Source organism: Myotis myotis, unplaced genomic scaffold, assembly GCF_014108235.1.
Source record: "Myotis myotis isolate mMyoMyo1 unplaced genomic scaffold, mMyoMyo1.p scaffold_m19_p_3, whole genome shotgun sequence".
In the NCBI taxonomy this organism is placed as follows: Eukaryota; Metazoa; Chordata; class Mammalia; order Chiroptera; family Vespertilionidae; genus Myotis; species Myotis myotis.
In genome coordinates this window covers 89,286,559-89,421,112 of record NW_023416335.1, presented here as the reverse complement: position 1 = coordinate 89,421,112, position 134,554 = coordinate 89,286,559, and the positions used below count along the sequence as shown (strand labels likewise).

The window sequence follows — 134,554 nt, the reverse complement described above, 5'->3', positions numbered from 1 at the left end:
GCACAGTCTTGTTGTAGTTAACCCTTGATTGCTGTTGGTATCACTGTGAGAAATTGACCTCCAGGCCAGTTGGCTGTGATAACCAGCTGTGTCTACACTGGAAGATGTGTTGTGCAGGAGATACCCTTATGGGGCAGAACTTGCTTCAGTGGGGCTTTGGTGCTCACTGAGTCTGTCCCTTGAGTGTGTCTCTTATGGATGTGAGGAGTTGTAATCTGGTATGGTCTCACTCTGACCACTGAGTATACTGGCTCTTGGATCTCCAAGGAGGTGTAAGGTCAGCCACTGTCTGGGGCTGCCCAGCAGGAGCTACAGAGACATCTGCAGATTCCCCCTCTTTGTAGGGGGTATGGAAGTGCCCAGACAAGGCCTAGCTGTGAAGCAAGGATGGCAGGGCCTTGAGCCTTCTTTTGGAAGCTCTGGGGCTCTCTGACTCAGCTGCGGTTTGACAGGTTTTAGGTGAAAGGACAGGCCATTCATATGCAAAAGCAGATGTGCACAGCTTGGGTGGGGTGGGGTCTCTGGGAATCACCAGGGCGGAGCTAACAGCTATGGCTGCCAGTCAGACCTGAACCAGAGAAGTCCCCGGTTCTCCACATCCCACACCTCCATGCAGGAACAATGATTGCTGCGAGCACCTCTGAGAGAAAACTGCCCTCACGTTTCTGTCCCAATGCCAGACAGTCCAGTTTCTCTTCGTATGTGCCTGGGTCCCCCAGAGTCTCGCCCGGAACTGGAGCTCAGATCAAGCGGGAGCTTGTATCCCCATCCTGATGAAAAGAGCAGCTCATCCAGGTGCCAGCCCTTTCTGCACTTCCGCACCTCCTACCAGTCTCAATGCGCCTTCTTCACCTCTCTAGTTGTGGAACTTCCACTCAGCCAGGCTTCCCACGGTTCTGGGTGGTAGTTGTTCTGCCGTTTAGTTGTGGTATTGATGTGGTTGTGAGAGGCAGCAAGTATAGGTGCTTACCTATGCTGCCATCTTGGTTCTTCTCTCACCGCTTTACTTTTATCTTGGGTCTCTCTGGCTCTAATCAGGTTTTTTGTTATTTGTCCCCCTGACTTCATCCGTCCTTGGGTTTGGCTGGCACAAATGACACTAATGGAGTCTCTGCTACCTGCCTTCATGCCAGGGTGATTTAAGATGTTAATTCTCTGGTTAGAGGGGAGGTATAAACCATTTTCTCTCAAGTGTCCTTGGATAGGGAAGATAAGCTCTTGCAATTCACTACCTGGCTGTAAATTGATCAGATTGTTTGGCCTTATTTAATTATCATGTCTCAGTTTCCCCATTTTACTTGACAAGGAATTTTCCTAGCTTCTTACTATCTTGCCTCATTCTTACCAAACTCTCATAGGTTTTCATGAATAAATGTTTTGTCATTTGCTATATCCTTTAGGACCATTTCCAGAGACTTCCATCGTTTTATTTTTTTGAATAATTTTCACTAGTTTCACTGGGAAGCTGGTCTGCAGAACTCCTCTTATTGTCATACCAAAAGTCCCTACCTCTCCAGTACATTTGACTTCTATTATTTAGAATTATATTTGGCTGTGTATAACAGAAAACCCAAAACAATCCGTCTGTTGGTGAAGTCTGGAGGTGTGTGTCCAAGATTGGTGTGGCATCTCCACCTTTATCAAAGACCTCAGACTCTGTCTCTCTCTGCTTTAGCAAGCTGGAACACACCTCCACCTGGATACCTCATGGCCTTAAGATGGCTGCTAGGGCCTGCTGCACAGAGCGGAAATGAGGAAAGGGTAAGGACAAATCCTTTCTCTCTTTTAAGGAGCCTGACATACAACTTTCCCTTATATTTAACTAGTCAGAACTTTGCAGCAGTTTTTAACATTTTAAAATTAGAAGTCTTTATTGTGTAAAACTCCAGCTTTTTATCTTTGTTACAATCAAAGGAGGAGGCATGAAATTCAAAATTCGTTAGTGGCAGATTAGGGAGGCAGGAGAAAGGCAAAGCAGGGAAATCTCTGAGATTGGATAAAGAGTAAAATGAAAAGACATATACTTTTATATTGGTGAGTATAGGATAATTAACAGTTAACATTTACAGCACATAGAGAGATGGTATTTTGGAAACAAGATAACAACAAGGGATTCCTTGGTCTGGTGGGAAATTATGCCCTGAGGGGTCTGGAAAAAAAGGGGATTACTCTGACATTCCAAAGGTATCTCTATATATAAAAGCCTAAAATGCAAATTGTCCTTTCGGGAGTTCGACTGGGAGACCAGGAGTTCGATTGCTCACTATGACGGGCACTGACCACCAGGGGGTGGCACAGAATGAAGGAAGGCGCCGGCTGGCAGTCAGCAACCAGAAGGAATGCTCTGATCACCGGCCAGGCCTAGAGACCCTAACCATGAACGAATTTTGTGCACCAGGCCTCTAGTCCTATATAATAACAGGCTAATATGCAAATTGACCGAATGGCAGAACCACCAGTCGCTATGGCGCTCACTGACCACCAGGGGGCAAATGCTCAATCCAGGAGCTGCCCCCTGGTGGTCAGTGTGCTCCCACTGGGGGAGTGCCCCTCAACCAGAAGCCCTGAGCTGGACTCATGGCTGGCTAGCGCAGTGGTGGTGACGGGAGCCTCTCCCACCTCCTCAGCAGTGCTAAGGATGTCCAGCTGCAGGCTTAGGATATCCCCTGAGGGCTCCCGGGCTGCAAGAGGGAAGCAGGCCAGGCTGAGGGGAACCCCCCCCCCCCCAAGTGCACGAATGTCATGCACTGGGCCTCTAGTGTTATCATAAATGCAAAAAGACAGGCTCACTTAAGGTAAAGATTGACCTTTGTCAAGGAAGATACCTGCCTAGGTCATGACTACTCACCATGACTTGTTTTTCATGAAGAAATTTTAATTTTAGACCATCCTGTGTGGTTACTTTAGGTCTTTGAGTTTGTAAGGCCTGACATGCAGGCCTCTCCTGAATTTGTCAAGTTGAGTATTGTAACTGGACAAACAGTGGGTCCGTACTGTCTGGCACTACTTGAGCCAATTAAGCAGAGACAGGGTTGAATCATTATGAGCATTTATTCCAATACTTCCAGTAATATGGGAGAGCAGCAGGTCATCCACAAAAATCTGCTCTACACCCCATCATAAGCTAGCTGCTTATATTAGGTAAAATGAGAAAAGATTACATGGGGAAGTAGCCAAAGGGTATGCCAAATGGGCAGCTAACAGGTGAGCAGTGGGCTGGGGATCATCAGAGGGCTTAGTGATATGCAAGGGCTGGTGATGCTGGTTTGTGCAACAAAGCTGTTAATCTTTCCATGAGAATAGGCAGCTCCAAATGGGGAGGATGGGCTGCATTTCCAGGAGAGCTCCCAGGTGCCATGTGTAACTAACTGCCAGCCAGGTTAGAATGTGCCTTCTTTAGTCAGAACAAAATAATCATGGTTAACAGGGCATGATTAACATTTCTTATAATTCCAGCTGGTTCTCCAACATTCTGTTTCTACTCCTATCAGTATGTGACCCCTTTTTCATCCACAAAACTCTGGTGACTCTAGGCCCGTGGTCAGCAAACTGCGGCTCGCGAGCCACATGCGGCTCTTTGGCCCCTTGAGTGTGGCTCTTCCTAAGCCTTAGGAGTACCCTAATTAAGTTAATAACAATGTACCTACCTGTATAGTTTAAGTTTAACAAATTTGGCTCTCAAAAGAAATTTCAATCGTTGTACTGGTGATATTTGGCTCTGTTGACTAATGAGTTTGCCAACCACTGCTCTAGGCCATTTGACAACGTGGCTGGAACCCAGAAGTAGCTGTCTCTGTTGGGTGGAGCAGGAGCTCTTCATGTGGCCACAAACCCTACCCCAATCTATGTAAAGGCAAGGCCAGAGGATCCTTTTAAAACATTAAAAAGAGTCCTGGCTAGTAATCTCAGTGGTTAGAGCGTCAGCCTATTCAGGAAGGGTTGAGGATTGGATTCCCTGACAAGGATATGTACCTGGGTTCAGATGCATGTGGGAGGCAACCAATAGATGTGTCCCTCTCACATCAATGTTTATCTCTCTCTCTCTCTCTCTCTCTCTTTCCCTCCTCCCTCCTGTCCTTCCACACTCTCTAAAAATCAATGGAAAAAAATATCCTTGAGTGAGGATTAACAAAAAGAAAAAAGAAAGAAATTAAAAAGAGAGTTTATTCAGATAATGATTTGCAAACCATGGAACAAACTCCTGGTATGAACAGAGAATACCCTTCAAAATGGAGGGATAGGACAAGGTTTTTAAAGGCATAAGTTATGAGGAACTGATGATCAAAGAAGTGGGTTGCTAGGGGAAAAAAAGAACACATACTTGGGTGATTCAGTGATCAAGAAAGTGGGGTTGTGAGATGAGAATAATGGGAAATATATGATTAAGCATTTAGCAAAGTCCTAATTTCAGCCTAGGCCTTTAAAACAAAAAGATTTTTTTGTTTGTTCGTTTATTTTACCACACAATTATAGTACAGGGATTGTTATTTGTCAACCATGCAAGGGGTACCAAAAGGGCAGTCATGCCTTGCAAGCAGTTTCAGAGCTCAGCTACAAAAATCCAAATTTTGGGCCACAAGTTACAATATTAAAGTTGTTATAAGTCCTCATCTATTACGGTCATTTAGTTTGCAGTGTCTACTCTTGATAGTATTTGAGCTTAGACTCCTGGTTTGGAGGGAAAAAGGAATGAGTAACTAAAGGAGGACAGTGCCAGCTTTGCATGGAGCATCTTCCAAATGTTGAATATTTGATATTTGTCTGAAAGTTTAGTTTTATAGCACAGGTCACATTCTGATCTGTCTGTATTTCATAGCAAGCAAATACGTTTTTGTGTATTCTCTATCTTTTATTCATCCAGTAATATTTATTGAGAAGCTTAAGTATAAGCACTTTTTTAGTTCAGGGAATACAGCTGTGAGTGAAGAAAATAGGATTCCTGTACTTGTAAAACTTACATCCTAATCCTATATAATAACACCCTAATATGCAAATCGACCAAACAGCAGAATGACTGGTTGCTATGATGTGCACTGACCACCAGGGGGCAGACGCTCAATGCAGGAGCTACTCCCTGGTCAGTGTGCTCCCACAGGAGGAGTGCTGCTCAGCCAAAAGCCAGGATCATGGCTGGCGAGGGCAGCGGCAGAAGTGGGAGCCTCTCCCACCTCCGCGGCAGTGCTAAGGACCTCTCGGGGATGTCCAACTGTGGGGAGCGGGCCTAAGCTGGCAGTCGGACATCCCCCAAGGGGTCCCAAACTGCGAGAGGGCACAGGCTGGGCTGAGGGCCCCCGAGCCCCCGCAGTGCACAAATGTCATGCACCGGGCCTCTAGTTGGGAGATAATAAGCAAATAAGTAAAATATGTAGTGTCGAATGGTAGTTGAGTGTTCTGGAGAAAATAAACAGAAAAGGAGATAATAGGAAGTGGGGAATTTTTGAAATGTAAACAGGATAATTAGGGAGAAGCCACTGAGTTTTGAGCAAAGACCTAAATGAGGTGAAAAAGCGAGCCATCTAGATATGGGGTGTTGGGGGAGGAATATTTCTAACCCAGAGAGCAACATAAAGGCCCTGAGGCAGGAGCATGCCTTACTTTGTTCTAGGAATAGCAGGATCAGAATGGTTTTAGTAGAAATGAATGAAGATGAGGAGTTTGAGGATAGGTTGACAGGTAATGGTGGGGCAGACTCTATAACAGGGGTGGGCAACCCCTGGCATGCGTGCCAAACATGGCACACCAGTAACTTTTGCTGGCATGCAAAACTCTCTCTTATAATCTTCCATTTACAATTTTTGTGAACATTTGAAATGACTTAAATGTTAAATTACAAGGAACTGGCAAGACATTTGATGTTATGTTTGGTTACATAAAGGCTTTTGAAAAGAAACTGGAAGTCTTTAAGAGGGATGTGGATGGTGAGAGATTTAGATATTTCCAAAACCTCAAGAGGCACATCAAAGTCCTCCCAAAAGATGACAGAACAGACTGTCAAAGCCTTCAAAAGCTGTTTTTAAACATCATCGAGTCAACTATTGAGCAGCTCTTCTCAAGATTTGCGAAATTCAGAGGACTGGAAGAGACAGCAAAATTCATGAGGTTTTCAGACAGCATGAAACTGGAGGAACTAAACTTACAAATGTTTTCATGGATAGGTATGGTTGACTTTGAAATGCAGTTGATTGAATTTCAGAGTAGCTCAGTTTGGAAGCAGAAATTTATTGACCTTAGAGTTGACTTGGAAAACATTGAAAAAAGCAATTAGAGACAGGAGTACCAGAGAAAAGTGTTGAAAATGAACTATTGAGGACTTGGAATGCCATTCCAGAAAATTTTTTCTGTTTACAAAACGTTGCAACAGCATTACTCTCCATGTTTTCATCCACATACGCTTGTGAATCTTTGTTCTCAGTGATGAATTTTGTTAAGTCTCGTGATAGAAGTAGCCTGATGGATGAAAGTAGTAGCTTGTGCATATCTCTGAAAGTCAGAAAATATAAACCTGATGTAAAATCTCTGTTATCAGTGATGCAGCAGCAAAAGTCCCACTGATAATATCAAACGGAGTCATAAAGTTTTCTGTTGGACTATCAGTGTACATGTATACATTAAAAAATAAATGTATTTTTCATCTCATATACTGTGTTTTTGTCTCAGCTTGAATGAATTTTATTATTTCTTCAAGGTTCTTCACATACATACACCTTAAGAGATATCAAGTAGGCGTAACATGTTCTCAAAAAATTAGGGTTGGCACGCAGAAGAATTTTGAGTCAGAGATTTTGCTGGTTTTGTCATGCACTCACAAAAAGGTTGCCCACCTCTGCTCTATAAAGTTCTCTAGGTCATTTAAAGGAATTTGGGATATACTATGTATAAGGAAATTCCCTGGAAAGCTTTTAGAGGAGAGAATACACTTTAGGGGTAAGAGCAGAAGCCAGGGGTCACTTAGAATATTATTTTAATAACTAGAGGCCTGGTGCTTGAAAATTCATGCACTAGAGGGGGTCCCTCAGCCCAGCCTGCCCCCTCTCACAGTCTGGGAGCCCTCGGGGGCGGGAGGTGACCCAGCAATCAGGGGAATGCGATGCCCTCATCACACCTGTGCTGCTGTCACTGCCAGCAGCGCAAGCCTCAGCTGGCCCTGGTTACCTGAGCCTCGAGCAGCCCTGGGTGGCTGGGCAGCCACCATCCAAGGCTTGCTTGTGCCTCATGCCGGCCCTGCGTGTCTGGGGGGCTGAGGGTGGGTCCGGCCGCACTGCACACCTACCACCCCCCCGCCCCTGGCGGGACTGAAAGGAATGGGGGACTCCAGCAGGGCTGAGGGGACTGGGCGCCACCATCTTTGTGATGGTGTTATGGTCAATTTGCATATTCCCTCTTTATTAGATAGCATGCAGGTGAGATGTCCTGGTGGCTTGGACCATTGTTATAGTGGAGGTACTGAAAATTGATTGGATACTGGATATATTTTGAAGATAGGTCTTACAGGATTTGCTAGACATTTACCTGTGGTTTAAAAGATGATTCTTATCAAGGATGAATCCAAAACTTTTTTTCTGGGCAAGTGCAAGGGAAGAATTGCCATTTACTAAGATGAAGAAGCAGAGAAGAGGCAGAATATTGGGATCTCAGTTATAGACAAGTTAATCTTTGAGATGCATGTTAATATCCAACAGAAGATGTTGTTTAAGCATTTGGGTTTAGAACTGTGGAGTCTGGGAGTTGTTGGCTGTAGGTGGTTCATCTACTGGACTGAATGCGATCACCAAAGAATGAGTATAGACAGGGGAGAGTTAGATCCAAAGGCTGAGCCAGAGCCTCTCCAGAGTTTTGGAGACTAATAGGCTCTTGTGACGGACTCAAGAAGGAGCTGTCAGGAAGATAGGAGATAAACCAAGAGGGGTGGGTATGTGGAGACTGACTTTGGGAGCAGGGACAGCTTCCTGGGCAATGAGAAGCACTCATTCAGGTGGTGGTTGAGTTGTTTGCAAGTTCTTTCTGATTGCTTCTGTTATTTCAGGGCAGCAGGGAGCAGGCTCATCAGGGCAGATTGAGGGGTGGGGGAAGTGGGGGTCTGAGGAGTGGGGAGGTGTTGCATTGTCATTCAGGAGAGTGAAGAGGACTAGGCAGAGGTAGTTGGACTGCTGGTGATACCAGGGCCCTCTCCAGATTAGTAGTCATGATCAGCGTGGCCAGCCAGTCTGAGTGTTGTTAATCTAAAAACAACCAAGTCTGTAAAGAATTTTTGTGAGTTTATTTGAGCCAAACTGTCCACAATTGCCAGGAAGAAGAATCAACAGATTGGGATAATGCTCCAGAGAATGGCGGTTTTTCACCTATTTTTATACATTACAATCAAAGGAGCAGACAGTAAGTGGGTTACATGAAATCCATTGGTGATAGATTAGAGAGGTAGGAGAAAGCAAAGTGGGAAACCTCTGGGATTAGATAAAAAGTAAAACGGTAGACACATACTTCTTTTACTGAGGTGGGTACAGGATAGTTAACAGTCAATAATTAACATGATAACAATAACAATGAAAGAATTTGTGGTATCTGTCCTGGTGCCCAGGGCATTTGGTTGTGCCCTGAGAGGTCCGGAAAAAAGGAAAGTTACCAGTTACCCTGACATTTCAAGGATATGTTATCATAGATGCAAAAAAACAATGGGCTCAGTTAAGGTAAAGATTGACCTTGTCAGGGAAGATAGCGGCCTAGGACGTGACTACTCACCATAACTGCTTTTAGTTAAAAGTTTTAATTTCAGACCATTCTTGTGGTTACTTTAGGTCTTAGATTTTGCAAGACTGCCAGGCAGGCCTTCCCTGAGCTTGTCAGGTTAGTATGTGGCCCCTTTTGTCCACAATGTGTTTTGTTTCCTCCTTGTTCCAATGCAGGAAGACAGACTTGGAGTCTATTGGAACATGGAGGTAACCAGTGCTGGTGTTGTGCCAGGTTGGGCGCCAGGTGAAGAGGGCGGCCAAGGAGGCTGAAGGTGCATATCATTAACTGTGAAATCAAAGTATTGACCTTTATACTTTGATGATCCTTTTCTCTTTGTGGCCCTGTCCAGTCTCTTCATAATTTAGAACCATTGTGATTTTTTTACACTAGGCTGTTAAGCCACGTGCACTTTTAGTTAAGCACACTCCCGCTCGTGAGCTGGCCCCGGTGTTCTTTGTTGGTCTCCTGTTAATACAATGGTGTAAAAGTCAGGCAGAGCTAACAGTTTCAATCTTGAAGTCACCAGGTCCTGGGGGTGTGAGGAGCGGCCATGCAGAAGTCCAGGCCCACCAGTTCTTCCCTGGCAAGTCTCCCATATCCCAGTACCTAATGTTTGAATGATTTTTTTAGTATTTTATTACTGCCCTCTACTGTTCTTTTCTCCTAACTTGCTAATAAATTCCTGAAAGCAGAAAGTATCTTCTTTTGTGCATAACACTTAAATATTTGACTGTCAGGCTCTAAATTATGTTCATTTATTAATATTATACCCTGTTGTAAAAGATAGGCTGTTGGTACTGCTCATGTTCTCTGGGAACCTTCTGGGCCACTGCTTCCCAGCATGCAGCTTAGTGTCAGGTTCTGTCATTCTGTCCTGTCATAGGATCTGGGATTCCTCTGCCTGTCTTGGGAGGACTGACCCAGTGTTTTTTCTGAGAAGCCCTGCCCAGTGTTAGCCTCTAGCTGGGTGAGCAGGTAATCTTTGTGAGTGTTGAAATATTTGAATCAGATGTCCCCCCTCCAAATAGGGTCCTTTGTCCTGAAGGTTCATGGTAACCTGAGCTGCCCATCTGCCTTTGGGCCCAGACTTCTTACCTTACAGCAGGATTGTTTAGGACACCAAGGAGATGTTTATTTTTATACAGAAGAGATTCACAGAAACTGAGAAGGTGGGTAGGGGATAAGCATGATGAATTTAGTTTGGAAAATAAAATCTGCACATGTAAGAGACAAACTAATTTAGTCTGGGAGACACTGAAAGCCTATAGTTCTAGGAGGAATATGTGAGAGACTAATGGAGTTTGCCCTGGCATCATCATAAGGGGGACTAAGAGCACCGTGAGACTGTAGAGAGAAAGCATTCTGATCTGTCTGTGGTTTGGCTCAGCAAGTATTTATTTAACATCTGATATTTGTTCACCCCTTGTTAGGTTTGTGGACAGATAAGATGGAAGAACCTCGTCTTCCAGGAGCTTACAGGGTTTCCCGCTGCTGAGTGTATGCTGGGCATCATTGATAAGTAGGGCCTGATCTGAGTGCAGCCTCAATGGAGGGAGACTTGTCATCTAGTATCCATAAAGGCTATTAGTTTGTAGTCTTGACACTAGGGATACTGGAATTCAGAGAGAGCCCTGCTAGGGTGGAGGCGCCTCTAAGGCGAGGCAGGACTTAAAGGATAAGGAAGATTAGATGGGGAGGGGCTGGAAATTTAGCAGTCAGGAGAGAGGAAAGGTGAAGGTTCTAGACAAAGGAGTTTGGACTTGATTCTTTAGCCCGGGAAAGCAGCTGGAGCCCTGGCTGTTTCATATGATTTTATGGGAACAAAGAAGAATCCATCATTTTCACCCATAGACAGGCTTTCCCTCCAGCCCTCATTTCTCCTCATTTCTGCCAAACTGGAAATGGCATTGCCATCCTCAGGTCCTCTCTTTGTGTCACCTGCTGTGATCAGTTGATGTTGAGCCTGGAGGACATCCTTATCCCCACTCTACTGTTAATTCTTTGCTCCTTATAACCCTGCTAGTATAATCCTCTCCCCCTGGGTCTTCATTCCTCTGCCTGCCCAAACTGTTATTTCTAAATCACAAATATAATCACGTAAGTCTTCTGTTAAAAACTGAAGATTCTCCACTGTCCACAGTGCAAAGTCTAAACCTCATGCCCTTTATAACCTGGCCCTGTCTGCTTTTTCTGGCTATGATTTGGGTCTGAGTGACCATTTAAGAGAAGAAAAAGTATTTTACAGTAAAGTAACTTTTCATAGTTCACAGTGCTAACAAGATAGACTATTCAAAAGCACTTGGGATATATGGTGCCAACGTATTTTCCTTATTAACTACTCACAGCTATTGCACAAAAGAAGCATTTTTATTTATAATGATTTCATATCACCAAGGAAAAGTTGAAATAAGGATAGTAACTCATATTTTAAAAGGCAGTAGAAAGAGAAATTATACCTTTGGGGAGATTTCCACTCAAAGTGGCAAAAGTTTTTTAAAAATCTGGTGCTTAAAGGGATAAGACTCAGGTATCTGGAAGACCTACTTATCATGCCCAATAAAGGAAATGTGAGGTGATCAGCAGGCATCAATCCATAAATCTTAACAGATCCTATTAGGAAATAGGGAGGTCATAGGTGAGCAAGCGGGAGTTGAGTGATCGCCAGAAAGAAATCACACCAACTAGGCTCATCTCTGCTGGCTTCTGGGTGGGATGGGGGCTGAGGCCCTTGGCATTAAATGTCCCTTTTAGGCCCCTGGTTTAAATGGCATTTCATAGAAATGGAGGCAGGTTCTTTTTCGGCTGAGCACATGGCAGATAGGAAGCCAACCCACACACATTTTGGAGTTGGCTGCACTGAGTCTGTTCCAGAAGTGGAGCAAACAAATGGCCACATCCCCACAGAGTAAATGGAAAACAGAAGAAAATAGAAGAGTGGCCAAGGGCCTGTGGTGAATGGACCAGTGGTGTGGCCACCTCACCTCAAAAAGAACAGATCTCTTGGTCAAGAGTTCTTCGGGAGGAGGAGTCACTGTAAGCAACCCTTAAGAGGCAGATCCTCAGTGACCTTGAGCAGAAGGGAATGTGTTCTTTTTTAAAAATATATTTTATTGATTTTTACAAAGAGGAAGGGAGAGGGAGAGAGAGTTAGAAACATCGATGAGAGGGAAACATCAATCAGCTGCCTCCTGCACACCCCCTACTGGGGATCGAGCGTGCAACCAAGGTACATGCCCTTGACCAGAATCAAACCCGGGACCCTTCAGTCCTCGGGCCCAGGCTCTATTCACCGAGCCAAACCGGTTAGGGCAAAGGGGATGTGTCCTAAATGTCCTCATTGGGTGCACACCCCTATGACTCCCCACTCCCCAGCAGCACATTGTTGGGGCGAGGGGAAAGTTATGCAGTGGACACAGAGTGACTGTCCTACCAACCGGCTCCATTCAGTCCTCAGTGTGCACACTCCACACTAACTTGTTCCAGGAGGTGTTGCCAGGATTAGTGGCTGGTGGAGCCGTTTCTCCCATGGAGGAATGAGGTCACTCCTTCTCCTTGTCTGTGGAGGGTGGGGGTGGGCATGGGAAGGGAGGCACTGCTGCTCACAGAGCTGGAGGCAGCCGGATTACCACTCTGTCTAATGTCTCCTCTTAATCCTCCTGTGGAACAAATGGTAGCCTGAGAAGCCTGAATTGTGTGTTAGTTCCTGGCTGTTCTGTCACATATAAACCACGGGTAAGCTTTGTTATCCAGTGAGTTTCTGTAGTCAGTTCTTACTGAGGGCAAGCCATTCATTGGTCCAAGGAAAAACAAAGCTACAGAAAGCATGGAACTTTCTTACTCCTTGATAATTCAAGTCATGCTGCCTAGGAAATACTTCTCTCCCTTGATGCTCTGCACACCGCCAGCACTGGAGCCATGGAAGAGGCTGAAGTTATTCCAAGAAAGTGCTGGAAGTTTGGTAATAAAAAGTGGCCTTTCCCCCCTGCCTCTAGGTTGGGTTCCTGGAAGTGCACATGGCCAAAAGGAGACCTTGCTCAGCTTTGGGAGATGATTGTGCTGGGCTCCTGTACCTGCCTCCAGGTGTCCCAGCAGCTCTGGGCAGGAGCATGTGCGGGCCGTGTGCAGAGTCCCAGTGCCAAATGCAGTGTGATGAGTGAGATAAACAAGAGCAAATATTTGTACAGCAGTGTGCAGTCTGCTCGAATTCCTGAGGCTTGCTGCACGCCAGACCGAAGACTCGCTCGGCCTTTCCTGGGCTGGCTCGGGAGCAGAGTGGAAGCTGTAGGACTGAGCACAGAAAGTGCCTTCCCCATTGCTAGTTAGGGGCGTCCTTTTAAAGCATTGCCTTTTAAGGTGACCAGGTAGTCTGGTGAAGGTGAACTGCTTTAGTGGAGGTGAAGTGTGACCCTGGACACAGCAATGGAGAAAGCTGGGGGTGAGGTGCCTAGGAGCCCTGACCAGTCCTTCCTAGCAACTCGGCATGACTCACAGGGGACCCTGCTGTCTGTCCACAAGTGGTGGTCCTTGAGGCGGAGCCCTCGGGACAGGGGTCCCACCAGGCAGATGCCTTTGGAAGAGGAAGGTTCTCCCCCATCAGAGGAAGGAAAATTTTCCCTGGAGGTTTTGAATGGAACACAGGAAATCCGCTCCAGTCAGGTCAGTGCAATTGCAGAAGGGCTAAAAAGCCAAGAAGGGGGTTATCTGGTTTATAGATGGAGGTTTCTTCCATGTCTTACATATGAGGGGTCAGGGGTACAGATCTGGGATGGGGAGGTAGAGTATGAATATAGCATTGAGACCTAGTAGTCAAGGTGAATTTTCCAGAGATTAAGACTACGGTGGATAAATCTTGTTGAGTTTTATTGCTTCTTATTTTCAGGCCATTTTATAAGCCTTTGTAGAGCAAATGTTTTCCAAAATGAAAATCAGACAAAAATGGTTCTTTTTTTTTAAAAAAAATTTAAAATGTATACTTTATTTTGTTAACATCCACATTTCGACTCAATAAGCATTTCAAAAATGTTTCTGGAAAAAGAAGCTGCTCTTAAGCAAATGAAAATTTTGTTTAACTTAAAGGCCTGGTAATATTCAAAAGTAAGGCCGGGTAACATTTTGAAAAATGATATCTTTTAGTAGGACAATTCTGGGTGGGACTGATGTCTGTAGGGGGTCTTTTTCATTGCCCTAGGTACGCTGAGAGAAAAAAGACTAGTTAGATACCAAGGAAAACTTCCATAATTACTTTGCCCTTTTAGCAGTTATTTATTTTTAGTGTTATTTGTTTAGAAAGCCCCCAAAACTAAAATTTTGTGAAAAGAGATTTTTGAATTGTACTATGCAAGAGATTTATGTAGAAGAGATTTATGAATATGCATTTATGCAGTTCCTGGCCAGCTTTTATATTTTTAGCTCAGTGTCTAAGGTAGCAAAATAGTAAATTTTTTTTGAAAATGCTTGAGAAAACTTCTTTAAAATGAACTTTCTTCTGTCTTTTGGACTGGCAGAAGGGGAAAAATGTCTTTTAAAGCATAACTAGAAAAAACATGAAGTCTGGAGAGGCCATTCCTGCCTCCCCCAGTGTATTAGCAGGTTCTGCAGGTTGGGCTAAGCCTGTGAGGTTCCTAGAGAATTACCTCCTACCCGCAACAGGAGCAAGTTAACCCAAGGGACCTCAGTGCCTGACCTGGGTGCTCTGGTCCCGGCTTCCACAGACCTTCTGAGCCTGGTCTCTTTTTAGAGTCTGGTCTTTTCTTAGGCCCAGGACAATAGGCTGGAAAGGAATAGGCCCCTGCCTCTCAGAATCCCTCTTTGGGGGAATGGGAAGGGTAGAGGTTACTAGGGACTGGTTCCAGCTGGAAAGCAGAATTCCTCTTCCTCTCAGAAACAACTGCCCAGGACTCCATACCTATGGCCCCACTGACTACTTTGGCTAATCGTGGCGGCTGTTTTTATTTGACTCTAGGGTCTGTATCTCTGATAGTATATCAGTCCTCAGTAATCAAGCTGTTGAATGAGTGAACAAATAAAGGAGAAGTGGATTTATATTGTTAGGTTTGGACTTGACCATTTTAGAAAGCAATATACAGCATTGTATGTTGGGTGAGGGGAGCATAGATTGGATTTTATTTTTGCCTAGATGTAATCAAGCTAGCCCAGATGGCACAGGTATATCCCTGTTAAAATAAAGGGGGAAAATTAGATGTAGTGGTGTGATCCAGTCACTTAAAGAAGTCTCTACTGTTAACGTAAAAACATTCAAACTGTAAAAAATTTTTTATGAGTTTATTTGAGCCAAACTGTCAACAATTGCCAGGAAGCAAAATCTCAACAGATTGGGATATTGCTCCAGAGAATGGCAGTTTTTCATCTTGTTTTATACATTACAATCAAAGGAAGAGATGTAAGTGGGTTACATGAAATCCATTGGTGATAGATTAGGGAGGTGGGAGAAAGCAAAGGAGGCAGGTAACTTCTGGGATTGGATAAAAAGTAAAATGATAGACACATAGTTCTTTTACCCAGGTGGGTACAATAACAATGAAGGAATTTATGGTCTGTGTCCTGACACCCAGGCGCATTTGGTTTTGCCCTGTGGGGTCCGGAAAAAGAAGTTACAAGTTACCCTGACATTTCACAGGCATATTATCTTAGATACAAAAAGACAATAGGCGTAGTTAAGGTAAAGATTGACCTTTGTCAGGGAAGAAACTGGCCTAGGGCATGGCTACCCACTATAAACTGCTTTTAATTTTAGACCATTCTTTGTGGTTATAGCAGCAGCAGCAGTACTATAATATTATTTGTTTTTCTAGAACACTTATCATTGTATTTCTTTAATCTAGTTTCTTCAAAATTAGTATCAATAACAGATTATAAAAGTGTGGATTTGTTTCCCTTCTAGACAAATAGGGTATAGTGAATGTTAATACATTCTTGCACATTTTCCCTCTTTAATCTATCATGGATGTCTTTCTATGTCAATAGAGTGTTTGGGGTGATCAGGCAGGCAGGCAGAGGCAGTTAGGGGCGATCAGGCAGGCAGGCAAGCAGAGTGGTTAGGGGCAGTCAGGCAGGCAGGTGAGTGGTTAGGGGCGATCAGGCAGGCAGGCAGAGGAGTTAGGGATGATGAGGCAGGAAGGCGAGTGGTTGGGGTGATGAGGCAGGCAGGCGAGTGGTTGGGGCAATGAGGCAGGCAGGCAGGCGAGCAGTTAGGGGTGATCAGACAGGCAGGCAGGCTAAGGGGTTGGGGCAAATCAGGCAGACAGGCAAGTGGTTGGGGTGATGAGGCAGGCAGGCGAGCAGTTAGGGGCGATCAGGCAGGCAGGCGAGTGGTTAGGGGCAATCAGGCAGGCAGGCAGGCAGGTGAGTGGTTAGGAGCCAGCGGTCCCGATTGCAAGAGGAATGTGTAACTGCCAGTTTAGACCCGATTCCGCAGGCCTAAACTGGCAGTCACACATCCCCCAAGGAGTCCTGGATTGTGAGAGGGTGCAGACCGGACTGAGGAACGCCCCTTGCCCCTGTGTACAAATTTCGTGCACCGGGCCTCTAATCCTATCTAATAATAGACAAACATGGTAATTGACCTTACCTTCACTACGCCTCCCGTGGGCTAATCAGCGAGATATGCAAATTAACCACCAACAAAGATGGCAGTTAATTGGCATACGTAGGTGCGAAGCGGCGGAGCGAAGACTGAAGGTGGCTCCGTCCAGAGCAGTGAAGGCTTGAAGGCGGCTCCGGCTGGAGCGAAGGCCTGGGTCCCGGGTGCTGGAGGGAAACCGGTGCTGGCAGCCAGGGGAAGGGAAGGCCTATTGCACGAATCTTTTTGTGCAACAGGCCTCTAGTATAATATAAATAGCTGAATTATCTTAATATCATTGTGTGACATTCCTTGTAACCAGTGATAATGCATGTATCTAATGTAGGTTTTTCAGATCATTATTTTATCATAATTCTGGGGAATAACTTAAGGGAATTATGCTCCTATAGAGCATAATTATGCTTCTGACCTAAACTATTTTTTTCCAAATATAAAAAAATATTCCAAGATACTGACAGTTGCTTAATAGTGACAGACCTTTTATTTAAAATTTCTTTGTTTAGGGGAGCTTGAAATATAGTGTTATCAGAGAAGATTCTGTAGCAAAAAAAAAAAAAGCTGTTGATAAAAATTTGATGAAGTAATTGTTACAATACATATATGTTAAAAGCAGTGGAATTCTCTGAAACGGTTAAAGCAGTAGAATTCTCTGAAACAGTTGATAGTAAAACTGAAATGAGAGTGTGAATGGGTTTCTGAGGTAATATTGTGAAGTGCTTCTTGGGAGAGGTCTTATAGTTTGTAAATTTCTAAATTTGATTTTGTTGTATATAGCAAACAATATGTTCATATGTATGTATTGAAACTTGTTAATTTTATTTTTTGTTAATGCTACTTATTCTCCTGGGCAAATAGTGGATATACTAAATCCAGTTTCTCCATAAGGGTTAATGTTTTTTCTTGCTGTGGTCAAGCGAACAAAATAGGCAATCAAGGGTCATTTGTATGGAATTTTCCAGAAAGTGCAGTCTGCACCAGGGCTGGGGCTGGCCCTTAACGTCAGAGAGCAGGTTGTTGCACACACAGCCCAGGCACATAGTGGACCCTTATCAATGTCTGCATTAATTAATGCCTGAGTTTGGGTTAGTTTGTTTTTTTCAGTAGATGAAATTTAAATAATAATCACTGGAAGCTCTTTCTGGACTGTTGTGAAACTATGTTAAAGGACAGTCTGAAGGGATTAAAGTGGGGGTAGGGGAATAAGTACACTAGTTTTAATTATTAGTTTTCCTCGTCAGTAAAATGGTAGAAAATAAGTTCCCTGCATATCTCCCTGAGCTTCTTTTGAAGATCAAATGAGGCCATGTTTGTCTTCATAGTCAATCATTTTCAAATATTTATGATGTTAGCCTTTTTAAGTCGGGGCATGTCCACTTGCCAGCGGGGAGCAGGCCTAAGCTGCAGTCGGACATCCTTAGCATTGCTGAGGAGGCGGGAGAGGCTCCCACCACCACCGCTGTGCTGGCAGCTGGCAGCCTGGCTTGTGGCTGAATAGAGTTCCCCCTGTGGGAGCACACTGACCACCAGGAGGCAGCTCCTGCATTGAGTGTCTGCCCCCTGGTGGTCAGTGTGTGTTATAGTGACCAGTCATTCCCAGTCATTCTGCTGTTAGGGTCAATTTGCATAGTACCCTTTTATTATATAAGAGGATTGTATTATTCTCCATAAGAACGTCTGTAAACCTACTTTTGCCCCACCCTTATATATACAGATAGTAAAAAATCAGCTTACCCATAAATAACCTCAATTTTATGTATTAATACATAAGTATATGCTCTTGTAAGTCTATATGCCTATAAATTTAACATGGGGACATCGATTCCTCCTCATTGGGGGGTTGTAGAAGCTGACACCCAAATGCCTGGTTTGAATATGATCTTTTCAAGTGGTCTCTTAAGATCCTCCCTCCCCTGTGAATCTCTGACATCCATTGACTCCTATATAATAATGCCCAGTGACTGAATGGTGGAATGACCAGAATGACTGGTCAACCAGTCACTATGATGCTCACTGACCACCAGGGGTCAGACGTTCAACACAGGAGCTGCCCCTGGTGGTCAGTGTGCTCCCACTGAGTGGGATGAGTGGCGTTCCCACAGTGGGCTGATCCCTTCAGGCCACACCCCCCACCAGTGCATGAATCCTGTTCACCAGGCCTCTAGTTATCAGATAAGAACAGAGCCAGGCAGGGACTCAGTCACAGTGTATTCAGGAGGATGTACAAAATTGCCACCTCTGCCTGTGTCCTGTCTCCTTTCCTAAGTGTAGTTGTTTTGAGTGCATTTGGAGTTTATTGAAGAAAGCAGAGAGAGTACTGATGTTCTACTGTAGTTTTCTGAAGTTCCCGAGATAGCTAGAGGTGACAGATACTAAGGGATTAAGGCCAGGCTCAGCCTCAGGCAGCTGGCCTCAATGGTCCTGGCCACACCCTTCCCTACTACATTCACTCTATACTGCTCCAGTGGCTGGCTGTATTTCTTTCATTTTGCTTTTCTGCATTGTAGTCTCTTTCTGTAATTAACATGGCTAAAAAGAAAAAGTAACCTCAAAAGTTGTTTTTAAAAATATAGAGCCTGCTAGACTTTTGAGCTGGATTTAAATCCCAGCTCTGTTATTTAAATGGATTTGTGGCATTGGATAAATCTCAGTCTGTCTCAACAGTAAAATGGTGATAACAATGCCTCCTTTTGAATAACCTTGAGTATTAGGGATATAGAATGTCATCCTTATAAAATAACACTGAGAATCATTAGCTATTTGCTATCATTGGGTCTGTGTACATACCAAAAAATCAGGACTTTTCTGTATTTTGAATTCATGAAAGTTTAGGAATATAAAGTTGTATGAGGTAGAGGTTATATATTGGAAAAGTTGCATGACATTTTTGGCTTATACATGGTTAAGGGCATTATACACCCTTCAAAGTGAAAGAAGTCTCAAGGATAAGTGGGCAAGTGGTACCCTACTTAAGGGTGATGTGGATCCATATGTAATTGAGAGATCTCAAAAGTGACTAATGGTTTTTCCACTATGTACACGATAGTATTGCTCTTTGATGTGTAATCATGGTTCTTTTCTACAACTTTTCAATTTTAGTTTGGCTTTGAAAACTTTAATCAAAACATGCCACCTGATTTCCAATTTCTTCATACCAGATTGGCCTATCTGAAAGTCTTATTTTTCTTTCCTTGCTCCATCTTGTTGAATCAACACTTTATATTCCTTTACCTGTTTTTACCTGGCACTCTCAGCAAATTCCATGTGACCTGGGTGCCTAAAGAGATAGTAAAGAATAGAAATTCATTTGGATTTCCCTCTGTGAAATCCCTCTCTCCTCTTGTATTTGTAACCCTTTCTAATACTAATGCCTATCATACTAGTAGTTTATTAAAAATTCAAAAGCTTGCAAAAATTCTTCCCCAACCTGGTGTTGGGCCTGCAGAAGAAGTCCCAGATGTTTGTCTTCAAAGAGTACATAATTTAGTGAGAATTAAACAACACTAGGGCTTCTACAAGGTTTCCCCTGATACAGCATTTGTCTCCTGGGCCCACACTCTCCAGTGCTGTTGATGCTTGAAGAGCCCTTACACCTAAACTTACTTGTTTGAACTCATTACATGAGTTTTTTTCACCACGAAGGATTGTCTTCAGAGTGGAATTAAAAGCATGCACACCCACCCACCACGTGTGCACACTTATAAACTATCCAACACTGAATAACTGTTAGGAGATTGCTTGTAAACCTTCAGATACTCTGCTGATTCATAAAGTTGGTTATTTGCAAAGTGTTGTCCTCTGTAACTGCTTGTCCTTGGAAACCTGCCTGTCAGGAAGGGGGGACCTCTGAGCATTGTTTGCTACAAACAAATAGCTTCCAACACTTCTGCTAACCCTTTTTGGCAGTAATCCAGGGATTAAGAACCAGCACTGTGATTTGGGGTTTGGTAAGGTGTAGCTAGACCTAAGACAAAACAGGGATTTATTTTCCCAACAGACTGGGTGGTTGAGGTTTATGTCTTATTATAAGGAGGCAATTTCTGCTTACTAACATATTAAAGTGAATGTCCTTAGGTATTTTCTTAGTTTTCCCTTCATCTTTTTTCAGTTAAATAAATATTTAATTAATATCAATTACAATTTCAATCAAGTCACAGTTCTGGATCTCCTTTATACTCATGTTATTTTATTTTAATTTTTCAATTAATTATTAGAATTTGGTAACACAATTTGGTATTATACAATAAGTTGTACAGTGAAAAGTAACTCTTCCCCCTCTTATACCCTAGTCACTTGATCCCTTCAACTGTCCAATTCTCAAATTCTGTACTAGTTTCTTATATATTCTCCCAGAGACAATCTATGCATATATAAACATCTATATGTATAATAATGTTTTTCTCACACAAATAATGCTAGCATACTGTGATAGATTCATTTTGGTGGCCCTTCCAATGAACTACACCTCCCTGTGTTTAAGTCTTTATGTAATTACCTCCATATTGACTGAACTTGGCCAGGTGACTGGATTTGACCAATGGCAAACTAGTAAGAGTGATGCTTGATATGTGCTAGCACATGAGATCTGTTCTCTGGGAATGCTTACTATTGTGACATTCCCTTACAGAACCTACAAACCACCAATTGTGAGGTGTACCCAGCCTAGAGGCTACATGGAAGAGAACTGGGGTTTCTGTGACCAACAGCTTCCAGACAGCAACTGGCATCAACTTGCCAGTCATTGTGATGAATGAACCATCTTGGAAGTGGCACCTCAGCCCGAGCAGTCCATTCCAGAAAATGCTATGTGGCATAGAAAGCGAGCTTTCCATATTGAGCCTTGTCCAAATTGAAAATCTATGTGCATTCATTATAAACCACTAAATTTGGTGTCATGCAGAATAGATAACTGAAGGTACTATGCATTTCTGTGCCTTGCTTTTCACTGAACAATATATTAGATATCAGTCTATTTCAGTATTTACAAAGTTGCTTTAATCTTTTTAAGAGCTGGATAGTATTCCATTGTATAGCTGTGCAATGATCTAATTAATCATCCTCTTATTTATGAATATTTATTTCCAATCCTTTGTTGTATGCTTCCTTTTGCATATAAACATATATATTTACTGGCTAAATTTTTAGATATAGAGTTGCTGGGTCAAAGAATATGTGAATTTGTAATTTTAATACGTATTGCCAAGTTGCCTTCCAGAGAAGTGACATTCCCATTAGTTCTGAGAATCAAAATGAGTGCCAATCTGAATGGTGAAAACTATGCCACAGTGAGGTTGGAATGTTACATTTCTCATTTAATAGTTTTTTATATATTATTAAGCCACTTGTATTTTCTTTTTGATGAACTACCCTATATCTTCTGTTGGGTTGTTAACCTTTTTCTTCTTTGAAGGACCTTTTTATGTGTTAAAGAAATTAGCTCTTAGTTTGCTTAATGTAAAGTCAAGCTTTTCCCCCTCAGTTTCTTTAACCTTTGCCTTGGTTTGAGCAATTTTTTCTCTTATTATAGTTAGATATATCAATCTGTAATTTTATAGCTTCTGGATTTTCTTGTTTTTGTTTTGTCATATTTAGACTTTCCTCACTCTGAGATTATAATAGATATTCCCCCATGTTTTTATCATTCTGCTTTTTATATCTTCCTTTTAAATCTATCTGAAATGTATTTTGATATATACGTTCTAGATTTATATTTTTCCAGATAGATTTCTGAGGTGTGGCTATCCAGTTGTCAGTGAATACTGTTGAGCCATGTCATCCTTATATACTACATTTCCATATTTACACCATATATAATTTCAGTTTATTTACTGAATTCACCAGCTCTACTTGGTTGCTGTCCCTTACTTAATTATTCCCTCTTTTCTATACTATTTTAGAAAATGCTATAGTAAGTATTTTTAAAAACAATTCTTTATAATTATTAATCTCAAACTAGCTTATGATTTCCTTTGTGGATATAAAAATGAACATTTATAGTCGGTTTTAAAAGTTACTTAAACTTTATCTTGTTTAGCTGCTCAAAATCTGAAGTTAGAAAGATTACACATTTTATGGATGGCGATACGGAGATCAATCCATGTAACAGATTCATCTGAAGATAAGTAGGATTGTGTAGGAGCAGAGAGTGACATGCTTTTTTATCATGTACCATGTATAAAGGCCTGTTCCAAAATTTCTGAAATATGTAATAGTACTGGCATAAAAACTGTATCTAATTAAGAGAGTGCTGAGGCTGGGACCTGTGAAAGAAAATCATGTATGTTAATAGAATGGCTGTGGCCTCATCATTATGAGAAGAAATCAGGCAATTATACTTGTACTGTGGTACATTAAGAAAATGGGTCCATTTAATTTGGTGACACACTTGTAATTTTATGTAATGCTACAGTTGTCCTGAACACTAGGGAGGACAGTGACACTCAGCAAAGGCAGAATTGAGAAGTTTCTTGTTAAACTCAACTTCCTGTTCTTCCAGCTTTTCCACTCCTGCCCTTCTTGCCCCAGCTCAGTTCCTCTGACTCATGGAGCACACTTTCAGATCTTTTTCCTCTGGTATATATGGTCTGACCCCATGGGGCCTGGAAGGTCTGCATTTGGAACATGCCGTGAGTTTGACATGCTTGAGTACCCTGTGATTGTTAAGGATAGTTAAGCCCTGCTGAGAGATTAAGACAGACACACCTAGAATGAGATACGGAATTAAGGTGTTACCTAATTTTTGTATTTGCATTGCAGCCAGACCCTTAACTTAGAGCTGAAAGGACCAAGTTGGGTGGTTTCAGGTACTGGGGGAGGGTCTCTTGGGAGATCTGTGGGCTGCTGTGCTTACTGCCTCTGTCACAGGCCTGCATGCTTGTTCTGTGCTTGTAAACTGTGTCATGTAAACTCCTTTCCCATAGACATCTCCACATCTAGGTAAGATAAAACATTTCACTAAGGTAGGCAAGTTGACTTATAGGTTCAGAATCACAGAATGTCAGAAATAAAAGGAACCCGTCTGAACTCTTTCATTTGATAAACACAATTGATCTTTGAACAACACTGATAAGTGGAACTTTGCAGTTCAAATCTGTGTTGTTTAAAGGTCAACTTTTTAGATCTAAGGTTGGGAATTTATGGATGCGGAGGGCCAGGTATTAAGTTTTTGCGGAGTCAAAGTTATATGCAGATTTTTGACGGTAGGAATTGGGTCAACTGTAATGTCTATAGCTTTCTTTCCCTGCATTTTATGCTTGTGTACTCTTGGGATGTTTAGACACCAGTGGCATTGCTTTCCATTTTCTCAGTGACAGACAAGGTGGGATAGTTTAGAAAAAAAAATTTGTTTTAAGAATAAAAAATGTTATTTCTTTTTCTTTTAGATTCTGTCTAAACTTTCTTTGCCTACTCGTGGCTGGGAACCAACAATGAAACAGAGTTTTGCCTTTGACAATGTTGGCTACGAAGGTAGTCTGGACGGTATGTGCCCTTCACAGACAATCAGTGGCACCATCAGCATTTCGGGCAATAGACTTTACACATGACTGGCAAGTCATGTGTAAAGTCTATTGAGGGCAGGATTTCCAGTTTGAAAGGCATTGTGAGTATAAAGGTTTCCCTGGAACAAGGCAACGCAATTGTAAAATATGTGCCATCAGTTTTGAGCCTGCCACAGGTTTGCTGTCAAGTTGAGGACATGGGCTTTGAGGCCAGTATTGCAGAAGGAAAGGCTGACTCCTGGCCTTTAAGGTCCTTGCCAGCCCTGGAGGCTGTAGTCAAGCTTCGAGTAGAGGGCATGACCTGCCAGTCCTGTGTCAGCTCCATAGAAGGCAAGATTGGGAAACTGCAAGGAGTGGTGAGAGTCAGAGTCTCACTCAGCAACCAAGAGGCAGTCATCACTTATCAGCCTTATCTTATTCAACCTCAAGACCTCAGGGACCATGTCAACGACATGGGGTTTGAAGCTGTCATCAAGAACAAAGTGGTTCCTGTAAGCCTGGGACAAATTGATATTGGACGGTTACAGAGTGCTTACTCAAAAACACCTTCTACTTTGAACCAGAATGTCAATAACTCTCAGACCTTGGAGCAGCAAGGGAGCCATGTGGTCACCCTGCAACTGAGCGTAGATGGAATGCACTGTAAGTCTTGTGTCCGGAATATTGAAGAAAATATCAGCAAACTCCCAGGGGTTCAAAATATTCAGGTGTCCTTGGAGAACAGAACTGCCCAAGTACAGTACCATCCTTCTTATGTTTCCCCGGCGGCCCTGCAGAAGGCGATTGAGGCTCTTCCACCAGGGAACTTTAAAGTTTCTCTTCCTGATGGAGCAGAAGGAAGTGGGACAGATAACAGGTCTTCTACACATCACTCCCCTGTCCCTGCTCAGAGAACCCAGGTGCAGGATGCGTGCTGTACCGTGGTGCTTGTTATTGCTGGCATGACCTGTGCATCCTGTGTCCAGTCCATCGAAGGCCTGATCTCCCAAAGGGAAGGTGTGCAGCAAATATCAGTCTCTCTAGCTGATGGGACTGGAACGATTCTCTATGATCCCTCTGTAATTAACCCAGAAGAGCTCCGAGCTGCTGTAGCAGAAATGGGATTTGAGGTTTCCATTGCTTCCGGTACGTAGTTAACCCTGGGGTTGTCTCCTTTCTCTTTGTGTCTTATGGCATCATACCTGCATGTTTGGACAGGTGAGCCACACTCACTGCCTCACATGTGGAACATGGTAACAGAATTCTGAAACTTTCCCTTGTGTGTTAAGTTTTTCAGGCTAGAGGACTTAGAATTTCCAAGTGTTTATTTAGATTTTGCCTCTTGTGTAGCTGGGACTAAAATGCTGAGGTCCTTGGACTCTTGGCTTCTTTTCTGAACAGAACCCTGATTCGTTTTTGTTTGTTTGTTTTGTTTTTTAAATATATTTTTTATTGATTTCAGAGAGGAAGGGAGAGGGAGAGAGAAATAGAAACAACAGTGATGAGAGAGAATCATTGATTAGCTACCTCTTGCATGCCCCCCCCACCGGGGATCGAGCCCACAACCCAGGTGTGTGCCCCCCCAGGTGTGATTGGGAATTGAACCGTGACCTCCTGGTTCAGAAATTGATGCTCAATCACTGAGGCACCTTGTCTTTTAAAAAGAGTACAGTAGGAATATCAGGTCCTTCTCTAACCAAAGAATCATCATCATTCTCCCTGAAGATTTCTCTGCTAAATAGAATAAAATCATAAAAATAATGTAATATTAGGCTCACCACCCAGAGCCCATTCCCTTAAAAGTGGGAAGTAAGGGAAGGACTTAAGGATGATTTCCTTTGCCCCCCACCCTTGATGGCTGTGAGAAGATGGATGGGTGAAATGTTCCACAAGAGCACAAAGGGTCCCCGTACCTTGATGTCAACCTCACTAAACAGAGTTTCCAGGGTTGTGGCCATCCCTGCTCCCCCCTCTTCTCATTGACTGGTCATTTGCCTATTTTTCATTTTCCTTACATAGGAGCCCAGCAAATATAGCATAATTTCTATCGTACGTCAGGACTGTGCGACTGAATGAGTGCCACATGGCTTCTCCTGAGAGCTTATGTTGTAGTGAGAAGGGTTCTGAGAGGAGGGAACCCTTGCAGTGTAACGGGACAAGTCCTGTGCAAGCCCAGGCAAGGGGCACCTGAGCCAAGCTCCCAGCTTAGGCAGGTCTCCTCTGGGAGAGTGAGTAGGAGTGAGCCAGTGAGGGGCAGGGGATTGGGGTGGGGCAGGAGGGGTGGGGAAGTGATCAGGGACGAAGCAGTCTGGATAGTGGTCTGAAGGCCTGAGCAGCAGCACAGTGTGTTGGGGAAGCTGCAGAGGAGAGTGGCCTGAGTGTGAGGACTCACAGAGGGTGGTGGACAGTGGCTGGGCCACCTCAAATAGGCCCTGCATGTCAGGTTGAGTTTAGACTTTATTATAAAGGCAGGGGGAGTCACCAGAAGATTTTGATCAGAGGAAATACAGACCAGATTATGTTTTAGGGGACCAGTCAGTGTTAGGATGCAGTGGGGGTTGAGGCAGTGAGACCCCATAAGAGGCAGGGTGAGAAATGATGTGGGCTAGAGAGCAAGAGATGGATTTGGAAGACACTCAGGTCAGATCTGCCAAGCTTGGTGTCAGATTAAGGGTGTGTGTGATGGGGCCAGGCTAGGGAGGAAAGGGAGAGCCTGGGATGAGCCCCAGCTGAGGTAGATGCTGAAGGGTGGCTGGGCTTATGAGTCCTAAATTTTGGGGAGAGTGGGGCTGGTAAGTCCACATGGTTCACTTCAGTTCATATATGCAGATTTGAGTGATTGGAGCCAGAGATGACAGAGGACCTAGGAAGGAAGACTGAGTGTGAGAAGGGAAGGAGCAGAGGAGGAATGTGATGGCACTGGTGTGGAAGGAATTGGGGGGGTAGGGGGGTGGGAGGTAGTGGCACCTATAAGAGGAAGATCTTGCAGGCAAGTGACATGAGAAGAGGGCAGAGTCCTGGAAATAAAGGAAGAGGGTCCAGAGAGGCTAAGGTTTAACTAAGAGGAGACCATCGGCTGGAGTTGCTCACTGCCTGCATGGTGGTAGGGAGGTGCAGACCTCCAGTAGCTTAGGTCTGGAAGGGACAGAGTGGGGTAGAAGACAGGGAGGGGTGGTTGAGAGAGGCTGAGGATAAGGAGGGAGTGTGGGACATTTTGTGAGGGACAGCTATTGGGTGATAATGTTTTTACTGTTTAGATTTCAAGATACATGCCCTGTATGTCAATGCAAATGCAGGGTGGATGAGAATGTGGACAGTTTCTCAGCTTCTGGATGGAGCTGCATGCTCGTCCCTAAGAAGAACTTGTGGGCAAAGCCCACTGACCATACTCCGGGCCAGCTGCACTTGGTTTCCCACATCCATTTTCTCCATTTTCTGACCATCACTGAGATAAAGAATTTCTCCCTGGAAAGTTTGCTCTGTTGTGATACTTTCCTGCACACACACACCTTTAAAAGGTGTGGATAAGTCAGGTGGAGTGACTTGGCGCCATCTGTACTTTGTCTTGTACCAAGTTTCAGGAAGGAGGTGGGTTTTGTTTATTTATTTAAAATAAAAATAAATAAGGAAAACACAAAAGAACAGTAAATCCTGTACTCAAAAGGTGAGAAATGTAGTATGAAGCCATCATCTGCTATATCTGTGTGAAATTTAAGGTCTTTCAACAGTGGAATCAAATTATTGGCAGTAAAAAGAAATTTGCATTGAACTACATAATCCAGAATATTTGGATTAAATTAAACCTAAAAGAAAAAAAGCCAGTGATTTTTCTTGGCCAGAGTTATAAGAGCTATGTTTATCAGAAGAGGTATTTAGGATATCAGATTTACCAAATAAGAAATATAGAACACCTAGTTAAATTTGAATTTCAGATAAATAACTTTTTTTTTTTTTAGTGTAAGTATGTCCCAAAGGGGACATACTTATACTAAAAGATTATTCATGGTTTTTCTGAAATTCAAATTTAGCTGGACATTCTGTATTTTACCTGTCAATCTTAGTTAAGGATAAACTGTAAGTGTGCTGGGACTACCCCATATAGCCACTTAAATGTTAAAAAGGCATCATTTGTATTTGATTATTCATTCTGGATTGAATAGGAACTCCTTGAGGACAGTCTTCAAACCATGTGATTTGTTTCTTCTTTGACTCAGCAGCACCCAGCACTGAGTAGGTATTTGTGAAGGAAATGAAAGAGAAAGAAAATAATGGGCCATGACCAGCAGGGTCACAGGATAGCTCAATGGAGGGCTTTAATCCAGGGAATTATTTACAGAGATTTTAAGGAAATCTCTTAGGAAGGAAAACCAAACAGAACAGGAAGGAAACCCTAGATTAGCACTAGCAGAAGGCACCACCTCCTGGCAGGTGGGTCTGAGGGAAGAGAGCGTTATAAGACCCCAAGGCTGAGGTTGCCTGGTGGCACCTGGTGCTACTGAAACTAAGAAGGGAAAGGCTATAGTCAGGCCCTGGCCAGTGTTGCTAAGTGGTTAGATTGTCAGCCTGCAAACTGAAGGGTCTCTGGTTTGATAACCGGTCAAGGGCATGTACCTGAGTTGCAGGATCAATCCCCAGCTCCGGTCCAGGCACATGCAGGAGGCAACTAATTGATGTGTCTCTCTCACATCGATGTTTCTCTCTCTCTCCCCATCCCTTCCACTCTCTTTAAAAATCAATGGAAAAAAATATCCTCAAGGTGAGGATTAACAACAAAAAAAGAAAGGCTGGAGCCAGGAGCTGGGGTCGTAATAAACAGATGGAAAACATTTTCATTTTCCTCCCTTTCTGTACTATCATTTCCCACTTTATACCTCCTGTGTGCCAAATTCAATCAGAAACTAGTTGACAAGAAAGCCAGGGTAAGTGGTTTGCAGGGGTCAGAACCCTTGATAATGAAGCGGAAGGCAGGAAGGGAAGGTCTGTGAGAGCACATAGGCAAGTGACAGGCTTTGAATTTCAGCCATTTTATTTTGTTACCAGACTGAAAGGGTCCGTTTGCCTGCACACATCAAAGGCCAATAAGACATGAACAGGAGTTTGCAGCCAAGAAAGTAGGGATTTATTAAGGAGATGGTGCCGTGCCTGGAGTCACAGGTAGCTCGTGCTCAATGACCTGGCTCCCTGATGGCTTCCAGGGGATGGATTATATAGGGGATAGATCATTAGTCATAGTGACTAAAGGAATTAGTGTTGTGGTCTTTACTGATTGGTTAGTGCTAGGGTAATTCATCACTGCATTTGGTCCTAACGTCAGCTATGGAGTTGCTCTGTCCAACTTCGCAAGGATTTGTTCTTTGAGATCTTTCCACTTTCCTGGGTCAGGAACTAAAACACAACTGAGGCCAAGATATTGTCTTTAGTTGGATTGAAGATTCTGTCTCTATAGTCAATAGACCCAGGGCCTTGTTCCTAAGACTCTAGATGCTGACCAGAACCTCATTGTCCTGAGGGCTTAATGATTAAGCAAGGGAGAGGGAGGTGGTTGAGTCAGGGTGCTGGGTGAGGCCAGTTGAGTCAAGGGAAAAGTAGAAATAAAAGTCCAGATTAAAGAAAATAAGGTTTTTGCAGTTACAATTTGACAGCTAAGAATACACTTAGACTTGATTTTTATCTAGAAGGCAGCTCTGCATCTGTTCACTGATTTACATGGTAACTATTTTTTAAATGAATGAATAAATTGATGGACAGGTGGATGGATATATGAATATAGTATGAGGAAAAGTCATCTGTTAGGTATAACATATTCCTCTCACTGTTGTAAATATGTAATGCCACTTTCTGGGCATGGTTCTTTCGTACCAACATGTGCTGAGGATCTTCTGGGTCTCTGGCACTGTGCTGGCTGCCATGAAGTACTCAGAGTCTAGCACCTGCCTGTGTGTGGTTCGTATGGGGTAGCAGATCACAGAGACCCATCATCTAAGGCAGGTTTAGAATAATTGCAACAAGTATGGTGTAGGTAAAGGAGAAAATCCAGCATCTGGTTGTGGGGCTCCCAGAGACTTGATGGTAGAGGTAGTGGTGGAGGGGGGCTTAGATAGGATATCGGAATGGATAGGATCTCATCAGGCACACTGGGCAGAGGAGACACGAGCATAGGCCCACAGGCAGGAGTCCTCCAGGTATGTCTTGAAAGCAGTCTGGCTTAGATGAAGCTTGGGTATAAGGTTGTACAAGTCAGCACCCTGGTCCACACCACCATTATCTGTCTCCCAGATTTTGCAAGAGGCTCTGAACTGGTGCCTCTATTTCCTGATTTTCATCCTTGCAGTGTTTTCCCTGCCCAGCATCCACAGAGATCCTATTATTCTGCTGATGCTCCAAACCCTCCCTTCTCATATTGTAAGAGGAGGAGCCCTTATGGTGATCTAGAAGCCCCCTTCCTCACCCATTACCTTTCTGACCCCTTTGGAGTCCTCATATTTGGCTTATTCTTGCTGTCCTCTCTGTCTGGAATTCTCTTCCCTCAAAGTCCACATGGTTCACTTCAGTTCATATATGGTCTTGTAGACTTTACCCAAGCATATATAACTTATATTTAGAAATATGTAGGTTTGTATTAGACATAGTTTTGTAATATCTTTTTTCTCTGCAATTTATCATAATCATCCTTGTAAGCTCCATTCTTATGTCTGCAACACCACATTTATGGCTGCATAGTGTTCCATCATATGGATGTACTGTAACTAGGTCAGAGTCCTCTTAGACTGTTCCCGCCTATTTTATGTGCAGGTGATTGTAAATAATACTGATGGGCATCTTTGAGGCTAAATCTTTGTATATATACTTTATTAAATATCTGAAAGCATAAATGCTGGGTCACAAGGTATAAACATTATTTAATTCCATCACAAATATTTATTGTGCCTCTACTAAGTACCAAGTAGTTAGAGGGACTGTTCTTAATAATACATATTGCCAAGTAATCATCCAGAAAGCCTATTCAATTGATATGCTCACCCGTGATGTTTACATAGATTAATAAAAGTTCCAGTAGCATAAGCTTGTTTGGGTTTTTGTTAACTTATTTTAACTTTCTTTAGCAAGCTCCAGAAGCCCAGAATTTAGTTGAGTCATACCTCCATGTTGAAGAATAGCAATGTGTAAATTGTAGGTTAGTAAGGGTATGGCGTGCTCTATAATAGCTGAATATTATGGAAATTGTTGACCACAATATTTGGATAGAAAGGGAGGTGAATCCAGAGAACAGCTGATGGACAGGGAAAATAGGGAGAGATTGGACAGGAGGGTCGATGGGTGTGGGAGGTGGAGTATTAAGAGGAGGCCATAGAATAGAATTTGTGAGTTTGAGACTCTAGGGGTAGAGTCATTTTGAACAATGATAAAGTCTAGGAGAGTAAACTGTGCTGGTGGGTGAGGTGATGTCTTTGCAGCAATACGGTAGGGATCCTGGAAGGCCAGAGTACTGAGGGTCTTCCATGAAGGTGCTGAAAGTGTCGACCAACTGGACTCTTAAAGTGAATAGAAATAGTTTGAGCACATTTCAGAAAATGAGCAAAACATTCTAAGATGTGAGATTTATTAAGAAGGGAAACTTAAAATTCATGGTCTATTGTCAATACAGGCTAATGCCAACTTTTGTCTTCTGCAGCAGTGGATTTTCAAATGGGATTTCATCATTAAATGATGTAATTATAATTATCTTTTCTACATCCTCAGCTATTTTGTGTCATCAAAATCATGTGACTTGCTGGATGAAAACGTTCTGTATTGACAAAATCAGTTACATCGGTATATACATTTGTGGAAGAAAGAACAATAATAGCTCCCCGAAATTTTTGTAATTTAGTGGGGGGAAGGATGGTCTTTTCAGTATATGGGACCAGATCAATAGGATATCCTAGTGGAAAGAAATTAACCTTGACTATCACCTCATACATATATAAATGTTAATTTGAAGTATATCATAGGCCTGATTGATTGATAAGTTGGGCTTCATTAAATTAAGGACTTCTTTTATCAAGAGACACCATTAGATGAGAGTGAAAACAAACCATAGACTGAGAGCAGATATATGTAGTTCAATCCACTGACAAAGGATTCCTGTTCAGAATATATAGGACTTCTGCAAACAATAAGAAAAAGACAACTCAGAAAAGGTGTTTTGGATCATTTTGATTCTCATGGGGAGGGAGCAAACCTCCGCTAACTAGAATGTAATAACAGTTAAAGGAACAGAGCCTATAGTTAAACAGACCTGGTTCAAAGCTAGCTTCACTATTACAACCTGAGGGGTTTGGGTCAAATTATTTAATTTCGTGTAACTCATTTCTTCATATAAAATGGGAATAATAGTATTTATCACATAGCTATTTTAAGATTAAAGGAGGTCACACATGTGTTTAGCAGAGTGCCTGGTGAGTTCTTATTGTTATCCTCATCTAATTAAAGCATTCATCTAGCCAGACCATTTCATTCTTCAAGTATCGGCATATTTCATGTGTCTATAATTGTTTGCCTCTCTCTGATTGTGGGAAGAGAGAAACAGTGATGAAAAGGCCAACCAACTGATGTAAACTCTCCAAGCTTTCATCTGAATATTGTCAGGCTTGACCTCCTGCTGTGAAGAAAACCTCTATTATTTGTTCTAATTTGAATGATTTCTGACATTTTATTCCAGCAGACGATCCTGGCAACCATGTTGGAGAGCACAGTGTGGCGAATTCCACAGCACAAACTACAACTGGCATGCCTGTTTCTGTACAGGTAGTGGCTCGCCATGGTGGGGGCCCCCCTAAAATCCACAGCTCTGGCCTCTCAGCAAAGTCTCCACAAGCCTCCACAACAGTGACACCAAAGAAGTGCTTTTTACAGATCACAGGCATGACCTGTGCATCCTGTGTGTCTAACATAGAGAGAAACCTGCAGAAAAAAGCCGGTAAGAGACCTATACCCACCCGTGTTACACTGGGAATGCTGCATCTGGACTGTCCAACACTGCATTCAGCAAAGTGGGGCGCCATGCTGTCCCTTCAGTCTCCACTGTCTGCATTTATCAGTGGCCCTGATAATCTGGTAGCAAGTTCATTATGTGATAGTATAGATGTTTGTCTAATGTTCATGGGCATGTTCTTTAAGAGGTATTTAGTTTGTTTGAGATAAATGTGTCTGAGTAAGTTAACTATGGGAATTCCAGTTTAGTGGTCATGGCACAATCTATTGTTAGCCTCCTCAGTTGGCTTGTCCTTCTAGTATCCTTATCTTTCTCCTCCAATTCCATCAAGTGAATAAAAGCCTGTATTTTGTGAAGTTCCAATTTCAAATATTTCATTTTTTTTGTCCCTGTAAACTATAGAGTGCTGTGGATTTGCCAAAGTACATTTTCCAAACTACATTTTCAATATTCTCTTAAACCTGAAAGTGCAACAAAAATCCTGTCCCAATTTTTTGTTTGGAAAATATTTTAACCATGACCCTCCCATGCCACCAGAGGTAGACAACTTTTCCCTTTCCTCACTCCAGTGGTTTCATGTGTCTCTCTGATGTGTCTCCCTGGCCCTTAGAGTCAACCCTAAATTAGGATGACACTTTGTCTAGCCTCATTTAGCTCCCTGGAGCTTTCGAATGACCTTGTTCACATTGAGGTATTAAAAGGACTTCCTTTAGGGTCATCCACAGAAAGGCTGCTCATAAAATTAACCTGGATCTCAAAGTGCTTATGTTTCTGTTCCTGACTTGAATCCCTTATTTTTATCCTTTATGGCGTTCTTTTTTGTTGTTAATCCTCACCCAAGGATATTTTTTTCCATTGCTTTTCAGAGAGAGTGGAAGGGAGCAAGAGTGGGAGGGAGGAAGGGAGAGAAACATTGACGTGAGAGAGACACATCTATTGGTTGGTGAGAGAGACACATTGATCAGTTGCCTCCCACATACACCCCAACAGGGGGTGGGAGCAAACCTGCAACCCAGGTACCTACCCTTGACCAGGAATCAAACCCATGACCCTTTGGTGCTCGGGCCGATGCTCTAACCACTTGGAACACTGGTCAGGGCCCTTTATGGCATTCTTAGAGCACATCATTGCTTTCATCTATATCAGTGGTTCTCAACCTTCCTAATGCCGCGACCCTTTAATGCAGTTCCTCATGTTGTGGTGACCCCCAATTTCATTGTTACAAATTGAACATAATTAAAGCATAGTGATTAATCACAAAAACAATATGTAATTATATATGTGTTTTCTGATGGTCTTAGGCAACCCCTATGAAAGAGTCGTTCGACCCCTAAAGGGGTCTCGACCCACAGGTTGAGAACCGCTGATCTATATCAATAAACCCCTTTCCCCTTAAACTAGTGGTTCTCAACCTTGGCTGCACATTAGAATCACCTGGGAATCTTTTTTAAATCCTGATTTCTGGGCCTCATCCTCTGGAAATTCTGTTTCTTTGTTACAGGGTGGGGCCACAACATTAGTAACAAAGAAACAGAATTTCCAGAGGATGAGGCCCAGAAATCAGGATTTTAAAAAGATTCCCAGGTGATTCTAATGTGCAGCCAAGGTTGAGAACCACTGCCTTAAACTAACACAATAGTGTTATTAGCAAGATAGTCCATGGGATTTCTTTTTCACTTCTTGAAATTATCAGAAACTGGAAAACCAGTTTTGAAAATTATTTTTCTTTATATGAAAATGACTGAAGAAAAAGTTTATCTTTACTGTAACAGTAGTTGCTGGCTGCAGACTAGATCCCTTGCTTTGAGATGCTTGCACCCATCAGTGTATTTTAGAGCCGGACTCAGAGTGGCCCCCCGGGCCAGCAGCATGAGCATCATCTTGGGAGCTGGCTGACCTGCAGAACCTCAGACACTACCCCAGACCCACTGAACCAGAATCTGTAGTTTAATAAAGTCTTCAAACTGGTTCATATGCCCATAAAGTGTGAGAAGTATTGTTCTAGAACAGTGGTTCACACTCTTAGCTATACATTAGAATCGCTTGGGGAGCTTTGAAAATGACGCCTCACACTCAACTGCAGATTCTGATTTAATTGGTCTGGGTTAAGAGCCAGGCATGATGGTAGTTAAAACCTCCCTAAGTGGTCCTCATGTGCGGGCCAAGTTTGAGAATCACTGTTCCAGAGACTTCGGGGGCAGATGGGCTTTTTGTTATTGTTTTTCTAGGTTATGTTGAACACCCAGAGACCTCTCCTAGAGTGTTACAGCTGTAGCTTGATTGTTTCAGGTATTCTCTCTGTACTGGTTGCCTTGATGGCTGGAAAGGCAGAAGTTAAGTACAATCCAGAAGTCATCCAGCCACTTGAGATAGCTCAGCTCATCCAGGACTTGGGCTTTGGGGCAGCAGTGATGGAAGACTACACGGGCTCCGATGGCGACATTGAGCTGATCGTAAGTACAGTGACTGAGCTGGAGCTGGGGTTAGCGGGTGGCAGGCCTCTGACAACCTGCAGATGTGATCAGTCAGCTTTCCCCCATCTTGCATATATCCTGTTTGCTGTTGTTTTGTTTGTATTATTTTGTATTGTAGCCAACAGGACCTCTTCATTTTGTGAAGGAATGTTCGTTGTGTCAGAAAGTCACAGGAGTGATTCCCATTGGGCACATTCAAGCTATTAGAAGAAGGAGGAGGAGATGGTGGGAGTGTTGGAGGAAGATGAATTTAATTAAAATGGCGACTGTCCCAAGTTGGTGGTTGGAGGGAGTTGAATAGGACCACTCCATACAGCCTGCATAGAGGAAGCTAGAATGTCAGCGGTGTCTTTTTTTTTTTTTTTTAAATATATTTTATTGATTTTTTACAGAGAGGAAGGGAGAGAGATAGAGAGTTAGAAACATCGATGAGAGAGGAACATCGATCAGCTGCCTCCTGCACATCTCCTACTGGGGATGTGCCCGCAACCCAGGTACATGCCCTTGACCGGAATCGAACCTGGGACCTTTCAGTCGCAAGCCGATGCTCTATCCACCGAGCCAAACCTGTTTCGGCCAGAATGTCAGCGGTGTCTTGAGGCTGGAGGAAGTGTATTGGCACTGTAGCCAGTGCCATTACAGATGGAGGGGGCTTGTAAGTGGACACAGGGCATCCAGAAGGTAACTGGTGACAAGATTGTTCTGAAGTGCTCAGTCTGAGTGAAGGCCAAGTATAGTTGCTGTTCCCAGTGTGGTCACGGTGGCAGGTGTAGGGTGGTGGTGGTGGGGAGGCGGGTATTTTCTGTCCATTGTTGCCTGCTGCATGTGTCAACAAATGGTTGAAAACAACAGGTATGTCTACTATTTTGAAAATGCTATGTTTACAAGCACTTGCGTACAAACCTCGTTTTGTGTAAATAAAGCAAACATAGAAAAAATGCACAAGGAATAGAGTAATGCTGTTTTACTTAGGTAAAAGAATCTTTTACTTCCTTCCTGTGTTTAGTCACTGCCTAAAGGTAAGTAAATGTTTAAAGAAAAAGTACTAAGGACACGAATGGCACTTTGACCTGCTGATAAGTGGTGGTCTTTGTTGAGTGAAGTCTTTGCTCTGGATGGGCCTCCATGTGTGTTGAGTGGCAAAGGGTGATACTCACTGGATTACGGCTCAAGTCAGCCCCTGTGATCTGAGCAGGGTGCCTGCTCAGACCACTATGGTGTGGAAAAATCTGAATCAAGAATATGGTTGGGCCGAAACCGGTTTGGCTCAGTGGATAGAGCGTCGGCCTGCGGACTGAAGGGTCCCGGGTTCGATTCCGGTCAAGGGCATGTACCTGGGTTGCGGGCACATCCCCGGTGGGAGATGTGCAGGAGGCAGCTGATCGATGTTTCTAACTCTCTATCTCTCTCCCTTTCTCTCTGTAAAAAATCAATAAAATATATTAAAAAAAAAAAAAAGAATATGGTTGGGAAAGGTGAAACTTTTTTTGAGAAATGTTTTTATCATCACCTGTTCAGACATGTTATGTGTGTATTTAATGGTATTCTGGGAAATTCTGTCCACTGATCCTTGGAGGAGTGAATTATCTGGTTTGCCTTCTACATATTACAGGGATGGCATATCTCACTCCTGTTTCTCAAGCCAAGATACACAGCATGGCGTGGCAGAGTGGCATAGCTTTCACTGGGCTTGAATTCAGGCTCTGTCGCTGCAGGGATGTGTCCTCACCTGGTCTGTGAGATCACCTCACGATGCTTGCTGCAGCGGTGCAGAGCCAGGCTCCGCTCTGCCACTCATTGGTGTGTGACTTTGGACAAGTTCCTAAACCTCCTAGTGCTGGGGTTACTGAGATCTGCCTTGCAGGGTTGATATGAGCAGGATAGTGCCTAGGGCAGTGCCTCTTAAGTTGCAAGTGTTATAATAAGTGTTACCTATTATTACTATAAAAGTAAAATGAGATCTTAGAAGCAACATTGAAATATTTGTAGACTTTATAGAATTCTATTTGCACAGCCACCTGCCAGCCAGTAAGCTTCTTGTCTGTGTGATGGTCCTTCCTTTCCTCCTTTTCCTTCCGTCTCATTACAGATGAGCTTGCTTCTCCTTTTCCCCTAATTCCACATGGGACTCTTCCATCTCTTCTAATACTTGATTCTCGGATTACTGATCCAGATTTCAAAGTGTAGCTCTAGTCTCATTCCAGTACTCATTACCCCTCCATGATTTCCCATCAAGTGCTGGCTTAGCAACCCTTTTTATTTTAATTTTAATTTAATTTTAATTTAATTTTATTTTTTGTTAATCCTCACCTGAGGATATTTTTCCCATTGATTTTTTTAATTAGAATGGAAGGGATGGGAAGAGACAAAGAGAGAGAAACATTGATGTGAGAGACACATCAATTGGTTGCCTCCACACGCGCCCCAACAGGGGCTGGGGATTGAGCCTGTAACCAAGGTACATGCCCTTGACCAGAATCAAACCTGTGACCCTGCAGTCCGCGGGCTGACGCTCTAACCACTGAGCCTCCAGCTAGGGCTTAGCAACCCTTTTTAGTTGGGTGCTCGAGATCTTCATGTGGTCCCAGCCAACATGGCAGGCTTCCTCTTCATTGCATATCCTGTGCCCTGCCAATGTTGACTGTTGGTTGCCAGAACACCACATGCTGCCCTGCCTTTTGTTTTTTCCCACGCTTCTCTCTGTGGTTATTCTTACTTTTACCTGGAAATACCCTATTCATACTGTGGGACTGCCTCAAATCCTATCAACTCGATCACTCACTTTCTATGTCATTTTCTCCTGTTGATAATGAGCTATTGACATTCTTACCCACAGCTGCAGACCAGATGCCAGCAACACTCGGGACCATAGAGAGTATTTCAAGAGCTCAGAGGGTTTTGTAGAGTTGCCCATCCTTATCAGTTTGACGCAGAGAAGGTGCATGCGCTATTATTCTAGTGTTGCTGGTGAGATGACTGAGAAGAGTGTAGTTGGCTGATGAAAGCCCATAGTTGTCAGAGCTGGAAGTCACACCTCCGTCATTTGCCATCTGCTTAGTAGAGTGGCTATGTCTCCTGTACCAGAATTGGGGAAGAACCACTGTTTCTATACTTGATGCCGCGGGTGAAGGATTGGGGTGAAGATGTTGCTCACAGGGTTTGAAGGTGGGAGTGCAGAGTCTTGGGGAGGTGCTGTGGGAGGAGGGGAGGCTCAGAAGCTCGTGGCTGCCTGAGTGCCTCTTTATTCTGGGTCAGCAGGATTTTTGTCATCTTGTGCTGCAGATCACTGGGATGACCTGCGCTTCCTGTGTTCACAACATAGAGTCCAAACTCATGAGGACGAATGGCATCACCCATGCCTCTGTGGCCCTAGCAACCAGCAAAGCCCATGTGAAGTTTGACCCAGAAATTATCGGTCCAAGGGATATTGTCAGAATTATTGAGGTAAGTCAGTCATTTAAAAAGTTATTCCCATCTTTTAAAAAACTAATTTATACCTATTGCGTGAGAGAGAGAGAGAGAGAGAGAGAAAGAGAGAACGAGAGCCAAGACCGGTTTGGCTCAGTGGATAGAGCGTCGGCTTGCGGACTGAAGGGTCCCAGGTTCGATTCCGGTCGGGGGCGTGTACCTGGGTTTCGGGCACATCCCCAGTAGGAGATGTGCGGGAGGCAGCTGATCGATGTTTCTCTCTCATCGATGTTTCTAACTCTCTATCTCTCTCCCTTCCTCTCTGTAAAAAATCAATAAAATATATTTAAAAAAAAAAGAAAGAGAGAACGAGAGAGAGAGAGAGAGAGAGAGAGAGAGAGAGAGAGAGAGAGAGAGAGAGAGAGAGAATACTGCTAAGGGAAAAAGGTCACCTAAAATCTTTCAACTTTTCCAATGGAAATAAGATGAATCATTGAAAAATAAACCAAATATCAGATATTCTAAAAGGAAAATCAGTGAATGGATAAGAATGTTGGAGAAAAAAGATGTTATTGTTTTAACTTCAGATATTCCCTGAGGAACATCAATATTGCCAAGATACCTGGTACATAGGGTTAAATCGCCTAAGTATATTTTTTAGGTATGATTTATATCTGTACCAAGTATCTATAGACTAAAGAAATGTTGATATTTGAAAGAATTATATGCATTTGCCACTATGCTAGGCCTGCTTTATAATGGGAGAGTTTGGTAATTTTTCCTTTGGAAAATAAATTAGAATAGTTTTCACACACTCCCTACCTCTCTGTTCCACTCAGTTTGTCCACAGACATACCATTTCATTTTTAAGGTCTATATTATACTGCACCATAATATGAAGAGCATTAGTGGTGATCTGAATGGGTTAAGTCAGTCAAAACCAAACAAGATTAACTTGTAACAACTAATGGTAAAAATAAATGAAGTTTAGGAAACTACTGCTTAGGAACTTGCTTATGAAATGAAACATCTTGTAGCAGGTTTAACTTTGTCTATACTTTTCTCTTCACTGTGTGTGTGCTGCATGCACGTGTTTTAAGAGAGATGTCTGTTGAATGGCTTGGCAGAGCTTTTTGACATGGAAATAATACTGTCACTCTGCACTGCTGGACAGTGCCTCACACTCAGAGACAGACAACACAGCTACTTTATCAGATGAGGAAAGATCCCAAGAGGGGCTAAGTACTTTGTTCACTGATGCCAAGCTAAAGATTGTAGGACTGTCTTTCAAACCCAGCTCTTACCAGCCTTTCTAGTTCTACCGCACTACAGGTGTGTGATATGGCGTTGATTAGGCTAAGAAGTCAGACTGCTATACTAAGTAGTAGGGAGGGTCAAGGTGGTACTTTGAACATGGCTCAGTATCCTTCTCCTGTATAATGCCCTTGCTGGCCTCCACTCTGTTCTATAAGCTTGGTAACGGCCCCCTCTTTGTCCTTACTTGAGGCCAAGGTCTGGCCTCTATTCTTGTGAGTCTGGGGCATCTTTTCCTAGTATAATTTGGGTGGTATTAGTTGTATAAGGATTTGTCTTCAGACTATCTTAGATGCTCTTTCTCCCACCATTGCTTTAATTTTTGTGTGAAATCCCAGTGCCAGAGTTGTGGAGCCCTTCTTCATTTTGTGTTAGCTGACAGGACATCCCCTGACAGCTTTTTCTGTGTGTATTCCTAAAGGATATTAGAGACATTTAGTGATCAGATCAAATAAGGCGGAGAGGGCAAAGAAGAGAGGCAGCGAAGGAAATGTTTGGGTTAATCCCTGAAGATAGCATCAGAATGAGGTGCGGTCTCTGGTCTCAATGGAAGTGACAGCTTGCAGATACTGAAGTAGCCACTGTCTGCTCAGAGTGAAGAGGCCTGAGTTGGGAGCCTGGAGAAGTGAGCACTGGGTCTGGGTATTCTGATAATGCCGTGCCTTTGGGCAGAGTATTTAACCTCCCTGACCCTCAGTTTCCTCATGCAGAGAATGAAAGCAGCTGACCACTCTATATTTGGGATTCCTTAACTCAAAAATTCTGAGTTTACAACTCAACACTGATCAGCTTGGGGCACACTGATATTATCTCCAGAGCTGCTGCCTTTGTTGACAGAGGAACAGGAATTGCCATCTGAAGCCATCTCCTTGGGATGCAACAGCCTCTAAGCATAGATGGTGTGGGTCCTCTGACAGAATTCATAAAGTGATTTGGGTAAAGTTGTGGGAGGAAAAAACAGTACATTTCTCTGAGGCAATTTTAGATTAGCTTTCTAATATCAAAAGATGTAAAATACTTTCTACCTATGTATGTTTTAACCAAGTGCCTTTCTCTTTGTTTTCCCCACCCTTCTCTTTTAATAATAAGGAAATCGGCTTTCATGCTTCCATGGCCCAGAGAAACCCCAGTGCTCATCACTTGGACCACAAGATGGAAATAAAGCAGTAGGTAGAACAGAAAAGATCAACTGAAGCTCTTGCTTCCCTCTCTCTGGGTGTGACATGCCTTATTCTGTGCTTCTCAGTGTCCCTGCTTCCCTGATTTCCCACAGTGTTATCCACTTGGATTGGTTGCCTTTACCCTTGTTATGTTAACCCTCTAGTGCTGTCCACTAGACCTTTCTGCTGTGATAGAAATGTTCTATATCTTCTCTGCCCAATATGGTAGCCACTAGCTAAGCTACTGAGTACTCAAAATGCAACTAATGTGACTGGGGAACCGAAGTTTAAATTTCATTTAATTTAACTAATTTTAATTTAAATAGCCACCTATGACTGGTGGCTAACAGATGGGAGAGCACTTTTTTTGTTTTCTAAATATTTTTTATTGATTTCAGAGAGGAAGGGAAATGGAGGAGAGAGACAGAAATATCATGATGAGAGAATCATTAATCAGCTGCCTCTTGCATGCCTCCTACTGGGAATGGAGCCCACAACCTAGGCATGTGCCCTGGCCAGGAATCGAAGTGTGATGACCTCCTGGTTTCTAGGTCGACGCTCAGTCACTCAGCCACATCAGCTGGGCAGGGACAGCACTGAAGTTGGAAGGAAGGGAGCATGGATTTTTTATTTTATAGTATTTTGATAACTTATTTGAATGGGTTCTAGAACCAGGATCCAAGGACAAGAATTGTAGCCAGTTGGAAAGAAAATGGCCTGGGAAGCAGGAGACCTGAATTCATTCATTGTTTCAGATGTTCACATATTCATTCAATAAACAAGGCCACTGTCCTAGCAGGACACTGTGCTAGGTATAGGGGATGAATAGAATGTTCCTACCTTTGAGGTGCCCATTTCCTGGCTGGGAAAGAGTGGATGAGTGATGATTCAAGTGAGTTCTGGGAAGTCTGGAAGCCAAGAAGCAGAGGACACATGATCTGGGCCTCAAAGAATGAGTGGCAGTTCCCGGGCTGAGGGAGTGGGTGTGGAAGTGAGGGTGATCTAGGGGCACAGTGGCAGGGGAACTTCATGGATTCTTAGGTGGTTTCCTGTGGTTGGTTGGCCTGCAGCAGAGGGCTGGCAGTGAGGGGCTAATTCTTGGGGTCTTGGGCGGCCTCCTGAGGAGATGAGACTTGAACCTCATAGGCACTGGTTTTCAGTTAAGGTGCATCAGTTCCCACAACCATTTGGTTAGAATTTCATGGATGCTGAAGCTAATGTGAAACCACAGCTGTCACTGATGACCAACCCCCATTTCAAATTTCGGTGTTCAACAAGACAGCTTCACTGTTCTCCCCGACTATTTTAAGTATAGTTTTAAAAGTAAATGTCTAAGTAAGTTAATACTAATAAAAGGTTACTTTTACCTATTTTTTCTTGGGAGTTTGCATAAGATTACATTTTGAATAAAGAGCTGTAGGCAGCCATAGACAAAGATGTTAAGTCTCTTGGGCTGAATTCTCAGCTTCTGGGCCTCGGTTGCCTCACTTGTAGGTTGGAGGTAACATGTAAGCCATCGGCAGGCATGGGCTGGCTCTAAACATCTCAGGAATGTCCTTGCAGCGAAGTTTAGACCTTTAGGTGTTCCCTCAGATGGCCTGTGTCAGGGAGAGAGCTTTTCTTTCATTTTAGCCCTTTCATTTTGCCCCACACATGTGACAAAGTCAAGTCTTAAGCTGAGTTCTCAGGAGAGGCCCAGCCATAATCCAAGTGGCAGGCGGTACCTGACCTGTTGGTATTGCTCGTTGCTTTCCAGGTGGAAGAAATCTTTCCTGTGCAGCCTGGTGTTTGGCATCCCTGTTATGGGTTTAATGATCTATATGTTAATACCCAGCAATGAACCCCATGAGTCTATGGCCCTGGACCACAACATCATTCCAGGATTGTCGATTCTAAATCTCGTCTTCTTTATCTTGTGTACCTTTGTCCAGGTGCGTACCAGAAAAAAGGTCAAACCTCTGCCTTTCATGTTTGTGCGTGACCAGCACTTGATTGCAGCTTTCCTGAACTACCCTGGCCCACTGCTGTTTTTTTTCCATCTTATGTCCAGCAGCGGGTGTCCTCTACCACAGAGGACTTATAAGAATCTTGTTTCTCTGTCAGTTTCACTGTTGATTGCAGATGATTGACATTTGACTGGCATAGCAACCACCTTGGTGCCAGGATTGGTGAACCGGTTATCTTTAGTTTGCTTTTCTTTTAGCTTAATTTACTTTTGTTGTTAGAAGCAGCAGTTAGATCACTGTGTAGCTCGAGCTTCTCTCTAACGTCTTATCTTGAGAGGTAGAAATGTGATTCTGAGGAAATTGTAATGTAAAAGAGATGGGCCTCAGGGAACTTCTAGGGGGCAATGTTAAGGAACTGGCCATATTTCTATATGGCCTCCATATATTTTGGATTAGGAAGTAAAACTCCTGACTTAATATCAAAATGTTTAGGACTATCAAGGGGCAAGTCTTTGTAGGCTGAATTTGTGTATTTTTTCCTGTATTTTCTTTTTAATTCCAAATGTAATGTACGTTTATTGTAAATAATTCAAGCCACATTGAAGTATAAAAAGAAAAGAAGATGATATATTTTCACTCCTGGCACCCTGCCTGCAGCCCAGTGCCATTCCCCAAGGTCACATTATTATTATTACTAGAGGCCCGGTGCATGAAATTCATGCACTGGGGGGGGGGGGGGTTGTCCCTCAGCCCAGCCTGTACCCTCTCTAATCTGGGAATCCTCGGGGCATCGGGCCTAAACTGGCAGTAGGACATCCCTCTCACAATCCGGGACTGCTAGCTCCCAACTGCTCACCTGCATGCCTGCCTGATTGCCCCTAACCACTTCTGCCTGCCAGCCTGATCACCCCCTAACCGCTCCCTTGCCAGGCTGATCGATGCCTAACTGCACCCCTGCCGGCCTGGCCACCCCCACTGCCCTCCTCTGCTGACCTGGTCACCTCCCACTGCCCTCCCCTGCTGGCCCGGTTGCCCCCACTGCCCTCCTCTGCCAGCCCGATCGCCCCCAACTGCCCTCCCCTGCCAGCCCGGTCGCCCCCACTGCCCTCCCCTGCAGTCCTGGTCGCCCCCAACTGCCTTCCCCTGTAGGCCTGGTCCCCCCGCAACTGCCCTCCCCTGACGGTCTGATCACCCCCAACTGCCTTCCCCTGTAGGCCTGGTCCCCCCGCAACTGCCCTCCCCTGACGGTCTGATCACCTCCCACTGCCCTCCCCTGCTGGCCCGGTTGCCCCCACTGCCCTCCGCTGCCAGCCCGATCGCCCCCAACTGCCCTCCCCTGCCAGCCCGGTCGCCCCCACTGCCCTACCCTGCAGGCCTGGTCACCCCCACTGCCCTCCCCTGCCAGCCTGGTCACCCCCAACTGCCTTCCCCTGCAGGCCTGGTCCCCCCCCAACTGCCCTCCCCTGCAGGCCTGATCGTCCCCCACTGCCCTTGCCTGCCAGCCCGGTTACCCCCACTGCCCTCCCCTGATGGCCTGGTCACCCCCACTGCCCTCCCCTGCAGTCCTGGTCGCCCCCAACTGCCTTCCCCTGTAGGCCTGGTCCCCCCGCAACTGCCCTCCCCTGCAGGCCTGATCGCCCCCAACTACCCTCCCCTGCAGGCCTGGTCCTCCACAACTGCCCTCCCCTGCCGGCCATCTTTGATCACATAGGGGCAGCCATCTTGTGTGAGGGTGTGATGGTCAATTTGCATATTGCCTCTATTAAATAGGATTACTAGTTGGTTGTGTATCTTTTATCCATATAGGTAATATTTAAGTATGTATCTATGTGTGTATACATGTTCATATAAGGCAGATCCATCATAATAAATGTAGTGTTTTATAACTGCCTTCTCTACTTAATCGTGTACATCTTTCACTCTAGTGGTTTATACACTGAGTGGCCAGATTATTATGACCACCCCATCAGTACAATGAAGTGAATTAGTTATGCAAATAATAATAATAAAACCTTGAGAGTATTTGCTTAGGAAGTTTTCAATATTCAGTATTTTTGGAAATGTCAATGAAGTACTGATGGGGTGGTCATAATAATATGGCCACTCAGTGTAGATCTAACACACTCACCCTAGGGACTGCATAGTATTGGCCACAGCATAAATGAAGTGTGATTTATTGTACCATTGTCACCATGGACATTTAGGTTATGTACTCTGAGTTTTGAAGGTCTCCCATGCCCTTGATTATCCATTCCTGTGGCCATTAGTCCTCTGAATTAGGAAATATATTTCAAAAACATTGATTATAGAGGAAAAAGTAACATCAAAATTGTGGGTGAGCCCAGAGTTTTTGCCAGCCCAAGGGCCCTCTGGGCCTCCATTTGCTCCTTGAACACTGTGCCCTGCTTGTTTCAGCTATCCCTTCATCTGTCTTTCAGTTCCTCGGTGGGTGGTACTTCTACGTTCAGGCCTACAAATCTCTGAGACACAGAGCTGCCAACATGGATGTGCTCATCGTGCTGGCCACCAGCATTGCCTATGCCTACTCTCTGGTCATCTTGGTGGTGGCCATTGTGGAGAAGGCTGAGAGGAGCCCCGTGACATTCTTTGACACTCCCCCTATGCTCTTTGTGTTCATTGCCCTGGGGCGGTGGCTGGAACACGTGGCAAAGGTAAGTGCAGCTTTATGTTACAAGAACTCTTCCTTCAGTAATACAAATCTTAATACATCTGAACACCATGTTTAGAATTACTAACTATACACAATTAGAGCAAGACTTAAAAGAAATGTGAAACCTACATATACTAGTAATTAGGTGCTTTGATCACTAATCTCCAAATTGGTTGCTACTTCTGAAATCCCAGCTAATCTGGTTAATTATTAAAACCTTTGTTCGGTGCATTGTGTCATGGAAAGAACCCTGGATTTCAGGTCAGAGGTCATGCCATCTCTTAGTACATAACTGAGTATACTACTTATTAGTCTAGAAATCCGCATTTCCACTAATGCAGGTTATTAAAAATGGGTCATGCCATTTTAAATAGCCTGCATTGTACTCAGTATTTTAATGTATCTTATAAATGAATGGGACCCTGGCCCTGAAAGAAATGGGCTTGAACCTAAAAGAAAACTATCAGTGGGTAGATTGGTATTATTTTTTCAGTCTGAAATGTTTAATTGAACTGTGGCCTTTGTGCATTCAGTGTGGCGATGACATGGCTGTGTTGATGCTCAGTGGGTCCCATCGACCAGGAGAGCCCTTTGGTGTGCTGTGTTAGGGGCACAGACTTTTCCTGCAGGGGTCAGTTTATGATACTTCTTGTTTTACATTCTGGTTATTTCTTAGAGCAAAACCTCAGAAGCCCTTGCCAAACTCATGTCTCTCCAAGCCACAGAAGCCACCGTGGTGACCCTTGGCGAGGACAACTCAATCATCAGGTGTGTTATCTTCATCCAGAGTGCTTAGTCAATTTATGTCAATCTGTGTCATACACATCAAACACCCATCGTGTATGTGACACTAGATCTCATGAAAGCGGGCATAGACATGCACAATAAGATCCCTCCTTCTATCCAGTCATGTACACCAGGCATTTAAGTACCAAAGATAAGCACAAGTTCACAGTGCTGTATGCTGCTAAATGATAAATTAGAGGTACAGACGGTTTGTAGCCCTGGAATTTAGAAGAGGAAGGCTTGTGGTGGTCAAGAAAAGCTTCCCAAGGAACATGGAGTGTGAGCTGGGCCTTCCTTGCAAGATTCAGAGGATTCAGACAGGCTGAGAGATAAGGGTTTCAACTTGCCAAGAATAAAAAAGGAAGTAGTATTTTTCTTTTTCACAAGGTTGGCAGATATTAAAAATGATTATTTTCATTATTGCTGGAACTTATATAGCATTTGCTGTTTGCCAGACTCTATTCTAACCTCTTTTATTTAATCTAACAAAAATATGGTAATAATAAAACTTTGAGTAAGGGACTAATAGTACCATTATTTTAAAGATGAGGAAACTGCCCTAACCAGTTTGGCTCAGTGGATAGAGTGTCGGCCTGTGGACTGAAGGGTCCCAGGTTCGATTCTGGTCAAGGGCATGTACCTTGGTTGCGGGCACATCCCCAGTAGGGGGTGTGCAGGAGGCAGTTGATCATTGTTTCTAACTCTCTATCCCTCTCCCTTCCTCTCTGTAAAAAATCAATAAAATATATTTTTTTAAAAAGATGAGGAAACTGAAATTCAGAGAAGCTAAGCAACTGGCCCATGGTCACACAGGTAGTAAGGAGTTGAGTTGGGATATAACCCAGCCTGTTGGTTTCAGAGTCCATATTCTTTATCCTTACATATACTGACTCTTAAAGCATATTTAATAATAGGGACATTTTTACAAATTTGCTTCTGTATTTCTCTGGTCAGCCTCATTTTCAAATTCTAGATAGTGGTTATTTATATGCTTTCTTCACATTCCTGAAATCTCCCCAGCTCTACCACTTTCCCTTTTAACCTGTGATCTCACTGGTGACTATTGACATCTACCAGTTTCCTGCCGCTCAAATTACAAAGCTATCTTCCCCTGCTGCACACTCCTGCCTGCCCCATGGAACATGGGTCTCTCTCCTTGGGCCTCTGTTCAGGAGCTTCCTCTGTTGATTTCTTGTTGATCTTCAGTGCCTCCATCTTTGCAGATTGTTACCATCCAGTATGACATATACTCCAAACTCTGTTGTTTACACCAACCTGTGCCCTTCTCCCACTGTGTACTTGTCCATTCATCACACTCTTGCCAGTGCCGGTTCACTGGCTGTGTCCTCCAAGAGACAAACTTCTGAGGTCACTGGCACAGGTCCTTTTCCCCAGTGGGGCTCTCAGTGAGCCTGTGCTGAGTACATGAACCATTCAGTGAGACCTGAAGAACTAAGTTAATGAGGCACAGGCTGACTGCAGCACTGTATTGTCTGGCTGCTGGCTTTTAAATACTAATCAGAATTATGATGGTGATAGCTGAGATTCGAGAACTTATTATGTACCAGGTACACTACTCAGCACTTTGCATAAATTATCTGATTTAACCCTGATATGCCCTATGAGGCAGGTGCTCTCATGATTCCCCTTTTATTAGGAAGAATCTTAGGTATGTGTCCACATCAGGTGAGTGGCAGGGCTGGGACTAGAGCCATGCAGACACAGAGCCACCCTTCAGACAGGAGGACCCCGTTGGCACTTGTAGGCTTGTTGGCACCTGTAGGCTTCCACGTGCACTTGGTTACTTCTACACTAGTAACCTTCTTGGCTGCTTTATTTTTTCCTTTTTCTTTTTTTTCAATTTATCTTTATTGGTGAAAGTATTACAGATGTCCCCTTACCCACCCACCCTCACTTCCATCCCTCCCCAGGCCTTCCACAAATTATTGCTTTTCTTCTTCTAAATTAATGATGAGAGTTTCTGAGAAGTGAAAATGTTCAGGTGAGGAATAAAGCCAAGAGCAACTTCATTTACTGTTTACCTTTCATTTGGAAATGCGTCTGAAAGCGTGGATTACCATGGCAATGGACAGCTCCATTGACTTCAATACAGGAGACATGCATCTTTGCCAGAAGGCAAAAGCTAGTTGAAATACCAAAGTACTGTGGGGCTAAACACCTGCCATAACTCAGTTCTTTTCCAAAGATGGTGATTAATTTTTGTTGGTGGACACATTATGGGCCTGACTACCATCATAATGTGGTGGTACCATTTTTTAAGCTAGGAGCTTGAAGACCATTCTGGCTTTGCCTCAGATGGGCTGTGTGCTTGGAGCAAATCAATTAATGCCTGTTTTGTACAGTTCCTCTCTGTCAAATGGGGGAGGAGGGTCCTGACAGGGTGTTCTGGGCTACTTGGAGGAGATGGGCCCATGGTCACCCCTTGCTTTCCTGCCTTTCTGAGTAGCTTTGGTACCAGGCCTCCCCACCCCAAGTCAGACTCCACCTCCTACAGGGCCCTCCTGCATCTGGGCCTCTGCTGGTATGGACAGGTCCGCGTTGCCTCCTGAAGGCCACTGGAGTTTCCTGCCTCAGCTGGCTCCGTTCAGTGAGACCTTCTGCCAGGGCCACCTCTCCTTTCTCTCCATCCCAAGTCTTGGGTGATGGGAACATCTGCATAGCTGATTGATCTGGCAGTCATTTCTTCATTCTCCTCATTCCTTAAATATCAATGAATCTTGGCTTTCAGTGTTGGCCCCATTGTCTGTTGTCTTGGTGTGTTACAGACTGTCGCTGGGATACCTTCTATCCCCTGTGTCTTCATTCTCAAAACCGCCTCAGGTGCCAATGTTGTTCCCCTGCCTGTTGGAATCCGTCTCTTGGGTGGGCATAAAGACCCAGTCCACCTGTTTGCGTCCTTCCCATCATCTTCCCTCTGTGCTTCCTCCCAGATGCTTCCCTCTTCCCCTTGTGCCTGTTTGTCTCCGTGAATAGCACCATCCCACACCAGCTCCCAGGCAGAGGCCTAGGTGTCCTATGTGACTCCTTTTCCTCTCATCCGCACTTACAGGCTCTGTCCTCTCACTTCTAGCTCCACAGCCACTGGTGGCCTCGCACACTGCCCTTTCCCACTGCAACCACACTTGCTCAGGCCACTGCCATCTCTCGTCTGAAGCATTGTAACACTCTTAGTCTCCTTCAAAATATTTACCACAAATCAGATGGCGTTATTGTGTAGCTATTTTGCTATTGTACATACTCAGCACACATGTGAGACTCAGCATCTGCCCTGTGTGCCTCTTGGGATCAGCCTCTTGTCCTGTCATTCCTCCGAATCGTCCACCCACTGGCAGTTCCTAGGAAGAGGCTCTCTCCTGTCTCCAGGCCTCTGTACACTGCAGGTGTCATCTCTGCCTCTGAACACCTTTCTTCCTTCCCCTTCACCTGGCTCCTGTCCTTCAGGTCTTGGTTTAGATGTCGTGTCCTCCAGAAGCCTTTTCTGTCCCAAAGCCTGGCTTGTGGTCACTCCTCAGTGCTCTCCAAGCACTTGGTGCCTTCGGTCACCCTGGACATACACGTGGCAGGTGCTCAGATACTGACTAGTTGAATGAATGAAACAACTGTCAAATGTTAAATAAATTCCACATGCGTATTGCTTGACATTGAAAGGCCTGTACAGCCTGGTCCCCAATCTCTCACACTGAAGTGTTTTGTTTCTTATAACTGGGAAAACAAAATTATAAATTTTATCTAGACCAGTGGCTATTCTAAGTGTGTGTTTGTGTGTGTGTGTGTGTGTGTGTGTGTTGTCTTTTGTTTTTTGTTTTGTTAATCCACACCCAAGGATATTTTTTTCCGTTGATTTTTAGAGAGAGTGGAAAAGAGGGAGGGAAGGGGAGAGAGGAACATCAATTGGTTGCCTACCACAAAGGTCCCAATGGGAGCCAGGGATCAAACCTGCAATCTAGGTACGTGACTTTGACTGGGCCCTTGACTGAGAATCGAGCCCAAGACCTTTCAGTGCTTGGACTGACATTCTAACCACTGAGCAACACCAGCCTGGGCTTTTCTATTTATTTTTAACTTGTGTTAGACAAGTAAGCAGACAGGCAAGGTAAACAGACTGCTGGCAGGAACTCTTAAAGTTGAAGAAATGCTAGGGTAAAAGCTGTTTCAATTAAATATATCTCCACAACTCAGCATTTTGGAGGCCATTAGTTGCTGAAGGAGAAATGCTACTAGGAACGCACCAGAAGGAGCCACCTTCACCCCTATAAAGGGCTGTTCACTTCAAATTAAGCTGTTCAGAGTTAGGAAGATTGGTTAATTCAGATCAAAGTGGAAATTTAAAGTTAGATTAAGCAGATATTAACATTACTAATACAAGGGCACCTAATTGGACATGTGTGCCAAGTATCACCATATAAGCCAAAAGCCTAGTAGGTAGCTAATGGGGGAGGAGAGATTCTGCCCCCACAGTCCTCTTTTCTGAAGTGTGCAGGCGTTCCTTTTCCTGACACAGCCGCCTCTTGCCAAGTGGAGACCTCTGGGATGATAAGCATTTCTCCAGGTCATACAGACAGGACTCGGAAAGGTGGAGTCGGAGCCTGGATGTCTCCATCGCTGAAAGGCTTCAAAAGAAAGCAGAGTATTCTCGAGTTGCAGAGATCCTCCCCTTCTCCTTGTTCGCCACCCTGCCGAGTCACCAGTTTACACATCCGACACTCAGGACTTTAGTCTGCTGCCCACTTTCCCTTGAAAGGTCTCCTTTTCAGTACTCCCTTTATTTCATTACTAGAGGCCCAGTGCACAAAATTCGTGCATGGGTAGGGTCCCTAGGCCTGGCCAATGATCAGGTCTGATCAGATTCCTGCCTCCCCGCCTCCTCCTTCCCTCGCTCCCTCAGCGTCCCGCTGCCACTGATCACCTGCCATGTTCCACACCACCCCCTGGTAGTCAGTGCACATCATAGCAAGCAATCAAACTCCCGGTCTCCAGGTTGAACTCCCAAGGGGACACTTTGCATATTCGCCATATATATATATAGATGGCCATTATTGAAGTAACATATCAAATAGGCTTTTAGCTTCTAGCCCTCCCAAGAGGAAGGCTCCACTTTGTCCTGTTCATTACTGCAGCCTAACACAACACTTGTTAACACAGAGGCTGGTCAGTAGTGCTGGACACTTACTATATGTCAGGCACTGGGACTCCCATCATCTCAGTTAATCTTGGGAACAAAATTGCTATTGTGGAAAGGAGGACTCTGGCTTTGAACCAGGGTTTGACCAGGATTGCACTGCTGCTCCGTGGCGAGGACTCTGAGCTCCTGAGGTCAGGGCCACGTCTGCCGTGCTCACTCCTGTGTCCCCAGCTCCTGATGCACACGGTGCACACGTGAACTTAGTCTCAGGGTAGGCTTCGTGTGCTCAGGCAGCCTGCACCAGGTGACACCGCGGGAGCAGTGTGCCCTCACAGCCTCGCAGGAAGGGGGCGGCGTGGTGGGTACATCTGGACCTTCAGGTTCAGGCAACATTGAGTCCTCACTACAGAGGACATTCCTAACACCTTTTAAAAAAGAAAATATTGATGTAAATATGTAAAACCTGTCTGCACAAGCTGGTTCCTGAGTCTTATACATTTATACAGTGATTTTTCAAGAAATGGGCACCTATGTCCAATTTTGTACCTTTCTTAGAAATGTTCAGGTTTCTGCCCAAATGGGTGAATATCACCTTATCTCATATGCTTTTGGGAAGATTCAGAGAGAGAAGACATCTACAAACCTAGCACTGTACCTGCACTCAGTAAATGTCTTTTTCTTTCTCACATAAATAAGGTGGCTTTTTGTACATCCTCTCTGGTAGTGTAAATGTAGTCTTTGTAGAACAAAAGGAAAGTATAAAATAACCTCAGATTTCTGCTTGTTGTACAGACCTGATTTTCTGATTTTTCACCATTTTTTCGTGAGCCAGCAAGTGCTGTATATTTGGCCCACACAATGATTTTAGAGAGGTGCTCCCAAAGCTGGTCCAGGTTCCCTGCCTGGTCCCTCTCGCTTTCTCACTCTTCCTGCTGGTCCTCCTCCCTTTCTCTCTCTCACCACCCCACCATCATCATACAATTTACACTTTGTGCAATTCATGATTTCCTATCTTAATTCGCTCCCTCTTCTGCTTCTGTTATTTTCTCCCCTTTCACAACAAAACTTCTTTTAAAAGTTGTCTTTAGCTGCTATCTTCGTTTCTCTACTTCACATTCTCTCTTCAGCCCATTCCAGTTGAGCTTCTGCCTCTACCAATTTCTGCAATTGCTTTTGCCAAAGACATCAAGTAATTTCCATGTGCCCAAATCCAACCTTAATCCACATTTCAATCTCTCACCAGCACTTTTAGCCTTTATTGCCCCTTACATTTTTCTTTTTTATTAATGTATAATTTATATTCACTGAAGTACACAAATTAATTCTAATATAGAGCATGATGAATTTTACGTTTTTGCATCTGTGTAACTACATCTGCATATTTGATGACATCTGGGTGCTCCTTCGGATCCTCTCCTTTTCCTTCGCTTCACTGGCTGGCCCTTTGCATCTCCCTCACTGGCCCTTCCACTCTTGCTCAACCTCCAAATATTGGTATGACCCAGGGCTTAGTTCCAGATCTCCATTTTTCCTGTTACTCTTCTAGGTAAGCTCTTAGCATTTCATGGTTTCAAATGCTTTTCTATTTTGTCAGCCCCTGATTGTACCTCAAGCCCTGATCTCTTCTGTCTTTTGTGTGTACGTGTGTTAATCCTCACCTGAGGATATTTTTTCATTGTTTTTTAGATTGAGTGGAAAAGGAAGGGAGGTGGGGGAGGTAGAGAGAAAGAAACATCAATGTGAAAGAGACATATCGATTGGTTGCCTCCCGCATGCCCCTAACCCGGCCGGGGTGCGAACCTACAACCCAAGTAGATGCTCTTTTTTTAAAAAAAAAATATATATTTTTTTATTGATTTCAGAAAAGAAGGGAGAGAGTTAGAAACATCAATGATGAGAGAGAAACACTGATCGCTGCCTCCTGCACGCCCCACAGTGGGGATCAAGCCCACAACCTGGGCATGTGCCCTGACCTGGAATTGAACTGTGACCTCCTGGTTCATAGCTCCACGCCAGCTGGGCCCAAGTACATGCTCTTGACCTGGAATCAAACCCGAGACCCTTCCATGTGCGGGCCGCAGCTCTAACCACTGAGCAGCACCTGTCAGGACTCCAATCATATTTTCAACTTCCTACGTAACATTAAGTCATATAGGCATTTCAAACCTAACAGGTTAAAATGGAGATTTTCAGTTAGCCTCCTATTTCCTCTTCCTCCCTCAGCTGCTTCTCCATAGTTCTTGTCATTTCATTACATGATTTCTCATCCACCCAGTGGCTCACACTGAAAATTTAGAGTTCATCTTTGATTCTTTCCCTGTGTATTTAGTGCATCTGCTCATCTTACTGATGCAGGCCCTAAACACTTCCTGGGTATTTCATCACTCCATCTCTAGCCTGTGCCATTGACATCTTTTGCTTGGGTGATTGCAACAACCTAACTCTTATCTCAGCTTCTGTTATTTCCCCTACAGCCCATGCTCCTGCAGCAGCCAAAGAGACGAAAATGGGAATCAGATTATGTCACTTTCCTACTGAAAACCCTACATTCAAGCATACATACATCTCTGCTCTGCAAGGTCCAATGTGATCTGCATTCTGCCTGCCCCACTTTCTTCTCTCCAGCAATGCTTGCCAGCTTCCTATTTCTCAAAGGCACCCTTTCTGTCTGCCTTAGGGCCTTTGCATTAGCTGTTTTTTCTCCCTTGAATGTACTTTCCCAGGTATTTTGGCCTCTCTTGTCATCCAGATCTCAACTCAAATGTCATTGTCAAGTGAGGCCTTCTCATTTTTTTCCTCCCTCCACAACTAAAGAAGCCCTCCAGTCACATTTTCATCACAGCGTTTATTTAATACCTGGACTAATTTGTTTGCTCTGTTTCCTCCACGAAATTTGTCTTCATGAGGTGGGGACTTTGCTATCCCAGTCACAGCTATATTCCCAGTGCCACAATAAATAGTAGTGGCACAATAAATACTGACTCAATCTGTAACTGACAGATACACGGAATACCGCTGCTCTGTGTAAAACAAGTATAGTGTAACCAGTCCAACAGTTGTAGAACTCAGCCCGAGTGACAGACCAAGAGGGTGAGCTGCAATGAGTGGCCATGTGTGTAACTTGAGTGGCATTTATTGCAGAGAGGAGCAAGTGCCCATGGAGCTGGTGCAGCGGGGTGATGTCATCAAGGTTGTTCCAGGGGGAAAGTTCCCAGTGGATGGGAAAGTCCTAGAAGGCAATACCATGGCCGACGAGTCCCTCATCACAGGTTAGGTGACTTGTTTTGCATTCCCTTCGGGTGGGTATCAGTGCAGTGGCAGGTCCCATGAACACTGAATGGGGCTTTAGTGCATGAAAGTTGGTCTCTTCTCTCCACCTCTAGGAGAAGCCATGCCAGTCACTAAGAAACCTGGAAGCACAGTGATTGCTGGGTCTATAAACGCACATGGCTCTGTGCTCGTTAAAGCTACCCATGTGGGCAATGACACCACTTTGGCTCAGATTGTGAAATTGGTGGAAGAGGCTCAGATGTCAAAGGTAATGTAAAAATGTAAAGAACAATATCTCTTCTGCTAGAAGGGGGTGAGCTAGAAGAGGTCAGTGGCGGGGGGGGGGCGGGGGGAGGGAAGAGGGGGCATACTTTCAACAATAAAGTGGTGTTTTTTTTTTAAGTTAATGAGGGAGCTGAGAATCCCAGTCCTTGTCCATTCTTGTGGTGTTTGATTGCTTTGCAGATTGTAATTTCCTGTGGTCTTGGTGTTTTATTTTTATAGGCACCCATTCAGCAACTGGCTGACCAATTTAGTGGATATTTTGTCCCATTTATCATCATCATTTCAACTTTGACGTTGGTGGTGTGGATTATAATCGGTTTTATCGATTTTGGTGTTGTTCAGAAGTACTTTCCTGTAAGTTGAATGCTGTGGGCTATATGGTTGTTGTTTTAGATAAGCTATTGCCATTAACCCTATTCTTTCATGTCTTAGATTCAATGGGCTTTGGTTACCCATTACATTTTATTTGCTTGCTTTACTTATTGGCAGCAAAATCTTAGCTGTGGTAGGAAATCAGTCACTTTACTTCTGCAGGTTTTTATTAAAGACTAGAGGCCCAATGCACAAAATTCTTGCACTTGAGGGGGCCCCTCAACCCGGCCTGAACCCTCTTGGTGTCCGGGAGCCTGCAGGGAGTGGCCTAAACCATCAGTCTGACATCCTTAGCACTGCCGTGGAGGCAGGAGAGGCACCCGCCACCGCTGCTGCACTCGCCAGCTGTGAGCCCAGCTTCAGGCTGAGTGGTGCTCCCCCTGTGGAAGCACACTGACCACCAGGGGGAAGCTCCTGCATTGAGCGTCTGCCCCTTGGTGGTCAGTGCGCATCATAGCAACCCGTCGTTCCGCAGTTTGGTCGATTTGCATATTAGCCTTTTATTATATAGGATAGGATGGTCTTTGCTTCCTAGTTAGATAATTTCACAAACATCAGTTGGCTCTCAGTTGCAATGCTTCAAGCAGTATTGTCCATTTGGAGAGTTTTGAACCACACACCATAGCAGATAGGTCACTTCAGATTTTGATGGCATGCATGATAATATTTAACAAATTTTAAGAAAAATGTATTTTTGCTGTCTATGTCCATAAATACCATCTTTAACCTTGCAGCTTTCCAAGCAATGCTAGTGGGTTTTTAGTAAATATCTATTCAACATGAGGCAATGGTCTATACATATATTTTTAGTTTAAAAAGTGGATGAAGAATTTATCTTAAGAAATGTAGTTTTATCAAACATTTAAAAAGGTATAAAATAACAAAACAAAAAAAACTTTCTGCTTTAGAAATTAGAGCTTAGTGATTTCTAATTGGGACTGATTTTGTTGCCCCCAGGGACATTTGGCCATGTCTGGAGACATTTTTGGTTCTCATGACTGAGGAGGGGATGCTACTGGCACCTAGTGGGTAGAGACCAGGGATGCTGTTAACATTCTACAATGCACAGGACAGCCCCCACAAATAATTATCTGGCCCTAAATATCAATAGTGCTGAGGTTGAGATCCCTTGATATACATAAAAAGCTAATGACCCACTTACTAGTAGAGTAGTATTTGATAACTGCCCAGTGAATAGAACAATGTTTTACCTTATTTTTCAAAAATATCTCATACTTAGCCCAGTGTAATGTGTACCTTAGAGCCATAGAATAAGAAATTGCAACTATGGAATGGATAATACTTTTAAAAAACTTGTTTTTACTCATAATTAAAGGTATATCATATTGTCGGTGTGTGTGTGATTCACTAAGATGTCATTTTCTCTCTTAAATTTCCTATCTTAAAATGAAAAATGTCCAAGTTTTACATTTTCTGACATCTAAGGAGACTTCATTGCTTTTAAGTAACCTATGACTGTATTCCAGAATTTGCCACTGGCTACTGTGGCACCTCACTGCCTAAAGTTTCTGCTTTTGTGGGAGAGCAGCTCATTGGCATGTGGCTATGGAAAAATTCAGTGTTAAACAAATTGGAATATGTGACTTTCTGCTGTTCCCTGCCTTTCCGTCTTACTTTGGCTTCTTTTGTTTTATCTGCAATATCAGGGAGGATGCTGGCAAATGAGGTACTGCATGTTCCTTTAAGATACTGTTGTCACTGTGCTACATAAAAATCACTGTAGGGACAGGGTTCATGTCAGCTTCTAGAAGTCTGTCCAATCCCATCACAACGCCAGGTGTTATTTTGGTAAGAATTGTTGTGTGTGTTTTTTAAAAAATACACACACAGATCATCTTACCTCTAAGAAATGCATTATGTCTTAAACAACAGGCCCTCTACCCAACTCCAACTATTTCTATAAAAATTAAATTACCCTTTAATAATATATCTTATTTTAGAATTCTGCCTTTCAAAAAGAAAAAGTATGTAGATAGAAGCTAATGAGATTGTGGTCTGTATCCTTGATTTAGAAAACTTACTTTTTATTGTAATTAAGTGAATATAGTATCTCCTGATTGTCCTCCAAAGACACCAGCCATTAAAAAAAAAATAAACGAAGATAACTCCAGATGTCAGAATGCAAATAATACCAGTATGTGCCACCATATCTGGAAAAGAGACCCATACTTTGTTTTGGATTTACACAGGAAACAACAATGATTAGGATTCTGTGTGATTTCTCATTTCACTCTCCGCTTACCTCTCTTTCCTCTTTTCAGATTCCCAATAAACATATTGCCCAGGCAGAGGTAATCATCCGGTTTGCATTCCAGACGTCCATCACAGTGCTGTGCATTGCCTGCCCCTGCTCCCTGGGCTTGGCCACACCCACGGCAGTCATGGTGGGCACCGGCGTGGCTGCCCGGAACGGCATCCTCATCAAGGGGGGCAAGCCTCTGGAGATGGCCCACAAGGTTGGCCCAGCACTGCAGTGCTCCTGACCGTCTTTCGGGGTCTTGACTAGGATGATTTTGTAGTTGTTTACTACATGATTTTTTTTAAACTTTGAGGTCTAGTGAAAATAGTGTCTGTTTAAATTTCATATTAAGAGATAAACCTGAAAGAGGCCCGAGGATAGCACTGTTCATTAAGTAAAACAACAGGAAGCGAGGACTGACAGAATGATAGCAGCAGTTAACAGTTATAGAATTAAACACTTTATAAATATTAGTTGATTTAATCTGATCAACAGCTTTGAGGTAGTGCCATTATTCCCATTTTACAGATGAGGGAGCTATAGCAGGAGGAGGCCAGGTGACTTGCCTAAAGGCCTTCAGCTAATAAATGGCAGAGCCAGGTTTCACACCTGGAGAAAAGTACCAGCTCTGCATCTGTGTGATTAGCAGAGGGGTCCTGTGACCTGGGGAGTGGAATAATGGGCAACCGTGTATAAAGAATCTTCCTTTGGCCAAACATACCAATCCTTAACCTTCCACTAATGTAGTCAATATTTGTTGAGTATGTACTATGTGTGGGTCTTATGGCTGGCCCTAGTCATGGTCTTTGGCTATCAAGGATGGGGAAAGACAAGTATGGAGTAAGTAAAGAACAAATACTATGAGATGGGGTGCAACGCTGCTCAGCTCAGCAGGGGGCCTTGCATAGACTTGTGTGTGTGGGACTGGCCATGAGGGGTGGTGTATCTGAGACCTGACAGTTGAGTGAGAGTGAGTCAGAAAACGGAGGTTGGGAAGCATGTTCTGGCAGTGGGGAAAGCACATGGAAAGGACCTGGGGGATAAGGAGCTGGGTAGGGGGTGCTGTATCGTAGACTCTATAACATCGAAGACTGTGAACTGTTCCCATCATTGTATCCCCCAGTGTCTTGCCCAGTGCCTGGCACATTGAAAACACTCAATAGTTATTTGCTGAATAATAAATGAGGAACTGAAAGAAAGTCATTGAGAGAAAGAGAAATCGATAGATCAGGCTATTGAGGGAAAAGGTGAGGGAGAGAGGGACCTTGAAGGGTCTTGGAGGTTTATGAAAGGATTTGGAAATTAGCACAAAGAACAACAGGGAGCTGTGGAGGGGTTTGAAGCGCCTATGTGATGTGACTGGATTACTTGTTGGGAAGATCTGGTTACAAAGTGAAGGATGGACTAAAAGGAGGCAAGAATTGATGGAGGAAGACCAGTTGATAGTGTTGAAGGGGCCAGCACTCAGCTGCAGAAACAAAAAGCTGAATCTATTATTTGTTAATGAAGGGAGAACCATGCTTGTGGGTCATAGTCTGAACACAGCAAGCAGACCTAATATGGGGCTTGAGGAAGCCGGAGTCCAGGGATTGGTGGACTCTGGCCATAGGAAAGCAGGTGCCAGTGTGGCTGTTATTGACTGGCTGAGCCCACCCACAGGGACTGGTGCAAAGCTGCCATTGACTAAGTGGGGCAGGTCTAAAAACTGGCTCTGATGGTTACCTGTTATTATGGCCAAGGAATACTCCCTTCCTTGAACTTGGAGTGCAAGAGCTTTAATGTTAGTAGGCTTTTGCACTTACGAAGGCCAGAGAAAAGCATGATTGACTCAGCAGATAGCAGTAGATAGCCGACTCCCAGATCCCTGGCTCCTGATCCTGCACAAGAAATCTGCCAGTGTTACTGTCCAGGAGACGGCGTGCCATCCCTCGCTACATCAGAGTGAGAGTTTCTGGCTCAACCTGGTTAAGGTTAAAACATAGTGATGATTTGGGGGGGGGGGGGGGGGGGCGGCATAGAGGGAAACAGTTTTTGCAGGGAGAGTGGTTGAACCTTGTGATTGATTGCAGATGATTATGTCATGACGGATTAAGGACTGTTGTTAAGTTCTGCCTCAAGATTGTGTGGATTTTAAAGTCCCTTCCATCTGTATTTGTGCTAACCGAGATGTGGTTGTTTTGACAGATAAAGACTGTGATGTTTGACAAAACTGGCACCATTACCCACGGGGTCCCCAAAGTCATGCGGGTCCTCTTGCTCGTGGATGTGGCCACGCTGCCCCTCAGGAAAGTTCTTGCTGTGGTGGGGACTGCGGAGGCCAGCAGTGAGCACCCCTTGGGTGTGGCTGTCACCAAATACTGTAAAGAGGTATGAAGACCTGGGCATTGCTCCTCCTCCCGCTCCTCCCTCAGCCTCCTCTCTCACCTGTGAGGCTGGAGCCTCCAAGCTCCTTCCTCCTAACAGGCTTTTCCTCTCAGCTGCCATGGCATCTCAGTCAGCTGCCTTTGAGGAGGCCTTGGCTTGTGTGATCTGGAAAACCACTTAGCAGGCCAGTGGAGATGTAGCTCACAGTAGTTGGTCCCTTGTCACATCTCCAGATCATTGCAAAAGCAGCTCAGTGTTAACAGTCATTTGTTGAGCATTTACTGAGCACCTGGGCTCGGGACAACTATGAAGTTGGGAACTCTGCCTCTCGGGGCTGCTTGCTGGTTGGGTGAGGAAGACAGATGGTATATAAATTCAGTCCTTTACTTAGTGCAAAGGGATACAGAAATGAATGGGGATGACAGGGTAGAAATCCATGAAGTCGGGAACATCTGAAATGGAGAGGAGCCAGCAGAAGTGAGCGGAAGCCCAATGGGTTCTTGGCACAGTTACTTGGGAAGCATTCATCTTTTGATCTTCTCAGACGAAGGTCCTATTTAATTTTCTCTATTTTCAATATGAATATAGAAGCAGCAGAATGTCCCAGAATACTGCCCAGAAAAAATGTAAACGGTGCGGGCAGATACAATTATCAGTAAATGTAGAGGGTTACATGGATGCCTTGAAAAAGTTGACAACTCTTCCTGGACAGGGAACCTTCTAGAAATCTCTTTTCGTGTTTCTGTCTTTCATGTAGGGCCAGGCATGCCATTTCACCTCTCACCTTTCTGATGTTTCAAAAAGAATTCTGCTCACCCTCAGCCATGCTTCCTTTGCTGTTTTGTTAACCCAAATAAAAACAGTGCCCCACTCCTTTCTCCTGCCACATCACCCTCCTCCACGGGTCTGTAAGTGGGCAGTTTTCTCTTAATAGCCTAAGAATAGCTTTGTTACCACTTGCCTATTCCATTATTTTAATGAAATTACTTGTGACATAAAAATAACATATTTCCTCTCTTTGACACCTTTACAATCCCCCATCCTTAATTTGAGATGTTTCATGTGAATAGCCTTTCTCCTAGTCTGCAACATGTCCAATATCATGAGGCATCCACCTAAGGACAGAGTTTTGGCTATTTAATTTTGTTCAGTTTAATAATTAAAATGTCTGTGTCAGGGAAAAGGAATTGCTGAGTTAATCGTTTATCTCTTTACCTTTTCCTGCAATTCTACTTCCCATCCCACCTTTCCATCTTAATTCATGGTTGGGGCTGCTCTCTCTCCTACTCTCACCCCCATCTCTGCCCTTCTCCCTCTCACCTCCCCCTCTGTTTTCTGGTTCCTCTTCCTGCTCCCTTCCTTCACAGGAACTTGGAACTGAGGCCTTGGGATACTGCATGGACTTCCAGGCCGTGCCAGGCTGTGGAATTGGCTGTAAAGTCAGCAGCGTGGAAGGCATCCTGGCCCACAGCGAGCACCTGAGCGAACGGGCCACTCACCTGAATGGGGTTGGCAGTGTCCCCATGGAAATAGGTATCCCTGGCCTTTGTCTCTGGTGCTCAGTCAGCCAAGGGTCGGGTCTGGCTGGGTCAGGTGGCAGCGTGCCAGACACAGAGAGCACCATGCTACCTGGTTCCCCTGCTGTGGAGAAAGGTGGCTCGTGGCAGGTGCACTGCACGCCTCCCTCCCCAGGAAAGCCTGAAGGTCCTCTTGTATTTGATTCCTCTGACTCTTAGTGCCAATGGCAGACAAAAGTAGTCTATTACGTAAATCTATAGAGTATTGTTCATAATTTTGAGTCTCCACTTTCTTATCCCAAGTTAGCCTGGCTTCTTGTGAGCTACAAAGTGGACAGCTGGGAATTCTGCTTTGTTCTTCCTAAACAGGAAACCTCGCGCTTAGTAGAACTCTGATGGGAAGTTTTGTGTTTACAGAGCCAGCAGCAGTAAGGGAAAGCTGATGGGAATGGTCTGGCCACGCTAAGCAGGGACACTGCTTGGAGTGAGAGCTGCTTTTGAATAATGGCCTTTCTTATTCTAAGGATAGCTTGTTAGCCGTCAGTGTAAGAGTATGAAAACTTAACACCTCAAACCAGAAAAAACAACTGTGTCTAGTGCTTTCTCTTAAGTATGTTGGTAATTGAGTCTTGATTTAGATTTCACTGTTGGAAGCCATCTGCCACCTTTTAGCAACTTAAAGCCCTAGGATGACCTTTCCATTTAGTGCCCAGGGACTGGTTCATGCAGTGACGCCTAAGTTACTGGCACACATGGAAGGTGACAGGAGAAAGACTCACTGGCCTTTTAGGAGGTATAGCTTTAAAACATTTCATAGAAGTAGACAGAGTACTTGCTGTTCACCTTGGGTCATCTACACCAAGCAGTGATGTCGCTAGTCACCACTTGCATTTGATGCTGGAGAAATAACTCCCTGAAAAAGAAGCAGCAGATTCCTCTAAAAAGCAGATAGGGACACCACATAATGTCTGATAGGTTTGTAACATTTTCACACATAGAAAATGTACCTTTTAATGTCCCATTTTAATTCATACCCACATGTTCTACACATTAATTATACTTTTCCCCCTGGTCCTTTAAGGATGGTGTTCTGAGAGGCACTTACTAAGTGATAATTTCTCGGAATGGTCAAATGGATATTTTGCCGTTAAAAGGGCTCCATAGTTTTAGTAATTTCTCATGATGAAATTACACTGGGAATAACCACAAACTCTTTTGAACAGACATCACTCCCCAGACTTTCTCTGTGCTGATTGGAAACCGAGAATGGATGAGGCGCAACGGCTTAGCCATTTCCAGCGAGGTCAGCGACGCTATGACAGACCACGAGATGAAGGGCCACACGGCCATCTTGGTGGCTATTGACGGTATCACTCTGCCTTCCTCCTGCTCTCTTAGACATAAAGCTTCTGGCGATGTCAGGCAAAAATAGATCCTGCCTCTTTAAAAAGAAACAATCTCCCTTTACTAATTTTAGTTTTCCCTTGTAAAAGATTGCGCTGACCTCTTTTTCATGGCATCCCCGGTCCCGAGGCCCTTTCCCTCGCCCTCCTCTCTGCCGCAGAGCCAGCTCTGCTCTGGCACCTGTCTCCTTATGCTTGGAGTTCTGTCTTCACCATCATTGTTTGCTGCAGTCAAAGCTAGCAGCTTGGAGTCCTCCTCCTCATCACTGCAGACAAAGCAGCTCACTTTCCAAGAGGTTTAACCCTAGCATGCCCTGAAAGAATGAGGTCCCTGCAGCTTGCCTCCGCTTCTCAAGATGGAGTGTATCTAAGGACCCATTTATATCTTGGGCTTTACATCTCAGGTAGATTAGCGTCTTACTTGTTAATGTTAGTGTCTGCTAATAGAAGTAAAACTATATGCAGATAAGAACTAATTTAGGTCCTCTTTCCTATTCACTTTTTCGTTTTCCTCCTCCCATCACGAGGCCGCCTCCTATTGTGTCCTTGTAAACCCACAATTCCCTCCACTTGACAGAGCAGAATTGGCTCAATTGGAGTCATGCCCCTTACACATCACTCACCCTCACTCTGTTGCCGCCACACCTCAGGCCTCAAAAGCCTTCCTGCCTCAGTATCTAAAAGGTTCACTCCAAAAAAAAGTTCTATTCAAGTGGCTTTTATCACAAGGGAAAAAAAATGAAGTATTGATTTTCTTGCTATTTAGACAATCATTACTTCCTAAGTAGTATTTTCTGTATTTGTTATATTTGTCATGTTTTAATAGCTAAGGTATATTCAGTTATGAGCTAGATACTCTGCAAGTGGATGTGCCATGCGGAAAATTTGGAAAATTCTGAGAGCTATAAGGAAGAAAATGGAGTTGCTTATTAGCCTACACCTCAGAGAGCCACTGTTGACATTTTGATAGTCCTTCCAGACTTTGTATGCATCTGTCCTATGTAAATTTTAAAAAAAACAGAATCAAACCATATTATCCTATCTAATAAAAGAGAAACATGGTAATTGGCGTACAACCGCTACCCTTCCCATTGGCTAATCAGGGCGATATGCAAATTAACTGCCAGCCAAGATGGCGGCCGGCAGCCAGGCAGCTTGAAACTAACAGGAGGCTTGATTGCTTCAGTGACGGAGGAAACCAACGTTCCCCGCCTGCCTTGCTGGCCTCTGAGCTTGCAGTTTAAAAAATATTGTAACAAATACAGAAGCTAAACAAAACCCCAGAAACCTGCTTTCAGCGAGCCCAGGATCTCAGAGCTGGAATTGATACAGAGTTTCGATTATAGAACCGAAACAAACCAGATACCTTCTTTCAGCAGCAGAGGCCTCAGAGCTGGAGCCTCAGAGCTAAAGCTGGCCCAGAATTTAAAAAAAAAAAAAAAGGAGCAGTTGGGAGCTTCAGTCCCAGCCTGAAAACAGCCCTCAGCCCCTCACCCACACTGGCCAGGCACCCAAGTGGGGACCCCCACCCTGAAGGGTGTGTGACCAGCTGCAAACAGCCATCATCCCCTCTCCCAGTCTGGCCAGGCACCCCAGTGGGGACCCCCACCCTGATCCAGGACACCCTTCAAGGCAAACCAGCCGGCCCCCACACGTGCACCAGGCCTCTATCCTATATAGTAAAAGGGTAATATGCCTCCCAGCACCGGGATCAGCGTGACAGGGGGCAGCGCCCAAACCCCCTGATCGGCCCTGCTCTGTGCCTGATAGGGGGGAGCTCCCCAATCCCCTGATCGCCCTGCGGCTCTGTGTGTGACAGGGTGTGGCGCCCCAACTCCCCCACCCCATGGGCCCTGCTCTGTGTGTGACGGGGTAGAGCCATAATCTCCCCATCGGCCCTGCCCTGAGTGTTACAGTGGCAGTGCCCCAACCCTCTGATCGGCCCTGCTCTGTGGGTGATAGAGGGCAGCGCCCCAACCCCCTGATCCGCCCTGCTCTGTGTGTGACAGGGGGTGGTGCCCCAACTCCCCTATTGGCCCTGCTCTTGCATGACAGGGGGGAGCTCCCCAACCCCCTGATCGACCCTACTCTGTGTGTGACAGGGGGGAGCTCCCCAACCCCCTGATCGACCCTGCTCTGTGCGTGACAGGGGGCAGCACCCCAACCCCCTGATTGGCCCTGCTCTGTGCGTGACGGGGTGGCACTGCAACCTCCCCATCGACCCTGCCTTGAATGTGACAGGGGGCAGTGCCCCCCCCCCCCCAAATCGGCCCTACCCTGAGCGTGACTGAGGGTGGTATCACAACCTCCCGATCTGCCCTGCTCTGTGCATGACAGGGGGCGGTGCCCCAACTCCCCAATCGGCCCTGCTCTGAGCCCGACCAGGGGCTGCACCTAGGGATTAGGCCTGCCCTCTGCCACCCGGGAGCAGGCCTAAGCCAGCAGGTCGTTATCTCCCAAGGGGTCCCAGACTGTGAGAGGGCACAGGCCGGGCTGAGGAACCCCCCCCCCCCCCCGAGTGCACAAATTTTTGTGCACTGGGCCTCTAGTGTTCTATAATTGGGTGTTTTGTTTCTTGTGGGTAACATGCTGTTAAGGAAACTGAAACCGGCTGTGCTCCTTGGGCCGCCCAGGGCCCTGCTTCCTGCACCCACTGTGGTGTCTCCCGCAGGGGTGCTCTGTGGAATGATCGCCATTGCAGACGCCGTCAAGCAGGAGGCCGCCCTGGCTGTGCACACGCTGAAGAGCATGGGCGTGGACGTGGCGCTGATCACGGGGGACAACCGCAAGACAGCCAGAGCCATCGCCACCCAGGTCTGGGCCGGGGCCCTCTTCCCCTTCTCAAACTAAAGTGATGTTAAGCTCACAGAAGCAGTTTGAGGGGAAAAACTAAGCACCAGTGCATCCAGCACTCAGCTTTGCTTCAGCTTCCCCCTGGATGGGTTCTTTTCAGCAATGTAGCACCCCCACCCCCACCCCCACCCCTGACCACCATGCTGTAGCAGCAAAGGTCACGCCCTGCAGCCTGGGAGCTGTGATTCATGCAGGACTGGCTGCAGCCCTGGAAAAGCAACTCCATCATTCTCCATTCCAGTCTTCACAGTGAACAAAAAAAACCACCATGGCTTGAGGGCTTACATAAACAACTTTGTAGTCTTTATGTTGAAGGAATGTTTTGCTAGCTCAGCTCTTCCTACTGGTTGCACCAGATAAGTGACTGATCCCAGGCAGTTCCCCCACAGCCCTGGTTCTGAGTTTGGGCTGTGCAGACAGAGCTGCTGCATGCTTGCCTGGCCCATCTCACGGGGATGGCTCCAGTACAAATTCCTGAAGAGCACATATACCCCTCCTCCTAAAAATGTGTGTACAGTGGTATGCTTTTGAAAATGAATTGCATCTTATGAGGGAAGCAACAGTACCTCTCTTTACTGGGCATTTTGCTAATGATGGACTTGTTGAGTTACTCCCTTTCCTGGTTAAAACTTGTTCATTCATTCAGCAAGCATTTATTAAACACTGCCCAGGCTACAGAGAGGAGTGAAGAGGGTACCTGCCCTTAAGGAGCTCCCAGTCCTGTGGGAGGGTGGACCAGTGACCAACTATAAAATGAGTCCTTGGTGTTTCAACAGAAGAGTGCATGGGGCATGTGGGTGCTGCCAACTTCCCTCCAGCCTGGCAGGGGCTGAGGATGCCTTCTCAGGGGAGAGGAAGCTTGAGTCAGGAGTGGTCTGGTGAAGAAGAGTGGGCAGGAGGAGGGAAAGCAAGCTGACCTTCCAGGGCAGAACAGGCAGCAGGAGCACCATCCAGGGGTACAAAGTAGTGGGGAGTTGGAGAGCACATGGAGCTGAATGGTGCAGGGAGCTGGAGATGAGCAGAGATCTAGGGGACGAAGGGGACCTCAGGAGGCAGACCGAGGAATTTAGATGTTGTCCTAAGGGAACTGGGGTCCACTGGAGGAGATTAAGCAGGAAAGGAAAATGACCAAATAATTTGTTTTGGAAAGACACTGGGACAGCATATGGAGAAGAGAGTGGGAGGCCGGGACATGGGCTGGGAGACCAGTGAGGGCCCCAAACCACTGCCTGTCCTTGTGATGGGATCAGGGAGTAAATTTGCCATGTGATCTAGAACCTGTGGGGCTTGGTGACTGACATCATTGACAACCTGGAGGCCGGGTGGGGGCTGGGCAGGAAGATTTGGGTTTCTGCTACTATTCCTATCCTTTGCCAACACCAGGCATTGTCATATATTTATTTTTTTTAATGGCTATTTTCCTTTCCTTTAGGTTGGCATCAACAAAGTCTTTGCAGAGGTGCTGCCTTCTCACAAGGTGGCCAAGGTCCAGGAGCTCCAGAAGGAAGGGAAGAAAGTCGCCATGGTGGGAGACGGCATTAATGACTCCCCAGCCTTGGCACAGGCCGATGTCGGCATCGCCATCGGGACAGGCACAGATGTCGCCATTGAGGCGGCTGACGTTGTTCTCATCAGAGTGAGCGTGCTGTGCCTCCTCCCCGTTGTCCAGGCAGTGGGAGGGGTAAGGGCTGTGGGCACAGCTCCTGGCTCACCAAATGCTCCTCTACCTCAGAATGACTTGCTCGATGTAGTCGCTGCCATTCATCTCTCCAAGAGGACTGTCTGGAGGATACGGCTCAACCTGGTGCTGGCGTTGATCTATAACCTGGTTGGCATTCCCATCGCAGCAGGTAACGGGGCTCTCCCTGCTTGTGACCTTTGCCTCTAGCTCTCTGTGTGCCCGGTTCCTGCCGAACTTAGTGCGCAGCCCACCTCGCTGGCTAGCTGGCCAGGAGCATTTTAGAAAGTGTTGATTTTATCATGTGCTCTGCTTGCTAACTCTCTAAAAGTAAATGAGAAACTTCAGAGAGAACCCCAACCTTCATTCACTCTGGTTCTCTCTGAAAAGCTGCCAAGATGCTTGACTATTTATTTACTATGGCCCTGTTTTCTGAACCATTTATTACACATACGGTCTGAAAACCTAGCATTATTAACAGTTATGGGGCCCCTGCTACATGCTAGGCACCGTGATTGATATTTTAGAACCTTAATTTAAAAATGCATCCTGCCCGAGATGTACCCTGTCTCCCAGGAAGAGATGGATTTTTCTGCCTCATAACTCCTCTCTTCCCCGTTCAGTACTGAGTTACCCAGTAGGAAAAAGCTCTTCTGCAAGGAAAGGCTTCTACGTGGGCTGAGACCTAAAGTTTGTAAACACAACTTTCCCACTTCATGTCCCCTGTTGTGCCTGAGTGGTTAAAGGTGACTCACATGATGATTAGCATGTCTGCCTGAACGTACTGGGTGGGGTGGGCCAGGCAGCTGTACCTGCTGCTTCCAGAGCCAGCCCAGGTGCTGATTCACTCCTGTGTTTGTGCCTCTGCCACAGACCGTTGCCCAGATGTGGACTGAGTCTCCTGGCCCTGTCCTGGGTCCTAGCTCACATTGCCCTTTAAAAAGATGTTTTGAGCCCCGAGGGAAGACAACCCATGCAGACAGATCTGTGGTCACTAGCAGTGTGTCCTCTGAGTGCTCACACAGTCCCCGCGGTGCCTCAGGACAGCTGGCTCCCCCATCCTGCTGCTACCCCTCTGGTTCCTCAGATTCACTGTTCTCCTGGAGTTTCCCCTGAAATGGTGTTGGCACCTATGGACAGGCCCAGGAAGGGCAGGGTGGATGGGAGACCCCAGTCCCTTCAACAGCGCCTCCCACTGCCCAGCTCTGAGATAGCCTGCTTTAGAGGCCTGCAGGCATGTGCTCACTGTGGCAGGGGGCTTCCAAGTTATGCTGAGCACTTCCTGGTGGGCCCTCTCCTTGCTCTCTCTGGGCTGCACAGTGAGTGTTCTCTCCCCCCCGCCAACCCACACAGGTGTCTTCATGCCCTTTGGCATCGTGCTGCAGCCGTGGATGGGCTCGGCAGCCATGGCAGCCTCCTCTGTGTCTGTAGTTCTCTCGTCGCTGCAGCTCAAGTGGTGAGTCCCCACAGGGCATGAGCATGTGCTGTAGGCAAGGCAATACTTGCTAGGCCCCTTTGCACTGCATGCGCAACGCAGTTTCGGCTGGCTGGTGCGCCTCCTGGGCCAGCAGTGGGTGTGTGCTAAGCTCAGATTCCTGATTCATTCACCTAAGGCAAAGACCTAAGGGACAGCTGAGTGTATAATGATTTATTAGCACCATGATCAAGTAATCTATCACTTAACAGTCATCACGTGCTGGGCTATTCTAGTTATTTTGCTCAAGGGCTGCTTATGTAAGTACAGTCATATGCTGCTTAACCCGAGGGATTCAGTCTGGGAAGTGTCGTTAGGCAATTTCGTCCTTTTGGGAAGGAACATCATAGAGTGCATTTGCACAAACCTAGGTTAGGTATAGCCTACTACACACCTAGGCTGTATGGTATTACCTATTGCTCCTAGGTACAGCATGTTACAGTACAAAACAACATGAGAATAATTCAAGCACAAGAGAAAATGATGTAGTCAAGAGATGCAGTAGACAGGAGATGTATGAGGTTGCTGCCAGTGTAGTAGCAAACTGGTTTTTAATAAGTAGAAAGAATACATCCTAAAATAATAAAAAATATAGTAGAGTAAGTATACAAACCATTAACATAATCATACATTATCATCATTATGTTCTGTACATAACTGTATGTGCTGTACTTTTATCTGGCTGGTAGCGTAGTGGGTTTGTTAACGCCAGCATCACCACAAACACATGAGTAATGAGTGCCACAGTGGCTCTGACATCTCTAGGGATAGGAAGTTTTCGGCTCCGTTATAACCTTATGGGACCTCTGTCACATATGCAGTCCATTGTTGACTGAAACATCATTATGTAGCCCATGGCTGTATGTAGATACAGGATCCCTGTGTATTAATATTTTTCCTTTTTTAAAATAGATGTTCATTTACTTATGCTTTCATTTAACAAGAAGTTAATGCCAAGCATTTGGATACAAAGTTTCTAAATTGGGAGTTTACCCGAACCCTAGGAGTTTAATACTAAGTGTTATTGAACTACTTGGATGAGAGGCTTTCAAAAGCCTGTGTCCAGAATGGTTCAAATGCTCTTGGAATCTTACTTTGCAGCTATAAGAAGCCTGACCTGGAGAGGTACGAGGCCCAGGCTCAGGGCCGCATGAAGCCCCTCACTGCATCCCAAGTCAGCGTGCACATTGGCATGGATGACCGGCGCCGGGACTCCCCCAGGGCCACGCCCTGGGACCAGGTCAGCTACATCAGCCAGGTGTCTCTGTCCTCCCTGAAGTCTGACAAGCTGTCTCGGCACAGCACCTCAGCTGATGACAGTGGGGACAAGTGGTCTCTGCTCCTGAATGACAGGGACGAGGAGCAGTTCATCTGAAAGCTCCAGGCTGGTGCAGACCCCATGGTCCATCTCCTAGCTGATCAGCAGCTCTAGCCCCAGGTGCAGCATCGCAGCCACTTCCACGCCCTGGACATTCAGATCATTCCTCCCTGCAGCAGATGGCATTGTCCAGATGTGGCTCCTGGGCAGAAACACCCTGCCTGGATCCCACAGCTCAGGGTGAAGCCTTATCCAGGCTATTGGTGTGGGCTTCTAGAATAGGGTGGACAGCCACCCCTCTTACAGACCTCGGCTTTATTTAGTATCTGGGATGACTGTCTGTGAAATGAAGAAAATCTTACCAGGACCAAAAACTTAGCTGAGCCTTTCCATAGAACTCATGAAAAACCTCGGTGTTGTCCTCTTTTTTACAATGCCTGCGAGCATCATCTCTCTAAGATCACAGTTTACCTCAAGTGCATTCTTTAGTTTCTGCTGGTACAGCCTCTTCTTTTTCTTTCCTTGACACTGGGGGTGGCACCCTCGTCTTTCAGGGCAGGACTGGCATCCTCCTGGTCCCTGCTGCTGCTCTCAGGCGCTTCTCAAGTGCATGTGCCCATGTGCGCTGCCGCCTGAGTCTGCTCACTCACATGCCCAGCCAGAGAGCTTGCCAGTTCGTTCTTGCTTACGAGCCACTTCTCTGTGGAGTCTTGACCATTGTTGCCCAGATGGAGTGAGGGTCTCAGAGCCTGAGACTTGAGAAGTCCAGCTTCCTGTGGGGTCCAGGCGCTTGGGCCCAGAAAGACTTGTGGTGCTTGAAGACCTGTTGGGGGAGACTCGTGCAGGCAGGAACCTACCTCATGGCTCCTGGAGCTTCAGTTACATGTCTGCTGTGTGACTGTTACTTCATGGTGAAAAATGTAGAATTCATGGTGGTTTGTGCAACTCTGAGGAAACAAAGATTCCCAAACTAGAGGGCATCACAGCTCTTCTCCATGAGCTTCTACTGCATGCTGAGTTGGTGGTGCTTTAGGAAAGGGGTGGCCACAACTTCCCAAAGGAAAAGTCCTTTGTAACTTTTGGTAGCTCTTTGTGATTGCATGACCCTGGAGGGGCAGGACTGCGGCTAGTTTTCGACTTTGGAGTTACTGTTGACTGACAGATCACATGGGAATAGACTAGTAGAATCATAATCTTAGAATAGGCAGAGCAAAGCCCATTCTAAATTCTAAAGTGAATCCCTTGTCACACACACAAAATAATTTTATTTATTGAGGGTCAGTTATTTTCCAAGGCAGTGTAAGCACTTTTTATAAGTTAATCTCTAATCCTCCCAACAAACCACCAAAGTAGGTATTATTGTCCACCTTTCACAGGCAGGGGAATAGGCTCAGAGAGGTTAAGTACCTGCTCAGGGTCACACAGCCAGTACACTTGCTGGAACAGGGGTCTGAATGCATGTCTGCTGGCTCTGAAATCTTTTCTTTCTGCTTCACCTTGAATATTTTGCTTGATAAGAATAAACAAGAAAAGGTCCTTGTTCCTGGAAGAACAAATTTGCCAGATGATGTATTGATTGTATCGTCTTGTAATGAAATTTGATCATAAGATCATCTCACCCTCCCATGGATGGTTCATTTTTATTTTTACATATAATTTAGCTTTTGCTGGGTTTTATCCTCTGAAATCCAAGTGCAGGGTTTTGTGGTGTTTTTATTATTTTCAATCTTCCTTTTCTTCTTAGCCCCTTCCTGCCATGTGTCCCCAATTATCTGTGTTTGGAGGGTGTTTCTTATTTCCTAATTAGGCTAATCATTTTCTAAAAACTCTAATTGTATTGATTCCCCAAAAAGCTTTTAGGATCATAAACATCATGTTTATATAGACACAAAAATCTATAATAATAAGAGGGTAATATGCTAATTAGACTGGGTGTCTTCTGGACATCCTTCCTGACGAAGACAGGGCCAAAGGGAAGCAAGCCCGAGCCCCAGGTGCCTGCTGGCAGCCGGAGGAGGAAAGCCCAGGTCCTGGGTGCCAGAGGGAAGCCAGTGGAGGGAAGCCAGTGCTGGCAACTGGGGGAAGGAAGGCCTACTCTTGCATGAATTTTCATGCATCGGGCCTCTAGTATTTATATAATTGTACAGAAATAACCTTTTAGATGTTCAAAGTGTCAGAATATTTTTGTCAGATAAGAACAATTTCTACTTAAAAACTTTCCATGCTATATTAGAATAAAGTTTCTCTTTGTTCATAAAAACATCTGCTTTTTGCTGGCCCTGTCTGAGTGAGGAGCATGGTGGGGCCAGTGCAGCCCTGTATTCAGTGAGAACTTTGAGGGGCTGGCTCTGCTGTGGGTTCCTTTTCAGGGGGTGGGGTTTTAACTGGAGGCCTCCAGGGTGGCCCGCAATGTGTGAGCCCCTCCTGTTGCCTGCCTCAGTGGTGCGTGGAGAGAACTCTGAAGGGTGACCCATGTCAGGGTGTCTGTCACACTGGCCGACAGCCCAGACTACCCTTTAGATGCACTTTTCTCGTTGAGGGTCATTGTCTACAAAAGACTGTGGGATTGATCCCACCTTAGGCAGAAATTAGATTTCCTTAGAAAATAGATTCTTTCTAAAACTTGAGCAGATTTCCTTGACAGGATTACACGTGTAGCAGAATAAATCATAGCATCTGTCAATTCCTAATATGTTTTTGGTCTTTAAGACCTTAGTGAGGAATTATGCTGAGATCACCTTTTAAATAAGTGGGTGTAATAATTCTAGTATTTTTTCAAATGACAACTGGAAATTGACATGTCAAAAAAAAATAGATCCCCCAATTTTTCTGCTAGTTTACTAAGGACTAATAAATAAATAAATAAATGACCTTTATTTTAAGAAAATCCAGCATAGCAAAATCAGCCAATCATAGAGGTTAATTAGAAAAAGGTTATTTGAATTACAGAAGGACTTTTTTTTTGCTTTAAAAAATTCATGCCAATATTTCAGTAAATTCCATAATGCATATAAAATTCTCCTTGAGGTATTTTTTGTGTACAACCTTTCTTAACTGCATCAATTGTTTAAAAAAAGAGCTAAGGAATGCATATACAAAAGAAATGCTTTCAGCAAACATTAGTGTCGACTTTGTTTCCCTTCCTGATTACCTTGGCTGGTGGGAAAGCTGATTGCGTATTGGAAGGTATTGTGGAATTGGTAGAAATGAAATCACTACTTTCCTCAACTTTCAGACTCAACTTGGGCAGGGAGATAAACGCCATTGTTTGGGTTCATTCTGAAGGGAGATTGATGTCTACTTGTCTGCTGCTTACCTTCGTGTGAAGACAGTGACAACAGTTGAAACTAAGGAATATGAGAATGTTAATATTGCTACAAAATCCCAGAGTCTCCTTCATTCTGTTAAAAAAGATGGATATAGATTTAAAAGCATCCAGGGGCTAAGATGAAAATGAGAATAGATGGAAGTTGAACATTTTTTCCTCTGAAAAGGAAATAGTTATTATTTTTTCTTAATATAAAAATAACTGCTTATAGCAAAAATATATAAGAAATATATAAAGGGGAGAAAGGCTGTTATAATATCCCCACACCCTGCCCCCACAAGAAAACCCATGAAGATGATTTCGTGGAGGGATACCCTTTGAGGGTGGATTGCATTGGGACACTGGGAGCAAAGCCTACCTGCCCACAGGGGACCAAGCTCCCTGACCTATTTGAGAGGTGCTGTAGTGGGTTCCACACTTGCTGAGCTGGTCCCCACAATGGCATGAAGAGCTGTGTGCCTCACTGTCCTATTTCCACAGCTGGGAGAACCAAGCCGAGGGTTGTGGTGAGGATACAAGGAGGCCATGGGGGGAGGGGCCGGAAGCACATCCTGCTGCTGCTGGTATTGGGAGTGATGGTGGTTGTATTCCAGGTCGGGGGTGAGGGGCGTGGGGGAGGTGGAAACAGTCTTTGTGGTCTTTGCGCATTCCTTGGCTGGGCCGGAGGAAGTGCCTGCTTATGGGTCAGCTTCTAAGACTTCACAGACTGTGCAGGTGGCTTTGAAAGGAGCAGCCTTTGCCCACTTGCTATGCACCAGGCTGGACTCCAGTTCTCTTGTTTCCTGGGCAGGGATCCCAGAGCTCCACTACAGCCTGCCCTGGGTTCCCCAAAGGACGCCCAGCCAGGGCCGTGCAGTGTGGAGAGGTTAAAAATTCCCAGCCTTAGAGATGGGCAGACTTGGCTGTACCCCCTGAGGAGTGTCACTGCCTTTCTGAGCTTCTGAATCTGGGCTGGAGCGAGCTCCCCCTTCACTGGTTTGTGAAGGCCAAATGGAATTAGGGGCATGAATGCCTAGCCTAGTGCCCGTGCACTGGCGTCTCCGCCCTAGCTGGTTTGGCTCAGTGACTAGAGCATCGGCCTGCAGACCAAAGGGTCCTGGGTTTGATTTTGGTCAAGGGCACGTACCTCATTTTCAGGCTCCTCGGCAGCCCCGTCCCTGGTCGGGGTGTATGCAGGAGGCAACCAATTGATGTGTTTCTCTCACATCAATGTTCCTTTCTGTCTTTCCCTCTCTCTTCACTCTCTCTAAGTGATAAATGGAAAAATAATCCTCAGATGAGGATAATAAATAAATAAATGAATGGGAGTATCATTAGAATGACACTGGTGTGACGTTCCTCCCGTGAGGTGAATCCGGGCAGTTCCGGGATTGTTGCAATGGGATGCTTTCTCCTAGGAAATAAGGACTGTTTGAATGATGCTGGTGCAGAGTGGGAGTTAGGAAAATGAGTGTAAAGGGTGCTAGTGAACAAGAGCTGTGAATAAAGCAATTTCTTTTTAATGTGTCACTTCAGTCTGGTTTAGAAGGTGGGCTCTTGTGTCATTCATCCTATCTGCGTTATATTTAGGCATCTGATTATTTTCACCAATCATATTTGAAGTCTTTCCCTTCTCTTCAGGGTAGAAGTATATCATCTCAGATATGGTTTCCTAAAGAATGTAGTTACGCCCTGGCTGGTTTGGCTCAGTGGATAGAGCATCAGCCTGCAGACTAAGGAGTCCTGGGCTTGATTCCGGTCAGAGGCACATGCCTGGGCTGCGGGCTCGATCCCCAGTGGAGGGCATTTAGGAGGCAGTCAATCAATGATTCTCTCTTATCATTGATGTTTCTATTTCTTTCTCCCTCTCTCTTCCTCTCCTAAATCAATAAAAATATATTTAAAAAAAATGATTGCCCTAACCGGTTTGGCTCAGTGGATAGAGCGTCAGCCTGCGGACTGAAGGGTCTCAGGTTCGATTCCAGTCAGGGGCACATCCCCAGTAGGGGGTGTGCAGGAGGCAGCTGATCGATGTTTCTCTCTCATGGATGTTTCTGACTCTCTGTCCCTCTCCCTTCCTCTCTGTAAAAAATCAATAAAATATATTTTTTAAAAAAGAAAAGAAAATGATTATTTCAACTCATGGGTTGAAAAACTATAACTTAAAAAAAAAAAAGAATGTAGTTACATTTGATTAAAATAGAACCATCTTGCTCTGCTATTTCTGATGACTCAGCTTTGGGTGCTCAACATAAACCTGTACAGAGGTATGGCCCTGACCTCATGGGGATTTAGTCACCGATTAGCCTGACCTTAATAGTACACTGCAGGGAGCAGGGCAGTGAGTATCTGTTTGCTTGTTTTTGAGGAATATATGTGTTTTATAAATTTCTCCTTCCTGTTTAATGATCAGAGTTAAGACTAAAATCCACATGGCTCTAAAATCCAGCTAAATTTTGAAATTACTTCTGGAAATCTAAAAGAAGCTTACACTGTCAGTTTCTTACTTGAGATTCACTTATATTTGGATCTAGTGTTGTTTCCTGTAATGGATGAAACACACTGGACACCTCAGGATGGGGGCTTTATTTTACATCTAAAGCTTCACCCATTTATAGGTAATGTGTTTTTTTAATTTTATCTTTAGGTAATGTTTTAATGTACACACACTTTCACTGCTAATTATTGCTCCCTTATTCACTAGACATTCAATACAAGTGACTCCATCCCTCTTCCTCAACTCACTGCGCCCCCATCTTTACTCCTCCCTGCTCTCCACCACAAGCATTCAATGCACACACACACACACACACACACACACACACACCCCTAAACTACCAAGAACAGAGGAGGGATCTTGGCGGCCTGGGTCTTCTCAGAGATTTGCTCATAGGAGAGGGCATTCGGTCCAGGAGGTATATATGAAGGAGAGAGTGGACCAGTTGCTGGGGAAAAGGGGATGGGTTGAACAGGTGGAGTGGGGCTGCACGTTTGGAGAGCCTTAACTCAGGCAGGACAGAGGGAAGCAGGGACAGCTGGGGGGTGGTTCTCTTTCTCCTCCCCCTCCCCACCCCTTTCCCTGACAGTGGCTCCAAGAGGGTGGTGGTGGGGGGGGGGTGGTTCTGAGAAGAATAAGTGGTGCCAACCTGGCCCCAACCCCACTCTAGGATTGTGAAGATCCCTCAAAGGCTCAGCCCGCCCTCACTTGGAACTGAGGGAAAGAGAAAGAGAAGCATTGTTAAAAGAAACTAAAAGGTGGGGAGGAGAGTCCAAACTGCATCTTCAGACAGTTGTGTGTGGCAGTTGTGGGCAAGAGTGACTGAGGGCAGGGAAGACAACAAACGGATTCATCTGGGCTCCCAGGCTGAGGAAGGTGTGGTTTCCAAACCAGCAGAATAGGAAGCTCCTGATGTTTATTCATTAACTCAGAGATCATTCGCAGAACCCTAGAGGATGCTTCTTTTGGAAGCATGCAAAACAGCAGATACCCAGTTGGAAATACAACCCAAATGGATGCATATAGGCTAGATTCCGCCTTTGGGAGGAAATCCACCTGAACATGACAACTCGAGCCTCCTGCTTGGGAGGCAGGGCTCTCATCTCTGCCTGTGGAGGGACTGAGGGCCTCATTGGGTTTGGAGTTTTTTCCCTCTCCTTCCCACACTCATTGATAATAACAACCGCTAACTGAGCCTTTACTATGTGCCAGGCACCATGATGTTTATGTATAAAGCCTTTATATGCCTATTATCCTTAATTCCCACACAACCGCACGTGGAAAATACTGCTGTCGTTGCCATTTCACATGTACAAAGGCAGCTCACTGTGAGCCATGAAGCTTCCACTTTAAGGCTCTCCTCATGGACAGGCCCTTGCCAGACCCTGGACAAGGCCCAGGATCACATTCTCATGAGCATATGTTTTGTTAGTTTTGCAAAATTAGTTATTCTACTTGCCATTGGTTAGGGCTGGTTTTCCTTTCCGTGTGACACCCCCTGCAGCACACATTCCTTGTACCAAGTGACTTTGGATGATCACAGTGCATTTCTGGGTAAGGAAACACTGAGTTGGGCAGAGATTGAGTTTAGATGGAGTGAAATGCGTTTATGTGATTTGCAGTCACTTCCAAGTATGGTTCAAGTTGCATAGGAATGGCTTCCAGGACTACTTTACTGCCAGTGTTCTGACTTGCCCAGTGTCATGGTGATATCAGCTTGTCTTTGAGTGTGTGTGGAGGTACATGGACAGTGGACGAGACGCAGATCTGAACATATGGAGCTTGAAGGTTCTCTGTGAAGAATTTTCCCAGCTATCAGACATGCAACATTGTTAGCAGAGGAGTTGATTCTCATTGACAGAGATCTCTCCTGTTAGGAATATACATGATCGTATACATGATCAAGCACATCACACATTGTTTTCTTTCTTGATGGCAATTGTATGAAATATAATTCATTGTAGTTGCTGTGTTTTTAGGGCATGAATCAATAGTACTACATATGGTGAGTATAACTGTGTGAAGTTACATCTTCATGCAGTCCAACTGTCAATAATGAAAACATTTCCATCAAGCAAGCATGGTAAAGAAAGGATTGAATTATCTTTTACAAAATTGTCAGATGAAGAAGCAATCAGAGACCCCCCCCCCACACACACACATCTATATATATAAACGCCTAAGCGACTGAACAACTGAACGACCGGTTTACTGGTGGCTATGATGCACACGGACCACCAGGGGGCAGATGCTCAACATAGGAGCTGCCTACTGGTGGTCAGTGTGCTCCCACAGCCAACCTCCCGTGGCCTGATCGGACCCCACCTGTGCAAGAATTCGTGCATCGGGCCTCTAGTATAGGATAAAAGAATTAAATAAGTGTATTAGTTAATAAAAACATTAAGTTATTTTTCTGGATTGTTGGTATTAATGGTATTTGTTGTGAAATTTTTTGCGTTTGAAACTGTCACTTTCATACCTAATTTTGTATTTCATATATATTTTATTGATTTTTTACAGAGAGGAAGGGAGAGGGATAGAGAGTTAGAAACATCGATGAGAGAGAAGCATCGATCAGCTGCCTCCTGCACACCCACTACTGGGGATGTGCCTGCAACCAAGGTGCATGCCCTTGACCGGAATTGAAACTGGGACTCTTCATCCCCAGGCCGACGCTCTATCCAGTGAGCCAAACTGGCTAGGGCCCTAATTTTGTATTTTTAATTTTATAGTCTTTTTTCTTAAAGAGGATGCACCTGACTATATAAGCTTCAGGCTCCATAAAACCTAGATCTATCCCTGAAAGAGTAGTTAAGTCACAACTAAAGTCACAGCCACTAAGTGGCCCAACCAGCATTCGAATCCAGAGTCTGAGTGCTCGCCTCACATTGCATCTCAGACTCCAACATGCACCCGTTCACCTGGAGCCCTTGTTAAAGTGCAAATTTTGATTCAATGGATGTAGGTTGAGGCCCAGATGGCATAACTCTGCTATTCTGTGGGCCGTGCCTTGAGGGGCCAGGGTCTCTGAGCTAATGTGCAACTGCTCATAATGGCTAGCTCTCATGCAGTATGATTAGGTCACTATAATTACTTCCTATGAATAGGGTAGATCTCACCTGGTTTCCTCACTCACAATTCCCTTCCCCTCACTCCAGCCCGAGACATGTTTGGCCTAAAGAAGTGTTTTGAACACCATGTTTCACTACCAACTTCTCTCTGACACTTACAGAATTCTTCCCACGGGCCAAGTATTTTCTGTATAAGGGGGCATGTTTCCATCTTGTGGACAAGAACATTGCTGTTCAGGAAGGTCATGTGACTTGCCAGAGGTGACAGTGTCAGTGGTTGAAACATCTCCAGCTCTGCCTACCTGGTGACAGGTAGGCAAAGTGGGGACTCAGCCCTATGTCTCCAAGAAGAGCATTGCCTTCAGCCCCTACCCTCCATGGAGCTGCCCACAACTCTCCTCCCTCTGGGTCCTCTCCGCCTTAGGATTGGCCCTAGATGCAGCCTTAAGAGATGCAAGGTGAGTAGACGAACACTGGAGTTTCCACTGTGACAAATAGGAAGTGGCTGACCTCTACTTGTCTAGCTTTCTCCACCTTTGGGAGAGTTCCTTAGCCTCACTGAGGTCAGTTCCCTTGTCCATAAGTGGGCTTAATGTGACCCAACTCATGGGGTTTTAAGGAGAATAAATGAGGTATTATGAAAAGTTACATGATACTACTCGTGTGTTGGCCCATAGTCACCAGGTTGTCCCTGGGCTAAGCTGGCCTTGGCCATTAAGTGGATACTTCTTACAGTCTGTATCCTGGGCTTTCTTCTCCCTGCTGTGTGTTAAGAAGAGACTGCATTGCAAGGGCGTCTGGAAACATCTCCAACACTACAGAGTGCTGAGCAGAGGCTGAAGGCTGGACAGCAGTGCGTTGTTCCCTGGCAGATGTCGGCATTGCCTGTCTGACTCTGCCGGTATGTTTGCAGCTGTGCTGCAGGCTGACAGCCTCTGGCATTCTCTTCCCAAACACACCTCAAATCCTTGGCCAGCTGCTTAGTCACCACAGGCCCACCTGATGACAACATACGCTGGTGATTTTATTTGTCTTTATTTATTTTTGATTAAGGTATTACATATGTGTCCTTATGTCCCCATTGCCACCCCCATCCCCCGTTCATGCCCTCACCCCCCTGTTGTCTGCATCCATCGCTTATGCTCATATGCATGCATGCAAGTCCTTTGGTTGATCTCTCCCCTTACCCCCACCCTCCCCTACCTTCCCTCTGAGGTTTGAGCATCTGATCAATGCTTCTCTGTCTCTGGATCTGTTTTTGTTCATCAGTTTATGTTGTTCATTATATTCCACAAATGAGTGAGATCGTGTGATATTTATCTTTCTCTGACTGACTTATTTCACTTAGCATAATGCTCTCCAGCTCCATCCATGCTGTTGCAAATGGTAAGAGTTCCTTCCTTTTTACAGCAGCAGAGTATTTGTCTTTAGAGTGTGTGTAGCAATATGTCTTTCAGAGACTCAGACATTTGTCCTTTGGATACATTTTCCAGGAGAAAGTGCCAACAGCCGGGGGCAGGCTGTGTTTCCTAGCCACCTAGCCTTTTGCAGGAAGGCTCTTGTTCATCACAGGATATGCACATTATGGCTGCGGACCCAGGGTGGTGCTCCCTCAGTTTCTGTAGCCTGACTGTAGGCTCTGTAGTCCAACTTCCATGTCTGAGTGCAGCCTGGCCTGGATCTGGGTTATTTTGAGCTGCCCCTGCAGTGCAGCTGCAAATTAAGAGAATGAGGAGCCAGGACCTGTTCACCAGGGAACAGCTCGCTAAGCACATGCTGTCACTAGCATAGAGAGCAGGCAGACAATATAATTGCACTCCCTCCAAGAGATTCACTCTGCTGAATTGCCTCTTTAGGGGCACTGCTCCCATTTCTTTGGTGCCAATACAATTAAGAAGAAAAAAACAACCTCATGGTAAATTTCAAAATGTTATAGGTAAAAGCAAACTGCTTCACTTAGCTCCTTGGTTATTTGTTTCAGATTTTATGTATCTCATTAGAAAAATTTTGAAGCCCTGGCCTGGCCCTTTGTGGAGAGGAGTCCAAGAGTAGAGGGAGGATGTGACCTCAACTGTGCTTCGTGTGAAGCATCAGCCTCAGAACAACACAGCCCTGGCTGTTGCCCATTCATCTATTTCTTAATTTGGTGTCTGAATCAACAGGCTTTGGCCAGAAAGAGGAAGAGGGAGAGGGAGAGCTGTGACGTTCCTTTCTTTGGGAAGCTTTGCGTAACGGGCACCTATTAACACTGAATGACAGTGCAGGGCAGTCCATCATACGTGTTCAAGGAGTTGCGGTGTCTCAGAAAGAGAGCCAAGCAGGCCAGTTTGCATGAACAGGCAAGAGACACCCTCGCTGGGTGCCAGCACTCTTCTAAGTGCCATGGGTCTTCTGGGATGGGTTGAGCATGTTTTGGTTGCACACAGGATACTGAGGGTCATGTTGGGCAGAGCTGAGCCATTCTGCCCTTTCCTGGAGGAGTTAATCTGGAAAGCATAATCATCTCATTTGGGAGGGGCTAAGTAAACATTGTTCAATAAAACAAAAGTCAGTAAGAAAATTTGAATTGTGTTTATAAAACTACATATCAGGCTTTGCCATAGGAATTAAGCATCCAAATTCATGATTTCAGACCACAAACATGGAAACACCAAAGTGATATTAGCTATTGTTCCTGAACAAATGACCCCAAAATTCAGTGACATAAGAAAAAGATTTGTTATTCCTGATTCTGTTGGCTGGGAGGTTCTCCCGTGAAGCTAGTCTGGGCTCATTGGTGTGGTGGCATTCAGAGGGGAGTTAGCCTCGGGGTGGGTCCAGCTGGGATGCTGGGTCCTTTAGTCAGGGCCTTTCTCTTAAAAGTAGGTTTTATTGTTAAACAAGTTTGGTGAGGCCAACAGATCAGGAGATGATTGCCGCTGAAAAGGATGTTATATCATAGTTCCCCAAAGAAGGAGGCACGCCATGCCGTGCACGCGGGGAGGCACCAGGATCAGTCAGGAGGCCGAGGGGGTGAAGGGGAAAGGTGGGCAAGAATCTTTATCAGAAGAAATGGGTGAACTGATGAGCATGTTTAAAATTGGCAGGTTTGAATTTCAGAAGGCTCTGGAGCATAGAGATTCTCCTTTGGCTGTCTGGTACCTGGGTGACGAAGGCAGGTTGATAGAGGCCCAGAATGTGAAGGCTGAGTAAAGGAGGTGGTTGGGGTGTGGGTTGCGGCTTGGTTAGTTTTGCATATGAAAGGCACATGGGGGGGAAAGTTGCTTACTATCTCTAAGAATTGGCTCGGCCCGGGAGAAACATGCCCTCAGGGCCAGCAAGCCCCAGGTGTCCAGGTGTCAGAATACAGAAAACAAAAAGACAAGGTGAATAAGGCCCCAGGGCCTCTCTGTCCATCTGGGCTCTTTAGGGCTCTAGCGTGACCTCCCTTAAACAATGGCAAGGGCAGTTGAATGGAGCAAGAGCAGAAGTCACAAGTCTGGTAAGGCCTAAGCTTGGAAGGTGTGCCACACCCTTCTGCTGCACAGCGCAGGTCACAGGGCTCACAGCGCCACCCCCAGCTCTCTCAGGATGAGAGGAGAGGAACCCTTACCTTGCGCGAGGGGAGGGTTGTTGTAGCCATCTTGGCAAACGATCTACCACAAAAGATGTGCTTCTAGAATGTTGCAGAGGCCTTTCTGAATCCATCAGATGCAACAGGAAGGGCAGAAAGAAGTGGTCTTCCAGCCCATTTGCCTTTGTTGGTGTGTAGACAGGTTGTAACTTTCTTCCCACAGCTGGTCCCAGCGTAGAAGATCAGTTGGGTGTTTGCCTAGGAGCCCATAGGGACTGTTTTAACTTTCACGGGAGGGTTGGCATGGCTCTCCGTTGCTCGGCAAGGAGCCCAGGCTTTTTGCAAACTGTTTGAATGCCTTAAGGTCAGGCTCTAGCATTTTCTCATCAGGAGTTAAAGTAACCCTATAACTTCTCCTATAGAAGCATGGATGTTTTATTATAAAAGTGCCATTTGTAAAGCACATGGAATTGGGCCAATAATAAACAACGTTCACATCACACTTTAGGGTCCATGAAACCCTTTCTTACGACATCTGTGGAGTCGGCGTCCTCATCCTTGTTTTTCATTTGAAGACACTGGGGCTGTGGGGTATCAGGGACTTGCTGGGGTGTCTAAATTGGCTTGGGGCCCTGGGGGCTGCCCTGAGACTATCAGACCTTAGAAATCACTCCCCACTTCCTACAGGTGCTGCATTGCATCACTTCTGTCCCCTATTTCCTGCTCTTCTGTCTGGCTGCACTCATTCGGAGATTATTTCTCCCTTTGAATCAGATGCTCCAGAGTGCCCTCAGCACACCAAGGAGTTAACCTTTGCCAGGGAATTCGGCTCTGACACCCACAGATGTACCCTGGCCCTGCCCACTGCTCCCTGAGCTCTATCTCCAAGGACCTCAGCTGGGACCCCATTGGCTGGAAGATGATTTCAGTCCCTGGAGAACATATAGCCCGTGAAAAGCCAAACTGGCTGTCAAATCTGGGCCCCCAAATTCCCTTCTCAGTGCAGTGATGGGATTCATCCTGGTGAGTCATTTGTTCTGCTCCTGAGTCTGAGCTAGACACCCACCTGTCTGCTTCAGAACGATGAGTCAGGCTGCCCCTATCAATCCAGTTCCAGGAGGAGGCTGAGTCATTGCCAGTTCCAAGGGGCCACTATCCTCAGACACACATGCAAGTTAACCAGGGATGATGAGTTGCAGAGCCCAAGATCACACTTCATGTTTCCTGGAATGCAGGGGCCACTATCCTCAGACACACATGCAAGTTAACCAGGGATGATGAGTTGCAGAGCCCAAGATCACACTTCATGTTTCCTGGAATGCAGAGGCTTCTGCAGATGCTACAGGGAGAGGAGGTTGGGAAGGGTTGAGGTTCAGTGGCAGCGGCTGCACTTCAGGGTTGCACTTCCAGCTCGGAGGCTGACTTGCCCCTTGCCCCTGCTCTCTCAGCACATCTTTTGTGAACAGAGGTAACTCTCTTGCCAGAAAAAAAGTCTTGGAGAGCTGCTAGAGGAATCCAGGTTTCCCGTAGGACACTTTGAAGAAGATGCTATTCAAATGAAAGGGTTCCAAGAGGGTGAAGGCATCTCCCTGGCTGGGGGAAGGGGAGTGCAGGTGCAGCCCACATAGTGAGCGGGGCTCACTGCAGCCAGATGGGGTGACAGGTGCTGAGACTGCTCTGAAACCAGGACCTCCATGCTTGTTGCCCCTGGAGTCCTGCCTCTGGGGCCTGCTTCTCTTGATGGCTCTTTTGTCCAGAGGACTGTGTCTTTCTCCCTGCACCAGCCACCTTCAGCCTGATCTTTCTTCTCCTACTTACAGATCTTCTTTGCTGATTTCTTCGCAGCTGTCTGCCTTTCCTCTTAGGGTTTTCAACCAGGGATGATTTTGACCGCCATCAGAGGACATTTGGCTGTATCTAGAGATATTTTTGATGGCCACAACTGGACAGGGCACTGTGGATAAAGTAGATAAAGGCCAGAGATGGTGCTTAAACATCCTACAATGCACAGAACAGTTCCCTACAACAGAGAATTATCTGGTCCCAAATGTCAGTAATGATGAGGTTAAGAAATCCTCCTGATGATGCATCCATTTACCCAGCAAATGGGGTCCAGATGTCTCCCCCTCAGCATTAGTGCTTTTCACAATACCTTGAAAATGGGCCATACTTGCTTTATTTCTTTTGATTTAGAGCTTCCTTTTTTCCGTGTTCACACTAATAATTCCTATTCAAGCCCAGGGAAAACTATCCATTAGCTACTAGGGACTAGGTGATGTTTTCCCAGAACTACCTACCTCTTATTCTTCATCATTAACAACAACGACATAATTTTCATAAGAATTGCATATAAGCTAGCTGACAAGCAGTCACCAGTTGCCTGTAGCCCATTGCTACTTGATTTGTGAATTCCTTAACTCTAAAGTAGACAGCACTAAAACTGGTCCATGGGCTTATCAACACCATCACCACCACCACCACCACCACCATCATCATCATGTACTTGAAGACTACTTGTTGGCTGGCTTTCAGTGATAATAACCATGATGATGGTGGTGGTGGTGGTGGTGGTGGTGGTGGTGAGCGGGAGGCAGCTCTGCAGAGCACCACTGCACTTCTAGCAGTCAAAGGCCACAGACACTTGGGTGTTCACTTTGTCCAGTGCAAACACATTTGTGTTAGGAGTTATTGGCAGCTGAAACTCTGGTGACAAGGTCCTATAAACAACGTGTATACACACACAGTGGTAAGATTGTTGGAGAAACACAAATGATGCCACTTAATGTGCTCATCAGGGCAAGCAGGTTGGTAAAGAAGCTTTGGCTGCCCAACCAGGTGTGATTCTCCCAGAGCTAAAGCTCCTGTGAAAGGCGAAAGTTTCCTCTAGCCTACCCCTGCCACTGCCTCATTATGGTTACCATAGGCTTGTCAAAGCCAAGGTTTGGGCATTCTGGAACAGCCTCTTGAAGACACACACAATACTCTGTCTTTTTCATTTTTGAGTTATCACTAGTAGACTGTGGCAATTGCCTCTTCCTCTAGCACCTCAGAAAGTAAGACTCGGGTGTTTTAACTTAGCACCTGACTCAGTGAGATGTCCAGGGTCTCCTGCCTCTATATCTAGGGGCTGGGATAAGGAGTGTGCTGGGGTAAGGGTAGGGTTGTTAGTGGATAGTTTGCCTTCTACTTGGTGGTTCTCTGGACCTGTCCAGCAGGGAAAGCAACCGGAATCTGAAGTGATAAGAGAAGCACTGTCAGCCACAATGTAGCATCTCTCTTCCCTCCCCCACTTTCTCCTGTGCAACCCTTCCCAACCTCCACACAGCACTTTTAGGAATGACTTATGAAGTGTCTATCACACTGGAAGAAAGACTTGACTAGTAATGAAAGAAAAACACTAGTTAGTTATTCTTCTATCGTTGTTGTTGTTAAGCCTCACCTAAGAATATTGTTTCCATTGATTTTTAGAAAGAATAAAAGGGAGGAAGGGACAGAGACAGAAACATTGATGTGAGAGAGACACATCCATTGGTTGCCTCCTGCACGTGCCCCAATAGGGGCCAGGTATTGAACCTGCAACCCAGGTATGTGCCCTTGATTGGGAATGGAATCCTCAGCCCTTCAGTGCATGGGCCAATGCTCCAACCACTGAGAAACACAGGCCAGGGTGAGTTAGTTATTCTTGATAATTTCTGTATGCACTTTATATGTTTTCAAACACCTTTTAGGACCTACTTAATAATAAAGTGCCTCTAGGTCACCTTGGTGCCTCTCCACTGCTCCGTCACTGCTGCTATTTTTCATGAATACAATTCTATTTGTGTGCCTCCTGTTTACCCAAACTAAGGAGTTGGTACCCACAAAAGGAGTGCAAATAGTTCCATAATTTCTGTGTGTGTGTGTGTGTGTGTGTGTGTGTGTGTGTCTGAATGTGTGTACCTAAAGATCTATACAAATCATATTTAGTTTATAATCAATGCCTATAACAGATGCTATTGGTGTCTTGCCCAGGTCCGCTTTATTGGGGAGGTACACTCATCTCCCAGTTTTTGTGAGTGTTGGCTCATAGCAGTTGTCCCCTTCTTTAAGAATTGCCCTAGACAGAACAAGAAACATCATGTTCAGGAGCTTATCCACTCCCTAGCATCCCACAGCCAATGACTGGTTTTCATCAGGGCTGTATTAGTTATCTATTTCTCAAAATAAATTATCCCAAAATTTAGTGGCTTAAGATAACAATAAATATTTATTGCCTTATAATTCCTGTGAGTCAGGAATTCTGGAACAGCTTAGCTGAATGCTTCTGACCTGGGTCTCTCATGGGTTGCAGTCATCTGAAGACTTGAGGTGGGAAGACCTCTTCCAGGGTGGTTCACTCACTTGGCTGGCAAGATGGTGCTGGTTGTTGTCAGGATGCTCAGTTGCTATAACATGGGCCTCATCTATGGATGCCTAAGACTCCTCATGACTGACCACTGGCTTTCCCCAGAGGGAGCAACCCAGGAGAATAGGGCAGTGTGGCAAAGCTTTTGATGATTTCACCTCAGAAGCTGCATGGAATCACATAGGCCTTATTCTAATTATTAGAGGCAAGTGACTAACTCCTGCTCACAAACAAGCTGAGAGGAATTAAGCTGCAACTTTTGAAGGAAGGAGGTCAAAAAATTGAGAACATAAATTAAAACCACCACTGGGACCAACTGTGTAGAGTAATTCACATATCAGAGCTCCTCTGTGAAATCAGTCTGATGGGAGTTTCCAACTGCTTGCTTAGCTTTTCCCCTTCCCTATCTAGCTTTCTTCCCTCCCCTAACCCCAAGAGCTGTCCTCTAATAAATCAGTTGAACAAGAATCCTCATTTCAAGCTCGGTTTCTACAGAATCTGTTGTAAAACAAACACATTCTTTAGAAAAGTTATATTCTAAAATATCTGATAACATGATAACTTTCATCCAATTTTCAGCTCTGCAACCTTTCTTTAGTAATATTTTTTAGCCATCCAGGGGCTAAAATGTTTAAAATTCTGGTTTAAAAGGCATGTGGGTGAATGACCTATTGTCTTCAATAGCAATGGCAGCAGCACATTTCCTTAATCTTTTTCAATTGCCAAGCCACAGGAAGGGCGAATGTGTGATTCTGTTAAAGCATGCCCCACATTCCTTAAATCCCACATAGAAAATGTAACAAGACAACTTGCAAACTATCTTTAACATCAGTGCTTTTCTCATTTGCTTCTCTTGATTCTAGCATTTCATAGGACCAAGAATCCATGTATATTTGTATTATTCTTTCATCCAATGCACTTTGACTTGTGACCTCACCGCTGGTTCTGACCACATTACTGAAGTGGCTCTTCCCTTTAGACCTTCCTAGAAGGAGGTGCTACATCCCAAGACATTAATTTCAATCCTTTTATTACAGGACTTCTCTATGCCTGATCATGTGACTAGCTTTTCCTTAAAACTCTCCTCTCTTGGATTTTGAAGTAGCAGGACATGAGAAAGGTCTAGTATGTTTGGACTAGATGAAGTAGGTCTAATAGAGTAATGTGTATTTTCTGAGTAAGGATAGCCTGTGAATGGACCCTCTGGGACCCTCAGGGAGAGCAGGAAAGAGGCTATGTGTAGACAGAGGTTTATAGAGCAGGAGCTGCATCCATGGGAGAAAGACCATGGTGGTGAGGGCCAGAAACAGGGCAGGGGATGAGTGGCAGGCTTGGGTTCTAGGAGGAAAAGTGATCACTGCTAGAGATGTAGCCACTGTCCAAAACAAGGCTGGAAAGAAAGTGGGCACAGGAACCTAGGAACTCTGGTTTGTAGGGGCCAGCCTTCAGCAATCTGAGCAAGACAGGGAAGGGAGGAATGAGTCTGAAAGCAGCAAGTAGGCAGGCTCACCTTTGCCAGCTATTTCCCAGCCACACAAGTCTGGGGTACATTGGGAGTTCAGCAGATGTCCCTGCTCAAAATGAGATGACGGTGGTGGTGAAGAATGCAGTATCATGAGGGTGGATGTTCCTGCTTCCAGGCTTCAGTGAGCACAAATCAATATATCTCTAGATGACATATGGTAATAAAAGATCCCAATCTTCCAAGAATCTCAGACTAATCATGCTCTCTTTCTTAGTTTCCCCACAGTTAGTAGCTGTGACAGGGACTCAGATGAGGCAGAAAAAGGACAGTCTTTCAGCTCTCCTACCTTACCCAAATTGTCTCTGCTTCTATCTCTGGGCATTAAAATAAGATGGTATTGGTGTTAAAGGAAAAAATAAAAAAGGAAAAGAAAGAAAGAAAGAAAGAAAGAAAGAAAGAAAGAAAGAAAGAAAGAAAGAAAGAAAGAAAGAAAGAAAGAAAAAAAGAAAAATGCTGCCACTGAAAGAAAGCAAAATTCCCTAAACATTACTTTGCATCACACTACTAATCCACCTGGTCATATCAGAGATTTGGTTAGCACAAGTTTACAAATATTTTTCAAAAATCATTGACCTGAGAACATTCAAGATGGTGCTGGAATAGATGGATCTTGCACTTACCTCCCCCCAGGGCCAAACTGGAAATACAACTAAATTGGGGAACAATCATCCTGAATAGCCAACTGAGGACTAGCTGAAAAGGAGTCTTATAGCCAAGGATTTGCAGAAGAAGCCATTTTGAGCCTGCACCTACACTACAGCTCACATATCATGGTCAGGATTTAGCCTCACTGTCAGGAAGTCTGAGGGTCAATCCCACCCACAAATGGGCCAACAGCTATCAAGACTCAATTACAACAGGAAGGCCCACATAACCCACATGAGAGACATTTTAGAGCACCCGGCTCAGGAGGTCAAGAAGACTATACAACTGGGTCCCACAGGACACCTACTCTATAAGGACACCCCAAAAAGATTGGGAGTCATAGAAAATCAATATAATACATTAAAAACACACACAACCCCCCCCCCCACAAAGATACAAATAAAATAAGGAGACAAAGAAGTCACAAGTGAAAGAGCAGGGGCAATCTCCAGAAAAAGAGCAAAATGAAATGGAGCAAGCAGTCCGTCAGATATAGTATTGGTTATAAGGCTGTTAAAGGCACTTAGTGAGAACTACAGCATCATGAAAAATGACATAGAAATAATAAAAAAGAATCAGTTGAAAATGAAGAATACTGTATCTGACATCAAGAGTACAATGGAAGGAATAAAAAGTAGGTTGGAGCCCTGACTGGTTTGGCTCAGTGGATAGAGCGTCGGCCTGTGGACTCAAGAGCCCCAGGTTTGATTCCGGTCAAGGGCATATGCCTGGGTTGTGGACTCGATCCCCTGGGGGGGGGGGGGCACGTGCAGGAGGCAGCGGATCAATGATTCCCTCTCATCATTGATGTTTCTATCTCTCTCTTCCTTTCCCTTCCTCTCTGAAATCAATAAAAATATATTTTTTAAAAAGTAGGTTGGAGGAAACAGAAGATTGAATCAGCAATTTGGAAGCCAAGGTAGAAAAAACACCCAATCAAAGTGGTAAAAAGAAAAAAAGAATTAAAGGGAATGAGATAGTTTAAGGGAGCTATGGGACAACATGAATTATAACAACATCTGTGTTATAGGGGTACCAGAAGGAGAAGAGAAAGAGCAAGGGATCGAGAACCTATTTGATGAAATAATGACCCAAAACTTCCCTAACCTGGTAAAGGAAAAAGACACACAAGTCCAGGAAACCCAAAGAGACCCACACCAAACACATCATAATTAAAATGGCAAAGGTTAAAGACAAAGAAAGAATCTTAAAAGCAGCAAGAGAAAAGCAATTACTTACTTATAAGGGAGTTTCCATAAAACTGTCAGCTGACCTCTCAACAGAAACATTTCAGGCCAGGAGGGATTGGCATGAAATGTTCAAAGTGATGAAAAGCAAGGACCTAAAACTGAGACTACTTTACCCAGTAAGGCTATAATTAAAAATTGAAGGCGAAATAAAGAGCTTCCCAGACAAGTAAAAGCTAAAGGAGTTTTTTTTTTACCACCACCAGTATTGCAAGAAATGTTAAAGGGCCTGCTTCTAGAAGTAGAAGAAAAAGAAGAAAAAACCAAAACGAACAGAGTTAAAAGAATAAAATAGCAATAAATACTACCTATCAATAATCACTTTAAATGGAAATGGAAATAAAAGTACATAGGGTAACTGAATGAATAAGAAAACATGACCCATATATTTGCTGTCTATAAGAGACACACTTCAGAACTAAAGATACATACAGACTAAAAGTAAAGGGGCAAAAAACAAAACAAAAAAACAACAACAAACAAAAAAACTGAGGTAGCAATACTTATAACTGACAAAATAGACTTTAAAACAAAGGCTATACTAAGAGACAATGATAAAAGGAACAATCCAATAAGAGTACATAACTCTGGTAAACATATATGCAGCCATTATAGGAGCACCTAAATATGTAAAGCAAATCTTGATAGACATAAAGGGAGAGATTGACAGTACGGCAATCATAGTAGGGGATTTTAACACCCCGATGGCATGAATGGATAGGTCTTCCAGACAGAAAGTCTGCAAGGAAATGGTGACCTTAAATGACACACTAGATCAGATGTATTTAATTGAAATTTTCAGAGTATTTCACCCCAAAGCAGAAGAATATACATTCTTTTCAAGTGCACATGGAACATGTTCTAGGCTAGACCACATATTAGGACACTAACAAGTTTCAATAAATTTAAGGAGATTGAAATAATATCAAGTGCCTTCTCTGACCATAATGATATTTTTTAAAAAATCAACCACAGGAAAAACTGAAAACCACACAAACTCATAGAGACTAAATAACATGTTACTAAACAATGAATGGATTAACATGAGATCAAGGAAGAAATTAAAAGATACCTTGAAACAAATGAAAGTGAGAACACAATAACCCAAAATCTATGGGACACAGTGAAAGCAGTCTTAAGAGAAAAATTCATATCATTACAGGCCTACCTCAGGGAACAAGAAAAATCTCAAATAAACAATCTAACTTTACATTTTACGGAACTAGAAAAAAACAACAAACAAAGTCCAAATTGAGTACGAGGAAGAAAATAATAAAGATTAGAGCAGAAATAAATAAGAGTCTAAAAAATACAAAAGATCTAGGAAACAATGTGCTGTATCTTTGAAAATATAAACAACATTGACAAACCTTTAACCAGACTCATCAAGAAGAAAAGAGAAAGGATCCAAATAAATAAAATCAGAAATGAAAGAGAAGTGACAATTGATACCAAAGAAATACAAAGAATTGTAAGAAAATCTTACTAAAAACTATATGCCAACAAATTGGAATATCTGGGAAAAAAGCATAAATTACTAGAAACACATGATCTACCAAAATTGAATTAGGAAGAATCAGAGAATCTGAATAGACAGATTACAACTAGTGATATTGAAGAAGTAATCAAAAAGCTCCCAACAAATAAAAATCCTGGATCAAATGGCTTCATGGGTGAATTTTACCAAACATTTGAAGAAGAAATAACACCTATACTTCTCAAACTATTTAAAAAAATTTAAGAGGAGGGAAAACACCCAAGCACATTTTATAAGGCCAGCCTAATCCCAATTCCAAAACCAGATAGAGACACTACAAAGAAAGAAAATTATAGGCCAATATCCCTGATTAACATTGATGCTAAAATCCTCAACCAATATTAGCAAACCAGACCCAGCAATCCATTATAAAGGTATTACATTATGATGAAGTGAGATTTATTCTAGGGATGCACAGTTGGTCCAACATTTGCAAATCAATAAACGTGATACACCACAGAAACAAAATGAAGGGTAAAAACCACATGACCATATCAATAGATGCACAAAAAGCATTTGATAAAATTCAGCATCCATTTATGATAAAATCTCTCAGCAAAGTAGGAATAGAGGTAATATACTTCAGTGTAATAAAGGCCATATATGTCAAACCCACAACCAACACCTTACTCAATGGGCAAAAATAAAAGCTTTTCCCTTAAAATCAGAAATAAGACAGGGATGTCTATTTTTACCACTATTCTTCAATATCATACTGGAAGTCCTAGCCACAACAATCAGACAAAAAGAAAAAATAAAGAGCATTCAAATAGGAAAGGAGGAAGTAAAGCTTTCATTATTCACAGATGACATGGTATTGTACATAGAAAATCACAAAGACTCCACCAAAAAGCTACTAGAGCTAATAAAATGAATTCAGTATCTTGACTATAGCAAGATACAAAATTAATATTCAGAAATTGGTGGCATTTCCATACACAAATAATGAACTATCAGAAAGAGAAACTAAGAAAACAATCCCATTTACTATTGCAACAAGAAAAAAAATAAGATACCTAGAATGAATTTAACAAAATTTTTTACTTAGAAAACTACAGGATATTGAAGAAAGACATTGAGGAAGATAAAAATAATTGGAAGCATATGTACCATGTTCATGGATTGGAAGAATTTATATCATTAGAATGTTCATACTACCCCCAAAAATCTGTAGATTCAATGTAATACCTGTTAAAATACCAATGGTATATTTCACAAATCTAGAACAAATACTCCAAATATTCATATAGAACCAAAAAAGACCCTGAATTGCTTCATCAATCTTGAGAAAGAAAAACAGAGTTGGAGGTATCACAATACCTGATATCAAACTATACTACAAATCCAATGGAATCAAAACAGCCTGGTACTGGCAAAGGAACAAGCATGTAGATCAATGAAACAGAACAGAGAGCCCCAAAATCAACTCATGCCTCTATGGTAAATTATTTGACAAAAGAGGCAAAAACATACAAGGGGGTAAAGACAGGTGTTGGCATTTATAAATTTGGTCAAACATGCAAAAATTGAAACTAGACCTCCAACTTACACCATACACAAGAATGAACTCAAAATAGATAAAAGACTTAAATGTAAGTTGTGAAACCATAAAAATTCTAGAATAAAACATAGGCAGTAAAATCTTAGACATTTCTCATAGAAATATTTTTGCTGATATGTGTCCTAGGGTAAGGGAAATAAAGGGAAAAATAAGCAAATGGGATTACATCAAACTAAAACGCTTCTGCATAGCAAAAGAAACCCTCAACAAAATGAATAGGGAACCCACTGTATGATAGAATATATTTGACAATGATACATCTGATAAGGGGTTAATTTCCAAAATTATAAAGAACTTACAAAACTCAACACCCAAAAAACTAACAATTCAAATAAAAAATGGGCAAAGGATTTGAATAGACATACAGATGGTCTATAGACATATGACAAAAGGCTCAATGTCACTAATCATCAGAGAGACGCAAATTCAAACCACAATGAGATATCACCTCACACCTGCCAAAATGGCTACCATCAATAAATCAACAAACAACAAATGTTAGAGAGGATGTGGAGAAAAGGGAACCCTCCTGCACTGTTGGAGGGAATGCAGACTGGCGCAGCCACTATGAAAAGCAGCATGGAACTACCTCAAAAAATTAAAAATGGAGCTGCCTTATGACCAAGCTATTCCAATTCTGGGAATATATATGAAGAAGCCCAAAACAATAATTTGAAAGATATATGCATCCGTATGGTCATAGCAGTGTTATTTACAATAGCCAAGATCTGGAAACAGCCCAAATGCCCATCAATAGATGAGTGGATTAAAAAAAAAAAAAATGGTGGTACATTTACGTGGCCATGCTACATGGCCATAAGAAAGAAGGAACTCTTACTTTTTGTGACAGCACTGAGGAACCTGGAGATTATTATGCTAAGTGAAATAAGCCAGTTAGAGAAAGACAAATACCATTTGATCTAATTGTATGTGGAATCTAATGAATAAAATAGACTGACAAACAAAATAGAAATGGAGGTATAGATAACTGGAACAGACTGACAGTTGTCAGAGAGGAGGAGGGTAGGGGGACTTGATGAAAGAAGGTGAAGGTATTAGCCAAAGAACATATGTGCATAACCCATAGACACAGATAACAGTGTGGTGATGGTCAGAGGGAAGAGAGGTATGGGCGCTTGTTGGAGGCAGGCAAAGGGGGAAGAAATGGAGACATCTCTAATAGTGTCAACAATAAAAATAAAGAAAAAAATAGAAATAAAAAAACCTAAAAAATATCATTGACCTTACAGTTTTTATTTGACTTCCAGTTCCATTCTATAGACTTTCCCCAGGCCCACTTTGCAACAACAAGGACCAAGCTGTCAACATAAGAAACATTCAGGCCTCTAGAGAATTTTTGTGAGTTTATTTGAGCCAAACTGACACAATTACCAGGAAGCCAAACCTCAATAGATTGAGATTATACTCCTGAGAATGGCAGTTACGTACCTTATTTTATACATTACAATAAAAAAAGAAGATATAAGTAAGTTACATGAAATCCATTAGTTATTGATTAGGGAGGCAGAAGAAAGCAAAGTGGGGAAACCTCTGGGATTGGATAAAAAGTAAAATGATAGACACATACTTCTTTTACATAGGTGGGTGCAGATAATTAACAGTCAACAATTAATAACAATGGGGATTTGTGGTCTCCACTCTGGTGCGGTACCTGTGCTTTGAGCGGTCCAGAAAAAGAAAATTACTTTGACATTCTAAACGTATGTTATTGTAGATGCAAAAAGAGAACAGACAGGGTTAAAGTGAAAATTGACCTTTGTCAGGGAAGATTCTGGCCTAAGACATGACTCCTGCCATCAACTGCTTTTAGTTATAATTTCAGACCATGCTTTGTGGTTACTTTAGGTCTCTGAGTTTGTAAGGCCACCTTGCAGGCCTCCCCTGAGCTTGTCATATTTAGGATGTGGCCCCTTTTCATCCACACATTCCCTTTTTGATTATAAATCAATCCAAAGAATGTCTTAATGACCAACCTTTTGGTTGGATAATGAGGTCCCATATGCTAGAAAGGCTCATTCCTAAGAAGTCCCAGAGTCAGCATTTGTCTTGCTGAATAGAGCAAGACCATAACCTTAGATAGCATTCAAGGTTGAATTATTATTATTATTATTATTTGAGAGGAAAAGGCAGGTAAATGAGAGCAGTCAGATCCTATATGTCCTTATAAAATATTCTGAATCATTTCTAATCTTTGAGTTATTGTGATCCAAGTTTTGGGTTTTTTTGCCTGTCTTTTTCTCTCTCTATATTTTGCATCTAATATAACATTTACTTACAGTTTGAGAGCACACCATATACCTTTTCAGTTTTTGTAATTGACCATAAAATGGACTTCTATTTACTATGGCCCATTTGCTTCTCAATGAAAGCACCCAGGTGCTGTTTTGAATCTGATTCCCATTATTTGTATAATTTGAAGTTGTAACCTTAAGTTTTAATCAGGGCCAAGGCTGTAAGAACATAATGTTGTAAATTACAATTACCATCTAAAATTTCAGAGGCCTCAGGACAGTAAGAGTTTCTTAAGTAAATTTCCTGTGCCTCAGCAGTAGTTATAGAGGGCCATGTTTTTATAGCCATTTCAGCTTCTATCTGAATTAGTATAGTTAGTAGTCTTTGTTGGATTAGGGGGTAAGCACATTTCCATAATTAGGTTCTGGCCTTTATATTCTATAAAATTCCTTTCTTAATATTTATTTTCTACTAACATTTGCAAGAGCACTTTTTTTAACTTCAAAGAGAAACCATTATAGAGTATTATTGATAATACAAAAATTAACTTATGCACCTTCAGCAATTATTAGCAGTTAGGCTCTATACACAAGGTTTGAGAAAAGCTTAAAGAATAAATAATCATTATTATTAGTAAAGACAATCTATACTAAAAATAGAGGAATATGCAAATTGTCTGGAACTTCGTCACAGTAACAACCAAACAGCAGGCTGCATGGGGAGACAAGGCCAGCCAGGGGTTAGTGAGGGACGACCAAACGACTGAACAGTAGGCTAAGTGGGGCGACCAGGCCAGCAGGGGGGGCAGTTAGGGGCGACCAGGCCAGCAGGGGGGGCAGTAGGGGGTGATCAGGCTGGCAGGCAGAGGCGGTTAGGGGTGATTAGGCTGGCAGGGGAGGCAATTAGGGGCAATCAGGCAGGCAGGCAGGTGAGCAGTTAGGAGCCAGTGGTCCCAGGGATCGGGCCTAAACTGGCAGTCGGACATCCCCCGAGGGGTTCCGGATTGGAGAGGGTGCAGGCTGGGCTGAGGGGACCCACCCCCATGCACAAATTTTGTGCACTGGGCCTCTAGTAAAATAAATAAAGTTCAACATTAATTTGCAGGTATAATGTCCTTGTTGGTGTCTCAGATAGCTGTCTTTCTTTGATGTGGCAGCTTCTTATTCTCAGAAGTCTTTGATTTCCGCTGTAGGTGGAGGCAAGTATCAGAAACAGGGACAGATGTTCATTTACTGTGAGATATCTGATAAGGTCCCTTCCAACAATGTTGGAGAGAGTCTTTTGAATGGACAAACATCTCCTGGTTGTAAGTCGTGGTCTTTGAAGTCTTCGTCTCCCAGGAGCATACTGTGAAATGAATAGTACTAATTTGTCAGTTTCTGTAAGCTGGTTAATAAGCCCTTGGTAATAATGCAGAATGTCTCCTTTTAGTTTTCCTTATAGTTGGAAAACAAAAATATTTAAAAATCAGCAATATTTTGAGCAAAATTATAAGAATAATAATTATTCTCAATTCATCAGTCCCATACCAATTTTTTGTTTGTTCTGATTATTTGCCAGTATTTTTATGAATTTAGTTATTGCTGAGAGTTCTACAATTTTCCACCTAGTTTAAAGATATGACCTGCTTATAAGCCTATAATTTAGAGTAAGTCAGGAACCTTTTCATGGATTTTTCTAAAGATGTAACATATTTGCAAGTGCATTAGAGTAAAACAATGGTCTCTCAATGACAAAACTTAAATTGACATAGTTAAAGATTTGATTATAATGCATTTGATAAAAAACTTAGCTTTTCTGTAAGATATAACATTTCAAGACAACACTTTATTGGTAAAGAAAAATTACTATAAAATAACAGAGAACAATATAGTCCATTTTTTAGATTTAACACACAATTTTAATTTATAAAGAACAAATAATATGCAAGATTTTAAAACCTTGCGCATGGCTTATCAGAAATGTGCATTGAGTATTGGAAACAATTCACAAACTCCCAATGTGTGGACCACAAACATCTGGAGTACCACTGCCAGATGTCCCTACAGGGAAGCATCACTCTTGGTTTGCCTGGTGTCGCTGTCAAGACACCTGCTGTGGGGAGCTGGTATAGGGTTAAGCCTCGGACTGACCTGCTGGCAAAGTCACAAATAAGTCCCAGCTTAGAGGGCACAGTCCTCTTAGCATAATTAGGCTTGACCTTATAACACTCCCTAGATCTTATCTGGGAAGCTAAGGGGCTGAGGAAGTGCAGGAAGTGTAATCATGGTCAAAACAAGTGAAACTCACAAGAACTGTGTAACTGTGGAAACCACTCTCTTGTTTACTTCTCACTATAAAATAAAGGCTCAGCTTGCCTTGGGATCTTTTTCTGTGGCCTCATCCAGGCACAGGGAAGATCCACGGAGACTAAGGAAAGCTAGAGAGTTCTGAACGCTGTGTCTTTGTGTAAAACATTCTTCGCTGACTCCGTCCACACCTTTGGGAACCCCTGGACTGCTGGGGTGGACCCCGGCAACCTGCTACTCCTGAGAGCTCCCTGTTTGAACATGGCTCTGAATCTTTGCAAGTTCATTTGTAGGGCAGTTTGAAATTTCTAGACATTCATTTTAATAAAAAATATATGTATACAAATATAACACAGTAATTATTATTATTGTCATTGTTGTTATTATTATTTGGCAAAGCTCCCCATGTAATTTCAAGTATATTAAATAGGCCTAATTAGTTTAAAAGCTTATCTATCTATATAAACAAGGAATATGCTAATTAGCCAAGCCTCGGTACCACTCAGGAGGAGGCTGCATCAGGACCGAGGAGCTGCGCGCCCAGATGGGCGGGAGGGGACTGTGTGCCAACCCAACTCCAGCAGCCACGAGGAGGCTGGGGCTGGGGCTGGGGGCAGGCCAGAGTGGAGACACAACACGCAGGAGCGCCTGCCCCCACCCCAGCGGACAACGCGGTGGCCAGGGGCGTGCTCCTGCCACGCGGCTGGGAGCATACCCCCACCCCAGCCCACACAACCCAGCTGGGTGCCTCCTCGCACACCGGGAGGCGGGGCGCCTCCTCGCAAGATTTCAATGGCTCTTTGGGCCTCTAGTCTTTTCTAAGGACAGTAAATCTTTGAGATATTCCAGGGCCCATTTGAATAACCCAAGTTCATCTCTTCATTGAAAAAGTCTCTTAAAATTTAAACTTTGGGAAGGTTGTCAAATATACTTAACCAAAAGGCCATAACATAAACCCTTTTTGTAAACCCAGGTAAAATAAACACATATTTTATGTTAATTACTTTAAAGATGTCAATCAAACTTAAAACAGTTTCAATATTAAATATTTTGTCCAGACTACAGGATCCTAATTAATTTGTATAAGTATTTAATCTTTTAAGCCAATAAGAGATTACACCCTAGTAATACCATTCAGAGGCAAAAAATGCACCACACATAATAATGCACAATGAATACATATCACTGAAAGACCATACACACAATTTGAGAATTATTCACTTCCTTCCTTTTCCCTTAAAAATGCGTTTCCATACTTTATATTTTTATTATCAAAACTATATAATTTTTCCAACTTAATTAGAATTTCTAACGTTTAGAAACCTCCATTTCTAATGATAACTGAAAAAGTAAGCAACCAGTTTTCCCTAGATTGACTTTTTTTTCATATGGTAAGAGTATGTTTAATTTTTTAAAACTGTTGACACAATTTCAGGTGTCCCTGATTCCCTCTCCCTTTGCCCTCCTCCATCCAGCCCCCACACCTCCCCAGGCCTTCACCACACTATTGTCTGTGTCCTAGATTGACTTTTATAAACACCTTTCATAACATTTAGAAACATAAGTTCCTATATTGGCAAATAATTACTTCCAAAAAAACCCACATCTCTAACAAAGCACTAGATATTCATTAACAGCTCCAAATCCACTCCAAAGCCTCTCTGCAACAAAAGCCAAAAGCTATCGGAAGCTAATTCCAGCAGGTCATAAATGCAAGAAGTTCATCAAAAGGTTGGTGGACCTTGAGCCTTCAGCAAGGGCTGGAGAATCATATGTTATTACCTTTTGGAAATGGCTGAGGGCATTTCCCCAAACCTGAAAAGGATGCATAAATGATTGCTTGCTGCCAGACAGCTGAGGGCATTTCAATCTACCTGTTATTGCCTCCTGCTGGCCAAACACCTGAACAGCCATAGGCAGTTCCCCCAATCTGACAATGGATTCTGTATATTAAACCCTGCCTTGGATATGTATATCTACTTTACCTTAGGACAATTTGTGTTAATAAAGAGCAAGGGGTCTGGAGATTCAGAAGAGCCAAGTTCCTCTGGCTCCCCAAAATGCCTTCCAAATTTATGTTCCTCTCTAGACTCTTTAATAATTTACACGCAGTCCTTCTCCAGATTCCTGAACCTTTCTAGATGCTGGATAAGACCCCCGGTAAAAAGCAGGCAAACTTAAGACTTGTTTAGCAATCAATGTCTTTCATGTTATTTCAAAATATCTAGATATCCAATAACTTTAATCATATTTATTAATTTAGAAAGGAATAGCTGAAGTAAGTTAAATTGATCTGCTCAGATATGGCTAAGCTGTTGTTTTTACCTCAACAATTGGGTTGCCACCCAAATGCTGGAGAGGGACTGACAAATCCATTCACCCTTTTTTGGAATGTTTCTTCCAATTTGAGTACATTTTTCTAGTTTACAGAGAGCACATAGCTTAGCATGGCCTCAGAGCCATAAGGGCTTGGATATATGAATATATGAGGTATTCCAGGGCACATTTGAGGTATTCCTGTCCATTCCCTTGGGAATGATAAAACAGGTCTAGTTGCAGTGTCAGCTAATTTCCTTTTGCTTTTGTGGTGGCAGCTTTAGAATGTCTTGGAATTTTGATAATTGCCAATTGTTGTAATTTCTGTATGACACCTAATAATTCTGCAACCTGTTTTACATTCTCTATGTGCTACCCTGAGATAATTAAGAAACCTTGCTGTTTCCACAACATTCTAAAGTTGTGAGCTACACCAAAGGCATAGTTACCATCAATGTAAATATTGGCTATTTGGTCTTTGGCCAATTGACACCTGAAAACGACCCTCAGCCCCTCTCCCAGACTGGCCAGGCACCACACCCACCGTGAAGGGGGTGTGACCAGCTGCAAACAGCCATCAGCCCCTCACCCAGGCTGGCCAGGCATCCAAGCGGGACCCCCACCCTGATCCGGATCACACTTCAGGGCAAACCAGCCGGCCCCCACCCATGCACCAGGCCTCTAGCCTATATAGTAAAAGGGTAATATGCAAACTGACCCTAACAGCAGAAAGACTGGGAATGACTGGTCACTATGACACACACTGACCACCAGGGGGCAGACACTCATTGCAGGAGCTGCCCTCTGGTGGTCAGTGCACTCAGTGCACTCTCACAGTGGGGAGCTCTGCTCAGCCACAAGCCAGGCTGATGGCTGCCAGTACAGCGGTGGTGGCGGGAGCCTCTCCTGCCTCCTCAGCAACACTAAGGATGTCTGACTGCAGCTTAGGTCTGCTCCCCGCTGGCAAGTGGACATCCCCCGAGGGCTGCTGGGCTGCCAGAGGGATGTCTGATTGACATCTTAAGCCCAATCCCCCAGGGAGCAGGCCTAAGCCAGCAAGTGGTCCCCCCCGAGGGGTCCCAGACTGCAAGAGGGCACAGGCTGGGCTGAGGGACCCCCTACCCCTGAGTGCACAAATTTTTGTGCACTGGGCCTCTAATATATATATATATATATATATGGTTCTTGAAAATTCCAGGTTAACAAGAGCAGGTTTTTTGGTGTATCATTGGTCTGTGATCCATAGCAAATTTTTACCAGATGAATATTTTTCTCTTACTTGAAGTTTATAGCTCTTACATTATATTTATTGTAACTTTGTCCCCTAGAGGTGGGTCCAGGCTGTTGAGAGGAGATTCAAGACTATGCACAGATGGAAGTTAGCAAGGACTTTGTTGGGTCACTTCAGGTGCCACCTCTTTGGTACCTGGTCTTCGCTTTGGATGCATGTCCAGCAAACAGAAGCTGGATGCTCTGGGCCACACCTCTGTACCCAGGTAATCTGTGCCTGGGCTGCAGAGGAAGGACACGGGACCTCTGAACTGTTCTTCCCCATCCTAACTTCTCAGGGGAGGCTCCATGCTTCAGACTAACTACCAATCAGTAACTTCTTTAGTTTAAAAGTCCACTATTTCTGTAGCTATGGAAACAGAGGCTCAACCTGTGCCCTCCAGCTTTTAACCAGGAGTGGCAGAACCTGGAACAGATTTGGGACCTTGGTTTCTATCCCAGTGCTTTTTCTACTGTACACAAATGTTTTCCAGAATTTAGTTTGCATAAAAATCATCTAGAAAACATGTTAGAAATGCAGATGTTGAGTTTTGGTTCCAGAGATTAAGATTCAGTAAGCAGAGCCCAGGATTTGCATTTTTGACAAGCACCCTTGGTGAGTCTGACGCATGTTGTCCCCGGCCTAAAGGTATCAATGACAGGCCCCATGAGCAGATCACACTTCCAAAGACAACCCACTGTGTTTCAAAAATGCTGTCTTTTCCCTTCTGGCAGGTTCAGGTAAGAGCTTCTGGGTGGGCTCATGCTTTGGGGGGAAGATGACAATTCCTCAGGGTGAATTCAGTGGTGAGGTAACAGTGACAGCAATAGATGCTCTTCCTGGCACCCTGGATCTGCATGTGTCTACACTATGATTCTGGAACAAACAGATAATGAATCTGGGGCCCAGCTGAATGAGCAGGGCCCTGTGACAGCATGGCTGGCATGCCCCCTGCCAGGAGATCCTAGATGTCTGCCTGTGCCTTAGATGATGGAACACCCAGGAAATCTCTCAGAAGCTCAGTGATGCTGTCATGGGTGCCATCTTAAAGAGGAAATCAGCTTTGGCTGCTGCTGAGGCTGGAGGGAGATTTATCTCTGTTGTGCTAACAGCAGTAGTAATAACCCAGAGGTAGAAGCTGCTTTTACAGACATTATCTGCATCCTTTCCTTCATCTGTGAACCTATGTGAGGGCCCACTGATTTCCAGTTATTAGTTGTACACAGCTTTCTTGTCCTTAGGCTTTCTTTAGTTTGACTGAAATTTGATTTCACATCTCTGCAGACCTCACATACACCCAGGTGTGTTTAACATCCCCATGTGGGTGCACTGTTGGGCTGCTTTCAGAAAGGCAGCCCCAGGCACCCTCCTCCTTCCTGGCATTTGTTGAATTTTACAAATAATGACATTGTGATTACTTGGTCATGTGTTCCCTAACTAGACTGAAAGCTTCATGTAAGCAAGAATAACACCATCCCCAGACATAGCGCAGTGCCAAAAAGGCACAACGGCATTGAAATGAATGGATGGATGCTGGATTAACTGATGCAGGATGCTGGCTGCACAACTTCTTGTTGGGTGTATGAACAAGAAGAAAGGTTGAGTTAACCCAAGTGTTAACCAGGCTTGGAGAAATGCACTACATAGCAGGTAAAGGGAACCTGCCATCTTGCACATCTTGTATACACTCTTCATCTCTCCCCACCCTGAAAAACCCTTCTTACCCTGCTCCTCCTCAGCCTCCCTTAGTGACGGCACAGCCATACCCTCAATGTCTTAGTCAGGACCCTATGCATCATCCCTAATACAGGCCTCTCCTGCACTACCCCTACCCAATCCATCCCCCAGCCAGTGGACGCTGATCTGCCTCCCAGTAGCTCTCCAAGTTGCTGGTGGCTCTTTAACCGCACCCCACTGCCACCAGCACCTCTTACCTGGGTTGCTTCAACCAACCTGTGGGTGATCTTGTCTTTCTCCACTCCAGCCTCCTCCACCTGCTCCTCTACAGAAGAGTGCCTCCAACTCTAAAGCCCATACAAATCACCCAGGGACTTTGTTAAAATGCAGAGCCTGTGATTAAGGAGATCAGGGTCTGAGTTTCTGCATTTCCAACAAGCTGCCAGGTGAGGCCAATGTTGGTGGTCCATGGACCACACTTTGAGTAACCAGATGTCATTTTTAAAATTTAAACCTTAATATGTCATCCCTTCCTCAAAATTCTTCAGTAGCTCCCTGTTGTTTACAAGGCCTTATGCCATCAGTTACCTGCCTTCTTGTCCAATTCATTGTTCTACATTTCCTCCATGTTCACTGAAGTGTTTGTAGATCCTCAAATTGCTGCCCTCTTTCATGTGCCTATGCTGTACCTTCTGTCTGGAGTGCACTCCTGCCTCCCAGCTGACTTCCCTTAGTGAATTCCCATTAGACTGTTAGGCTTCCCCCAGTCATCACCTCCTCCAGAAAACCTTTCCAGATCCCATCCATTCCCAGACATAGCACAGTGCTGGACAGGCACAATGGCATTGAGCTGGTTAAACGACACCCAAAGGAGCACTCTATGGACCTGTTTCTCACAACCCACCCTGCCTTGGGAGGCACATGCCTGTTTGCCTGCCCATCTCCCCACCTAGACCTAAGGGGACAGAGCCTGGGAAATGAAAGTGCACAGCTGTTTGCTGGATGAAGGATGGGATGCAGAGGACCCGCCTGTCCTCTCTTGGCAGCTCCTCCAGTCTTCCCTCAGATGACAGCTGTGTCTCCCAATTGTTTCTATAGGATGCTCAGGAGAATCTCAATTCTCTGCATGCACCCACTTCCTGCATCCACCTGGCTTACTTCTTTGGTCTTAATATCAACACATCTTCTACTTGCTTTTGTTTGGGGTGGAATTGCTGAGGATGCTGAGTCTGCAGCTCCTGCGGCACTGGGGTTCCTGCCACCCTGTGCACCATTCATTAGACGGGTCTTCTTGAGTGAGGGCCCCACCATCTCCCCCTGAAATTGGATTCTCTGCACCAGCTTCTTGTTCCACAGCTTGCTAATGTCTTTGATCAGAGCCCATTGGAAGCTGAGGAGGCAAAGCTGAGTACGTGACAAAGAAACAAGCTCCTACTCCTCTGGCCCTGGTCCCTGAGACTCAGAGGCCTTGCGAAGAATCCCCATTTTCCTAGAGTGTGCACAGGCACAGAGGCCTGCCTGCTCCTGAATTGGCCCCACTCTCCTGTGATTAGGAATGTTTGCTCAGCACACCTAGGGGGACCCCGTTCTTTCTCCTTTCCCCAAACCACAGTGAAATCCCCAAATGCTTAAAGGTTCATCCAGACCTGATGCCATTATTAGCTGAGCTATTCTAAAGCTGAGTCCCATACCCAGGGCTATATTAGAAAAGAAATGGGACCAAGAGGCAGACTTGCAAGTTCTAGTCCTGGCCCTTCCAGTTGCTACTTGCCTAGCCATATGCAATCACTTTGCTTTGCTAAGTCTAGGTTTTCTCATCTTACAATGGGTTTATGTACCCGCCCTGTCAATCCACTGAGTTGTGGTGAAGGTTATTTGAGTTGGTGATTGTGAAATAACTTGTTGAGTAGTAAGGGATGCACAAAGGCGAGGTAAGTTGATGTGTTAACAACAATGAGGGCCAGGCCTAAGAAGAGGGAAAGGAAAAGATATTTGCCTTGACATTTCTTACTACCCACCTTCTGGTCATTTTCATATGTGCCCATATATGCCATATAACTAGTATTTTCACCAATGCCCATATATACCATCCTATCTAATAAAAGAGAAACATGGTAATTGGCGTACGACCGCTACCCTTCTCATTGGCTAATCAGTGAGATATGCAAATTAACTGCCAGCCAAGATGGCGGCCGGCAGCCAGGCAGCTTGAAACTAACATGAGGCTTGCTTACTTCAGTGACGGAGGAGACCAACGCTCCCCGCCTACTTTGCCGGCCTCTAAGCCTGCAGTTTAAGAAACATTGTAATGAATATAGAAGCTAAACAAAATCCCAGAAACCTGCTTTCAGCAAGGCTGGGATCTTAGAGCTGGAGTTATACAGTGTTTCGACTATAGAACCGAAACAAACCAGATACCTTCTTTCAGCAGCAGAAGCCTCAGAGCTGGAGCCAGAGCTAAAGCTGGCCCAGAATTTAAAAAAAAGAAGAAAAAAAGGAGCAGTTGGGAGCTTCAGTCAGCCTGAAAACAGCCCTCAGCCCCTCACCCAGACTGGCCAGGCACCCCAGTGGGGACCCCCACCCTGAAGGGTGTGTGACCAGCTGCAAACAGCCATCATCCCCTCACCCAGGCTGGCCAGGCACCCCAGTGGGGACCCCCACCCTGATCCAGGACACCCTTCAGGGCAAACCAGCCAGCCCCCACCCTTGCACCAGGCCTCTACCCTATATAGTAAAAGGGTAATATGCCTCCCAGCACCGGGATCAGCCGAGCCGCAAGGCTTCCTGGCACTGGGATCAGTGTGACAGGGGGCAGCACCCAAACCCCCTGATCGCCCTGCGGCTCTGTGTGTGACAGGGGGCGGGGCCACAACCTCCATATCCGCCCTGCTCTGTTCGTGACAGGAAGGCGCCCCAACCCCCTGATTGGCCCTGCTCTGTGCCTGATAGGGGGGAGCTCCCCAATCCCCTGATCGCCCTGCGGCTCTGTGTGTGACAGGGTGCGGTGCCCCAACCCCCCCACCCCACGGGCCCTGCTCTGTGTGACGGGGTAGAACCATAACCTCCCCATCGGCCCTGCCCTGACTGTGACAGTGGCGGCGCCCCAAACCCCTGATCGGCCCTGCTCTGTGAGTGATAGATGGCGGTGCCCCAACCCCCTGATCCGCCCTGCTCTGTGTGTGACAGGGGGCGGTGCCCCAACTCCCCTATCAGCCCTACTCTGTGAGTGACAGGGGAGCTCCTCAACCCCCTGATGGGCCCTGCTCTGTGCGTGACAGGGGGGAGCTCCCCAACCCCCTGATTGACCCTGCTCTGTGCGTGACAGGGTATGGAGCCCCACCCCCTTGATGGGCCCTGCTCTGTGCGTGACAGGGGGCAGCGCCCCAACTCCCCAATCGGCCCTGCTCTGAGCCCTACCAGGGGCTGCACCTAGGGATTAGGCCTGCCCTCTGCCACCCAGGAGCAGGCCTAAGCCAGCAGGTCATTATCTCCCAAGGGGTCCCAGACTGCGAGAGGGCACAGGCCGGGCTGAGGGATGCCCCCCCTCCCCACCGAGTGCACAAATTTTTGTGCACCAGGCCTCTAGTCTAATAAAAGTTGGACATGTAAATTACTGACCACATTAATATACATTCATTTAATGTATTACCTTCCTAGGACATTTAAATTTTAAATGAATGGAAGGAGGAAAATGCAAGGAGGGAATTGATAATGCAGAAATTCGGGTACAGTGAGACCTGTGTGAATGGTAATATATGGGACAGGGAGGACTCCCTTACACCTCTCAGATCATCCTACATGGTCCCCTTGGCTCAATCATCAGAGAAGGGAAGTGCCTATGTGGTCAGTGCTCTAGAGCCTCAAACTTTATGCCATGCCTCTTTCTCATGCTACAGAGAAAGGGCAGTTGAGAAAGTTAGGGGGAAGCCTGGACCTATGGGCAGGTGGACCATTAAGGGGTTTTGCCTGTGTGTCCCAAATGGCCTTCCAAGTGAGGATGAGGCATCAATGGATTATTATAGCATGGTGGCCTCTTCTAGAAAGCTGTCAGCTACTTCTGGCCTCCAAGATTGCCCAGAGTGAAAGAGAGATGAATGTCCCACAGAGTGACAGACCCAGAGATGTCTCTGTCCCTACGTGCCTCCAGCTGACATTGTGTGAGCCTCTCTTTCCCCTTGCCTCCCATTCTGATTTTTTTAAAAAAATATATTTTATTCATTTTTTACAGAGTGGAAGGGAGAGGGATAGAGAGTTAGAAACATCTATGAGAGAGAAACATCGATCAGCTGCCTCCTGCACACCCCTTACAGGGGATGTGCCCGCAACCAAGGTACATGCCCTTGACCAGAATCAAACCTGGGACCCTTGAGTCTGCAGGCTGACTCTATCCACTGAGCCAAACCGGTTAGGACCCCATTCTGATTTTTAAGGAGAGCTATAGCCTCTACTACAAAGAACCACATATGCAGGCTCATGGTGAACTTCCTGGGACAGCAATACAGCCTGGAGGATGTGAATGTGACCTTCAAGAATTACAAAACCTGGAAAAAAAGGTACTTGCCTTCCTTGAAGAAGTTGGTTTTCTTTTTTTTTCTTTCTTTCTTTCTTTTTTTGTTTTTTTAATATATTTTATTGATTTTTTACAGAGAGGAAAGGAGAGGGATAGAGAGTCAGAAACATCGATGAGAGAGAAACATCGATGAGCTGCCTTCTGCACACCTCCTACTGGGGATGTGCCCGCAACCCAGGTACATGCCCTTGACCAGAATCGAACCTGGGACCCTTCAGTCCGCAGGCCAACGCTCTATCCACTGAGCCAAACCGGTTTCGGCAAAGAAGTTGGTTTTCTAAATCTCTCTAAGAAGTTGGACTTTATTAGATCTTTTGAAGCAAGGAGACAAATAAGTGCATATTTTCTCCAGCACATGGGGTTACCCAGACTTGAATCTTAATCTAGCAAAGCTTGGACCCCAAGGGTCTTCATCTCCTGTGCTCATCCTCTGTTCCGGGAGAAGGCTGGCAAGCGTGGCCCTGCATTGATGTTGTGGTGCCCATTTTCCACTATCTGCTCCTCAGCAACGTGGCCCCCACCTCCTCCCCAGAACGCTTTCTCCTCCTCCCAGAGGGCATTCTCCTCCTCCCAGAGGGACTTTTTGTCCTCCCACAGGGCCTTCTCCTCTTCAAGAAGAGCTCTCTCCTCTACCCACAGAGCCTTTTCCTCCTCCCACAGCGCCCTGTCCTCCTGGAGGAGATTCTGGTCTCTTTCCCATAAAGCATTGTCCTCTTTCCAGAAAGCCTTATCTTCCTTCCAGAAGATACGGTACTTTTTCCAAAAGGTTTTCTCTTCTTCCCGGAAGGATTTTTCCATTTCCCAGAAGGCTTTTTCCTCTTCCCAGAAGGTTTTCTCTTCTTCCCAGAAAGGTCTCTCTTCTTCCCAAAAGCCCAAGATCTGGCCCTGGAAAGCACGGATCTTGCCTTGGAAATTCCACATCTCTTCCCTGAAGTCTTCTATTTTCTCACGGAAAATTTTTATCTCTTCCCGAAAAGCCTTTTCTTTCTGTAGCTTATGAATTAGTTTCTTCTGACGAATGTTGGGCAAGGACACCACCAGTGACCGGAAACAAGCAAGCCCCATCCATCTACACACCTTGAAGAGAAACATCTTCCTACTCAGCCAGAATGGTGGGTTGGCCATGATGGATCGCAGGCCATTGGCCAAGTCCAGGTCAGCTGGTCAAACCCTGTGGGGGCACCAGAAAGAACATGTTCATGAGTATCACATTCCAGAGGACAAGCCGTTGGGTCTGAACCATTTGCTCTGGGAAAAGTCAACCATTTCTTTCTGTGCCCCCTTTGGTATAAAAACATGCTTGGTTGTCATGAATTTGGGCTGAAGAGGTTGTCAATATATTCAAGCTCCAGGCTGCTAAAAATCATAGCATCTCAGTCAACAAGGACAGTGGTTCTCAACAAGGAAAGGAAAGAAAAGGAAAGGAAAGGAAAGGAAAGAGAAGGGAAGGGAAGGGAAGGGAAGGGAAGGGAAAAAGGAAAGGAAAGGAAAGGAAAGGAAAGGAAAGGAAAGGAAAGGAAAGGAAAGGAAAGGAAAGGAAAGGAAAGGAAAGGAAAGGAAAGAAGGGAAAGATTGAAAGATCTCCAAACATTGCCATATATCTGACAGATCAGATATCAGGACTACCCCCAAAATTCAGATATCTACAAAGGTGGGTCAAGGGATGAGAAAAAGGACTGAACATAAGAAAGTGATCAGAGTACCGGGGAGAGAAAGGGTGCATACACATGGTAAGCACATTCATTTCCATTTTGAACTTCCTGGAAGCAGCTGCCAGGGTCTGGCCCCACTCTGCAGGCCTCACCAAGCACCACACTGTGGAGCAACAGGCCTCCCTTCAGGAGGTTACTGGGGTTTCTCCTTTTTCTATTTTCTGACTTAGGAGCAGGGAGTAGCAGAGAAGGAAGAACACATAGCTGGTGTGTGTGTGTGTTTGCGCGCGTGCGTGTGTGTGTGTGTGTGAGTGAGTGTGTGTGTGAGTGTGTGTGTGAGTGTGTGAGTGTGTGTGTGTGGTGGAGAGATGATGACTACACTATGGGCAGCTGGTGGCACTATCATCCATCCAATCATATACGCCAGAACCTGGAGCTCATCCTTGACATCTTCCTCTCCCTTATCAGACTTTTAATTAATTATCCAGCCCTGCCAATTAAGATCCCTAACAATTCTTGAAACCACACCCCCTCCTCCATCCCCTTGACCACAGTCAGTTCAGGTCAGGATTCTGTAGCAGCCTGACTGGTCTCTCTGGTATTGATTTTACCCTCCCATCCTCCCCAACACTGTAGCCCAGAGGTGCTTCTAAACATTGTCCCATCACATTACAGCTGCTCACAAACCTTCTAAAACCCCATAGCCCAAATATCAAATGCCTTAGTAGACCCTCTGCAACCTGATTCCCGATTGTCTCTCTTTTCCTACCCAGCTCCAGATCTAAGATTCAGTAATAATGAGCTACATTCAGCTCTCTGGATGTAACCCACGGTTTCCTGTCTCCACACCAGGGCACGTGCTATGTCCTCTGTAGGGATGACCTTTTCCTCTCATTATGAGCTTGAGTTCCTGCTTTTCCTTTCCCTCTGAAAGCTACCTGGGCCCTCCAAAGTTCACCACCACCCCCTCAATGCTACCTGTGTCTACACACACACACACACACACACACACACACACACACTTGCATTTGTATCAAGCACTGGACCTATTGATAACAACAATTTTTAGCAACTTGGTCACTACTTTTGAATGAAACTCTCTCTCATACAACCCTATTGCTGAAGAAAAATATACAGAGAACCACACTAAAAAGCCAATTTTAAAACATTGAAAGTTATTACAAAGAAATAACTATATATTTTCAAAAAATGAAAGATTTACAAGAGTCCCTGTACATGTGTGAGCCCTGTCCATCTCCAATTTGCAAAGGAAACATTTGTGCATGTTTCTGATTTTCTTCTGAAGTATTTCCTGGACATGTCCCAACACTGAAAGTAATCACCTTCAAATTACACTAAAGCTTTCGTACTCCGTGAGCAATGTTTGCACAACCTAGAGAACTCGCTGAAACTTCAAGTTTCATAAATTCCTTTTTCCTTTTTGTCATAGACACCAACGATTGCCCTATTCTACACTTCACACTGTCCACTGTATCCCAAGCTGTTATGTTCAGGCTCTCTTTATGGCCTCACCCCATCTGCAGGTCTAGCACCAGCCACTGCTCTTACTGGGCTTTCCATTTAGGGCTGCTCTCTACAAAGAATAGAGTGGCTGCATTGATGATGAGGAGGAGAGAACCACAGAACTCAGTGGGGAAGTCATTTGGGGACAGCTGTCACTTGAGAATAGAAAAAACTATGAATTGTAAGTCAGTGAGCACTAAGGGATCACTCTAAATGATTTTCCTCCTGAAACTAACACCCTACATGGGCAACAGTGGGAGAAATCTACTTATGGCACTTGTTGAATAAATGTGTGATAGAAATGTAAGTTAAATTCTCAGGTACTCTCCCTTGTTCTTAGAGGATCTGGATTTCTATTTGTGGAGAAAACAGAGGCCCATGGCTATTTCCCGTCCCCCAGCTTCTAGTTCACCCTCGTGGCATCCACATCCATTTTTATTTTTATTTTTTAAATATATTTTATTGATTTTTTCACAGAGAGGAAAGGAGAGGGATAGAGAGTTAGAAACATCGATGAGAGAGAAACATCAATCAGCTGCCTCCTGCACACTCCCTACTGGGTATGTGCCCGCAACCAAGGTACATGCCCTTGACTGGAATCGAACCTGGGACCCTTGAGTCCGCAGGCTGACGCTCTATCTGCTGAGCCAAACCGGTTAAGGCCACATCCATTTTTAATGCCCTCTTCTAGGTTCCTTGGCCAGGCCAGATCTCTCTGTCTCTCTCTGTCTCTGTCTCTGTCTCTGTCTCTGTCTATCTCTCTTCATTCTGGCCTCTCAGCACAAGTGTCTCTTTTCTTAAAAACAACCAACCAACCAACCAGTAACAGTCTCTAACTTTCTCTACCTATTTGCCCTTTCCTTCTTGAACAGTCTATCAAAGAGCAATTGATGGTCACTGTTACCATTTTGAATTGCATTTGCACCCACATCCTATAGCAATCTGTCCTTTGCCTCCTTGTTCCACTGAAATTGTTCTTGTTAAGATCAGCAGTGACCTGCTAGTTGTTTAGTTTTCATCCTCAGTGACCTCTTGGCAGCATTTGACAATATTTGACATGAATCCTTTTTGAAATCCCTTCCCCTTTGACTTGTATAACACCAGGCTATCCTGTCCTCCTCCTACCTCCCTGACTGCTCTTTCTGTCTGTCTGTGGACTCCTTTCCCACCAGAATATACTTTATCCAGTGAAAAAATTGGATAGGTTGAGTGCCTAGCACAGTGCCTGGCACATAGTAAGTGCTCAACCAATAGAAAATAAGAAATATTATAATTGCTATTTTGTGTCATTTTAAATCTTAAGGTGGCATGCCAGAACAATTATCTGCCCCTACAAACCAGGTTAGCCTTATATTTCAGCCACCACGCCTGAAATTCCTCAAGCATGAAAGTTTTCCTCACTTCCATTTCATGCTGTTCTCAATGGATAGATTTGCCTAAATCCACTTCACATCACCTAGCTAAGACTCAGATAAGGAGCAACATTTTCTAGATAGCCTCTCCCACTCTTCCCCAAGTTCATACTTCTCCTGCCCCATTAGGGACACTCTATGCCCAGCATCTAGCACAATATCTGGCACATAATAGGTGTTCAGTAAATGTCAGCTGAACAAATGGCAGTCTCCTGGGTTAGAATGTCAGAAAAAAATTCATCTCTAAGTTTTTCTCATTACCACTGAAATTATCTTTGAGAAGGAGATAAAAATAAGAACAATATAAAATCTGTAGTTGTGTATTTATATATAAAGTACAATATAAAATGGTAAATTTGTATCTATATATATCTAAAATCAAGAATAAAAAAACCCATTAATCTCCAATATTATACTTCAAAAATAGGAACTTATTTTAAGGAAAATGTTATATGTTATTCTATTCTTAGAACCAATATTCAATCTAAAGCCAACAGTTACTTACTGCTTAGCTGTTTGCCAACTGGGCAAGTCCTGTAGCCCTCAGAGGGCAGGCAGTCATTGTTGTGTCAGATCCTTAGTGATGTCGTTTTCACAGACTCCCCTAGCAATGTTTGCAAGGATCCCTCTGTCCCCTCTCAGTCTTGACTCACAGGGTGGAGAGGACCAAGATGGGGTCCCCAGTAAGAGTCTTTAAGGAGTGGAGAGAAAACTAGAAAGTTTGAAAGATTTCTCCATTATCCATCCCAACTTCACCTTTAGGGTAGCACTGATGATGACACGCAAATGATTGTTACATCACCATTCTATCTGGATTGTGACCAGGAACAGACTTCTGGGAAATCATGCTTCAGTGGTAGAAGGAATGAATCACTTCTCATGCTGCTTTCAATATTCCCTCTTTGTCTTTGACAGTTTGACTATTCATTTTTCTTCATTCTTTTCTCTATATGTTGCCTAGATTGGATAATCTCAAGTGACCTGACTTTAAGTACATTGGCCCTTTCTTCTGCCAGTTCAGATCTTCTGTTGAGTTCCTCTATCCTTCATTTTCAACTCGAGGATTTCTAGTTTGTTCCTTTATATTTATACAAATTTTTTTTCTTTTTATTGATTGTCTCTATTTGGTGAGACATAGTTCTCATACTTTCCTTTAATTCTTTAGGTATGGTTTCTTTTAGTTCTTTGATGATATTTATAATAGCTGATTTAAAAATCTTGGTTTGGTAAGTCCAGCACCTGTAATCCTTTAGGGACAGTTTCTAACCAAAAAGGGAACAACTCAGAATAATAGTTTCTATTGACTGCTATTTACCCCAGTGTATAGGCCATTATTTCTTTTTTATTTCTTGTCACATAAAGTTTTTCTTGACATTGGACACTAAAATAATATAATTTTAAACCATATAGTATTAAATACAACAATTATCTTATATAATAAAATGCTAATATGCAAATAAACCGAATGGGTTAATGACTGGTTGCTATGATGCACACTGACCACCAGGGGGGCAGATGCTCAACGCAGGAGCTGCCCTGGTGGTCAGTGCACCTCTCAGTCAGAAGCCAGGCTCACCGCTATTGAGCAGTATGGCAGTGGTGGGAGCCTTTTGCACCTCCACAGCAGCGTCAAGGATGTCTGACTGCCAGCTTAGGCCCAGTGGGGAGCGGGCCTAACCAGTCAGTTGAACATCCCCTGAGGGCTCCCGGGCTGGGAGAGGGTGCAGGCTGGGCTGAGGAACCACCCCCCTGAGTGCACAAACCTCGTGCACCGGGCCTCTAGTATTACAAATAATATAATGTGGCAATCCTGGAAGTGAGAGTCCCCCTCTTCAGGTTTGTTGTTGTTTGCTCTCATTGTTGTTGTTGTTGCTATTTATTTGTTTAGTGACTTTCCTGGACTAATTTTGAAAAGCCTGTATTTTCTGTCATGTGTGGTCACTGAAGTCTGCTTGATTAGCTTAGTGGTCAGCTAATGACTGAACTAAGAGATTTCCTTGAACTGATAAGTCTCCCTTCCTTTGCTGAGGAGTTGTAGGGGGTGTATGTTGGATGTGCCTTTAATGCTCATTCAGGTACTTTACAATTCTGCCTTAGCCTTCACTTGCTGCTTGTTCAGGGCCTCTAGGTCAACCTGAGGAGAAAAATTATGGTCTTGTCAGGTCTTTCTTGGATATATGTGTAGTCATTCCCAGAAATATTTTATAATGTCTCAAAACCTCCATCTTATTCAGCAGTTTTCCCTTTTAAGTTATTGATCAGCCTCTTATTAGCTCCAACTGCTAACACTTCCTCAGGGAACTGCGATATTAAACAATTACCACTATTTTGTTGTTGTTGTTAATCCTCACCTGAGGATGTTTTTTCCATTGATTTTTAGAGAGAGTGGAAGGGAGGGAGGGGGCAGAGAGAAAGAGAGGGAGGGAAAGAGAGAAACATTGGTGCGATAGAGAAACATCGATTAGTTGTCTCCCACACATGCCCAGGCTGGGGCTAGGGATCAAACCTGTAACTCAGGCACCTTTGGTACACAAGTTGATGCTCTAACCATTGAGCTCACCAGCCAGGGCAATTACCACTATTTTAAAAAATTAATTCTTTATTGTTGAAAGTATTACATATGTCTCCTTTTTCCACCAATGACCTCTCCCAGCCGGCACCTGCCCCCCCCCCTCCCCAGCATAGGCCTTGACCCCCCCTATTGTCTGTGTCCATTGGTTATGCTTATATTCATGCACACAAGTCCTTTGGTTGACCTTTTAACACCCCCACTCTCTCCTGCTTTCCCTCTGAGGTTTGACAGTCTGTTCAATGTTTCTATGTCTCTTGGACCGCTTGGGGGATGTCCGACTGCCAGTTTAGGCCCAATACCTGGGATTGGGCCTAAACTGGCAGTCGGACATCCCTCTCACAATCTTGGACTGCTGGCTCCTAATTGCTCACCTGCCTGCCTGCCTAGTCTCCCCTAACTGCCCCACTTGTCAGTCTGGTTGCCCCTAACTGCCCCCCCCCCCCGCCAGCCTGGTCACCCCTAACTGTCCCCTCTGCCAGGCTAGTTGCCCCCAACTGCCTCCCTCTGCTGAACTGGTCACCCCTAACTGCCCCCCCCCCCCCGCCGGTCTGGTCGCCCCCAACTTCCCCGCCCCCCACTGGCCTAGTTGCCCCTCACTGCCTCCTCTGCCAGCCTAATCATCCCCAACTGTCCCCCCTGCCAGCCTGGTTGCCTCCAAATGTACCCCCCCCCCCCGCTGGCCTAGTTGCCCCTAACTGCCCCCCACCGCCAGCCTGGTTGCCTCTTACTGCCTCCTCCTGCTGGCCTGTTCACCTCCAATTACCCCCCTCTGCCAGCCTGGTTGCCCTTCATGGCCCCCCCACCGGCCTGGTCACCCCACGCAGCCTGCTGTTCAGTCGTTTGGTCGTCCCTCACTAACCCCCCTGTCAGCCTGGTTGCACCATGCAGCCTGCTTGTTCAGTGATTTGGTTGTCTCTCACTAACTCCCCTGTTGGCCTGGTCATAGGCAGCCATCTTGTGAGGGCATGAGGGTTAATTTGCATATTACCTCTTTATTATATAGGATATATATATATATATATATATATATATATATATATATATATATAGCTTTTACTTTCCAAAGAAGACATACAGATGGCATAGACATATGAAAAGATACTCAACATCACTAATCATCAGAGAAACACAAGTTAAAACCATGAGATATCACATCCCACCTGTCAGACTGGCTATCATCAATAAATCTACAAACAAGTGTTGGTGAGGATGTGGAGAAAAGGAAATCCTTGTGCAGTGTTGGTATGAATGCAGATTGGTGCAGCCATTGTGAAAGCAGTATGGAGTTACTTCAAAAATAATGTTTTTACTTTCCAAGGACTTCTTCTTGTTCTCTGGTCATTTCTTTTTATAGTACTTTGTTCTTAATTTATGGACATATTAAATTTATTAATCTGTTAATAATAATGCATGTTCCTGGGGCAAAATTCAGTAGGTCAAAATAAAAGTAAAGTCACAAATAAGCTCTTGCTCACCCAGTTTCCAGCCCTAGAGACAACCTTGTTGTTAATTTCTTATGAACCATTCAGAGATATTTCATGAATTTTAAAAACATGGATACACTTAAAATATATTCTTGAATCTCTTTGAAAATATATTTTTAGTTTTGCTTTTTTTCTGTTGTTTTCTCTTTCCTAAATTACCTCATATTTATTGGGGATCAGATACTGTTTTATTCTTGGACTTTCAATTTCATGATTCTGGCTTTCTTCATGTGATTTATTGTCCACTAACCTGTAAACATGGGTAGATTACTCTTTCTAGGTAGCAAATATGGATTTTCTGCCATTGCAAATGTTAGCATAGTTTCTTGCTCATTCTCACCCCTGAGTGGAAAAGCTGCCTAGGAGCTATGTTTATGTGTGGTGCCGGTGGCAGAAAGAGGCGGGAGGGTATCAATGCAAAGGATTTGTTTTAGGATAAATGGCTGAGAGTTGGTCTATATGCTGGTCAGATGAATGAGTAGAGGCCAGAGCCCGCCCAGCAGCTTCTCTCAGGCAGTTTGTTGTATGTGTTTACAAGGGCTTCTAATTAATACCGAGTTTCCCATCTCCCTGTCACTCCCACATTCCTGCCAACTCCAAGCCCAGAGTCCCTCTGAGTTTTACTGGCAGTTCAACTCTCTCCACGTGATTGTCCTTCACATTTACACGGAACTGTTTAGGACTACAGCTTCCACTGACTTGTAGTAATTTATATCTTCCGCCAGATGACATCTGTCGTCTGCTAGTGTCCATTCCAGTACATTGTCCTCCGGAAAAGATCTGGGCATTTGTAAATAATGCAGTTAAAATACTCCACACTAGCCTGTTACCGCATTTGTTTAGTGACATAAAGGGATAGCCCGTAGTGGGGGTGGGTATTTTTCACTGTGAAGAGGTAGTCAATCTGTTCTTGTGGATTCGGAGGCCTGTCTTGGGGGGAAGACAAGGGGGAGAAGAAATGCTATTTTTATTCATTTGTTCCTACAGTTTCCTCCACTTTCCATCTGGAAGACTGATATTTTCCTGAGACATCTGGCAGCCCTGTCTCTTCCAGAGTTTCCCATTAGTTGAAGCAACAAGGAAAATACACTATAGTTATTATTTCTTCCTTAATAAACACAGCATCTTGCACTAGCTGCAGCACTTTAGCTATTACCGTGGCTTCATCGCCTAGGGAATATTTCCCACTTTCTGTTTTGAGGAGCATTGTTCTCTTCTGATAGATAGATAGGACCTTCACTCATCTAGGCTTCTAGAAACACTATAAAATTAGAAGGAAAAAACTCCAGAAGTTGCAAAACAGATGATTAACAGTAGTGCTGTGGCCTTATTAAGTTAAGGATGTCATGCTGTTTACCCATTCACACATGCTTATTGATTTAATGTTCTGTAAATTTAGCTCTCTTCTGTCTCAGCTGATGTGTGGGTGCATATACCAACCAGACTGATATTTACGCCATAAGTGAGAAATAACGTGATAATTTATGAGTGGTGAAACCCAAAGTTAAACAGGTTTTCCCACAGAAAAGGAAAAGACACATGGAGCACATTTTAGACAACTTTCTTCTTAGGGGCGTTCATTTCAGGAACGTGTGTGCTTCTGGTGGGGTGTTCCGAAGGAGGATTATGCAACTCAGTCAGCCCCCATTTTTCTGTATGAAGTGTCTCTGAGAGACATGTGCCTGAGTGATGGATTCTTTTCTTGCTTCTGCTTTGTATCTGTGCAGAGGCTGGGCCTGCCCTGAGGAGGACATCCTGAGATGTCAGTGGCCACTTGTGGGATGTCTGGGGCTGGTTACTAAGTGTCTGGCCAGGGAGATGTCATGCTGAGAGAATAATTAGTAAAACAGGTCTTACGCATGGACTGATATGAGCACTCCTTTTCATGTATGCCCCGTGTTTAACAAAAGAGCTCTGGTTTATTTATTTTTTCTTTTAAACTAAGGAAATGGATTTGGGTACAAAGGGGCAAAAGAAGTTCTTCCATTGAAGAAAAGAACATATATGTTTGGGGAGGAGAGGTTAGAGGAGATTGGCTTAAAGGTCCTCTTGGAAACACACCCAACACACACACACACACACACACACACACGTTCATACATGCTTGCACACATTTTCACGGTCACTTGCATGTACTTAAAAATGAGAAGGATGGAGAAAGTTGGAGGCAAATAGGGAGGAGCCAGCCAGTCGGCTCCCTCCCCCACAAACTTGCTCTCCTTCGATTTGGAGATGTCTGTGGCAGCCTAAAGGAGGAGTGGTAGGCGCTCAGTGGAGGGGGATATGGGGGGCGGGGGGAAGTGGGGGACATCTGTAATACTGTCAACAATAAAAAATTATGTGTATTTAAATAGAAAAAAAGAATAATTTACAGGGATTCAATTCAACAGTAGAGTAGAGGATGCTGAGAATCAAATCAGTGATTAGGAATATGAGGAAGCAAAATACACCCAACCCGAAGAGCAAAAAGAAAAAAGAATCCAAAAATATGATAGTGTAAGGAGCCTCTGGGACAACTTCAAGAGTACCAACATTTGCAGGAGTGGGAGGTGGGGAGGAGAGAAGGAATCCCCAGTTGGTGATGCTGTGCATGTTGCCAACTCTGACACATCCCCCTGGGGACATGGAGACCCTCCTAGACTCAGCACCCCAAAATAGGAACACGAAGACAGGTACTTTCCTTTCCCACTCTAAGGTGAGAGACCAGTAGGGAGCCGAAAACCAGGATTACAGGCATTATTAGGGGAAAGAGACCTGCTGGGCTGTCTCGAAATGGGAGAACAGCAGCACCTGCAGAGGTGGGCCCGCCTGTTGAGGGGCAGAATGGGAAGGAATGGGGACTTAGTGTACTCGGCGAGTGCTGATTGGTGGCTTAATGTATGGTCCATATAGGAACGAGGGCTTAGGGTATTTGGCAGGTGTGGATTGGTGATTCAATGTATAGTCCATATAAGGTACATGGTTAGTCACTCAGGTATTTCTGGGCTGCAGGTTACGTCATACTCCGCCCACCAGTTTGGGGAAGGGAGGATCTATCATAAGGCACCAACTAGAACTGAGTGAAAGGGTTGGGGTTGGAAACCATACAGGTAGTGACCAACCAATCTGTAGAGCCATGTCCTCACATCCTCCCATGATGCCCTGGGACCACTGAAACTGGGGCTCAAGGACACCCCAATATTTTACTGGAGTATCTTGGACCACTGTTTAGTTCCATGGGGCCCTTGAATCTTAGAGGTTGACTGTCTTTTGTGTGTGTGTATTTTTTCCTAGACCCAGGAGTTTATTTATTTATAAAATTGCAGTAAAATACACATAACATAAAATTCACCATCTTAACCATTTTTAAATATGCAGTTCAGTGGTGTTAAGTATGTGAACAAAAGGGGCCACATGCTAACCTGACAAGCTCAGGGAAGACCTGCAGGGCAGTCTTGCAAACTCAGAGACCTAAAGTAACTACAAAGGATGTTCTGAAATTAAACTTTAACTAAAAGCAGTTATGGTGGGTAGTTACATCCTAGGCCTTCTGTCTTTTTGCATCTATAATAACATACCCTTGAAATATCTGGGTAACTTGTAACTTCCCTTTTTCTGGATCCCTTGGGGCACAACCTAACATGCTGGGCGCCAGGACCGATACCACAAATTCCTTCATTATCATGTTAATTGTTCCTGCACCCACCTATGTATGTGTCCATCATTTTACTTTTTATCCAATCCCAGGGGTTTCCCCACTTTGCTTTCTCCCGCCTATCTAGTCTATCACCAATAGATTTCATGTAACCCACCTACCTCTCTTCTTTGATTGCAATGTATAAATACAGATGTAACCCACCATTCTCTGGAGCATTATCTCAATTCATTGAGGTTCTGCTTCCCGGCATATGTCGACAGTTTGGCTCAAATAAACTCACAAAATTCTTTACAGGTTTCATTGGTTTTTATGTTAACAAGTACATTCACAGTTGTTGTGCAACCATCACCCTTATGCATCTTCGGAACTCTTTTTATCTTGCAAAATTGAAATTGTGCCCATTAAACAAAAGCTCCTCATTCCCTTCTCCCACAGCCCTTGCCAACCATCATTCTACTTTCTGTCTCTATGAATTTGACTGCTCTCAGTCCCTCACATAAAAGTAATCACACAGTATTTGTCCTTCTGTGCCTGGCTTATCACTTAGCATAATCTCCTCAAGGTTCATTCAGGTCGCAGCGTGGATCAGGGGTGAGTGTCTTTTCATTCTTCTTTGACTAGGAACCAGTTCAGGGCTCAGATAGCCCACTCCTCTTTTCCTTAAATTATCTTCAGGAAATTGTAATGCTGAGAGAAGTAAATCAGAAAGCGAAAGTGTCATAGGCAGTTAGACAGACATGGACAGAGGAGATACAGAAGGTCATGGGACGGAAAGGGGCAAAACTGGGAATACAAGGACCTCGCCCCCAGGGTGACCTTTCCTCCCCTAGCATTTCACTGGTCATGCAGCTTGCACCCCTGACCTCTCATATCGCTGATCATGAGGTTTAGACCCCCCTGATCTTTTTCTCCCTAAGGATAACATCTAGGCCTCAGTTGTGTTTCAGCTCTAGGCCCAGAAAAGCAACAAAACCAGACCAGTGACGCTGTGGCTGCCTCGGGACCAGCTGCACTGACTGATGACCCCTGCCCCGGAGCTGGCCCATCAGTGGAGACCATGACCCTGAAAGAGCACACCTGGAAAGCTGATGAAGATTCTATTGAGACCCTCCCCTGAGATCTCCCCTACGAGTCTCACCTGCAGGAGAGAGATAAATACCCTCAACACAAAGGACCCAGCACACACTCTCCCCAAGGGGAGCACACCTGCACCATTCCCTTCCCCCTTCCTCCCTCTAAGGGACCCCACAAGACTTGCAACCAGGGGAGCAATGGGCAGTGGCAGCTTGTCCCGGGCTCACCCCCTGACCCTGTCTCCAAGGCCCCTTTTCTCTGCCTGCCCAGTGAGCCAAAGCTGCCCAGCCTGGGCTCTCCTGTTGCTTCTTCTATGCCCTTCTTTGTTTCATTGTCCCAAGTATGCTTTTACTGCAGCCAATAAATTCTTGCTTGCTTTGCTGCACTTTGTCTCTTGATTGAAATCTTTCCTTCAAGAAGACAAATAACGGAGCTCTCGTCGTCTCACCAGTAACAAAAGCATCTATTGAAAATGCTTCCTGATTCGGGTGGAAGTTGAAGCGAGGGACCTTGAAGGTTTTCTCCCAAATTAGGAAGCTATCAGGATTAGTAGATGATGAATATAGAAAAAGAGACTCAAATAGAAGACTGACATCAGAATGGAAAGCTCTTCAAGTAAATCATCAAAAGAATGAGAATGGTTATATAGCAGTGATTTATTTGAGAATAACACACAATAAGAAACCTTCTGTTCAATCTGGGTGAGGTGAGTGGGAATGGATACTCTTGAACAACGGGAGTCAGTATTGAGTGGTCCTCTCATTGGCTCCTTATATGGTGCATAAGTTGGTCTTTGGCCAACTTTAACGCCTCCCTTAATTTCTCTGGCTTCCACCAAGGAGTCAGGCATACCCTTATTAACTCACTTTGTAATTAAACTCAGGCATACACTCATTAACTCGTTGCTCTTTTGAATTAAAATTCCTATTGGATACATTAGATTTTATGATATAATCTTTTTACATACTGTCTGGCTTTAAGTAAGTACTATCTGTTCAATGAATGATTGAACTCACTTTTACCAGCAGGACCCTATTGTGTAAGCTACCTTAAGGTTTACACGTAACATGCATAATACAATTTATATTTTGAATTCAACTTTAACTCCATTCGACTAACATTTCCTCCAATGTGCTCTTTATTCTTATGGCAATATGTGTAGTGGTCAAGGGCATAGGCTCTGGATCCCATTGCCTGACTTTAAATTCATTACATGCTTACTAGTTACGTGAGCTTGGGTAGTTAATCTCTCTGTACCTCACTCTTCTCATCTGTGAAATGGGGATATTAATAGCATCTACCTTGCTTTGCTTTGGGCAGCATTTCCAACAGTGGGTTTCCACTCACAATTTTTTTTCTTTTTTAGTATTTTTATTGATTTTTTTGAGAGAGAAGAAGGAAGGAAGAGAGAAACATCAATAAGAGTGAAACATCAATTGGCTGATTCCTGCACACCCCCTACCAGGGATTGAGCCTGCATCCCAAACACGTGCCCTGACTGGGAATCCAATGGGCAACCCTTTGATGCATGGGACGACGCCCAACCAACCAAGCCACACTGGCCAAGGCCCACTCACAATCTCTGAGGAGCATAGTTACTTCCACTGTCTGTTACTAATCTCTGGGTTCCCACCAGCTCCCCACATCCCACATCTCTGTTTGAATGTTCAGTTCTTCCATGACTTTTGTAACTAATAACTCATATTAAATTCCCTCTGTGTTTTTAAATTGATAAAGCTATTCTTATTATTACTATCATTTAGACTTTGAGTCTCATAGTCACTTTCCAAACACTCCTGCTTTTTCTTTCTTTGTTTTTTAAATTTATTGTTACCAGTATTACTGATGCCCCCCCCCCAATTTCCCCCTTTTTGTCCCCCTCACCCAAACCCTGACCCATCCCAGGCCTTCTCCACACTATTGTCTGTGTTCACGAGTTATGCATATAAGATCTTTGGTTAATCTCTTCCCATCCTCCCCACCCCTTCTCCTCTGAGATCTGTCAGTCTGTTCCATGCATCTATGCCTCTGGACCCATTTTGTTTGTCAGTTTATTTTGTTCATTAGACTCCACATATAAGTGAGATCATGTGATATTTGCCAAAGACTCCCGCTTTTTCAAAAAAAAATACCCCTATTTCTGTACTTCAGTACATATTGTCTGGTTGGGGAGAAAATATTCTTTGATCCTTTGCTGCATCTACAGGGGCACCTGGACAAGGGACTGAGAGACCAACCAGTGTTCCTTCCCCCACTGACCCCTAGGAGGGCTACCCTATAATTTGAAATGTAGTCTGTTTTGACCCCTGGGCTGAAAGGGTTACTGTCCTTCCTTGGCCAGCTCCCTGCTCACAACCATCCCACTTCAACTTGCTCAGGGGGAGGTGTGGCCAAATGTTGCAAAGAAGATTCAAGTCACCTCACACCATCCATTCCTCCAACAGGTCCCCCACCACATTCCACCATGTGGTGTTGTTATGGGTTCAATCAGCGAGATAGACCACCGACTCAATTTAAATCTAAGAGCCTTTATTAAGCTGGCCAGCGACTTACAGCGCATACCTCCTCACAAGGGAGCCTCGCAGCTGCAGTACCGACCGAGAGTGCAGCAAAGCTTTTATTTACAAAAATTATAAAGCGTTTCAAAAACTACAAAGCGTTTCGTTAGCTGTTCCTAGAACTGGCAGGGTAAAAAGTTCACAAAAAGTTCACAAGTACAAATGGGAGGAAAACGGGGTTACACCTGGCTGGGTTTAATCATAATACATTGTTTTTCCAAGACAATCAGTAATTTTTCTGTGCTATGGTCCCTGCCCCTATGTCCCTAGCACACCTCTAGCACACTATGCCCCGGTCCATGTCCAGTGGGATGATTTATAAGATCAAAATAACTTTTCTATTGTTAAGCCAAACAGCAGGCAGGGTTAAAGTGAAACTACAGTTTCCACCTAAGATGACTGCTACTATACTTCAGTGTGAAGCAGTCAGTTTCAATTTAGGGCTGGAGATGGCAGGGTCAGGACTAGGGAGAGATAAGAGAGGCACATGGGGCACAGGATTTAAGGAGATGTCTCCCTCAGGGCTGTGCATGGGCAGGCTCAGCCTTAAAAAGGAGCGCTTCCTTACCTTTTGCGCACTAGGTACCTCTCTGCCCCACCTTAGTAGACCAGCCTTTTCCATTAAAACAGCAACACAAAACCTAGAATGTCAGGGTTGGAGGATGCCTCCACTGCTTCTCAAGTGTGATCCACGGAGATTTGGCAGCGTCTAAAATGCAGATCCCTAGGCCCAAGCCAGACCGACAGATTTGGAATCTTTGGGAGGTAAGGCAGAAATCTGCGTTTTAACAAAGAGCCTCAGGCACTTCTTATAAACTAGTAGCTGATGCTTACCTGTCACAGGCCACTCAGCCTCTCCAGGTGGCCTTTCAATAGAGACTATTAGAAAGTTTATTTTCCGGGCACGATTCTGCTTCCCTGTAACTCCTGTCTCAAATCTAGCATCTGGAACGACGCTAAGTAGCTTTCATGTCATTCTATGTGGCAATTCTCAAGCATTTAAGGCGCTTCTCACATCCTCAACCCACTTTGAGGACCTTTGCTCATTTTACTAAGTAGTCCCTGTCCTGGGGACTCTTCTTCACGTGCGAAGAGGCTCCGGGCAGGCCCGCCTGCCGACTAAAGCCCAGGCTTTAGTCGAAGTGACAGGTTTCCAGCACTGATTTATAACTCCAGTAAGTTGTAACTTCGGCATGATTTACAACAACCAACCTTTCCAGGGCTTCCCGGGATTGCTCTGCTGCCCCCTGCCGGGCCCGGGAAGTACTCCAGGTGTTAACGCAGGCGGTGGGAGTGGGAAAGCAAATTGCCGCCTCTCCGGGCAAAAGCCGGGAAGGGTTGTCAGGCTGCAGGAGAGAAATCGGAAGCGGAGCGAGAACCGGAGCAGGGAAGCCTGTGACAGGGAAGGGGGACGGCAGGTGAAAAGAAGGCCGGCAGATGCAGACCTGGACCCCGGGGAACCCAGGACGGCTGAGTGAGGCCCCACTTTTGGGTCTTTCATCGGCTCCAAAGGTGAATGCGGACAGCTCCGTGCGACCTGCAAGTTGGAGAAATAGTGCCAGCAGGCGGATTTAGAGGAAGACGACAATGGGCTGCATTATGCTTCCTGGGAAGAAAGTCACTGCTCTGTGGACGTGCTTTTCTTCATTGTGTGGAGGGAAGGAAAACCGTGATCTTCCCTGAGTTGAGGAAAATGGTTTCTCATGGAGAGAACACTCCCAAAGGAACAATAAACTACAGGGTGAAAACAAGTTATGCTGGCCTGTTAGAAACAACTTGCTAAGTTCAGGGCAGTGAGTGGGGATCACCTATTGGATCCCTGAGCAGGCGGCTTTGACTTGATCATTTTAAAAGCGTGGTAGAGCAAAGGAAGGACGCTTTCCTTCTCATAGGAACGGAACAAGGTAGGATGCCTAGGGCAGGGGCGGGGTCACTGTGACACACAGGTGTGCAGTAACCTCCACTGAGTCCGTGTGTAATGGAGTAGCTAGAAGAGGAAACGGAGTTTAGGACACATAAGAGCTACAGAGAAGAAAGGATTTGTGCCCTGAGCACCTGAAACGTTTGTTGGAAACATTTTCAATGATTTTGATTAGCATCTGCCTTTGGAGAATAGATATAGAGATGGTTAATGTTTAACATTTAATGTTATCCAAAACCAAGCAATGATTTGGAGGTGTCTCTCGCATCTAATTTAGAAATAGCCCAAGTTACCAAGTCCATCACTAAATACACAATCGTCAAGTCAAAGATGTGCTCTTGGACCCAGCTGGTATTGCTCAGTGGTTGAGCATCATCAACCTGGGAGGTCACAGTTTGATTCCCGGCCAGGGTACATGCCTGGGTTGCGGGCTGGATCCCCAGTGGGAGGCCTGTAGGAGGCAGCCAATCAATGAGTCTCATCATTGATGTTTCTCTCTCTCTCTCTCTCTCTCTCTCTCTCTCTCTCTCTCTCTCTCTCTCCTCCTTCCTCTCTGAAATCAATAAAAATACATTAAAAAATAAAATGATGTGCTCTTGCTTCAGGTTGGACCCTTGGGGTGAAAATAAGGAATAAATACTGACCCAGTGCTAAATGTTAAGAGAAACTTAGATGCCTATCGATAAAGGCTCAATGTTGAATTATGACAAAAATCAGAGGTTTGAAATGAAGTCATATTTTATGAGTATGAACACTAAAACTGGTAAAAGGGTTTCTGAAACAGAATCACTGACATTTTGGAGCAGATAATTATTTGTGGGGCTGCCTGCTCTATGCAGGACGTTTGGCAGCAGCCCTCGCCTCCATCCACTATATGCTAGCCATCCCCACTCCCCAGTCATGGCACTGAAAAATGTCTCCAGACATTGCCAATGTCCCCTGGTTGAGGGCCACTAAGAGACACTGGTTGGATTGAAAATTGGAAGTGTAGAATTTTGTTTGGCAATTATTATCAATTAATTCCCTCCTTCCCTTCATTATCACTAAACATAGAGGGGAAGGAGCAACAGGGGCAATTATCACTACTCTTATTGATGCAGAAGCAAATATGAGGCAAAACAATCTTGTCACTGTCTTACACAGACACAAAAGTACCTCCCACAGTGAATGTAGTGATTTTAATATAATGTCTATGGGAATTGGCCTGTGGGGTTGAGGAGCAGTGTGGTGGTTGCCAGAAGAAAGGGGAGAAGGGGGTTCTAATATTTGGTGACAGGAAATTTGACTTTGGGTGATGAGCACATAGTGCAATATACAGATCTTGTAACATAGAAACTCACACCTGAAGCCTATGTGATCATGTTGACCAATGCCACCCCAATAAATTTAATAAAATAAAAAGGACATTACAAAGAAAGAGAATTACATAGATGCTAAAATCCTCAACAAAATATTAACAAATCAGATCCAGCAATATATTAAAAAGATCATACACCATGATCAAGTGAGATTTATTCTAGGGATGCAAGGCTGGTACAATATTTGCAAATCAATAAATGTGGTATATCACGCAAACAAATTGAAAGACAAAAATCACATGATCATATCAATAAATACTGAAAAAGCATTCAACAAAATCCAACATCCATTTTTTTTGCTAAAAACTCAGCAAAGTAGGAATAGAGGGATCATACCTCAACATAATAAAGGCCATATATGACAAACCTTCAGCCAACATCATTCTCAATGGGCAAAAGCTAAAACCATTTTCCCTAAGAAAGGAATAAGACAGGGGTGTCTGCTTTCACCACTCTTATTCAATATAGTACTGAAAGTGCTAGCCACAGAGATCAGACAAGAAGAAATAAAAGGCATCCAAATTGGAAAGGAGAAAGTAAAACTGTCATTATTCGTAGATGATATGATATTGTACATAAAAAACCCTAAAGACTCCACCAAAAAATGACTAGACTTAATAAATGAATTTGCAATATAGTGGGATACAAAATTAACACCCAGAAATTGATGGCATTTGTATACATCAATAATAATTTCTCAGAAAGAGAAATTAAAAAACCAATCCCATTTACCATTGCAGCAAAAAAAAAAAAAAAAAGATACTTTTAATAAACTTACCCAAGTCAGAAAACTACAGGATATTGAAAAAAGAGATAGAAGAAGATATAAACAAGAGGAAGAATACACAGTATTCATGGATTGGTAGAATTAACATCATTAAAATGTCCATTCTACCCAAAGCAATCTATAGATTCAATGCAATCTCTATCAAAATACCAATAGAATATTTCACAGATCTAGAACAAACACTCCAAAATTTTTTATGGAACCAAAAAAGACCCCAAATAGCCACAACAATCTTGAGAAAGAAGAACAAAGTTGGAGGAATCACAATACCAAATATCAAGTTATACTACAAAGCCACTATAATCAAAACAGCCTGGTACTGGCACAAGAACAGGCATATAGATCAATGGAACAGGACAGAGAACCCAGGAATCGACCCAAGCCATTATGCTCAATTAATATTTCACAAAGGAGGCAAGAGCATACAATGGAGTAAAGACAGTCTTTTCAATAAATGGGGTTGGGAAAATCTGACAGGCACATGCAAAAAAATGAAACTAGACCACCAACTTACACTACACACAAGAATAAACTCAAAATGGATAAAAGACTTAAATGTAAGTCATGAAACCATAAAAATCCTAGAAGAAAACATAGACAGCAAAATATCAGACATTTCACATAGTAGAATTTTCACAGATATATCTCCTAGGTCAAGAGAAACAAAGGAAAAATTAAACAAATGGGACTAGACCAAACTAAAAAGCTTCTGCAGAGCAAAAGAAACAGCATCAAAATGCAAAAGGGAACCCACTGTATGGGAGAACATATCTACCAATGATATATCTGATTAAGGGATTAATTTCCAAAATATATAAAGTACTCATACAGCTCAATAAAAGGAAGACAAAAAGCCCAATTTAAAAAATGTGCAGAGGACCTGAATAGACACTTCTCCAAAGAGGATATACAAATGGCCAGGGTATAAATTGTATCTCATCACAGACATACAAATTAAAATGACAATAAGTTACCACCTCACACCTGCCAGAATGGCTACCATCAATAAATCAACAAACATAAGTGCTGGCGAAGACGTGGAGAAAAAGGAGCCCTAGTGCACTGCTGGTGGAATGCAGACTGGTGCAATCACTATGGGAAACAGTGTGGCGTTTCCTCAAACAATTAAAAATGGAACTGCCATTGGACCCAGTGATCCCACTTCTAGGAATATATCCTAAGAAGCTTGAAACACCAATCAGAAAGGATATATGCATCCATCTGCTCATAGAAGCCCTATGTACAATAGCTAAGATGTAAAAACAGCCCAAGTGCCCATCAGTAGATGAATGGATAAAAAACCATGGAGGAATCTGGAGACTATTATGCTAAGCAAAATAAGCCAGTCAGAGAAAGACATGTATCACATGATCTCACCCATATGTAGAATCTAATGGACAAAATAAACTAATGAACAAAATAGATCCAGAGACATTGAAGCATAGAACAGACTGAGCTATTTCAGAAGGAAGGGAGTGAGGTGGGAAGAGGTTAACCAAAGAACTTATATGCATATATACATAGCCCATGAATAATAATAGTGCGGGGAAGGCCTGGGGTGGGGGCGGAAGCAAGGAGGAGGGGGTTAGTGGGGGGAAAAGGGGGGACATTTGTAATACTTTCAACAATAAAGATATATTAAGAAAAAATAAATTGAAAAAATAAACAGTGCCAAGAAAATAAATAAATAAATAAATAAATAAATAAATCCTACACAAAAGGGATTCGAATTCATGATTTAAAAAAAATGCTGACCATGCAAAACCTCTATCTGCCGGCCAGATAAGAAAACCAAAAACCAGCCAAGGGAAGTAACTGCCTAATTATAATGCTGCCATACACTGAGCTCATGAGTGCATCTGCTAACGCATTCTACAGAAGAGGAAAACGAGGCTCTAGGAGGTCAACTAATTTGCCCAAAAGCACACAGCTAATGAGTGACAGAGCCAGGATCGGACCCAGGCCCATCTCACTCCCACACCCCTGCCCTTTCCTAATGGCAGATGGTGAAATCGTGGTGTGAACAAGAAGAAACATCCCAAGCCAGTTCAGATATCTATTCCAATGTGTGTCGGTTAGAAGTCTAAGGAAACCGTCTGATATCATACACTAGGGGATACAGAGCCAAATGTATGGAAAGGAAAAAGGTTTCACAAAGCATATTTTTTGAGTGATAAAGTGAATTGTCAGTGACTGACTCAGGGAAGGGAAGAACCATCTGCATTGGATACAGTCTCCAGGAAGCACAGGGTTGATCCTGCCTGGCTTGGTTAATGCTGGTGGCTCCTGTCATCCTGGCACTGGCAGAGTAGCGGCCTATAAATCCTTTTCTAGACGCTATCAGGCTTTGGAGAGGTCATGCAGGAAATCTGGGCCTTAGAAGTGGCAGCATGATCACAAGAAGACATTCGGCTGTCTCCAAGAGGCAAGAATTGGCTTGCACTCCTTCCCTCATGTGCAAAAGCCCCAGATAAGCTGTGACCTCCCCCTGCCATCTGCTGAGTTCCGTGTCTGCTGACTTGAGAGAAGGTCGGGTTTCATGGAATACGTAAGTAAACTACAGTGAAAAGGAAATGAAAGGGTCTGTGTTTCTAACCCGGTGCCTGCTCCTCCTTCTCCTTACAGCCTGCTTTATTTTTGTGCTCTTCGCTTTTCTGGTGCTTCCACTGTCCGTGGCCTTCAGAGGTGAGCTGGCTGCTGCGCTGCAGGATGCCAAAGGTCAGCGAGTTGGGCTGTGGGATGATGGCACTTCATCTTTAAACATGAAATGTGTGATTAAGAAGAGCTAGCCAGGCCTGGCTGTCTTGGCTCAGTAGTTACAGTGTCAGCCGGTGGACCAAAGAGTCATGGGTTTGATTCCCTGTCCAGGGGCACATACCTCGCTTGCAGGCTCGGTCCCTGGCCCGGTGGGAGCACATGCAGGCGGCAACTAATCAATGTCGCTCTCTCTCTCTCTCTCCCCTTCCTCCCTTTCACTCTCTCTAAAAATCAATGGGAAAATATCCTCAGGTAAGGATTAAAAAAAAGAGCTAGCCAGACTGATGATTTCCAAACATATTATCAGTCACAACAAAATTATGTGGTGAACATTAAAAAGAGTCTTGAGCCCTGCCCTGGGAGATATTGATGCGTTATGTCTGGGATTCACAGTTATGTCTGGGATTCAGGCAGACATCTGCTTTTAAAAATCTGTCCCTGGGCCCTGGCCAGTGGTTGGAACATGGGGCCTGTGCACCAAAGGGTCTCAGGTTGGATTCCCAGCCAAGGACACGTATCTGGGTTGTGGTTGGGGCATGCGGGGGAGGCAACCAGTGATGTATCTCTCTCACATGGGTGTTTCTCTCTCTCTCTCTCTCTCTCTCTCTCTCTCTCTCTCTCTCTCTCTCTCTCTCCCTCCCTCCCTCCCTCCCTCCCTTGCACTCTCTCTGAAAAAGCAATGGAAAAATACACACACACACACACACACACACACACACACACACACACACACACACACTCTGTCCCTGGATGATTCTGATATCTCAAGCCCAGATTGAGAGCCACTGGGCTAGAAGTTTCCTAGTTCTATGGCCCCTGGGGAAGCGTGTGGTGAGCAATATGAGAATTGCATCTTGTGCTATGGTAATGTGTAGACGTGCTATACATTGTTTTGCTTAGTGAAGGAATAAATGCATCCACAAGTCATATATATTAAACAACCTCAATTATCCAAAAGTGTGAAGTATGGGAGAAGTTGAGGGGATGTGAAGCTCCTTAGTAGCCAAAAATCATTATCACATGTCAGTGAAATTAAACTCATGCCCTTGAATGTTGCCAGTGGGAGCCCCTGAGCTCTGTGCCCACAATCTATCCCTGTTTCATAGAGGCCTAGCAAACCTGGTGTTCTAGGTTCCAAGTTCACAGCATATTGGAGAAGAAATTAAAAGGGCATAAAAGCCATCCCCAAAACCCCATACTCTAATTGCTTAATGGATATGGGATTCCTTTTGGGTGATGAAAATTTTTAGTACTAGATAGAGGTGATGGTTACACAGCATTTTGAAAATATTAAATGCCACTGAATTTTTCACTTTAAAATGGTTACTTTTATGTTATGTGAATTTCACCTCAATAAAAAGGCAACAATACTAAAAGACAAAAACTAATATAAAAACAGTACTCTTAGATTAGTACCAAGTGAAAGCTGACAGCTTGACAGAAAATAAAAATAAAAATTCTAGCTGAAACCGGTTTGGCTCAGTGGATAGAGCATTGGCCTGCAGACTGAAAGGTCTCAGGTTCAATTCCGGTCAAGGGCATGTACCTGGGTTGCGGGCACATCCCCGGTGGGGGATGTGCAGGAGGCGACTGATCGATGGTTCTCTCTCATCGATGTTTCTGACTCTCTATCTCTCTCCCTTCCTCTCTGTAAAAAATCAATAAAATATATTAAAAAAAAAATTAAAAATTCTAAAGTGTACACAGAACTAAAATAGCCAAGTAGTCTGGGGCCATTTAGTGTAAAAGTAATTCAACCACTTTGATAGGCCCCAAGCTATCGTTATTACAGTACAGTTCAAAAATTAACATTTAATGCCCTAGCCAAGTGGTTCAGTTGGTTGGAGCATCATCTCATATACTGAAAGTTTGTTGGTTCAATTCCTGGTCAGGGCACATACGCAGGTTACAGGTTCAATCTCCAGTCGTGGCACATATAGGAGGAAACCAATAAACATTTCTGTCTCTTTCTCTCTTCCCCTCCTCTCTCTCTAAAATCAATAAAAACATGTCCGTGGGTGAGGAATTTTAAAAAATTAATATTTTTTCTAGGGCTCTATCAAGAAGACTTTACAAGATGTTAACTAAACCCTGTTGAGAACGTCAGGAGTACCCTTAAGAAAATGTTCTATGTAAAAGCTATCAAGTAAAAAAAAACACACACAAACTTTGGAGCCTGTGGTTTTAGTTGTTTGGAAAATGAACTTAACTGGAACAGTTTATTCACTAACAAGGCTGCATACATGAGGCAAGACCTCACAGACCATTCGCATAGACTATGTTAAATTCCTACATTCACTGTGGGAAGAGGGTGTTGGCGAATTACTGCTTAGTTGTTATAAAATTTATATTTGGGGTGATGAAAACATTTTTGAAATCAACAGTGGTGATGGTTGCATAAGATCATGAATGTAATCAGTGTCACTAAAAGGGTTAATATATATAATGAATGAATGTAAAAAAATAATTTTTAAAGCTCTATAACATTGCTTTTAAAATGATGACACCTGGTAGTTATTATCAACTGCATTGGGGAAGTACTAAAGCTTCAAGAGGGTAATTTTGATGCTGCAGATGAGACAAAAAGAAAATCTAGAGGTGAGGTAGGCTCTAAGTGATAACGTGAAGAGCACGGGGGAAAGAGGCCTTTATTAAATTTATTAGGGCCCTTTTAAGCCATCTGTGCACCAATGGACTCTTCTGTGAGCAGCAGCTGATTTTATTCATTAGGAATGAGTAGATATATATGTTGTTGCTCAATGTTCATTTCCCAGCTGTTCAAAATCCAGCTGGATTTTTAGTTGAAAGGCAGTTCCTATTCAACAAATTTGTCATCAAGTATTTAAAGGTCTTTGTGTGAAAAAGTTGTGTTGAGCCTTGGGAACTATTTCCACCTAATAATGGATTCAGCTAGCTATCAGAACGATCCAGGAGGGCAAGCCTCTGTAGGCGGATGATTGGATCAGTGTCCATGTGACTTTACTCTGTTGTGGGCCCTGTTGGTGGGTCTCTGTGTACCTAGAAATTTTTATTCATTTTAATGGAATGTGGTATAGTCATAGAAAAGTTGTTTAAATTTACTTCCTCTGCTTATGTACCAAGGCATTCATGGGAAATAAAATGTAGGATAAAAGCTAAAACTTTAGCCCTACCCGGTTTGGCTCAGTGGATAGAGTGTTGGCCTGCGGACTGAAGGGTCCCAGGTTCGATTCCAGTCAAGGGCATGTATCTTGGTTGCAGGCACATCCCCAGTAGGGGATGTGCAGGAGGCAGTTGATTGATGTTTCTAACTCTATCCCTCTCCCTTCCTCTCTGTAAAAAAAAAAAAAAAAAAAAAAAAAAAAAAAAAAAAAAAAAAAAAAAAATCAATAAAAATATGGCAAAAAAAAGCTAAACTTTAAATGTCATTGAAATGTAAAACTTTAGTTCTACAGTGAGATCCCCTTTCTTGGGCTCTGTTGGCAAATGTATTGCTCAGAGTAATGAATGAATCTTGGAATCTCAGTGGCTTAATACCACGCAGGTTTATTTTTTGCTCATACAAACGCCAGTGTGAATCAGGAGCCTCTCCAGGACTCTGGGCAACAACATGATGATGTAATACTCCAACCTGCTTCAACTGAGAGCTGACCATCTCCCCCATGG

The 134,554-nt window shown here is 44.2% G+C and overlaps 2 protein-coding genes across 2 annotated transcripts; one reads left to right on the top strand and one right to left on the bottom strand.

Moving 5' to 3' along the window:
• Nucleotides 1-12,975: 12,975 nt before the first annotated feature.
• ATP7B (ATPase copper transporting beta) lies at nucleotides 12,976-75,580 on the top strand. The gene is given in 22 exon segments (XM_036300391.1): nucleotides 12,976-13,383; nucleotides 23,707-23,862; nucleotides 23,865-24,948; nucleotides 32,504-32,761; nucleotides 35,066-35,229; nucleotides 38,533-38,694; nucleotides 41,062-41,138; nucleotides 42,889-43,063; nucleotides 45,517-45,750; nucleotides 46,426-46,517; nucleotides 54,820-54,947; nucleotides 55,062-55,216; nucleotides 55,453-55,587; nucleotides 57,888-58,082; nucleotides 60,050-60,232; nucleotides 61,597-61,762; nucleotides 62,970-63,113; nucleotides 65,821-65,963; nucleotides 67,435-67,638; nucleotides 67,735-67,852; nucleotides 69,034-69,136; nucleotides 70,256-75,580. Coding segments are annotated over 22 exon segments (4,587 nt in total). The 5' UTR covers nucleotides 12,976-13,146; the 3' UTR covers nucleotides 70,530-75,580.
• Nucleotides 75,581-108,596: 33,016 nt separating this feature from the next.
• On the bottom strand, nucleotides 108,597-109,298 carry CCDC70 (coiled-coil domain containing 70). Its single transcript, XM_036298923.1, has one exon. The coding sequence runs from the start codon at nucleotides 109,296-109,298 to the stop codon at nucleotides 108,597-108,599; it is 702 nt and encodes a 233-aa protein (XP_036154816.1).
• Between the last annotated feature and the right edge of the window lie 25,256 nt (nucleotides 109,299-134,554).

Excerpts from the sequence above, each read along its gene's own strand:
- CCDC70 (XM_036298923.1), bottom strand. The coding sequence starts at position 109,298 with ATGGCCAACCCACCATTCTGGCTGAGTAGGAAGATGTTTCTCTTCAAG.